Here is a 137,920-nt window from a genome sequence, read left to right on the forward strand (position 1 = left end):
ATCTGATGGGATGGGCTTGAAATAATGCCAGTTTTCACTTACAAGAAATCTTTGCAGCCACATTAGTGTGTGTTTCATGCAGTGAGTAGAAAAGAAAATTTTAACTGTTTTTCAAAGGCCAGTAACAAGAGTTTTCAAAGACACTGGGCTTTTTATTATTAAAATGCCTGTCTTTCATTTCATTTATTCTGCTTTTGCTAGCCACATGGTTGAAGTTAGGAAAACAAACAGCAGATACTTTTCAGTGAGGAGTGTTTACATTAGGTCTAGCTTATCTGTGCAAAGAATAATCTATGAACTCTCTCTGGCCTTTTGGATAAGCAAACGTAAACCTCATTTCCCTTTATTGTCCACTCCACGTAATAACTAGCCTTTGCAAAGGTCTTCACAGAGATTATGCAGTCCAGGATGGCTCCTGGGGATTTCCTTTAATGAATAAAGGGATTGCTGTGTGCATTATTGAGTAGTAATACTGGAGCTGAGATGGTCTAAGGATAAAGCAGGCAAGGCTGTAGTGAGACGTATCAGACTAATCGATACAGCTAGAAAAAGCGAAGCCTTTCAAGCATGAATCCTTTCTCACATCTCTGAAGTTAAAATTATATGCTCCACAAGTTCATGCAAGTGACCACACAGTCCCATCTCTTTCTTGTGAGTATTTGTAGAAACCCTTTGTGAGTTAATCCAGCTTGGTAACCTAGTACAGGACTAATCCAGCAATAACCAATGGATTTTTTAGGGTGAGTCAACATGCTGATTTGGCCCCTTTCAGGATCACAGTCAATGCCACAGATGCCAGGAGCAAGGGAGAAGAAGAAAAGGAGAGCCAGGCTTTTTGGTGACCATAAGATAAATTATTGGTGCTGTTGTGTCATCTCACAGCAGTTAGGCTCTGGTTTGGAGATCTCAAATGGCTTCTTTAACTCTGCACACATGAAATGCTCCAAAACCCAGCAATCAGCCTAACCATCATAAGGGTATGCTTAAGTTTTCAACAGCAATCGACCATCAAGAAGCGGACGATGCTGTTAACAAGGGCTTTAATTAGAGGGTTTTGCAGCACTTCCCAGAGCCCTTGCTCTTTTTGACGGGTAGGCACTGAAACCGTGACTTTCTCAAGGCACTCACGTAGCTGGTGCCACCACTAGGTTGAGTAAGATTCCTTGTTTCTGATCATGCCCTTATCTCTATAATGACAACAGAAGATAAATAGCCTGAACAACGTGTGTTTTAAGGACTTCTTGCCTAGCACACTGAAGTGACTCAAATTGCTCACGCAGCTCAATGATTCAAAGCATGCTGAGGAACCTTGTCTTGCTGTAGAGAATACAGGTTTTAAAAAGCAAGGTAAAGCTACCAAGTCTGAGCTGCAGGCTAACACATGGCAAAAAGCTTTATATGTATAGGTTGTTGTATAATTTCTTGGAGTAATGAGATACTTTTTTTTAAGGACATACACAATTCTGATGCAAAAATACAAGAATGAAGAATCTGCCACACTTCTTCATATTCAGTTAGTGCCCTAAACTGCAAAAAATGTAACATATTTTTTGCTTAATTTTGTGCGGACTAGTAGTGTGTGTTTTGACAAAGCCAGCTAACAACCACATGCTATTAAGAAGAAATACCTCTGAAGGAAGGATTAAATGATGAGCTGAGACACTTAAGAGTTCATGTGTAGTTCTAAAGGCTCCTGTTTCTTTCATTCCATAAAACCCCACCATATTTCACGGTCTCCCACATAAACGCAGGATGTGCGTGAGCTGACTGGACTGAATCTGCTGACTGGGTTATGAACATGAAATGCCTCACCCTTATCTCACTTTTTGGCTGCTTTCACCTGCTGCAAACTCCATGGTGGTTCCTTTGAAATCTACTGTTTTCCAGTGACTCACCTAGAAATTACGGGTTTTCATGGCTAAGTGTTCTGTTATGAAAGAGAAAAATAAAGATGCTTTGCTGTTGTCTCATTCAAGTAGATTTACACAGCTACTATCAGCAGTCAAGATTGTTTTTCAGTAAAGGCATAACTCCAGGGCTTTACCTTCATCTTTCTCCTTCAGAAATCTTCCAGAGAGATCTCTTCCCTAGGAAATCTTTTTTTTTTTTTTTTTGTTCACTCAGGTTTAATGTGTGAGCATTGTACTGCAGAGATTGTGCAAGGCATGCAAGGCTGCTGTCTTCCTGGGCAAGCAGAAGCTACTGAGGAGTTCAGGAACGAGTGGCATCAGCCTGAGTTTCTCTAGTAGCCTGCAAATGGTTAAGTCATGCAGCTGGTTACTGAGCTCAGTCCTGCGTGATGGCTTCTGCATCAGCGCAATCACACTCAGACCCAACAGAGCCATCAATATGTATGCTGCATGCTCCCACACCGCAAGCCATAGGACGCTTCTAACAAACTTCAGTCCTAGCAGAAGAGCAAAAGCCATAAGGAGGCAGCAGAAGAAATGAACGGCGTGATCAATATGCTATATCCTTCCAAAGACAGGGGTTTGTTACCTAAAAATCAGGTCAGCCCTATAAAAGTGAGCCATGCCCCATGCTATAGAGGAAGACAACTCCTCTCTGCCCAGACATTGCCAGTCTGAGGTGAGAGAAAATTCCTGATCCCAAATTGTAATACTGGGCAATTAGGTAAATAAGTGAAACCAGGCAGCTGAGAGACAGCAAAATACCTGCACTGAAACACAGCACCAAACCATCACCAATCTCCAGGTGAGGAAAAGCCTGTTCCCCACTCTTTCTGCAGTCAAATTTTGTAATGGGAGAGGGAAAATATTCTCCTTGATCATGCAGATGATAAAGCAGAGGGTGTATATGAATGGCTGGGACTTGAGAATGCATCGCTGCTCAAATACAAGAATGGATAAAGAGTAGACATGCCTGTGAAGACAACACTTCAAGTCTGTTCTTCACTCAGTGCTAATGGGCACTTCATGTCAGTAAAGTTTTTTCTCAAGGTCTGAGCAACTGGGCCATGAAAGTCAGAATTCTATCATCTTCAGTGGTTTTTTTTATCTCTTGACCTTATCCTTCCTGCCACCATTAGCTACACTCATAAGCACAGGTGGTTTTTCTCCCGACACTTTTTCTTTGGAAGAAAGCTCGTGTGTTCTCACGATAATGGTTCCATCTTGGGGAACCACAGCAGAATCAAAGAATCATAGAATTGTTTAGGTTGGAAGGGACTTTAAAAGTCATCTAGCCCAACCCCCCTGCAATAAGCAGGGACATCTTCCACTAGACCAGGTTGTTCAAAGCCCCATCCAGCCTGGCCTTGAGCACTGCCAGGGATGGGGCATCCACAGCTTCTCTGGGAAATCTGTGCCAGTGTCTCACCACCCTCACAGTAAAGAATTTCTTCCTAACACCTAATCTAAACCCACCTTCCTTTAGTTTAAAACCATTACCCCTTGTCCTGTCACAACAGGCCCTTGAAAAAAGTCTATCCCCATCTTTCTTTCTTTTAAGCCCCCTTTTAAGTATTGAAAGGTGGCAATAAGTTCTCCCTGGAGCCTTCTTTCCCCAGGCTGAACAACTCCAACTCTCTCACCCTGTCCTCACAGGAGAGGTGCTCCATCCCTTTGACCATCTTTGTGGCCTCCTCTGGGCTCTCTCCAACAGATCCACATCTTTCCTGTGCTGAGGACCCCAGAGCTGGATGCAGCACTCTAGGTGGGGTCTCACCAGAGCAGAGTAGAGGGGCAAAACCACCTCCCTCGACCTGCTGGTCATGCTTCTTTTGACGCAACCCAGCCTTGTTTCTGCCAGTATTCATCCTGCCACTCAGATTTCCGTCTCATTTACTGGGCGAACTGCTGAGAAACCTAGGGTTCCAGGGTTCATATCTTGGATTCAAGACTTGTAGGCCATCTGCAAGAAACCTGATATGCCAAAGAGCCTGGCTCATGCCAGATCCTGGTAGTGCAGCCAAGTACCTCAAAATCTTCAACACCTCACTTAGAAGAGGCCTTTCATGCTTTCCACTCTTCAGTGAGCTACATCTTCTAGTATTCCCTGGGTCTTCTACTATTGTCCTCCACATTAGCAGGTGCCTTGAGCAGGCCCTTCAGAAAGAGATCAGAGTCATACTGATCATTGGGAAGAGAAAAGATGTTCTCTGGAGGGCTTGCTCTAAATGAGGGCCAATCTTCACCATAAACAGCAGCAAATGGGATGGAGCCTTAAAGATGCCTAGAGTCAAACCAGATTAATCAGGGATGCAAATCAGTTAGCTTGCCTGGGCTCCAGCTCATCATCATACTCAGCTTTTCAGACCTCTCTGATTTCTTCTGGTCCATCTTGGGAGACTGAACCATGTCACATCTTGGGGAAGTTCTGTGTTGGGTCAATGTTTTGGAGAGAAATCAGAGCACTAGGGTGCTGTTCCCCCTAATGAGAAGTATGCACTTTTCCAGCTTCAGGGCATCACCATACCAATCTCTGATATAGCCCATCCCAGCACTTCTAAATCTGAATATGGAAGAAGTTGAATGTCACCTTAGAGGACCTCACAGAATTAGTTCTCTTGTCTCAGAAGATTTTTTAAAATCTCATTTTCCTAGATTTAATGCTAAATCCTGTACCTTTGCTGAATTTTACTATTTAACCTACCCTTGCACAACATTTTCACCATTTTTGAGACTGTAAGCTGCTTAGTTACCTCTGTTGCAAGACCTTTTGCACCTAATTTCCTCACATCTTCTACAAAAGATGTAATTTGAAGAACTTTAGGAGAAAATCATGCTTTTTGGTAATAGAATATAGAAATCCAGTAATTTATTTTTTTGCCTAGATTCCCTTTAGGGTGTGTAGGGACTCATAATACCCAGAGACTCATTGCATTGCCATTCATATATTGATTACCAAGTACTGCCACCACTCCTATCATGCCACTAAACCTTGCTCTAGGTAACCACCACTATGGAAAATTCTCCCTGAAAAAGTATCTGCTGGGATTTGGAGATTATGTCATGATTACGTAGTTACTTCTTTCTTTCTCCTTCATTTAAGGTTTGCATTTTCTTGCCTTAATTTGTATGCCGTGGGGATTCCCATTTCAATCTGTTATTCTGTGGGAAATTAATATTCTCAGTGACGCTGCACTACTTTCCTTCTATTGATTTCTTGCCCATGCACTGGAGAGAACATAATCTTAGGATGAGCACTTTGCATATGCCACTCATTTAGAGCTTTGGTTGTTGGAGCAAAGATCAACGATGGACAAAAATAACCATGTCCCTCCACAGCGCACTGAAACGTGTAGTCTGAGCTACAGGAATGGTCTGGGAACAGCTGCGGCACGAGGCTCTGCACAGGGCCACAATTAGTTCTTGCTTCTCCCCTGTCCCACAACAGTAGCAAGTAGCAGCCAGTCCAGACTGAAAGCAATTAGAGACCCATTCATTATCATACCTTTGTTCTGTGAGCTGATTCACAGGAGCAAGGGAGGAAGCCTTGCCAAGGCTGCTCATGTGGCAGTGAATTTAGCAGGAGCAGGGCCCAAGCTGGGATCCAGCTTCTCATCAAAAGCATGATACTCCCATCAGTTTAGCCCCAGAGGTAACCCACGCCAAGGAAAAAAGGGAAATCTTATCTCACTTTCTTCCCCTCTGTAAGTGAGCAGATGAATTTAATTTCTCTCTTTCCCTGCAGTCTTACAGGCTCTCTTCTGACTGAAATACTGGCATTCTGAAAATCGTTGCTGAAACAAAATCCTCGCCTTAATTCAGCTTGGACTGCAAACTTCTTAATAACGTTAGTCAGATTCTCCTTGGTTACACCGGTTTGGCACTGGCTGTACTGGAGTGATGTCCGTCAAAGAGTAAAAGTCATCTCCCTTCCTGTATTATTGCTCCATACTTGATACTTTTTCTCTTTGGTTTATCCCCTTGCAATAATAAAGAGGTCTTTCACATGATTACTAGCTAACATAACTAAGCTGCATAGCTATTCATCACTTAAATGTCCCTGCTATGAAATTCCATGCACAAAAAAGAAGGCATAGCAAGAGCTTATTTGGAAAAGAAAATACTCTGTGTCGGTGTATTCATTAATGACTGTCTCATCGTCAAATTCTTGGCATATCATTGTTGTATTTTTTCCCAGCAAGACACAGAAATTGTTTGGCAAAGCATTCATCAAAGCACATAAGCATATGTCTTAAATACATGCTTTAAGTTAGTCATATGGTCAAGTACTTTGCCAAACTGGGACCTGTATGTTACACAGTGGCTGCTTCCAGAGATCTGTCCCACTAAAAAGTGCAGACAGACAGACAAGGAAGTGTAGGGTTGACAAAGGAAAAAGCAAAAAGCAAACTTGAAATTATATGATGACTACCTCTGTTCCAGATAATCCACTGCCTTAGTAGCATAATGAAGTGTGAATTTAAATAAAAAATAAAATTATTTTACCAGTCATTACTTACCCACAGCCTCGTCATCATCAGCCCATAAGCATGGAAGGACATCTATGAAAAATAGGGGGAGGCCAAGTGGATAGGAAGTGTAAGGGAAAGGCAAAAGTGATTTCTGGGAGACGAGGACAAACGACACGTCAGAGCTGATGCCACTGGCAAACTGTAAAGGATGGCTGCAGTAAGAAGATGAGAGGCATGGATGAAGCAGAAGTACAATACTGGAAGAAGGAGAAGCTTTAAATGACACAGAATGAAATAGTAAAAGCCTAAAAAACAATTAACCACCTGCAACACTTCTGATTTGACTTGCTGTAAGCATGGCTTGATATAAATATGCTGTCATACTATCAGTGAACGAGAGAAATCTGTTTCCAGCCCATTCCACAGCTCATTGTCTCAATATAATCATCTTCACATTGTCTGTGAACATCTCTGGATAGGTATTTTGCCCCATTTCCATACACACGTATCTTTTTAAATTCTGTTCTTCTATCCATTTTTCACAACTGACTCTTTAGCCTACCTGAAATGCTATTATCACAACAGTTTTTGAAGTATTTTCCAAATAAAAGATGGGCAGAGTCATCTAAAACCACTTCAAGGACTGTAGATCCATAAAACCTGAAGTGTCATGATAACAGAGTGATAAGGAACTGATTGGAATATTCTGCACCTTCTGACAGGGAGTTTCAGAAAGAAAGAAAGAAATCAGCTGTAAATTAGCTTTTAATGTCAACGAACTTTTCCAAGGAGACAAACATTGTTTCCACACAGAGTTCAGGGTGTGCAGGTTTGTAGTGGCAGCCAACTGTTTATTAACATACAAACAATGGGCTCAGTAAACACCAGCATCTAATCATGCTATTTTTCAGTAGCAAAGTTCCTGCTATTATGGCCCCCCTGACAGAGATGTGTTATGAGAAAGAAATAAATTTGAGACAAACTATCACCTCTAAAAAGCATAATAGCAAGTGCAAAGACTGCCTTGGTTCAAATGTCTTTTCTGTTTTGGGATGCATGGCTTATTAATCGTCACTGTGCAGGGAAGTGACTTCTTCCTCTCCAAGAAATGGAGACTAAAGTTAAATGAAGGTGGGCCCGAATTCTTGTCCTAAATACATGAACTTAACAGGAGGGTGTCTCCTCTGCCTTCAGCATAGTCTTTCTGGATTTCAAGAGGTATAAATGAGATCAGCATATGATAACCTTTCAGATACCTACAAGGAAAATACTCAGATAGCAAAACATAATTTCCAGACAGTTCCAGTAAGTGCATTATGCTAGTAATTTAATGACTAATTGCAAAATCTATTATCTTGGAGATGAAAAGATTTTGTAAGATTTAAGATCAGATTTCAAGTTCAAGAAAAGCAGGAAACAAAAAAGAACAATAAACTAAATACTGGGAAACACATGCATGACTCAAAGTCCTGCAATAGAAACTGCTGTAAGCTTTCATACACATCAATGTGATTAAAAACAATTACAAGATACGCAGGAAAAGTTGAGCTCTGTATCGAATGTGAATTAGAAATTTCCAGAGAACCATTGAAAATGGAAAGGAAAGGACAAAGAAGCATGAACCTTTCTTTGCAAAAACTGAACAGCAAATGACTGTGAGGCCAAAGCAGTATTGTTTACTGGGCAAGAGAGCAACATCTGGACAAGGCTTAGGAGGCCACCATCTCCAAAGGCGACCCATTGTAACTGCCGGTTGTACGAAGCGTCTGAAACACTGAAATGTCTGAGGCGACTTATTCAGCAGCATACAGCTAACGGAGCGGGGGCAACAACAGCCCAGGAGAACCTGGAGAGCCAACTATTATGTTAGATGTGAAAGAGCTTATAAATATTGTTACAGGGACCTGGCTGTGTGAGAGACCGATGGTTACACAGTGAGACAAAACACTGGCTCTCACTGGGTAAAATTCACCTCTTTAGAAAAGGCTAGTTTTGAAGGCTCAAGTGGAACATAAATAATGCAAAAGCCTTGTGATGGGTCCTCTCAATGGGCTGAATTTAGGCTACTGTTCTTACCCTAATGACTAGAAGGAGAAAGAGTATCGGGCAAGAAAAACAGACCTGAGATAATTAAGGGTTGTTAAAGTTTTTCAAATAAGCTTCTGGGCCAGACGTTTCACGCACATTTTGGTAGGTTTCAAGGTTATTTTCCTTGTCTTTTATCTCACTCTCTGAAATGAAAATAATCTTCAGTTTTCCAGACTGTACATGAGAGCTTCAAGTACCCAGGAGGCACAGAAACACACAAATCCCATGAATCTGGGGCAAAAAAAAGAGTCCTGAGAATAGTCACTGAAATGCTGGAAACTATGAGCCATTAGTGGTGTTGGAGTAGATACAGATAATGTAAGCTGATAGCGCAGATTGAAAACATTAATACCCAAGAAAAATGAATTCTGCACACTTGTATGTGCAAGGAAATGCCAAGTAACTGTTTTGCAAAGAATGCTAAAAGATGGTGCAGAGGAGAAAAGCAAACGATAAACCCTTTAAAGGAAAGAAAAGTTGTGAAATGGACCTGTTGGTGCCTCCATTTCCTTCCAACCTTGTTGACAGGCTTCTAGCAACATAACTTTGTGAGATACAAAAGCACAGCTTATCCCTTGCAATATATACACATGTTAACTTAAATAATGCCACTGCTTTGGAATCAGAAAGTCAAGGATGCTGGCAGATCAGTTGTGCAATCGTGATAGAAAAATGATTAGGTGCTAGCTAATTCAAGAAGATCACAGAGGACTGGCACAAAGCAAGTACATCTGATTCGAAACAAAGTTAGGATCCCCTTCTCCACCGGGACATGAATGAGATTCCCGACCTACTCTTACTTCCGTCACCACCAGAGTGTGACAGATTTCAAGTAATACCAACATTTACACTGATAATATGACCAGGGAGGAACTTCTGCACATGCAGATATCTTAACCTCTAGTGATAACATGGTGTGATGTTAGCCATCGCTGTAATAAACTCTGATCACTCAGGGCTCTAATTAGACAAGCAGACAAAGGTGAGTCAACTATGCTTTTTAAAAAAATCAAACTGGGAAAGAGAACTATGGATTCAATCTCAACCATTCAGGTCAACTGGACCCAGGGTGGGAGGCAGTGGGAAAGGCAGGAGCGAGGATGTAGGACAGAGGTGCACTGAGAAATCTGCATGCAGAAAAAGAGAAGGGGGGATCTTTAATACCCCTCATTCCTATGAAGTTGCTGACACAGGCTGGAAATCACAAGATTCCTCCGGCTTCATCTCTTCTTTCTAACCCAGTCCCTTTGTCCAGCCATGATCCCACCTTCACAGGATGGTTCAACCTACACCTACTACCCTCCTCTCAGAGGCTTCTTGGAAACACCTCTTCCCACACCCACCCCAGAGAAGGAGAGAATGGACATCCTCCTTTTACTTTCCACAACAAATAGGAAAAAAATAGAAGGAAAAGGAGAACATGAAAAAGGTGCGAGCAATTCTAGTCTAAACAGGCAAGGAAGACAAAGGGAGAATGGCAGAAAGTAATCTGAATTCCATCTGTAGAAGGGAAACTAAAAGACGGAGAGGTGAAGTCCAGAGAAGGTTGGCAATGGAACCAGAAAAGCAATCCAGCTTTCCTAAAACTATTGCGGTATCAAACTCAAATCTTCCTTCCATTGCTTTAGATTTAATAATACAACAGAAAGTAAGTATGTGTCTAATATCTAGTGTTCTGAGGTAGTTCAGCTAGGTTTTAAGGTAACAAAAACATCTAACCCCCCCCCTCTAATTTCCTACCTTTATCAGCAGCGACTAAGGCTAATCAGTACGCTCATCTGATTTAATCCGACCTTTGAAAATCCTTTTTTTCTCCAAATACATTGCAGGTGTTAATTGTCAAAGCTGTAGGCTTTCCTCCCGCTTTGTTAAATGATTTTCCCCCATTGTAATGAAAAGAGAATGTCAGATATTCACTGAGTTCTACTTCTTTTACTTCCTACGCTTCTCTGTCCTTGTATGTATCAAGTCTGAGGACTTGTGGTTTACTAAAATAGCTGTGTTTACTGATTTTTTTTTCCCCCAATATCTTCTGTTCACTCTACTTTATTCATGTGCTTTTCTAGTCTCACGATGTGAATATAAAAACAAAATTAGTGTCCGCAGACAAATTGTGGTGCAATCCATGAATACAAACCTAGAGAAGGACAACCAGAAACTCCCTCTGTTGTTGTCTTGCATGGCATTCATTCCTCCCTTAATGCCTCTTATTCCCTTAGGATTGCTTTGTCCATTGATAATTTCTCAAAACAGCTCATTATTTTAGCCAGCTGATTATATTGTTGCTTTATAAAAAGCATTTATTTTTTGCCATCTTAAGAATTATTTCTACAGCCTCAGTCTAAAGACAAGATGTTTTGCTCTTGTTCTCTCTGAAAGGCTTGTATATTAATCAAGTCACAACATAATTGCCGTGTTCTACATAAATATCAACATAAAATCTGGATCCTAACTTTGACATTCTCTATTTAGCCATTGAAGTACTTCTGTGTTCCCCATTACTTTTATGCTTGACCATCTCACGTTACTTAACGTATTTTCATAGGGCAGAGCTATTTGCCGAGGTAAAGAACTGAAGCAAGGATGAAGAGTTTGGAGTACGGCTTCATCAAAAGAACAAACAGTTCCAGATTTACACTAGTGATGGGGAGGCTGAGCTTGTCTCCCGCGTGCCCAGCCGTGCACGCTCTCAGGTTCCCTTGTGCAGGCTCCAGCTCTGACACAGCGGTGCAAGCAGCCAGGCAGGCTCACCTGCTGCAGAGTTACACAGCTGCTTTGTCTCTGGGCATCAGGACCATATACTTCTGCCTGATACAACCTTTTGTTGCATAAACCAGCTACTAAAATACCTTCTTATGAAGCGGTTCTGATTTGATAGGGAGTAATTTTTTTTCCATAGAATGTAATTCAACCTGCAGGATACAGCACGCAGTGATATTCCTCCTGTAGAAGTGTGCAGGCTGTTCCTGAGGAAGCCTGCCAACTCTTTTTGGACATAGTCAACACACTGGACCTTTCTCACAAAGCCAGGATGTGGATCAAACAGGAGCAGCCAGCAGCAATAGATTTCCTCTTTGTCATGAACAGATACTATAAATCCTTAATGAAGCTACTAAACCTTTTTGCTCTATTTGACATAACTGATCGTGGACTTAGCTACTTCTTTTGCCAGAAGTGGGAAAGAAGAGCAAGACTTCATAGCAGTGGTTTCATGGAGTTCTCTCAGGACACCCCTGGATAGCAGTTCTGCCTGCGTAGCTGACACATCGCTCCCCTGCAAGCTCAGCCCTACAGGGTCGTGGCTGGAAGAGTTTATGCAGCAGCACGGACTGAAATGCCACTCACAGTTCAACTGCACACACTTCCAATGGCTTTTCTTAGACCATTGTAAAATGGCATGCATTGGAAGAATAGGGAAGTGATAGAAAAGTAATTTAGAAGGGAAAGGAAGTTCTTTTAAAAAGCTCCATGCTAACAAACTGTGAGGGAGAAAAAAATCCTTAAATCCTTTAGACGGTGTGCACCCTGACATTCCTCACTACTTCTGGGATTTCCAAATGGCTGTGATTCTGACAAGAATACCTTGGCTGTCAGCCTCTGGTTCCTTTTCTGGGATCCTGTCTTGGCTAGAAGTGAGTCAACTTTCCAAGACTTGCTCTCCCTCCTCAAATACAACTAGTTTTTATTAGAAGGCTAATGTCATCCCCATTTCATCCCTGTTTCAGGGTGAAACTGCCCACTTGTAAGTGTTGGTTCATATCCCGGGAAGCCATCTGTTCAGGAGACACAGGCTTCCCAAAGTACATCAGCCTGGCGTTTAGCTCCATCCTGCCGTGTCCTGAAGGCTGACGTTTGAAGAAGGAGGACACCAGGGGCAGTGTGCTTCCTCAGCTTCAAGGCCCTGGAAATCACTGACCCAACCAACCTCTCCCTAAGAAAACAGTGGCTGCCAGGGAGCTATGTTCTGGCTAAATGATCAAACGCTGCAGCAGGAGGAGGCAGACTTCCTGGGACAGTAGATTTGCCAATAAACTCAAAAAATCACTGCCAGCAGAAATTTAGTTCGTCATGAGCCTCACACCTTCAGAGGCAGGCAAACCCTCCTGCCAAACATCCACTTCGGGAAAAACCAGACTCATAGACAAGATAAGAACAGGCAACCAATCTGGGTTCCAGCTGGTGATGGGAGGGGAGAGGTGAGTACACCTTTGAGCACTCCATGATTTTGAGAAGTATTAGCCTAGCAATAGCATGAAGGATCATATAAGACCTACATTAAAAATATAGGAGAAATAAAAAATTTATTAATTTATTAATTGTGTTGGTTTAGAGTATTTCTGTGATGATGTTTTGGCCCTCCCAATAATAAATTCATTAATATTTTTTTTTTTATACTAGCATGTTTTCATCTACTTGGCAAAACTGATGACAACAGCAAAACCTCTATCAAAATGTCGCTGGATCACATGAGAAAGTAAGTACCTACAATAATGGTTTGGTTAAATTATCTCCTCTGGCCTCCTTGGAGGCAAATCTGGATTACCGGGGCTCTAATGTTGTAAAAAGAGGCTTTGTAGAATACCATACGGCTAAAAACATAATGAGCTTTACTAGAGGGGAGCATAATTCTAAAGTTCAGCAGAAGGTGTATGTTTGTGTGCAGTGACTAAGCATATGCAAGTAGGAGGCAATTACAGATGGCTGGAAATATGTTACTACTGCAAAACACATATGATGTTTTGTATCCCAGAGCAGAAAGCAGAAATGCTCTGAAGTACACAAGCTCGGCTACTAGCTGATACAGTGATACTGAATTTGTGTTACTTAGGACCACAGCATCACACCCAGCAGCTGCACATCAGCAGGCGAAAGGTTGCTCACGTCTTTATTTTAAATTGAACAAATTGATCATGGAGAATTTGCAGAAATAAGAGGAAGGTACCAAGTGGAAAACAGTAAGTTATATTCAGTAAAAGCTCCCTTAAAAACAAAGGTATGAGTTAACTGTGAGCTAGCATGCTTGGGGCATATAGGAAATGAAATAACTGTGTTTGGCAGAGTGGTTAGCCTGCCTTCTCTGCTCCATTCGGGGTTGCCTTATCTATTTTTTTGCTATACTAGAGATCTGAGATTGATTTGGCTTAATAAATACTGCTTCTACTTGTAAAATATTAACTTGAGGTGTATAAATTCTCTTAGATGTATTTTACATGTGTATTTCTCACTTTTACCTAAGCGGTCACCTATGCATTGAGAGCTTAAACCTCACAGCACTTACCAATTTGCATCTTAACTGGGGAGGTGCCCCAGAGGAGGCTTATCAAGGGATTGTTTTGGAAGTGTTGAGTGGGAACTGTCATTAACATGAGGTTTGTTAGAGAGGACAGGAAAATAAACAGGACCCAGTCCCTCCTTGGCTATGGGGAGGAACAGAGACTTTGCATTGGATGACAGGTTTGTGTTTGGAAATGAGGTATTTACAAAAAAAAAAACCCAAAAAAAACCCGACCACAACCTTCAAAACCAAATCACTCTCCGCTCCCTATTCCACCCATTTAGGTTTCAAACCAATCTTACTGAAGTGTAAAGACTGATCAGAGGTGGTCTGAGTGGAAAGAGCTACTCTGATTTTAAAAGAAAATAAGTCTATAAAGGATAGAATGCGCGACTAGGACCCACAGTACTGATCCCACCAGCTTTGCACTGGGTGAGAGAAAAGACAGGTAACCGGACATTTCATATAGATATTAAAATACATATATATATACACATTATGTAATAGATATTAAATAATATTTTGTATTAATACAGTGTATTATGTAATTACGATTAAATATAATGTTTATATACATTTTACATGGAGTTATTCATTACTTCCTCGCCCCTTTCCCACTCCCCCAAGTCTGATCAGCAGCCTTATTATAGGGCCAGCAGGGCATAGAATTCTGCCTTTAAGTCTGGGAATTGCATCCATGAGTGCAATTGCATCTTGAAAGACTGGGAAAATGAAAAGAAACAAGGATTTCCTGCAGGAATACAGGAGGTAATATACCTGAGCATGCTCTGGCCAGAATTTACACGTGCAGCAAACTTCCAAAAAATAAGTCAAACTGAGGCTTCTTTTGGAAAAGTTACCCTAAAAGCATTCACACTTCCTCTGTTAGGAAGTTAAGACCCATATACAATGATGCGAAATAGGCTCATCCAGAGGACAAATGTGAAAATTCATTTTTTTTTACGCTAAATTGCTCACTAGAAGAATCTGGTAACCTGATGGGAAGCCTAGACTGACTGTCCTCCTAATCTGGGCGTTATGAAGGGCCTTAAGAATGTGCTAGAGATGTTTAGTCTGTTTTGGTAGGACTGGTCATTGAAAATACCGCAACTTGATCTTAACACTAGCAAATGAAGACACAATTTGAACAGTCTGCTCTCCTCGCTGCACTACCTTCTTCATTGCCTCTTCCTTCTCCAGTGAGCCTCACATATTTGCTCCCTCAAAGCCTCCATCTTCTGACTGCCCGTCAGTAAGTGGTTGTTGCCGACACATACCTTTTAACACCCTTTCAAGGGACAAAGGGACTGAGACAGAAAATCCTCACCGGGATGAGTGCCAGCAATTCTAACTCCCTATCCCGTGCTTAAGAAAACAGAGCTCTTTCTGAAGTAGTACTTCCAAATTTTCTGGATTTTACAGTGTTGTCAATCATGAAGACTTTGTACGCTCACTAACAAATGCACAACTGGAAACACGGCAAAGGCACTGTACTTCTGCAGATTAGCTCCAAACTACTTAGATATGACCATGGGGCTCTAGACCTTGTGTCGGGAACCACTACTGTAGTGCATCTTCTCACCACCCAGTAAGCATGGGGACTCTGATCTGCTCACCCCTCCATTACAGCAAGACCCCTTTCACTCTCCCTCTCTTACGCTCTACCATGACGTAACATGTGGTGGCTTGATGTGTACAACATCTGCTGGCCTCTTGGAGAACGACCATAGGTGAACATGGGCTGGACCTCAGCCAGCCCAGTAGGTAGGATGAATGGGAGACAAGGGTCACTCCAGGGAGGGCCAGAAGAGCTCTTTCAGTAGCTCCAGCACTCAAAACTGAGCATTTTTACTGTTGGTAAAAAATAGCACTAGAACAAAAGTCAAGACGACAGAAGTGTATTTTACATTAAGAGGCTGATTGCCTTTTTCTTTTCTTCATATGCACAGTGACTAACCTACTAACTCCTGGAAGAGCAAATCTTACTGTGAAGAGTCAATGCTGCTAATTAACAACAAAGTAGTTTAAGTGGGAAAAAAAATGCTAGGAGAATCTCTGAATATGCTGATCCAGGTGGCCAGAGTTACAGCCTTTAAATTCTAAGCCAATAAATGTATTAATTAAAAAGAACCATCACAGAAATTGTGATAAAATTAATTGATGGAACTTTTTGCCACAAAATACAACTAAGATTACAACATATAGTAAGATTTAAGAAAGAGATTAGGCTACAGAAAAACTTCCAATGGGGTTAAAAAAACTTTATCTGTCAATAGGTTGCTTTGTATCAACTACCAAAAAACTTCTTTCATGTGCTACTAAAGTAGCAGAGATATTTTTAGGCTAGATAAATTACTGGTTTTATAAGCTCTGATAGTATTCTGGTAAATAATATATCAATATCTGTGTTCCTAACTATAGTCCAAGAATGAAAAACATGTTGTTTTGCCTTTTTGGAAAACATACCAATTTTTTGGTTTTGTGCAATAAACCGTGTTTATCAGCCTGATAGCAATCTTGACAGTAGAAACAAGTTTATGAGTGCACTCTGAATCACCACAACATTTCTGTTTACTGCTTTTCAAAATGATCTGGGTTACTTATCTTTTTTTTTTCCACCATCACCTAGTTTACTCAACTTAAAATGTTATGTATGACAGCATTATAAATGGATGAAGATGCTATCTGATTTTTGCTATGATCCCTATTTGTATTTTCACTCAGAAATAATGTTCTGTGAGTTGTTGCAAAGATACTTTTCAGGGGGAAAAAATGCACCTGTTCATGTCACAGCACCAAATTTCAGGAAAATTGTATTCCTCTTTCAGCTGCGGGACACTATTCTCCCAACACAAGGAAAGAAGTGAGGAACTACTCTTCAGTTTGCTTTTTTAATTGAATACACCAACTAAAAATACATAACCATATTATGTATAAACACAGTTCCAAAATACAGCCTGAGTTACAGGACTTACGATCTCGATGCACACGCAAAATAATTTTAATTAATACACAAGGCCTGATCCAAAACCTCTTTTAAGAAAACACAAGTTGCTTTAAAAGTACAGTGTTTGAGGCTTTACTAAAGACAGGGGATACATGCTGCACGTGGTACACAACTCTGCTTCAACCATACACATTGAATAAATGGTAAGACATACGGCTACAGATAAAGGGAAGACACCACAAAACTATACATATTCTTGATGTCCTACATGCTTCATACCAAACTTATTTAGAATGCTGTTACTAAACAGAAAGAAAATAATGCCAAGGGGTTTTAAAGATTTGGACAGCAAGATAAGTACTCTTGGGAACTTTACTATTTTCAAACAGACTTTCTGATTGTGCATACTATAAGAATTATATCATGCTCGCAACAGATTAACAGGAAAGAAATAGATGGAAATTACTGCTCCCTGCTCTGTTTATCTGAAATTTGATACCAAAAATAGCTTATAGAAATGCCTCTTCATGAAAAAGTATTTATTTTACAAACTCAGCAAACTATCTTGAGGATTATGTAACCATCACCCGCATAATTTAAGATGTTTCACTAATGCAACGCTCTGCCTAACAGGTGAATCGCCATGACAAAAACTCCTGGTTGTTTTTTTTCCTGCTCTATTCAAATGAACTGAACACAGTGAGGGAAAAACTGCAAACATTAAAATGTTGCTTACCTATTTTTTCCACAACAAAATACTGTCTTTTAATAGATGAAGGGAAAGATGTTTGCCCTGTTTAGCTTGCAGAGTCACGGGACAGCTGAGGTTGGAAGGGGCATCTGGAGGTCATCTGGTCCAACGGTCCAAGCCCTCTGCTCAAGCATGGCCACCTGGAGCTGGTTGCCCAGGATCATGTCGAGGTAGATGGCTTTCGAGTATCTCCAAGGATGGACACTTTACAACCTCTTTGGGCAACCTGTGCCAGTGCTCAGTCACCCTTGCATTAAAAAAGTGTTCCCTGATGTTCAGAGGGAACCTCCTGTGTTTCAGTTTGTGCCCATGGCCTCTGGTCCTGGCACTGGGCTCCACTGAAAAGAGCCTGGCTCTGTCCTCCTCGCACACTCCCTTCAGGTCTTTAGAGCCGTAAGGTCCCCCTGAGCCTTCTAAAGGCTGAACAGCCCCAGCCTCCTCAGCCTTTCCTCACAGAGGGAGATGCTCCAGTCCCTTCATCATCCTCATGGCCCTTCACTGGACCCTCTCCAGTATGTCCATGCCTCTCTTGCACTGAGCAGCTGACCACTTCGTAGTTCCCTGGGTCTTCCACCTTTAAGATTACTCACAGAATATAGAAATACACAACATGGCTATAGAACATACAAATGAAAACACTTTTCCCCTCTACTACAATTACTTGTTAAAAACAGCCTGAATTTTAATAGTGATGAGAACTCTCTCACTAGAAAGTCAAATGTTTCAAACACATCTGCTAACAGAACCAGACTGGGAAAAATCTGTATAAGTGCATCAGACTCAAAGAAAGAGGAAAACAGTAAGCCTTAAACCTTACTGTTCCAAGTCAAAAGTATATTCTTCTCACCCTTCCGTTGCTATCCATACTATGAATAAACCAGTTACATTCAATAATGGTTTCTAAGGTTCAGATGCTAAATCATCTAACTAATGCTACAGATTTATTAGACATCTCTGGTGACTAAAGAAGACTTTAACTTATCCGTAGCAGCTCCTTTGAAGGAAAAAGATACTCTGTCTTCATTACTTGGGGAGTCCTGGAGTCTATTTTCAATTCTAACAATGCCTTTTGTGTGACAGCAGTCAAGCTGCATCATTTCATGGGTCAGCCTCCTGACCTATAAAATGGGGATTTTTCTTTCTTAAAGTAAAGCAATCAGAGAAAACACAACATAGTTCCAAATATTTTTAAAATATTTAACTATAATAAACACGCTTAATACCACTATGCTTAATTTTCCAAAGTATATCTCAATTTTTCTGAAATATATTCCAAACTGCAACTATTTCCTTCTTTAGGATATTCTCATTTTAGCATCAGTGTTGTAAGCTATCCGCTGTGGATGCTGGATGGTGCGCAGAAAGCATACACAACCATACACCTCTGAGAAACTGTGTGGTTTAAGCAGCATCTAGTGGCTAAATTTATGTAGGCAGCCATTCTTATTTGGCTCTGTTTTACCAAATTTAGCATTTAAGAAGTGAGGGAAGATGTTTGTTCCATCACTTTTGGTAAACAAGATCCAAAGGTGTGTTTGCTTTGAAAAAAAATCTTGATGTATTCTTACCTTTAACGCAAAACAAGAGGAAAAAGCACTATGGGCTACCAATCAAACCCTAAAAATTGGAGCAGAATTACTACAGGAGAAAGACTAATGTATCTTCCACCAAGGAATGCAGGAATTAAGTTTCAACTGCACCTTGCAGAGAAATTTGGTTCTTTTATGCAAGAAAAACTCATGCCTTTCCAGTAAGAGGAAGAATCCAGCGCTCACTCCACTTTTGTGGATGTTATAGTTGTAAGATGTAAAGGTACCTTGCACTACGTTAACTTTAAAGAATGCTGCACCCCAAGTCAGGTAAGTGACCAGCAAGCAAATTCTTGTAGATCCTGAAGGAATGGTTGCAATTGTTCTTCCCAGCTGCATTTGGAAACCGGCTGTGCAACTACAGCACTGCAACAAGTTGTATGGTTGCATGAGCGCTACTGGACTGCCTCTGTGCAGTCAGCTGGATCAACGTGTCAGCCTTTCAGCAGAGAGTGAAATTATTCTAGAAAATACAGCCCTACAATTCTTTCCCTTTTTGAAAGGTTTTTCATGTTCTACTACATCATACCTGTAAACACCCTAATTTAAGTGGTACAGTTCTCCTTAAATGAAGGAAAATGCCTCAGTTTATATTCACAACCCACAAGAGGAATAATCTGTACCTGAAAAAGACAATTTTCTGTTAGTAAATTAGTTCAATACATTTTTATTAGTTAATAATAAATTTTTGTAACTTGTATTCTAATCAATAGAGTCGCACAGTATTTTCAAGAGCTGACCATGGCTGGACAAAAACATTCTAGGAAATAATTCTATCATTTATGCTGCAGCGGAATTTTGAGCATACAAATGTCAGGGAAAATTAACATGTGATTCTGCAAAAAGTAAACCACTATACAAAGAGTTGTCTAAGAAAGTCTAAATCTTTTCCAAAGGAACATCTATAAATACAACCGACCTTCAAGATTTCCATGAAATGAAAAGACATGAGTTGATGTACCTGATAGAGGATAAACTGTGAACGTGCTGCATCTTTTATGAATCAGATAAGGGAAAACATCTTCAGGTTTTCAGCATTCAGTTCAAAATAAATTGCTATAAGTTACTAAAAAAGGGGGAAGGGGGTACAACTGGAAGTAAAAATCAACTTAGGCTGCAAATTCTAATACCTGCAGAAGCCATAGTAGGAACACAACACATTCCTGTCACCCAGCCTCTAATAAGATCATTGTGGTCCAAAGCAGCTCTGACCTATTTGTTGGTCCGGTTTATTTTTGTTTGTCCATAAGCCTTCTGCAATCAAAACAAATCACTATAAAAGCAGTGTTCTGCTCATGCCTCTAAGACTGACCTTTTGTACACCAAGATGATGCAGGTTTTTCTTCAGCCTTTGGTATTCTTCAGAAGCTTGAATGCCCGTTTTCCAACTGACAAAAATAAATCATCCAAGTACTCCCAGAGTCAGAAAGCCTTAGTAGAAGGAAAACCAACACCCTACAAATGTTTACTTTCACCTGGCTTGCTCAGCACACCAGCATTCGTGGTACTTAAATCCCTTCAGTGAAAATGCAGAATTGCCTTTACACACCAGGAGGAGACACTGCAGAGAAATTCCCAGGAGCAAGAAGGTCAGTTAGAACAGCGCCAGCATATTACAATGAACATTTTTAAAGGTAAATGGGCAAATCCAGACATGCTTTCTGTTTGGGTTAAAGCAAGGGAAAATGTCAATGATTCATGCCTCGGTGACATAACTTCAAGGACAATTTCTGTCTAATGCATGAGAACAGACAGAAAGCTCGAGTCATATGTTGAGACTTGCACCATTACCCAGCTGGGGCAATGGTATACAGTGCTCTGTTACAGTTTTCCCTTTTTTTTTTTTTTTTTCCTAGGCCTAAACGGCATGACTAACTGCTTGCAAGATGGATTTCACATTGCATGTCTTTGTGTTTCAATTTAATCAAGCTCTTTAATCTGTTGATTTCTTGAAGGTGGACTGTAGTAGCTTTAAAAGAAAGCCAAACAAAAAACTCCCTTAAGCGATGCTGCATTTTACCTGAAAGAGTTGCCATTTCTGAACATACACAGATGACGAGTCTTGAAAAAAACCCACAGCTATGTGATTCAGTACATTGCTTAAATGAGTAACTTGGTATCTCAGAAGTTTCTCTTCCCCATTAGCCCTTACACCTCCATTACCCTCCTCCTTCCCCCAGGGACACCTCAGACATCTCCTCTTCCACCTCAATAATCCCTTTGCCCGATTCCCTCTACTTCTCCTGTGGGATTCAACAGAAGTCATTTTATGTATCAATACCTTTTCCATGAGGAAAACTAAAGGAATTGCACATAATATATGAGAAAATCTATCTTCTATTGCAGTATTTTCAATTGAACCCACCTTTTAGTAACTCACTTGAAGGAACAAAAATGACATGAACAGCTTTTACTTCATTTTCAAAAGTTACTCAAGATTATAGTTTGCAATCACACACTTCAGTGTTTTCAAAAAATTCAGTGTGGATTCAGAGCTTCTGAAGATACTGAAGACCACTAAGAACTCACTAAGTGCCTATACATAGGCTGTTAACAATTTAAATCTCCTTTAAGAAAATTTGCTTCAAATGATGCAAACCTCTTTCAGGGAGTCAATCTGTTACATGGCCAGTCATACAAGTTTTGCGTGTGTCACACTGAAGCAATATTTAAACTCAGTACCACACATGGTTTTGACTTGCTCTCGGCTTTAAAAATAAATGGCTTCAACAAAGCCATTGCAAATTTGCATTAAAATGAGGCTAAGAAAATTCAATATTAAAATAGCATATTATTAATCACTATACCTAATATAAAATATACACTGTTTTAAGAGCAGGGCTTTGAAACTCGAGGATTCCCCACTTCTAGATAATTGCCTTGGCCAGAAAGATACGGAATCTTACTCCCTGTTTTAATTGATAAAAATTATCAATGTCACTTCCAATCTCAGAATCACCTTACATGTACACAATGTATGTACCAGAAGAACAACCTTATGGTTAACAGCCTAAGACTGAAATTCAGATACTTTTAAACACGACTGCTGATGTTAATCAGCATATAAAAAGCTGCTGAAGGCTTTATTAAATGTCACTAAATTTCAGTTAAACCTTAAGGGTTTTTTTTCTTCTCTACAAGAAAATATTTCTATGATTTATAAGCCTGTTGTAGAAAACCAAAATATTTTCTTGAGAAAAATTAATCTGAAGCTCTAATTTGGCAAAATTTGTAGGCAGCCCAGGGTGTCTAATCTTCCCAGAAATCTAAATACTAAATGCAAATATGAAATTCTTCCCTTTTTTGGCCACAGACTTTTAGCAAGTGACAGTGTGGAGGATTAACATGACATATGAATTTCTGAATAATTTTTAAAGGACAAATTAATGTTTTGACAAGATTTTATTGTGAAACATTGGATTTAGAAAAGGTACAAAATGTCAACGGTCAGATGTGTGCCAGTACAGTATTTCAATAATCTATACATGTGGACAGCTGAATAGCTTTCACTGCAGAACACTTATTTAGACATACTATCTAAAAGGGGGCTGCAATATTCACAGGCTTAAAATACATAAATAACTCGAGCCAAAACGGCCATTTACTGGTCAATGCTAATCAACATCTGGAAACAGGCTAAAACACACAATACAGTACAACAATCTCCTTGCAGATCCACATTTAAAGAACATCAGTTTATTATGTCAATAATTTATAGCTCCAGGACATTATTTTCAGGACTGGGATTCAGTTGGCTAGTTTATAACTTTCAAAAAATTCATGTTAAAAATGAGAATATGGAAGAAAACCCACAGGTCTTTAATTAGAACCAAACACTTTGAAGCCCCTAAAATTTTTTCAGACTGTGATTTATAAAGTCAATCACATCTATAATATAGAAATTCAGGTTGCTGCTTTAAAACGGAACACCTTACTGCAGCTTGAACAGATATCACTAAATAATCTTAATTCAAACATTTCAATTTGCTATGCATTTCTGTATTTTAAAATGAATTTCAACAAACATGGGTCACCATTCAATTTAGAAAAAATAATTATCAAAATACTAACTCTGAATTAATGAAAGTCATAAATTGGTATACTAAAAAACCCCAACCAACCAACATCCCCAAAGGATAGCAGCACTCTCTACCCTAGTTTAGCAAGTTAAAAGAAGAGCATTTATAAACATACAAAGTTGATTTTAGGGTGTAAAAATACACATATACCATACGAAACAAGACAGTTTGATTTTTTCAAATTATTCAGTTGTCTGTCACTGCTGGAACTTGTTTGAACTACTGAAAAGGTGTTCATTGCTCAGTACGTGAGTGGACAGCCAAGGAACTTTAGATTTTTGTTCTTTAATTAGAAGGTGTGTAGCTTATTCTACACAATTAAGCTTACTGAAATATAAGCAGTTACCCTGTTACCAATCAGTACCCAGAGCTGAACTAAACCTGTACTTAGGTAAGTCTACTTCACTTTATGCCGATTCGTAACTCACCTTCCTGAACGGAGACCTAGGGGTATACCAAATTATGTTTTAATAGAAATTTCTGAATATGACTAATGTCCATTAGGAGCAGAGCTAAACTTAAACTGATGTAATTTAGAATCAAAATCTACTCAAAACATTAAAACAACCCACCCTTTGACACCACATCCACTCCATTAATTTCAAGACCATTAGTTTTGGCTGCTCTTTTCTCATTGTGTATCTTTACTGGGGGATAAAAAAATTGCAATTCATTAAGAACAATCACCATAAGTTACTACTAAATACATTAAATCAGTCAATGGGGAATAATTTTTTTAAAAACTTTGAGTGTATATCACTAATTAAGGATGAAACATTGGGAGTACAATGTCTCCTATGGAATTAAAATTAGTGTTGTGCCAAATGGGAAAAATATATAAACAAACCACTAAACTCCAGTGTGGCAAAAAACATTTCATTTTTTGTTCAGGAAGTGTTTGGCATGAGCAGCACTAACAAAATTCTACACCTCACAGACACAAGCTACAAAGGTTACCTAAAGCCAGTACTCACTGTCCATCAATTAGCTAGCTCTTAATGCTGCTTCAAGCACTGCACTAGCCACTTCGATCTTTGTTTCAGATTCTTCTGTACACACATTTATATTTACATAAAACATTTATTAAACATGATTTTAAAACATAAAAACCTTATGTACAAAATACCAACATTCCTATAAATAAACAGTTGGAGAAAGGCACTTGCAAGAAAAATCTACAGTAAATCTTACAAAAACCACACTGCCTCTGTTACTGTACAATAGATAATCTTTCGGTAAATCCCTATCACAAGAATGTAAAACACTAATTACTTGTTATAACTAAGAATATAACCATTACAGTTGTATTTACACATACATATATGCCTTTTTTTTTGTTTCACTTGAGAGCACCATGATTTCCATTCTAAATTTATATTTTGATACAAAGTAAATGAACAGTTGCCAGAAAAAGTGTTCAGTGTCACTGCAGATTCATAATCTTTTGGCTGACATCAGTGTAGGTTAAAAGACTCAGTTGCTGCTTTGTAAAAAGTACACCTAGTTTTTTTATTGCATGTTGTCCTTTTAGAGAGAGCACTGCTATGTTCTCTATGCAATTGTTAATACTATTGCTGGCAAAAGGTTTCCAATATCAAAAAAATAAAAACATTCTTCAAGCCAGTTGAAGTATTTCATCTGAACAGTAACTAAAAAAGCTGCATATTAATTATAAAAACGTGTAGGAAACATGCCAACTAATCTGGTGTGCAAAAATATTTTTTCCACTACACAGGATTTTAAGGGCTTCACAGAATTACTCAAATTTACATTGAGTAGCAAACCCCACGAATAACCAGTTCCTCAAGGAGATGTTAGTATACTCCCACTTTTATCAAACTTTTTACCCTTTGACAATGCTGCAACCTGTTTGAGCAGTTCTCTGTTTTTGGCCTGAAATACAGATAAAAAAAATAATTATGAATTACGGAAACATCTTAGATAGTAGTGTCATACACTAATTTCCCATTGCATTTATGAATGATCACTTTTCAAAGATTTGTATATGCTTTCTGATATACATATTCCATCTTTAACAGAAAAAGGTAACCACATTTCCTGTACTGCAAAATTCAGTATCTGAGGTATTGCACTGAGTACCTGTTCAGTTTGTGATTTATGAGGCAGCGATTCAGGCTTTCCTTCTGATAAAGTATGCTTTAACAAGAGACACTTAACTGTCAACTGCGTTAACGCTGAGCCCTTAAATCAGATCAACAGCATACTGACAACTGATTTAGGCATCAGAGAACAGACACAAAAAATAACATAACCTCTGAGAAAGCATGTGAGGCAAACCTCTATCTCTTGAAGTTAGAAAGCCATTCTTACAGTGAGTTTAACTCATACGGAGATTGTCGGTTGACTGCAGAACCGCTGTACAATGCATTCAAAATTAAACATGGTAATGACCGTTCAGGAACTTGGTACTATTTCGTTGCCGTGAGTGAACAGCCAGAATACATAACTCCATCTGAAGTATTTCTCAAGTACTGATAAGCAAGTACTCACCTGCAACTGTTCCACAGTTTCCTTGTGAGCTTTCTCCATACTGTTCATCTTCGTCCTCAAGTTAGACTCCTGGTACTGGAAGTCTGCCTTCAGTTCTGTCAACTGAAAACACGAATTCTATGAAGATTCCTTGGACTGCGACAGTATACATCTTCTAATCAACCTGTGAAATCTTTATGGAAGCACTAGGAACCTCAGGAAACACTATATTCATTTCCCATTTAATACTGACAGCTCAGCACTTGAGAAGTAGCTTGAAATGCAAGTATGCTTACTTTATATGAAGAAAAGAACGGTACTTCCGTAACTGTATTGTTTGCTCAGGACTTGGTATAAAGAAGGTTAATCCTCAACACAAAAAATAATTCAAATACAAGACTAATGATTTATAATCTTAGCTGTTTTTTCAACTGAGAGTCACTTATCACAATCTTCAGTTAAGTTTCTTCAGTTATATGGTATGGTAACACATGGAAAATCTTCCAAAGACAACAGAAAGGAGTCTTTTGTGTACTTTCATGCTACAATTTGTCCTAAACAGAAGTATACGTTCCAGAGTCTCACTGCTTCTCAATCTACAACAATACTGAATTAAACTGTGTTATTAGAAATGTGTCATTAAAATAACTTATGATTTAATTCTGAGCGTATGGTGTAGTACCGCTGGCACTGGGTCTCCCCTGAGACAGGCTCAAATCCAGACGACATACACCAAGGCAGGTGTTTCTAAACTGTGATGTACGCTTCTATCCAAGCAGCTGAAAGCTTCTTCTGGAAGCATGTACAGCTGGGTGAACTACTAACAGTTTGCTGTATGTGGACCCAGAAGTTTTAGGAACCACTTATTTAAAAAGTTTAGTTCCTCAAAGCATCTCAGATTCACCTGGCTATTTTGAACCTCTCCAGTTCAAAATCTGGAATTTTCAGGAAATGAAGACTCTTTGCTAGCAAAGAAGCCCGCTATAACAAACCAGAGCCTACATTCTGAAAATGACTACCAAGACAGCTATTGCCAACCTTAGTATGTGTCAAATCACATGTAGTGAAACAAAACATTCAAAAGAACTGGCAATCAGATCGTCCTAAATAAAGTGCAGGTATCTTGACACAAAGATATTACACCCCTCACTGTACACAGTCTGCTGCTCAAGGTATGTACTTAAGAGCTGTTGTAAATTCCAGGGTACCCAGCATAAAACCACATACCACAAACCAAATATTAAACAAACCTAGCAGTTGTATTGCACCATAGTAGAGTATGCAACTAGATGAGCAAACACACTACCTGTGAACATTCAGCAAGTTACAGTCCCTTCCCGGTGATTAAGCCTCAGGGCCCCACAGTAATGTCTTGGTGTCTCGTTAATATTTTGTCCAGAAAGCAAAACAAGGCTAGTACTGCAAACAGTAAGCGCTGGTAATGACATGTCTGAGGTCTCGCCTCCTTAACAAAAAATAATTAATGAGGATTGTCTGTAAAGCTGGTGTACTGAGTTGTTTTTGTTGCCATACGTTACACATTCCAGAGGTTTTCTTTTGGAGCGCTGCAAATTGTTCAGACACTGTCCCTAGACAAGTCTTGGAATAATATCTTAACAGGACTCTCCCACAGGTCTGGCTCAGGCTTTTATCCCAGTAAATGTCTTTACTACCTCACAGTCAAAAAAAAGACCCTGCAGTGCATTAACCTGTTGTAAATTTTTCAGCTATACAAACACTGTAGGATGCGTTCAGCTTTTCTCCCCTACCCCACAGCAGCTGAAGAAAGTAAGCGACGTTCTGAAAGCGAGTAATTTGTGCCTGAAGGAGTCCTTAAGTTCAAAGAACTCCGAGGTCAAATAGTTTTAGCAGTGGGGATATAAAAAATTATTAGACATTCTCCTTATGGCAACAGCACAAAACAAGTTACTGCAGTGGTTACACAGAAGCAGGTGACATTTCCTTACCTAACCATTCTGTTAGTTTTGCCCAGTAGATAAAACAGAAAAACAGCTAAGTGAATTTCCTACTGATTCGTGACTAGTTTTGAGAGAGAGATCAGGGCCTTAACGTTTGTCCTTTGAAGAAAATATGTAAGAGAATCCCTGACAAACTTCTTTCACATTAACTGCTTAAAGGCTTGAAATAGCAAGTACTTCCAACACTAGGTATATTATAACAGTGATATAAACAAAAAAATGTTCAATATCCTTTATACAACACAAGTGTAGAAATTAAGATACTAAACCATGGTTTAAAAGGGGAAGCGTTTTCCTTTCAGGGTCAATGAACCTTTCTTAACCATCAATATTTTGACAGGCCGCCATACATCTATAATCAAAATTTTACTTGAAAACACAGTAAATTTATTTTTAATACAACTCCATAACCTATTCAATTCTGAACAGAATATTCAATTCTAGAGCCACCATTACAGTGTCTTAAAAGCATCTAGTTAATCAGATGGCAGACAAACAAGCTCTAATAAAGGCAGAGCACAGTATGCATTTGTGTTTATTTCTCTTTTCTTGTCAGTCGTTAGGTTGTTTGAAGGGTGTATGTCTTCTATGAGTTTCACTGCAGCCATTTGAGCCTATTTCACTTAACTTTTGTTGACTGCCAGGCACCTAATCCCAGCTTTTCTTCTAGTCTCTGACCATCCACAAAGATGTGACAACTTATACTACACATGCTACCAATCTTTTAAAATCCAAACACTTAATTTTCATACATTGTGTATGTAAATTTGGACATAAATTCATTAATTATGGCTGCAGTTGCTTTAATTTAAAACTAAACAAAAACTATGCTAAACTCTGAATGGTTACTGCTCTTAATCCTCCTCTTACTGTGTGTGCCCATCAGTCTATGTAGGTATCCAGGATCCTTGCCATCACTCAGTTTAGAATATGTAACTCATAGAAGGCACCGTCTGGCATTTTATCCATCACCTGTGGCATGCAGCCTGAGTAACAGTGAACCAGATGACTAGCTTCTAGGTGGCTCAAGTGAGGTAAGATGAATTCCTCTTTGACTTAGAGCCAAAATATATTCATGATACAAAAGTCCCAAACTTGTCCTTTAAATGGTAAGATCTGATTAGTCACTAGAAAATAAAAACTAGGTACAATTTTTTTATCTCACCATTTTGACATTGTTAGCAGTCCACTAAATAGAAAACAACATGATGAAGTTTTATTAAGCAGGTGCAACTTTTACCTTTTTATCTTTTTCTAAAATAGTCTGATCTCTTTGCTGCAGAAGACGTTTAAGTGACATTACTTCTTCTTTCAGTTGACTTATAAGGACAAAGTTGTCAGTTCCTCCACTGTCTGCTGACTGATTTATAGAGCTACTAAAAATAAAAAACAATAGTTACTTATTACATCAATAGAAAAACAGTATTTTTAAAAAAATTTCAATTGGATAATAATTCCACAAACATCCTTAAGGACTAATGCAAAAAAAGTATGTACCTGACAGAAATAGATGCAACTGGCAAATTACCTTACTAATGGCAGACATTACATACACCTGCAGAAATATAATGAAGTATTAGCTTTGAGGGGGACAAATACCTTTTGACTGAAACAGCCACTTTTATTCCAACTGTTTGGCCAGAGACAAAATAAAGATTCAGTCTTGCACATTAAGGTCCAAAGACTTCTCTACTTACTAGGTCAGCTTTAAGCAGCAGCTTAAACCCTGCATCTAACTGACAAAATGCCAATGTCAGAGAATACTGTTTTGTTGATAACTCTTACCTCATACATAAGCTTTATTTAATTTTGCCCCAGACAGCTTAAAAGCAGGAAAACACTGCCAGTTTTCTGCTAATAAAGTCATTTAGTTGACTGACAGCACTCAGATGCCACCCAATAATCTCTCTGTCTGGACAATAGTTTCACCTCCCTCATTCTTCAGACAAAAAAAAAAAAAAGAAAAAAAAAAAAAAGAAGCAATTGGCCACAAATCAGTGCTCTACTTGGTTGAAATGGCTCAGCTTTACAAAAATATAACTTTACCTATCTCCATTTGATGGCTTGGATTCCAGTTTGGGTTTTTTCTTTGGAGTTTCATTCTGAATAGCTGCAGAGGATTTATGGCTGAAATCAAACAAAATGTAAACCTAAAGCCTCATACTATATAACTCTCTAATATCACCATTTGGTACATGTAAAATAACTAACTCATGCTCCTATCCGGAATGCCAGAGACTAGCCAGAAATGCAAGAAAAAAAGTCCTTTAAGTGAAAACTGCAAGATGAATTAAAAGGAAATTAATAAATAATATCATATTTACCTCTGTTTCCATAGTCCCTGATCTTGTTCTGGACTCAGATTGCTGATTCTGAAATATGTGAAATGTACTTGGTAACTGACCAAACATGCCATTATTTCTAAGTTTATGTGAATGGTATCTGTCTTTGAGAAAAATGCACACCCCCTCCCTGTTTTGTTTTGGGTTTGGTTTTTTTTAAATGAAGACAGTTAACAATAAAGTATTTTCAGCTGGACAGTTGTATTATCAGTCATATTCGTGACCACTCCTTACTATGTCAGGATGCTATAGAAATATTTCTTGCCTAGATGTTTACACTATTCTAAGACACAAGGGGTAGACTTCCAGACTGACGGCTAAATTCTTTTTTGCTGGTACCTCCCAATTCTTGTGAACTTTATATTGCTAATCTTGTACTCAGCAAGCTGGTGTACAGCAGCATTCCTGGGATTCCCATACTGCCATATGAACACTGCCTGAAGCGGTGCTTATGTGGTAGCGTAAGAGCAAAGTTAAGTTTTGGATCCCTGAAAATAGCTTCTTCTCAATTATTTGTTTTCAGTAATTTCAAAAGCAACTAACACCGTCGATATAGGAATGGCAGAATGTGGAAGACCGCAGTGAATGAAATAGTTCAAAGAATCCGTACTTCTACCTTGTTGTTTCTATTGTCTCATCTCAACAATAACTGAAATGGACAGGGAAAGAGTCATATTTATTGGGGACCCCTAGCAGCCTACAGAAAAAAGGTGCCAAACCAGGAACATTGCGATCTGTATAGAGATGTACTTTCTTTTATAACTCTTCATTATATTAGAAGCTCTATTCTGTCGTAGAGAGCTAACTTCTTTTTTAATCCTTACTGTATCTCTGCCATGTGCATTAAATTAGATTTGGCTTGTTATAACTCAATTTTCAGCAGAGATTTAGAAGAGAAAAAGTACAAGAACTCTCTGCATGACCAGAATAATTTTCTTCAAATTCCTCAAAACCCAAATCATATTTTTCTCTTTTTTTAAGTGAAAGTATGTGTATTTCTCTTCTCATTCCCAGTATCATTCCAGCTTCTTTTGCTTCTATCTTTAAGTCACACTTAGGCAAGTTTCAGTCAAAATGGAAAATTATATGCCCTAGAGGAGTGAAGCTTAGAATTAAAGTGTTTGTGTGTCTGGGGTCAGGGCTATTACCATTGCAGCAGTAGTATTTACTATCCATCACAAAAATAAAATAAGTAGTTCTGAAGTTATGCTGCCATAGGCCTACCGATTAAAATAAGAATGATTATATAATTATAGTTATAAACTATAATTATAAAATACTATTATAAAAACCAAATAATTTATGGTATTTACGACTAAATAAACTGGGTAAGTCTGTTAAGGTTGGTACGCCCTGCATATACAAATGCCAGGGCCAGAGACAGCATGCTGAGAAAAGTTGCAGAAGATGGGACAAAACTGTGTGGAATATCAGTGCCAGTAACTGAACTGACAGTGTTATTTTCCTGTGGCTGTATCACAGCCACTCAGAAACTGCCTGAACTCAGAAACAAGATCTGATTATAAACCTAGCAAAGAGATGCAAAGTGGTCCTAGACTGAGGGTGATCCCACACCGTTGCTTCTGCTTCTCCGTTCAACTGCAGGTATGTGTGCAGAAACAGGTCAGGATGAAGTTAAAGTGAGCAAAGTAGCTGTCCTGTGCTCACTGCTAATACACCACCTTTTAACCCACGGTAAACGCATGTAAAGGAGTAGTTATCACACAGCAGTTACTACTTAGAAAGCCAAATTCAAGTTTATCCTTAAGTAACTTGTTTCTGTAGCCATTCCATGGCTTTCTTTTCTAGACTTGCTATCAATTTTAAAATCAACTAGTGTGAAGATCATCAAGAATTTCTGCTTTATGCTGACCTCCCTTCACCCAAACTGTAAGAATACAGGGATTTGACAGAACATGGAAGAACAACATTCTGCTGCTGCTTTTGATGCCATGTTTTAAACAGCATTTCTTATTTCCTTTGATTTGATCTCAGTACTAACAGAACACATAGGAGGAAGAGTTACCAACAAACACTTGAGTTTTTTAAATACTTACTTATGATGACTGCTGCTGTGACGATGATGATGGTGGTGATGGTGTTTTGAATGATGCTGGTCTTTCTCAGTAAGAGATGAGGATGAGGAGTTAGAATGTGAAGATCCTAGGCTCTTCCTCTGTTCTTTTGTCTTCTGTAGCACTCTCTTGTAGGACAATGTGCAGAGCCAACACAACAACTTTCCATCAACCTTTTGGGAAATAATTCATAGCAGAGTTTTTTTCCAAGTATACTTGCACTAGAAAGATGTACTTCAGTATTTGCAAGAAAATTTTGTTTCACTTCATCTGTTACCTTTGGGAAAAATCCAGACATCTCTTTGGTACAAAACAGCACTAGCATATCTCCAACATATGCACATTATCTTTTAGCAAAGTGAATCTTGTTCCATTTCTTTTTGTTGTTTAAAAGTTATGGTAGAAAGCGGTCTTAGCAAATGTTGGACTCTCTCTGTATGACAGAAGTAATAGTAACTTTTTAAAGGGACAAATCATTTTAAACTTAGACACCATGTTCTCTCTCTCTTAACCCATTGTATTCCAGACAGAATCAAGATGTCCACTGTTACTCGTACCAAGAAAATTCTTCTGTAAAAACAGTATTATTCTTGGATTCAGGCAAAAGGCTTTTGAGGTGTCCTGGTTGCAGCTGGGATAGTGTTAATTTTCTTCTTAGTAGTTAGTACAGTGCTGCGTTTTGGATTTGGTGTGAGAGCAATGCTGATAGCAAATTGATGTTTTCAGTTGTTGCTGGGTGATGTTTATACTAAACCAAGGACTTTTCAGTTCCTTGGGCCCTGCCAGCCAGAGGGCTGGAGGGGCACGGGAAACTGGGAGGTGACACAGCCAGGACAGCTGACCCAAGCTAGCCAAAGGGATATTCCATACCATGTGACGTAATGCTGAGTATATAAACTGGGGGAGGAAGAAGGAAGGGGGGGACATTTGGCATTACGGCGTTTGTCTTCCCGAGTAACCGTTACGTGTGACGGAGCCCGGCTGCCCTGGGGATGGCCGAACACCTGCCTGCCCAGGGAAGTGGGGAATGAATTCCTTGCTTTGCTTTGCTTGCGTGCGCGGCTTTTGCTTTACCTATTGAATTGTTCTTATCTCAACCCTTGAGTTTTACATTCCTTTCCGATCCTCCTCCTCATCCCTCTGGGTGGGGGGCAGCGAGCAAACGGCTGCGTGGTGCTTGGCTGCCGGCTGGGGTTAAACCATGACATGAGGTCATCCCCTCAGCACCTTCTGGAATGAGAAAGTGGCACCACCAAAGCTATTTAAAAAAACAGAAGGGGCTGCTCAGAGCAGTCTACCTCTCTGGTGCTGTACTTTAAGGCAAGGCAGGCAAATCAGAAGAGTGAGTGACAGATTCAAGTCATGGACATATGTAAGATCCAATGGATGGGAAAATAAAAATAAAAAATAATCAAAGCACGAGGAACTGTTCAACTCTTTAACCTCTGTTCCCCAGCTACAACTGTCAGCTTAAGCTTACTTTTAAAAAGAGTGACTTAATTTAAAGTAAGGTGGCTCAGCAGCTAACATAACAATTGCAAGTTGTGAAATTTAATTCAAATACTGTAAAGAATGGCAACTTTAATATTACTGAACTTCAGATACATTTCCTGTTAATCTTTCTCTTACGAAGGAGGAACATTGTTGTTACATTAAGCCATTACAGCTGTGAAACAAAGCCTACCTTCCTCCTTCCCTCCTCTTTTCGATCAAAAGCACACTGCTGTTTACACTGTTCGCACGTCTGTGGTGGGCCGTACTTCTTCTCAGAGTTGGTGCAACGCTGACACTTTGTGCCAATAAATGCTGCAATAATGTTACAATACTGACAAGGCTTGGGCTGAAAAACAGGTAAGTTGAACTGAAGTTAATACATGTACTGTTTCTGTAACGAACACAGGTATTTTAAAACTCACAATGATGCTGCTAAACTACTAGCACTTCAAATAACCTATTTTACAAGAACCTTTTTCCTACCATTTCTATCTTTAGTACTGAACTTTTCCTCTAAAATGATGATTCTTAAAAGGTCAAAAACAGTCTGGACTTTCTGTGAAATCCCAGGTACAGTCATCAAAAGGGACACATACAGCGTGATTGCTTACCTCTATGCCTACTTTTTTTTTTTTTTTTTAAATATGATGACAATTTCTCTCAGGTTTACTACATATCTAAAGAAATGACTTCAAGAGATTTAAAAGAAGAGTAATCAAGCCATTTTTTTAGACTGGAAGTTTCTGATAATGTCCCTCTCCTTTGCACTACTCAGGGATTTGATAACCCTATGGCTCCAAGATTAGCATCCTGATTCCTGCAATTCTGCAGGAAACTTAAAAACCCACACAAACAACAACTGCAGATACCATACCATCAGGTCAGGTTATCAACTTCTACATCATACACTCAACTAGAATAATACGTTGCTGGAAAATAAAATTGCTGTCAGTTTTCACAGGTTAGAAATAGCTGATTATCTTCCATGCTGTTCCGTTTTTTTGATGACCTACTGATAAAAAGCATTGTTGTCTCTCTCTTGCACTTCATTTTGCTATATTTTAAGCTTTTGAAAGTGTGTACTTTGTTCAGTTTACATTTACATTCACAAAATGCCCCGCTACATATCAACAGCTGTTAGGTTTCTCAAATAAACTGAATTTCATCTAACACTATTTATGTCAAGTATATAGAAGTCATGCACTTTTCTTTCACTAGATCGTCTTGATGCCTTCAATAAACTGGTATCTGCAGGGCGCTCGGATACAATGTGTGCATTCATATAATACAAAATTTTTTCTAAACAGAACTAAAGCTGCAATTCACAATGAGAAAATGCAAAGTAACAAGAATACAGCTAATACTCATAAAATCTTTTCTACTTAATAGCTTAATATGATTAACATCTGTTTAAAATTTTTAAGACTTAAAAAATACAAAGTATGCAGTATTATTAGATTCTCACATTTACCACTCATTAAAAACACAGACAGCTAACGGTCTTTGTGCCATCAAGTATGTGTTTTTGGGAATATGTGAAGAATGACTTTACACACATAAAGCCAAATAGCATTGCTTTTGCTACAAATAGCTACGTTGCAGTTATTCTTAACTGTTAAGCTACATATAGCCACAACGATTTCAACTGGAAAAAGAAACCGTAAGCCATGAAGGAAATCAAGAGCTGCCGGTAATTTTCATCACCTTCCTGAAAGGTTTTCGGTTTTCTTCCCGAAAACAAAAGATCAGTTGCAAGAGAGCTTCTTCTGATTTAAAACATGCATGAACTTGACTTCAATATTTAGAACCAAGAGCCTACTCACCGTTCCAAACTGCTTCACGTTTTGGGCGCATTTCTTGCATATCGTATTAGTTTTGCTAAAGATAAAATTGCATAATGTTGAATTCAGCAACAAACACACCCCTCGAAATTCTTTCCTATGCAATTACTGGAAAACACACATGCAAACACACGCCGTGGTAAGCGGTTAGCGGCAAGTAGACGAATCTAAGGCTGGGCTGCGTTTAGGGCCCCGCTCGCGTCGCCTCAGCGGCCGGGCGGGTTGCAGCACTGCGGGACTGCCCTCGGCAGCGTCCCCACCGGGGTCAGCTCCGCCGTTAGGAGCGGCCGCCGCCGGGGCAGGTCCCGGCAGGGCGAGGCGGGCCCCTCCCGTACCTCTCCTGCTGGAACTCCGACCGGCAGTAAGTGCATTTCACGATGGGGTGGGCGATCCGACACTCCTGAGGAGAGAAGAGCGGCGTTACCCCCCGCTCCGCCAAAGCCTCCAAACCGGCCCCGCCGGGCGCTACCCCAGGGGCGTCCCGCCGGACTGGCGGCCGCCCCCCCGCCCCTGGGGACGGCGCCTCCCCCCGCGACGGCCCCGGCAGGCTGGGGCTGCGGGAGCCCGGCCCCGGCGCGGGGGGCCCCGTCCCGACCAGCGCTGCCCCCCCGGCCCCGCCCGCGCCTCGCCTCAGCGCCGCCGCACCTTGCACAGCTGCTGGCCCTGGGAGAGCTCCTCGAAGGGGTAGCGCTGGTTGCACTTGGTGCAGGCGTAAAGAGCCGGGGCGGCCGCCGCGGCCGCCGCCGCCATCCGCGCCGCGGCCGGCGGGGCGGACACGGGCGGGCCGAGGGAGGGGAAGAGGGAGGTGCCGGGGCGAGGGCCGGAGCGGCCGCCTGGGCTGCCGGGGAGCCGCCGCCGCCGCCCCTCCCCTTCCGCCGCCGCCGCGCCTGGGGAGCGCGCCCCGCCGCCGCCCTAGGCCCCGCGCTGAGCCCGCGCCGCCGAGCCGCGTCCCCCTTGTGTCGGCATCAGCGTCACCCCGCGCCCCCCGCCCTTCCCTCCGCCCTGGGCTCGGGCTCCGGCGGCAGCCAATCACCGCCTCGCGCCAAACCTGCCTTCAAAACTCACCGCCCAATCGCCGCCCCCTCCGCTCCCGCCGCCGCCAATCACGCCGCGGGCGCCCTGCCCTGAGCCGGGCGGCGATTGGGTGGCCCCGCGGCCGCGGCGCTAACTGGTCCGCCCTGAGCTGCTTCTGCCTTCCGATTGGCTGGAGTTCGGGTGCTCTCTGTGACAAAGCTCGTCCTCTTCCGCCGTCCGCTCTCCGCGCGTGCGCTGCGGGCGCCGTGCGCCGCACTCGAATCCCGCGGCCGCTCGCTCCGCCCACGCACCTCCTCCCGGCCCAAGCGATTGGTCGCAGGAGGCCGCACCGCCTCTCTCGGCTCGCCCCCTTCGATTGGCCGAGAAGCAACCTTCTTTTGTTATTGGATAGTTGCCGCGTTACTCAAACCTGAGTCTGCGACAGGAGCTCGCGCCCCTGCGGGGTGGGGCTATCCCCCGTACTCCTCCCCTCTCATTGGCGAGCTGGGGCGTCACTCAAGCGGGACTTGGCGCGAAAGGCGCCGCCGCCGCACGGGTGTCGCGCCTTAAAGGGCCATGCGCTAGGACGGCGCCTCCTTCGCGGCCGAGATGGCGGCGCGCAGCAGTCAGCGCACGGTGAGGCTCGGCTGACACCTCTGAGGGGGCTGGCGGCGCGGGGGGAGCCCGCCTGCCTCCCGCTGCCTGGTGGTGGGGCCGCCCTGGGGGTGGGGGACGTCGGGGCCTTCTCCGGCGTGTGGTGCTCCCCTGGCGGGCCTGGGACCTCGGCCCGCTGGTGAGGGGAAGGGCGAGCAGGCCGGGGGCCCGGGCGGGAGCGGGGCCCGGTGGGCTCCGGGACGGTGGCCGGGTGTTGTGGGGCGGGCGTCTGCCGTCCCCGGCGTGCTAGGGACAACGGGGCCGTGAAAGCCGTCTTGTCTTTCAAACGCAGTGCGTATATTTTTATATATTAAAGCTCCTTGTGTATGGGCACGCGTTACCTGAAAGCGACAGGTAGAAAAGCAGCTTGCTGTTTAGCCTAGCCCTCTTACCGTCCCTACGCCGGTGTCAGAAGAGCACGTTTGCAAGCGAATGGGAGTAAAATGTTGCAGTTCGGTTTATTTTCAGAAATAGTTTTGGGTCGTGACTTTGAGAAAGGTCCCTCCCAGGGACAGGTGAGGTTCGGTGGAACGGCTGGCCCTGCAGTGGGGGGTCAGCCACGCACGCTGGCACGGCAAGCTGGTGCTTCCCGCTGGAAAGCTGGTAATGGATTTAGCCTATGCTTGTTGCTGTTGATGAAAATGTTATCTTAGACCGAGGTTTACCTTGAGTGTATTACATGCATCCTTAGGCGTGTACGTGAGCGCCTGGCAGGCTTGGATGTAATGCGTTGCACACAGGGGACCAGAATTTCCTCGTTCACGTTTTTGAGGTGCTGAGCATAACGAAGGGGGCCTGTGTCTCTGCTGGTGACAGGTGACATGAAGAAATGGAGGCTTGGCTGGCATAAGCACAGCCTGCTGTGTTGAGCTGGGTGAGTGGAGGCTGGCTGCCTCCACCACGTCATTGCCTGAAACAGAAGTTTCTAGTTGGGTTTCTTGTTTGACATCTTGGCTTGATGCTTGTAGCTCTCAGAAGTCAGGTGGCTTTTGGGTTGGGGTATTTATGTGAGCAGCTGTGTCTTATGTGTGCTTTGGTGTAATCGAGATGGTGTAAAGGATGCAGCGCGATGGTGTGTGAGAGATGTCTCTTGAGGATCTGTGGTTTGGGGTCTTACTAGCTACTCACCTGGCTTGGTGTTCTCTGTTGTGTGTTGCCTCCTCTGCATTGTGGTCCTGTATCTACACCTGGACCAGCAAGAGCTGTGACAGAGGAATCTGAGGACTCCTGTGTCCTTCCTGACTTGTTATTTTTCCTAGTGTGTACAGAGAAGGATGTCAGAAAACTAGTTTCAGGCTTAAGTAAATGAATGTAAGCCGTTTAATTAGTTCATTTAGTAAAACAAAACTTTTAGGAAAAAAAACTGCCCACTTTTTGTATGTGTAGAAAAAAGGAAAAAAGCAAACTTTACTGCATCTGAACTTTGAAAAACTTGCTTTTCATACATCAGGCACACTACAGCAGAAACTTAACAGAAAATACTGTATTGTGCCATTCCCCCACCCCACCCCCCTTTGATGTAATGGCTTGACTAAGGTAACTTCTTAGTGTCTGCTTTTAACTACAGATATGCAAGTTTAGGGCACTCCTGACTCCTGTATCAGGGAGGTACAGACACCATTTAAGTTAGCCTCTGGGTGATAGGCTTTTCTTCCTTCCCCACTCTCTGAATTATGCAGTACTGAGGGATGAAGGCAGGCTGCTAGTTGAGATTGTCCCTCCAAAATAGCTATTTTGAAAGTTTTAATAACTCTGTACTTGGATGGTTTATGTTCAGTGAACTCAATACCTGGCTATTCAGTTTTTTCCCTGTCCCTACGTGATTTTCCCCTATTTCTGCGGGTTTTGTTTTTTTTTTTTTAACCAAGCGTGAGGACTCCTGTGTGTCACTTGGAGCGTTACCAAGCATCAGGTTTTTTCCCTCTGCTGTTATTTTATTTCTGTTCTGAGCACCCATATAAGAACTTGCAACTGCACCCACTCTAATTTAGTCCTTTTTCCCAGTGTTGAAGTGCTAGTACCAAAGGCTCTGACTGGTGCCTTTGTGCTTTACGGCTGCAGTTATTGTCTATGAGGCTTTCTGCATTTTTCTGCCTCTTTGCTTCTACAGTTTGTTTATAAATCATTGTTGTTTTTACTATCCCATGGATCTGTCAAATTGTATCTGTTAATGAGTAAGACTGAGAGGTTGGGTTTTTTTTCCTTGTACTTAGGAAACATTTGGTATGCCACTGAGATTAATAGTCTTCTGGACAATTTTTCTTGCTGTACTGTACTTTACTGCTTCAGAGGAGGGACAGTGTTCTGGTGGATCATTTTTACCATCTATGCAAGTTGATTAGTTTGAAAAGTGTCCATCTGCCACAAGTTGCTGATTATTTGAAAACTTCCTATGAGGTCGTGTCTCGTCCCCCTGCCTAGTGTTTGGGAGCTTCAGGAAGTCACTGTGTGCTACTGGTGTGTTGAGCTGTGGCTGCTTTGTGCTTTTATTGTTAGCTTTTGCATGCTTGAGTAGACAGCTGATACACAATGGTAGCAGCAATGAATTTTGGAAGGTAATGTCCTCATACCTGTGAAGGTTAAATGCGCTCAGCTTGCTACCATTACTTAATACTGGTTCACTTTGCTGCTTGTGGGACTGTAAGCTTCTTCGATTACTATTCTGAGGCTTTAGCATGGCTTAAGAAAGGAAAGCCTATAGGGAGTACGCAAAGAGAGAAGATTCATTTAGCAAAGGTGGCCTAGCTGAGATTCAGAACAAACATACAGAGTTCCCTGATTTTCATATGTATTTTTTTAAGTGTGTTAGGATTTTTCTGAGCATCACAGCATGATGCTCCCTGTGAGAATTTTCAAGAGCAGCAGACTTAAATAATTTTAATGACTTGAGAGAAATCAAGGGGACTAGCTAATATTTGAGTCTACAGTTTATGATGGGAAATTCTTTGATGCTGTTTCATAAACTCAAATTTTATACTCTGGTTATTTGGAAGTATCTATTTATGAAAAGGAATATAAACCAGTCTTCTGCATAAACAGATGAGAAAAATATACTTGGTAGCAAGTGATTACTTGAACTGAAGCAAAGAATGAATCCCTGTACAATAGTCAGTATTTCAGCACATTTTTTTTCAGTATTTATTTCAAGCAGATCTCTGTACTGACTATTACACTATTCAAATTAGTGCCTGTACCCTGCATCCAGGTGAAACGTAGATGACATGCAAGTAGTCGAAAGCCTGTATTGCTTTTGTATTGCATAACTGTTGAAGTGTTTGAGTACACCAGCTTTTTCTTTCACTTAGTCTATTTTTGGCTAGAAAAATGTTACTTATGCCAGTAAAGACAAACAAAAAACCTTCCTATAGCTTGGAGGTTTTATGTAGTTATTTTTAATTCACAAAGATTTTACAGGTGAAACATTAAGACATGTAGGAAAATTGTGATGCTGGCAGCTGTGCTTGGATTTCAAACTGATTCCGCTTTTGACTGTTTCATGGGATGTCTTTGATTTGAATCAATGGCAGATAGTATATTGATATTTAAATCAGTGGTTACTGTCATTTGGGTTGCTGAGGCTTGCATTGCTGCTGTTATTCTGTTGCCTGCTGCACTAATTCTGTGTTTTCCTCGGTTCATTTTTACTTCGTTACTTGTCTTACTCTCTGTTCATCAATTCAGCATCCTGTAATGCTGATGGTATTTTTGCAGGAGTGAGGTTTAGGTCTTGATGTTAACACCTAATGGGCTTTCATTTGGTTTTCATGGCTGCTAAGCATAAAACTGTGTATACGCATGTATACAAAAACCTCTTCAAAATATTTTTATTGGTATATTCTTAATTAGGGATTAGTGTTTTAATTGGCTTTCTGTGGTAGCAAAAGTTCTTGTGCAAAAGAAGTTATTCCAAGAAAAGCAATTACGTTGTGTAGGAAAAACTTATCAATACAAACTGCAAAGCGTTCATAAAACTGTCCTTAGAAACAATGATTGATACGTTCAGAGTACTTGGGGTCCTAATATTCTTGTCCACAATGAATCACTTCATTTCTAAGAAGAAATAAGCTGTGGATAGACTTTAAATAACTTATGTTTTCTTAATTTTTCTTCTGTATGATTTTTCTTCCTCATAATGTGTTTTGGGCAGTTGTCTGATTTGCTATGAGTAACATACATAAATACTTTCTGTATTTTAATTTGGGTCACAATATGCTCCCAATAATTGGTATTTGCAAAAATTAAAAAAAAAAAAAGAAAAAAACCCAAGAAACCACAAACACAAAACCCTACCAAGGTGAGCCATTGTTCAGTTGACATATTAGTTAATGCTCTGTGGAAAGCTGTGGGAGCATTGTGTCTACCTACAGCCCACTTCTGTCTTATGTTACCTTCAAATGCTGCTACTAAAATATTCAGTGGTGGGTACAGTGGAGAGAAATTACTCTTGCCTATTAAAAATAACCATTCATATTTTATTTTATTCATACACACAAATCAAAAAGGTTAGGCCAGGTTGCCAGTTTTTTAGTCGTCACCATAAATGCGGTATACTAAGTGCCATGGCCCTTTTGCTTTGAAGAATCTTGTTAGAAAGCACATGGTTTGATGGTATCCCAGCTCACAGTGTGTTCACAGCTAGGTGGTCCCTTCTGGTCATTACAACATCCAAAACACAACAAACATTTGGAAAATTGATGTAGACTGCTGGGAGATCCATGGTCTCTGTGGCTATGTTCTTGAGAACAGTCTGAAGCTGACCTAACAGCACGTTGCTGCTCAGAGGCAGGGGACCTTCATGGCTGTGATTTGCTGCTGCTTTTCTTGGGCTGATACCACTAATCAGGTGTAGTATGAAGTCATCTAGATGTGTCTGCTGGTGGGGTTCAATCTATGCAGGGAAGGATAGGAGAGATGAATTGAAATCAGTGGAAAAGAGGAGTCGGGACTGCGCAGCTGGGAGGGTGAGGTGAGAAGAGAGCATGTCCTCTGCCCCATCTACAGTTAGTGAGCTGTTAGGTTAGATGAGTGGGTGCAGAACTGTGCTCCTGGGCGTGTTTTATCAGGTTTGGCCACCTTAGCCTGGTATCTCGAGTCCAGTGAGTATAATCAGTAGTTAAGGCAGCAGATTTTTTTCTAACTAATTGTGCATTACCTTCTCACAATAAGCAAGAGACAGTGGAATTAAGTAGAAGACAGAAGTGGAAATCAGAAACTAGTATGGAAAAGACTTTTTTTCTTCTGATTCTATTTTTAGTGGAGGGAGTTAGATGGAAAAATGACACAGCCTGAGTCCAAAGGAAGGAAATAAATCTTTTGAGGTATTAGTCTCCTGCAGCAATACTTCTATGTATCATCTAATGGGATTTTACTTTTTTTTTTGTGACAAAGAAACAAATGTGCTGATAAACAGCTTTATTTTGTTTTCAGGATGATCTGCACAAAACTCATAACTCCGAGTCGGCCACAGATGGACTCTCTGCAACTTCATTTATAGAATATCCAAAGTACAAGCCATTTATTAATTCAGATTTGCTGCGCTCCCCACGGAAACCAGTAATTCCATATCCTGAAAGCAACAGCAGAGGTAATAGTTCAGCAAAGTTGTTTTCTTACCTGTTGCCAAATAATGTGTTGAAATACTGTATGTACTAATCTACAGACATCACTGGTTTTATCCTTCTATCACTTCCCAGTGATCACCTGTTTTTGTAAGTCGTTTGCACTTGCCTTTACTGAAGAATACCTAATGAAAAAAGTCATCTTGCTGCTGGAGAAAGATGCTCCTCTTCAGTAGTAGAGAGCTGTAAAATCGCCCGAGTACTTTGTGAAATTGTCCTGAAGTGTTTTCTTTGTCCTCTTTCTTCAGTCTTCCTGTCCCCCAATCTTTCCTTTCCTGAGTTCACAGCTGAGTTTACAATAAGGAGACTTAAGTCCCCAGGCTGGTCAGGAGCAAAGGAAGAGGTTTGGACTGTTGAAATGGGAAGGCATTGTTGTGCACAAGGTGTGGTGAGAATATTTATCGTATCAGTGAAGACTTGGAGAATACAGAAAAGAGTTCAGTGTGGTGCTGAACTGAGAGCTCTCAACACCAAAAAGGGGGTGATTTTACTCCCATTTATTCTTCCTTGTTCCTAGGCTATTCTTTCTCCCTCCTTTGCCACTCCGGTCCTGGTGTTCATCTCCAGATAAACAGGTTCCTCTTGCCTGATCTGGCCTGAATAAAAACATTCTTGGTTAGCTTTCTGTTATTTTAGTGAATTAACTTGTCACGCAATGAGATGCACTCCAGAGCCACCTTGGGGTAAGTACAGGAGGCAGTACGGGTAGTTGGGAGGCTAGAGCAGGACCGATCCTTTGACGTGACCTGTTCGGCTCACAGTCACTGCAAAAATACACCCTTAAGGCTTAAGAGTAAGAGCATGATAAACTTGGTCTTTTTCCTTATAGGGAGAAAAGTGGGAAGGATTTAGGATAAATGCTAATATCACTCAAACTAAGCAGAAAATCAGCATGATAGCCTCAAGTCCCTGTTCCAATGATGTAATTCATGTCTGAATTACTAGGGACTTCTACGTTAATGAACTAGTAGATGAAATCTCAATTCTTGAAGTGCTACTTAAAATGCAGAGTATGCTCTCATGTGCTCAATGCCATCAGTTGAGAGTGCCGTTGACACAGAACTAAAGGAACCTTGTGACAGATGAGAAATTGGATGTTCAGGAAAGAGCTTTGTTATGAATTACTGTTGCAGGCATATTTTTATAGATTGTGTTGCATTAGTGATAAACTTTTAACTTCCAAGCTTTCACTTGGCAACTTCTCTCAAGCAGGGAATCTGCCAAATCTGAAGTAAGTATGGGTGGAGTGAGGCAATCTGATAAATTACATCCCTTTTTAAAAAATATGAGATGTTATTTTAAAAAAATATGTTTAAGTAAACATGAAGACATACTGAAAATTCAGAAGGCAGATGATCCAGTATCTTACTCTTTTTGTGTAGCTTTTTAAAATGCAGAAATGTTCCGGAGTGTATATTTTAGTAGTTTAAGAATATGGAAATTAACTTCAGATGGGAAAATCGATTTGATTATCCTTACTGCTTCTCTCGCCCTACAATTTAAAAAAAACTTATTGAAAAATCCTGAAGTTGAGTATAGTTAATGCTGCTTATTTTGCTTTGAAATTTTGTGTTGTGTATGTGCATGTCTCAGTAGATATAGTTGGTTTTAATACTCTAGTAAGGATGACAGAATGACACTTGGCATACTGTTGCGTTTCACCTTTATTCATTGCTTGGATTGCTTCATTTGGTTTATTTTGTTAGTCATTATTGTAAATATACAAAGATTTCAGTTTAGCTCTAAGGATAATAGTGACAAAGCTGTTTATGGTTTTAGCCATGCCCATTTCAACTGAATCCTGATAGCAGTGATATAAACAGAGAAGAGGGGGCCGTTAGGGACACTGATCTTGACAACAAGGCCAAGTTATCTGTAACTTTCCCCTTAACTGTGACTGTCACCCACTTATTTACTTAACAGGTACCTTAAAGCAGGTAGTTTTTATTGATAACGATGCTCTAATGTGCTATTCTGCATTTCAAGTTTTGATGAGCTTTCACTCTGGAAAACTCATTCTGATAATTTTTTTCCTTCTGTTTTTGGTTTGGTGGGGTTTTTTGTAATTTGATGCTCAGCAAATATGCAGTCCCAACTTCTTTTGTGCTCATGCATTCTGTAATAAAGGTGCATTCTTTCTCTAGAGTGGATTTAAGCATAAAGGAGTGGGCTAATGTGACCTGGCAGATTAGTCTGCTATATGAGCTGTCTGTACAGATGTTCCTGTGTTTTACTTTAACAGGACTGTATAGGGAAAGGGCTTATGGTTATGGCTCTCTTTGCAGAATTGAACAATACAGCTAAGAGACATAATACATTAGATTACCAGCAGATGGTCTAATTGCAAGGGGATGTGAGTTCTATTACAATTTCTTTTCTTTTTGTGGTACTGAATATATAAAGGTTTAGTTGAGTAGCTGCTAAAGTAGGGAATGGAACAAAAAGAGGGAAAGTTGTTCAGCGGAAAGCAGATGTATGTCTTGCGGGGCAGGAGAGGAACACAACTGCAAAATGAGAAGAATCAAAATGGAGCTGCCACTTCGAGAAATAAACACTTCTATAGCCCTTCTGATAGCTAAACTTTATCCTGCTCTGTGACTTTTCATAGGAATGTTGTGTTTTGTAATTGTTTTGCTAGCATGTGCTAGTAGTGGAATAATAATACAGAGAACTGCCACTGTTTTAACTATCTAGTTGTGACCTTTCATTTATTTTTGATAAGTCAGAAGATGCACTGTTTGCACTTAATTTACAGAATGTTTACATGGCTTATTCTGGGAAATGGATGCATCTTTCCCTAATGCTTCAGATGGTGTGCATCAAGGCCATCTATTTGTTCGAGACTAGTTTTAGAATCAGTTATGGTTTAAAGGAAAGCAGGTCTTAATTCGTAGGAGTCTTAGATGCTGGTAAAGGAACACTGACTTTCTTGCATAACATGCTTTTATAAAAATGTTTCAAGTTCAATGTTATCTTGAAGTGGTGGCAATGATATCTAACAAAAGGTACTTGTTAATTACAGCAATATTTTCTGCTCTGAAGAATCTCCAGGAAAAAATTCATCGACTGGAGTTGGAACGGCTTCAGGCAGAGGAGAATGTAAAACACCTCAGCAGGGAAACAGCAGACTATAAAAAAGTACTGAGTGAACAAATGCAGCACAAAGAGCATGACAAGACTGAAGTGTCAAAGAAAAATCAAGGTTATTTCCAAACTTCATATATACTACTGCAAAACACTGATGTTGACGGAACTTGATATTTATCAATGCATAAAACTATTTAAATTTGCTTTTTTCAGCATCTTTGCAGTGGCACATGGAGTTGTAAAGAAATAATTTTAAAAGCATACTTTGTTTTGGTGATTTGCATGCATACAAATGTTCATTAGGCTTGACCTGTGAGTTTCTTTAGATGGTAGTCTTGTTTATTTTGGAACTGTCCTGAAAAAAAAAAAATCCCATTAACAAGCAGTGCCTGATTTCACTTCTGTGCTTTCTGTTACCTTCAGAACTGGCTTCTCAGCTCGCAGCTGCTGAGTCTCGGTGCAGTCTGTTGGAGAAACAACTGGACTACATGAGAAAAATGATCCAGCATGCAGAAAATGAGAAGTCACATCTCTTGGAGAAACAGGTGTGTTCTCAAGATTATCCCAGGGGTAAATTATAAAAATAATGAAAATTGTAATGATTTCTTTGTAGTTACTGTAGTTTTAATGTCTTTAATGTGGGTGTTTTTCAACTGGCCTTTATATACTTAGGTGTGGATGATTTCCCTATTTAAAATTCCCAGTCTTATCACAACTGTTGTCTTTTCTGTCATTGTGCACCTGTCTCTAAGGCAGTATCAGGCTTTGATATTAGTAAGAATTGTTTGATTCTGCATGATTGGCTTACTGTAGTAGTGCATCCTTATCCCTCAGCGTTATACGCATTTGCCACTGGACAAAACCTCCCTTTTGTGTTTACAGTCTTCAGGTCTTTGGGGACATTTTCTACTAGTACTGCTTCTGCTAAACTGGAGCTGAAGTACTGATTCTGTAGAGATAATAGTAAAATTTCTATTTCCCATCATCAGTGACTGTGGGGTTTGGCCTATATTTAAAATGACCTTGAACTCTGTTTTCTAGGAGTATGGATTACCTAGAGCTTTCTATTTCTGGTCTCTGTGGCTTTCCTATTTAAGTCTATTAAATATTTACTTGAAAAAATTAGGAAAGCTATCTCTAATAGCCTGGTAATGAGAGGGTTTTTACCATGTTGGTTTTGGAGGGAGGAGAGACTGTAGAATTCTCTCTCATCTGAATCTGGTTCAGTTTGCAGGGTGTGAGGTTTCCAAAACTGGGGGGTGAATCAGTGGTGCAGTTTGCTTTTTAATCATAGCACCATCTAAAATTGCACAGAGGAAGTAGTAGTTCCTTTGGACTGTTTATGGGCCTCCTTTGTGCTGCAGACACAACTTACTGTAGATGGTCTTGTTTTATTGTGCTTATAATTGTTTTGCTTTTCACTTCTCCCTTCAAGGGTTCATTGGAGACAGATCGGCTTCTTGATCAGTCACATGTTCAGTCTAAATTGGAAAAGCTGGATATGCTGGAAAAAGAGTACAGCCGACTTACAACAATGCAGTCCATAGCAGAGGTCTGTCAATTTGTGTTGGATACTATATCAGATTATCTTGTTTATTGTAATTGGTATTTTATAGCCTATATGTCAGTAACAGAGCTGAGCAACTAAATGTCTTTTTAAAGCTGAAGTGTGGTAAAAATTTAAAGTTACTGCTGAAAGCCTACATGGCCAGGTAGGCGTTAGGTCACTACAAGAGCTGGAGTTCTCTTAAGCCTTAACAGCATCTGCTAGTCTTCCTCTTTTGTGGTTAGTTGGTGCCTGGGCATGTAGGATTGCAGGCATTTCTAAGCTCTCTGCTTCTGAGTTGCCTTGCGTGCTACTAAGTGGTAGCAGTTATATTCAGTTATGACCCAGATTTGACTTGACTTGTATGGGTTTGGTGTGCTTGGTTTTATTTTTCTTTTAGCTGCTTGCCCTCCTCCTTAAGAAACACAACTGTTACTAGTTACTTTGTGTTTAGCATTCTGGAGTCTGGCATTGCTAGGCCTCTAGCGCTGGCTGGATGTCAGTGGTTTGAACCAGTCTGCATTTTCAGGTTTTCTTTTGAATCGGTAGCTTTTATAAGAGTTGATGTTACGGTGAAGGGATGCTTAAATACCCAACTCATTACACAGTGGCTAAGGCCTGATCGGGGTTCCTGAGACTGTAGAGCAGGCTGGGGTGATGGAAGATAAACTGTCACAGGGGCTTGTAAGAAAGATGGGATATATGTGATTTGAATGGGGGAAAAAAATAGTCTGAAGGGTTCTTGTATTCAACAAAGTTAGTTCTTTTGTATAGCGCCTTTGTCCTCAATGTTTATCCAGGGATTTACCTTTCAACACCTTTGTATAACAGCTGGTTACATTAATCTTGCACTTAGTGCTTAAGTAAAGCAGAATTGAAATATTTACTACTTCGCTGTAGTGGGTTTATAAACAAACAAGAGTACAAATATAGCTGTTACTTTGAATTGCATGCTTTTCTGCCTTAAGCTTGATTAGTTGCTCTGTGAATAATCAGTCTTTAGGGGAAGAGAAGGGAAGTTGTTTTGTGTCCTGGAGCTCTGGATTGTTTATTCACTCTGCTGTGTAAAATCAGAAAGTTATTAAATAAATTTCACAGTGGGAGTTTTAAGTGTACACTATTTAAACACTGTTTTCATCTTGTTGGAGGGTTTGCAAAGAAATGTGTGCCTTTCCCCTTATCTGTTTTCATTGAAAAAGGACTTTCAAAAGAGTTCTTACATCTTTTTACCATAAAAAGATGCTTCAGTTTTACTTAAAATCACTTCAGTTTTACTTAAAGATCTCTCAGAGGCATCATGTAAATTTTCCCCTCTTCTTTATTAGGAAGGTGGCTAGATGCTCAAAAATTCTACGAGTTTGTTACAGATGCAGCAAAAATGTTGTTTGTGGTCTAAATGAAGCAAGTCTTTCTCAGTTTTAGTGATACATGATACATCTTTATTAGCCCTTCTGTAGTACAAAATCTTTCACAATAATGTACACAAAACAACCTACTTTCTAGGGTGGTTTTTTTATAACCAAAGAGGAAGACAGCCTTGTGTATTGCTCTCCTTGTAGGCTGCAACTTATGAGATACCAATTGTGGAAGTAAAAATCAAAAAATCAATTAAGTTTGAAGGATAAGCACTTGACTGCTGTATTTATGCCTATACAGACAAAATGTCAGCAATCGTCCTAATGCTGAAGTCTTAGCTTTAAGGTGTAAGCTGAACTCGTATACTTTGCTCAAGCTCATAGTATTGTATGCTTTAGGAAAAAAATAATTGTTTCATTAATAATGCTGTTGGTTTTATTTGACTTTGATTAGAAAAAAATGAAAGAGCTGGAACACAAGCTTCAGGAGGAAGAACATGCAAGGAAGCTTGTTCAGGAAAAAGCAGCTGAGGTAACCAACAGGAAGTTTCTTTTGTACTGGTATGCACTGTAATTACCTCTTCCTTTCCATCAACTTTTCAACTAAACTTGGTGAAAATGCCCTCCATATACAGAATAACCAAAACCTTGTTTTAGACTTTTTTTTTTCCCCTCCTCTCCTGTCTGAGGTGCCAAATGTGCTGAAGTTGTCTGAGCTTTTTGGAAACTTTTTTTCTAACGGCAACTGTGCACTGAAGCTGGATTTCTTCAATAAAAAAAGCTGGTTGAAAAAGGAGTAGAAATTCAGACTAACTCATAGTTGAGGGTGTATGAGGATTTAAGCAGATCAAGGTTAATGAGTGTGCTCCCTTGTTGGTAAAAGTAGCTAGAAATACTGTAGAAGGCGGCAAAAAAAGAGGCAACATATACTGTTGGTTATGAGCCCATAAGGACACTGATCTTCTGTCCTTGAAATGTTGTGTTCATTAAATACTCGTATGCTGAAGAAGTATGTAGGTAACATGTTAGGCTCTAGCATTAATCTTGGCCATGAGTTTGGGGGGGTGGGGTAAAGGTGTCTCAATCATGAATAATTGTTCTGTGAATACTTCTAGTTGAGATTGGTTGGGAGATGATTTCTAAAGCTGTGCTGTGGCTTCCTCTTGGAAGGAACAGCGAAGCATGTAGAGCTCACTGTTGGCAGTGAGAAACCTAACCTTAACTATTCCAGTTGATGGTTTGTTGTTTGCTGCTTCTTGTTTTTGTTTTTTTAATGTCAGATTTAATAGAACAGAAAGAATAGTTGTGTTAATTACGTGCAAGGGTGGTTTGATTTATTGAATATTTTGTCAAGTGTAAAGCACGGCAGATGTTTTGGCATTTGCCTGTATGGGAGTATTGCAGCAAGACTAACTCTCTAACTTACTGGGATTAGTGATGATTAATGGTACCAGAGGTAGTATTCTTATTTAATGTTTAAATTACCCTTGGACTGCAAATGGATCCTAAAGACTCACAGCCCTTGCTTTCAGAAAGCCTGTATTTCAAAAATTCTTGTTTTCCAGTTCTCAGCTTACTTTGTCTCTGATTATCTATTAATGTCATTCCAGTAACTCCCCTTAATTCTCTCAATTAAAGCTTCAAACAGGCCTGGAAACCAACAGACTACTGATTCAAGCAGCATCACCGTTGCTTTCTCCAAAAGCAAGAAAACCCAGGAAAAAGACAAAGCAGCCAGAGAAGGTAACATGAGGGGAGGAAAAGGACAGTTATTGAAGGGGTTAAATAAGGCCGTGTGCATTCCCTTAGGAAACTGGTTGCCTCTTTTATTACAAAGCAGAGGGAAAATGGGTTTGCTGTAGTGTCATCTTTGATAAACGTTTCTCTCATCTTTCTTTCCAGAAAGGCTCTCTTACAAGCCATCTCACTACACAGCCCCATTACAGACTGTGTCTGGGCGATGTACCCTTTGTAGCTGGAAAGGTGAGCTGCTCTTACTCCCCAGCTTAATGCTCAGTAGCTGCAGAGCCTTCGGTGGCTTTGGTTTGGTGCACCCTGACACCCAGTGGTCAGATCATTTAACTTTCTTTGACTTCCAGTTTGTCTTCAAAAGGCTGTTGACTATTGCTAGCTTGCTGAGCTAGCATTTCCAGAAGTGGGTCCTCTCTGTACTGCTTGTCAAGTTGTTCTTGTTGGTGCACATTCATTCAAACAAAAAAATACATTCTTGGCAGCAAATCAGAAATGTTACTGTTTTTATATGTTCTCCATTGTAACCAAGTAGGTTGACAATGCCATTTAAAAGATGTTTCTTTTACTTTCCTTTTCAGTCTACCAGTCCCAGTCATTCAGTTGGTGCCAATGTGCAACATGTCCTACACCTGATGAAACAACACACAAAAGCTTTGTGTAACAGTCGTGTGGTAAGTGATACTCCACTAGCAAAACCCATCAGTACTGGTCATCCTGCCAACAAAAGCAGAAAGTCGTCAGTGCCAAAGGACTCTTCTTCATCCCAGGAAGAGCTCTCGGAAGTGTTGCTGACTTTACAAGATGAATTTGGACAGATGAGTTTGTGAGTCTGACATATTCTCCATTGCAGATTATGAATGTAGATGCTTTGTATTTTTGCCCTTTGCTTTAAAGTTGGAAGGTTTTGCACGATAAAGGCATTAGTTTTAGGAACTCTCTAGCATATAATCTTTGTTCTACAGGCTGCAGGGGCTGTCATTTCTTCTTGCATTTAAAGAGAGATTCTGATGAAGTCTGGACTCCATACCTGTGTTTATATGCAACAGTATTGAATTTAAGGGGTAGGGAGGAAGTGGGGTAACAGCACCTGAGGCAATGCACAAATACTCCGTTCAAGGACAGCTTTACTAGTCATTTTGCTTGTCCTGGTTAACAGAATGTGAATTGTTATTCTACACACAACTGCAGCAGATACAGATACACAAAACAGTAACTGAACGAGTGCTGAGATCATAATACCCTCAAGGGATTATTTGGTCATTTTGAATGTGTGATTTGAAGTTTTGAAGCTACTTATGTTACTGAGACTTAACATTGCAGCAGCCTGCCACCAGGATGTGCTCCTGTAATAATGCTGCTAACCAGCAACGCTGTTCTTACTGGTTCCTTACGGCATGTTGAGCGTGCCTGGCTGCTGATGCTATGGTTTCCTAGGAGTGTTGTTTCTAAACTGCGTGTACAAGCACTGGAAGCCAAGGCAGTCTGATGCAAGCTTTGTTCTGTCTGAATTCCATGCTAGTGATCACCAGCAGCTGTCCAAGCTTGTCCAGGAAGCCCCAACTGTTGCAGTGAGGGAAGATCTGGAGAGGGAACTTGAGGCACTGGTGGGAAAGATGGAAGCAAAGGCAGACCAGATCAGCAAAGTCCGGAGGCATCGGTTGCAGGTGAGCTACTTTTGGCTACATTCATGCTTCTGTAGAGTTGCTGTCTTAAGGTTCATGTTATATCCTAACCTAGCAGCAACTGAATGAAGCGGAACAGCAGAGCAGTAGCGCCTAGCTTTAGCTTTGACATCCCAAAGTTAGTCTGCATACTTTCGTGCTTCTATCCCAGTATTTCTGCAGAAGTGTCCTTTCAGTCTTACCCTGTCAACCTTGTGCTCACTCTTCATCCTGTCCTGGGCAGAGCTTTCACATCTGTTGTTGCATTGTGTTTCATGCTCCTCTAATCTCCTGAATCTTTTTAATAGCTCTCCTTTGCTTGGATTAAATGACCTATTTATGTTTTGATTTGCATTTTATAAAACGTGGAATATCTGTTTTTGTTTAAAACAACTTTCAAAATGTTTTGAATAGGGTAGCTTGTTTGTTCGAAGTTGTAAAACCTATCGATTCCCTGTTTTCTGTAATCTTCGTTCATTTTGGTGAATTTCTTCCAAAGAGCTTAACCCCCTGTGTTTAATCTGGTTCAGTTCATATGAACCAAGATTCACCCTCACCAGACGTAACTTACACACAAAATACGTGCTTGAGAGCACTGCTGCTGCGTCCAAAATGGACATGTGAAATGTTTTCAGTCAGAAGCATTACTCACCTTTGATCTCTTATGATCTTCAGAGGAACTGTTGCAGAGAAACAGATGCATAGTAGTTCCTGGTGATAATGATAGTGCTTATACTGAGGTTTCTGGCTAGCTATTGGCAAAATTTCTTGGAGTTGGGATTTAGGAAAATTGCTGCGTGCTATGAACTAGGAGGAGGGAGCACCACTATGTGAAGGGAGGGGAATTGCAAAGCCACCCCTTCTGCAGTTTGAGAGTGTGAATATGTCTGCACCTTGGACTGGTTCCCCATTCAGGCTTATGCCAGCTCAGTCTTTGTTGCCGAGTACTGAGCCTTACATGCTGTGATTTGTAGTGCTGTGTGTGGCTACCAGCTCCTCACCTCAGCAGTTTTGGTACTCTTCTTAAAGCTACAACTCTGACAGTGACTAGCTATTAAAATCACTAGTATGTGTGCAGAAAAACTTGTCTTCTGTTTGTCTTTTTCTAGTCGCTGGATGGTAACAGTGACAAATCAATTTTTTGTTATGCATCGCTTTTTTCTATTGCTTTCATAATGGAGATGTTCCCCCATAATGAACTTGTCAGTTTTTAAAGAGGAGTAGTTCCTAACTACTACTACCTAGTAGTTCAGACTACAAGCTGAACACAGTTCTAAAGGTGCAAATATAGCAATGCTGTGTAAGGAAAATAAAACATCTGTTATTCAGGGCGACTTGGAAGCATCAGTTTGCTTAGCTGGCTGAGATAAGTGGTAGGATATTATCAGCTGTCTGGAAGAACTGCCCAGCAGAAACTGAAGCAAGGTCACTGCTTAATCTTTTTCTTTGGGCTTCTCTTTCAGCTAGAGAAACTTAAGAGAGAATGCAAGTCCAGAAAGACTTCTGCTAAACAAATAAAAGACAGCAGGTTCCCTGTTAGTGAGGTTAAAGTAACAACTACAGTAACAGCAAAAGGAAAGAATGCTGGTCCGGTCAAAGTGAAACCTGGAGAGAAGAGTCGGAAGAATCTTCAGTTGCTGAGAGACATGCAGACCATACAGACTTCGCTACAGAAAGATGACATCAGCTGGGACTACTGACTGTTCTGCAGGAGATGTTCTTGAACCATCCCAGTCACTCTCACCTTCTGGATATAAAGCCGCTGCCTTTCTCGCTACGTGAAAGAGACTACTGTATGCTAAGTGCACTTTTGAAATATGGGCCCTTAATTCTCCATCCCTGGGTTTGGTTGTATATATTATGGTCTATCTTAAATCACATTCCATTTTTAAGGTACTCGGCCACTGAATCTAACCGTAGGTCTCTGTCAGTTCCATTTCACGTGGTTGTTCCCGCGGTCCCTCCATTTTCTCTCAGCACACCAAGCACTGCACGTTTGTGTGGGTTGGTGTGTGTGAAATGCCAGTGCGATTTCACGCTATTGTTGAACCATGCATTGGGAGGCTTCTCAAAAATGTATCTTATTTGAAAGCAGTGCTGTGACCCAAAGTCTTAAGGGCTTTTGTCAGTTCTGTTCCGTATGCAGCTGCAATTACTCAAACTCTTGGGAGTGTCTAAGGGAGAACGTGTAAAACCTTTCAGAGGTGTTCTGTGGAGCTCTCCTCAAAAAGCTTTCCTAGCTTGTGTTCTGTTACGTTGCTTTAGTCTGCATTAATGGCAATGGATGTCTGAGTACTCAAAGGAGCAAAATAACTTCTCCAAATTATTTTGCTTAATGATTGAATTCTTTTCAAGTCTGAAGAATGATTTTTTTTTTTCTACAGAAGTCGTACTTTTTGAAAAAAAAATGGAGGCTAGGGGATAATACCCTGTTTCCTAGTTCACAGCTTCAGGTGGTAAAGGATCTGGATAAACCACAAGTGTTTTTAAACTGCAAGTGCCTCAATCATGCCATTCAGTCCTGGCATCTTGCTTTTAACTTGAAATATGTGCTTTGATGAGCTATCCACTTTGGTAGTGGTGCAGTTAATTTTGCACTCCGATTTGCACATCTGAGTAAATGTTATTTATTATGTTAATAATTTAAAGAATTTCCTATTAATGGGATGTATAGAAGACCCGGATGACCCGTTTATAAGTTGAAAAATAATAAAGCCAGCTTGCCTGTTGAACGAATTGTGGGAAAGCTGCACTACTTCTGAACTAACTTCAGTGTCTGCTGCTCTGCTGCAGCACTGTGCCCCATCCAGTGTGCTTTGCGTAGTGATGTGACATCTCCCTGGTCAGGCTGATGAATACGAGCTGCTGGAAGCTGCGGGTAAGGGGAAGCCAGAGCTGTCCTCCCTTGCCTGTAGCTGAACAGGGGTCAGCATGGGCGGAAGTCGGAAGCTCTTAGCTGGGCCTGGAGCCGTCCCCTGTAACTTCATTTATGGGGGAGATGTGGTTCTAGGTAGAGCTGGAGTAACCACTTGGAGGGCCATTCATCCTGGAGGTTCTGAAAAATCAGCAGCTGAAACTGCTCTGCAATCCTGCTCGGGAAGGACCTCTGGGGATCAGCTCGCTCAAAGGTCAGTTAAGTTCACATCACCTCAGTCTGTCCTCGCGCAGCTCCTTGCTGATGGAAGGCTTGGGAGTATTTCAGGCTGCGTGCAGTGAATGAGATGCCCATGTTGGAATGAAGCCTACTAGGGGTGAGTGTGTCAAAGAGCAGGCACTGAGTTGCTCCCAAATCATCCCAGTGAATTTGGGGTTAACATTGAGTTACACAGAAAAATGTGAATCCTCCTTTTACACAGAAGTTACTGTGCTAACGCACTGTAAAGTGCAGAAATTGTTTTGATTTTCTGGTGTGATAGTCTTTTTGTAATATTGAACAGCTAAGCACTGTATCTGTATTAATAGTGGTCTGTAAAGGACAAGAGAAACTTGTCCACAGATGAATTTTGTTTGCCTGTCATTCTAAATTTCAGAGTTTGTACATCAGCATCTTGCAAGACCATCTGCAGAAGAATGAGAGGGATTCGGATTTGACATACCAAGTTTTCAGTGCTATTTTATTAATGTTTGCATGTCTTCCAAGTCCTCTGGAGAACCACATAGTTGAAAATAAGAGCACGGGAACTTCACCCACTTATCAATTTTTATTAGTGTTAAGGAAACCAAACAGCCTTCATCAAGAAACAAAATATACACACAATTTGCTAATACAGAATTATGCTATGAACCATCTTATATAGTGATTGTACGTAACAGCAGATCTGCCCTCTAACCTTAAAGCAAATCCAAGTCCTTCGGAAAGTATTTCGTGTGGATTCTTTGCACTATGGAACCATAACGTCTCTGGCAACCCTGAAACAAACGTGCTGCTGTACAGCCTGTTACTCGTGCTGTCAGAAGGTGGCTGTGGCTTTCTCTGTACGTACTGAGATGGTGGCTGCAGTAGAGCAGGCAGAAACGGAGACTGCAGGGGAAACTACTGTTACTGCCTTGGGAGGAATGTGGCTTCTGAAAGGCGATTTCTCATGTGTAAACTGGTCCGCTCTTGTACTTTCTGTCAGGGCAGAGAAGCTGAACGCAGCATGCTGTAGCTGTGGCTGCAGTACGGGATCCTATTGCAAAAAGAGCACCACAGGACCCAGAGCAAGCACTGCCCCTTTTCCTTGGCGTGGAGATGGGAAGCAGTGCGGAGTAAGGATCCTTGCACACATGTAACTTCCTTTGCTATAAGCCCCATCCTTTGCAACCCTGTACTTACCCATTTCGAAGAGCAACAGGGCAGTCATGGTTTCACCAGGTGTGGGGTTTTATCTCCACTTCTACAGTAAGATTTTTGTATTAAAATTTAATTTGGACTTAGTTTTAGTCAGGAGATGCTAATTCTTGAAGCATGCTATGAGGAAAGAGACCTAAACGTATGGCTCAAACCGGCTAAGCTGTTTCGTCTACCAGAATAACCTTAAGTAGCAGTTGCAATGCAGGCAGAAAGGCTTCTTTGGTTGATACACAGTTGCTTCCATTAGTTAACATAAAACTGAAATACTTTAAGTATGCCACTATGATCCTGCACAGAAGCATTAAAATCACTAATTATGCTTACCCAAGCAAAATGAAATGGCTGGTCCCTGCAGGTCACAGGTGCCCCTTGGTACTCCACTACCTTTCCCCTGATGTGCGAGGCACTGGTGGACAGAAGAACTGCAGAAAGCCTGGGGAGCCGTGCTCTGCCTCCCCTACTCGGAAATAAAGGTGCATAAGTTGCATCCTGGCACACTCAATGTAAACCGTAAGCAAGACTCTAAAGTGGCAGAGATGGAAGTAAACTTTGTCCTATAAAGTCAAGTCACGGAGGTTGCATGTCTACCATGTGTTTTTATCGGAAGAAGCTGCCCTTTCTTTAAATAAGGCATTGTTTACATGGCTTCCTATGATCTAGGCTGAAGTGAAGGGGAAAGCAAGAACGGTGACATGTTTCAGATGCTTGTTTCCAAGTATGTTGGCAAACGCTCTCATTAACACTGCTGCACAGACATCGGTAGTGGAGGGTTCACGGCTTTACAGCTGTATTCTAGGCTCCAACAGTCAGATTCACTACTTCCTTTCGGCAAAGGGGAGATCTTGCAAACTTCTGAGTAGATGTGTTTTCCTCCACAGTATTTCATTCTAGTGCACAGTCTTTCCAGCACAGAAGTGAACAAAGAAGGAGCTCTAGGTTCCTTTTGGGTGGCAAGTGCAATTAGCTTGTATTATAACCTAGCCACTGAGAAGGGTAATTGCATAGGGGGGCCTGTTTGTTTGTTTTTGCTTAAGCTTCCTCTAGTGCTACAGTACTAATAAATTACCCTGGAAAGAAATAAATAAATAGGTTGGCATCTCCCAGACACCACGCTGGAAATTCTAGAGGGTTTTGGAAAAGCTGCCCCCGTGGTCCTGGGAAGGTACTCTGCAAAAAGTCTGTATTATACAACTGTCTGTACAGGAGCAACGCACTGTGCGGGAGAGCCAGCTCTCTCCGAGGATGAGGTGGAACGGTTGGTGATTTCTCTCTGCAGTTCCTCCACTTTCTTCTGCAGCTCAGCCCGCTTGGCAAGAAGCTCCTTGTAGCGATTGTGGACAGGTTCCTGCAAGAAAATGTGTAGCTGAGTGCTGGGAGGTAAGCACAGAGATGTAAGCCTGAACCACAAAACACTGTGGCTGACCTGATGCCACAGCTGTGGTGTATGTATGTGCCATACGCACAGCTGTGAGGGAAGGAGCGTGGTACGTGGGCTGTAGCGTTGTCTCCAGCCCAGGGGTAAGTAAGTAGTTACTCTGGCTTTGGGAAGCTCATTTTTATCCAGTGTGCATAGCACAATGGTGGCTAAACAAAACTCTAGATTTTGAAGATGACAATTACAGGGCTAATCTCTGACATTTCTGGGAGTTGCCGGCCTTGTCTCAGCCCAGACATAATTTTAGCGCTTTAAGGAAAAAAACCCAATACATACTTAAGTGTTTTTACATAATTCTGACTTTTGAACTGTGCTGCAAAGCATTTTTTGGTTCCTGTATCTAATGCCCCTGAATTGCAAAGCTCTGTTAACTGCTGTTGGACACTGAGGAAATCCAGGAATTTTTGTCCTTTCCTATTAAAAAGTGATTTCAGCATCAAGGGCCGAGTTCAGGCTGCTTGTCTCGGGAACCTGCCCTGGGCAAGCCAGCTTCCTTGCTGTCAGGGTTGGAGAGTGTAACAGGGCTGCAGTGTGACTGCCTGCCTGTGCCTCAAGCAGCAGGTTCCTAGCGCTGGTCACCTCAATACAGCCCCCAAGCTCTTATCTAGAATCCCGCATCCAAAGAAGTCTTAGGGGTTTAGGCCCTTTCATAAAGAAGGGAGAATTCAGCTGATTTTCCCCATATTGTAAGTAAGAAATTTTCCAAATTGCTGAGCATCTTCAGCTTCTGCAGATTTCCCAAGGCGGTGACCCCCAGCTGAGCACCCTGCACCAGCCAGCTGTAGGTGCTGCGCTTATGTTTGCTTGCATCTGAATTTAGGCTTTTGGGTTTAGATTTAAGCAGCGGCAGCCTACGTTTGTCCATTACTTCTTGCGCTTCAAAGGTCCTGGAACTCCAAAATGACAGGATGAATACTAGCGGAGAGGGAAATAAAAAGCAGGAGGCGCGGAAGAGCCGTACCTGCGGTTTCATCCTGGGGTTCCAGCGGATGTAGTAGCCGACCCACAGCTCGAGATGGCGCATGCTGGCCACGGGATACAGGACGTGGTTGGAGTAGCTCACGTACAAGGGGTTAGTAAAGTCCTCGAGTTGGCTGTTGATGTAAGACCAAAGCGATATGGTCTTTTTTGGAAGGCTCTGTAAGAGAAGGGGGTGGGGAAGGCTTTAGTTCCCATACGAATCCCAGCATTTATCTCCAAAGCGTAACAGCATATACACGGGCCTGTCATTAATGCAGAGCTGCTTTCCCTTTTTGGCACCAAAAAAAAAAAAAACCCAACAAAAAACCCAAACGTTCTTTTGATGCGGTTATTGTAACTGAAGCACATGGATGCAGGCAGGCATACATGCACCCTGGCATGGGAACATCCCCATTACCCGCCCCGCTGCCAACACAGACCAGGAATCGCCATCAGCACAGCAAGGGGACACTGGCATGTGAACCCTCAATGCCTTAGTTAAACTCTGAGTTTTTTTAAAAGTGCTCCTGGAGGACTTGCTGGAGTATTTAATTGCAAAGAAAAAAAGAAAACATTTGACTTGCGCCCTGATCTAGTGGAATAATTAGGCCTGTGAATAGTCCCAGTGAAACCAGTGTTGAAGTGCTTTCCAGATTAAGTACTTCACGAGGCTGAGGCCTTACAAAAAGCACCAAAACTCACATGCAACAGCATGCAGGTTTTCTTCTCGGGGAATTACAATTATTCAATCACTATGGACTCTACAGAAACAGGGACCTTGAATTCACTACAGTACCATGCCACCACTTCTGTATTACAGTAGTTTTTTTATTATTATTTTTAACTGATGTGCTATGAACTATAATCACATCAGGTCCACACAGTCCCGTCCATGATGTACCTCTGTGATGTTAGGCTACAACCTTTTGGTGACAAAATCTTTAGGTAGGTGAGACAGAACGAGTGTCACTGCTTTTCCACCTGATTCCACACTGGGTCTGAATGTACCCTCCTCCCTTGGCAAGCCAACCTTGACCAGACCGCAGGGCAGACCTGGCCTGCGGCAGGACCTAGAGGCATGTCCTTCCTAACACTAGCAGCTCTGTCCTCTCGCAGAAAAATGCAAGCACAGCAGGAACACACACTGACACCGGTTACTTGCTGTAACCTATATGTGCAGAATGACAATGCACACTTGGTAGTTCAAAGCAACTAAAGGGACCACTTCAAGGAAAAAGGAGGACAAGAAGGTACCAGTTTCCACAGAGGAGGTTACATTAAACGGAAGTTCAAAGGAAAAACTGCACTTTCCACTACCTGGGAGACACTGGGAGCTATTCAGCCACCACTGAGTAGCTGAAAGCAGTGAGACTGTCTAGAAGGAAACCGTATTGCTCTGCAGTGTAACATCTCCGACAGACAGCAGTTTGCACAAAGAGGAAAATACCCTGTGTCCCAGCTGTTAAGAACAGGGGCTTGGCATTACCCAGACCTGCACCTGCCACTGCGATTGAGTGCTGAAACAACTTCTCTAGCAGCCAGCTAAAGCGATCACAGTACCAGGCCTTCACCTTGGAGAGAAACAGTCTTACCTCCTTCACTCTCTGCTGCTCACTGCTGCACAGGAAGGTCCCAAACAAACAGCTGTACAGGTGGTCCAGGATGGTTATCAGGAAGTACTCATTGAACTCAAATGCTGTAGGAAACTTCACACAGAACCAGAAAGTTAGGTTGGGATTTTAGAATAGGAATCACAAATTTTCTCCCACTTTGTGGTCTTGATAAGGAGTTGCCCTCTTGACTGCTAAAAACAGGATTTGTCCCTGTTCACTGCCTGGCTGGATATTCAGGACCATATCTGCTCCTTCCAGAAGTAACAGTTCTCTCTTGGAAAGCTGCTTTACATGTGCAGAGAGGAATTTTGAGCAAAAGCCAGAGGTCTGAAGGGTTTGAGCGTTGTGTTTACTCACATTCAGTGCTGTTTCAAGTTGAAGCTTGCTCTGCTATGCCTGCCCCTCGTGACAGACCATGCAACAAGACTGTGAACAAAAGGCTGAAGCACACGTGAAACCACACATAAAAAGAAATGGAAATTTCCTGGGGCCAAATGAGAATAACCTGTGTGTAACACAGCACTTCCCAGAGGGAACAGCAGGGAGGCATCTTGCAACACAGGGCCGCAGGAGGAGCAGGTGTATGGATAGGGGCTGTGTTTGCTGTTGACATTCCATGCAGAAACAATCAGACCCAAGACAGGGAGAACCGAAGCTCCACAAAGGGTCAGTACGAATACATGCAGTGAACTGCGAAGACGTGCTGGGAGAGCGGGAGGCCTTCCTCCCTCACAAACCACCCTTCTCCTCCCAGGCTGCCCCAGCTGCAACATCCTGACCTCACCAGCCACAGGTGAGGATGCCTGCTTGCAGGAGCAATCCAAGCATGATGAAAGCGACTTGATAATGGTAAAGACTTCCATAGAGCTTCATAGACAGTGTTCTGCTCGGATACCATAGAGCTTCACAGACTTTTCCATTTCACCTGTGTTAAGCCTGATTTTTTCAATGAACTGCCATGTGACGCATTTTGAGTCACACTAGCCAGAAAAAACCTTCCAGGTCCCACATACCTGGTGCAAAACCTCCCAACCACAGGGATCTCTCTTGAACTATGCCTCTGCCATGCCTGGTCTGAAGTGAAGAACTCGGCTCTGTACATCACGTATGAATCAGGAGCAGTACGTTGGCCATCAGAAGAACTTAAAATGGAGCAAACGCATGTCCTGCTGCAGGTTTGGTTATGCATTCAGCTTGAGCAGAGGCAACAGGGATCTGTCTGCACCCTCCACTCTAGAGACTTACATTAGCAGCTCAAGTCACCTATGCTTCTGAAAGCACAGTGGGCTGCTGAGGGTGCCTGGGGTGCCTGTTCCGGCCCATGGTAAGTGTAAGGCAGCTGTCCCCTCTTTTCCAGGTGAGGCAAGCTTCCTCTCACAAGCTCAGATTTATTACAGCAGCACGTAGGTAAGCAGCACCCACTAAACAGCTAATTTGATGCAAGCCAAGATCGTGGCTTACTTGTGCGTTCCTGCTCTTTGCTAAGCAGACTCCTGAGAAACTTGTTGCCAGAGTCAAAACAAGAGTAGAAGCCCAGGAAAGGGCCTGTGCAGGTCAACTTGGAATTATTCCTGCAGCCAGACACTGCGTCACGTCTTGGTACACTGGCTTCGTGGACACACGTGCCAGCCAGCAATTTACCTGTCTTGTCATTTGCCAGACACAGTCGATGAACTGGAGGAAGACAGGAGAGCGGTCCGCGTCTGCATGATTCTTATCTCCATGGCCGACTCTCTGAAACAGAGCAGGACAAAGAACATGAGTTGCACAGGGCTTCGTAGGGAAACTGCCAGTGTCTCCTCTCAGTCTTTACCAGCAGCTTTAAGAAGTTTCAAAATCAGAGTCCTGATTTTGCTTTGTCCATACCGGTGGGTAAAGGAGTAAAGGACAGCTACTCCCTTCGTCTTTGAAGTGAAATTTCTTTATGGGGATATTTTCATGTTAAATTAAAACAAGAGTTGTTTGAGTAGAGGCTCCAGATGCTATGCTGGCACTGATTTCAGTTAATAGCTAAAGTTCAGAAGGAAAAAAAATGAGAATGCTTTTTGCTTCAGTTGCAGCTGTCGTCCTGGCTACTACAGTAGTACAGTGTGCTAGATCCAAACACTACCTACAGGCACGGCATGTGGCGACAACCGTCACACAACACCTCGCAGCTTCCAAGCGCTGTACAAACACTAACCCGGGCCATCTCCTGCCACCTCAAGGGAGGCAGTGATGAAAGTATCCCCAGAAGTAGGCCTCCTACCCTGACCGTGCTGTGTGGCCAAGACATGTGAGGCCTGATTCCTTACAACCAGTACAGCACATTAGTGGTTATGTTACCCAGGAGCCCTAAGTACCATACAAAGACACAAGAAGAACATGTAACTGTTGGAAGAAGGGTTCGCCGGAGTCAAGAAGACGCTCAATATGAGTTATGCATCTTGCTCAACTTTATTAGTTGCTAACACTACTTATATAGAACCGATACACATGCATATTCGTAAAGCAGAAATATAATTGGTTAGCAGTCTCTAAACGCCCGCGGTTCTCACACCCCTAATTATCATGACTAAAATAAGCATTCTATCCATGTAGCTAATTGTGTCGCTGTGCTTCAGCCTTGTAGTTTGTTACTCCCTATTTTCCCATACCGCTCCCTATCTTTCTTGGCCCTGCACCTGCTTTCCCAGCAGCTGTAGCTTGCTACAGCCACGGCCTGTTGGCACAACATAATTACTTGGTCTCAGGACTCAAGAATAGCTCAAGGCTACCTTTCTTGTTAACTTCAGCACAATTCTGATTACAGGCCTATTCTAATACCAGGCCTGGATTGTGCAGATCTTCAGAGATTCGAAGGCCACGCTTCTGCAGCCATTCTTCTGGATGCAACAGAGATCCTTGCCTCTTCTGTAATACTGTTCCCCCCTCACCAAAGGGAATCAATATAATTATCTTCTTTGTATAGACAGGGAGGCTAGAATACCCATCATTCAAACACCAGATAACAGTTTTGCTGCAGCAGAACCTCCACGGCTTAGTACCTCAGTTTCTCCACCTTCCTCAGAGCTTTTGACTATGCAACCCACCACTGCACGTGCTGTAAACAGACCTTGTTCTAGCTCTTGCCAAAATTAAACAACCACAAGAGAACAGCTAAGAGCAAAACACAATAGTAAAAGACTGAAAGTCTCTCTCAATTCCCACCGGTGCAAACTGTAACAAACTGCTGTGTCACAAAGTCCACAAAGCTGCCTCTCTGCAACCTCTAGGGACACAACCACAACTCTTGGTGCAGTCTCAAACTGTTCATCTTTCACCTAAAGAAGAAAAGCCTCCCCAAAAATGAAATGTGCCTGAAGAAAATGGGAGGTCAAGGCCATTAACAAAATTCCCCAGCCTCTTCAATACAAAGGCATTTGTTAGATGATGATGTCCAAGCAGTCTGGACTGAACTGGAAAGAAAGACACAAAATACCCCAGTGGTCTCTACCAACTCCCGGCAGAAATGCCTACCCTGAACCCAAAACCACACTGTTAGTTTAAGCCTAAGCATGGGAACACGACATGTCAGTCAGGCACCTGAGAAATTTAATACCACCTGTTCCTCTTATCTAACCAATATTGTCTCCAAGCAGGTTAACGGAAGACTGGAATTATAGGCAGAAAACAATAGCAGCAGCATTCACCTTTCTTCTGCGAGTTCAGCTGGGAGACTTCTCACAGGAAAGGCTAAACTCCTTTGAAATTCCTTCAAGGTGGACAATAACTTTCTGTTCAGTGCCTTCCAAGGGCTAGTGACTCACCAGCTGAAATCTGTGGCCGAAGCTCAGCCACTCCTTCTCCACTAGCACTTCAAAGCCCCTGATAGTTCGGTAGTAGCCATCTAACATGAGCAGAGAGAGAGAGGTGAGCTGGGCTGTCCGGTCCCAGCCATCACTGCAGTGTACAACCACAGATGTCTTCCCCGACTCCACCTTGTCAGCGATCCGAAGGGCTCCAGCCAGAATGAGCTAGGAAAAAAAAAAAAAAAAGTTACAACATCTCTTTGGAACGGAAACTATAAATGAAAATGGCTAGTGACAACACAAGCTTCAAGGAGAATGGTAAATCAGTTCCAACTACTTTATAACTAGGACAGCAAATTGGTGAACACAGTTTTTTGTTCCAGCAAGATGACAACAGATCTAAACTGTAGTGCAGGCACAACTCTGGAAGAGCCTTTGCATTAAGCTCAGTCCTTGGACAGGTCAAGATTTAAACACAGTAGCGTTCTGTGTCTGACAGGAACTCAAAATGGCCATCACCTTGCAACCGCCCCCGGAGCAGATTTGCCCCTGTCTGCATTAGCAGGTCCACAAAGTAAGCTGGGTGTTTGCAGGAGAGAAAGAGCTTCATTTGAAAACCAACATCCGCAGACGCTGAAGCACTCATTCTGACTCTGCTTGGATTCCTGAAAAGCACAAACTCCTAACATTTGCTGCTCTGGACCAGGCAGTAACACCAGGATGTCGAGGACCAAGAGTCTGGAAACTCTGGGACTCCTGTGCTCTAACCACAGCTTTCACAGTTAACACATTACCCAGCAACACACTTCACCTCCAAAACACCATTTGTCAGTATTTCAACCCCCTCTCTTATTCCTCTTCCAGTCTCCTCAAGATTTGCCATTCCATGAAACTGTGCTTTTAGTTGTTTATAAATCAAAACCAAATTGTAAGTCTTTAGATTTCTCATGCATTGAAATCCCAGTACTGGAGTTAGCTCTGGATACATTTCCCAGTGAACAGTCTGGTACGGACTTGTGGTTACCCAGCTGCATCCAGTGGGTGCAGACACACATACCTTGATATGCTCTAGCCAGTGAGTTGACTCTAAGTTAGACAGCCAGTGAGTCTCCTCGATATTGGGATACACAATTTCTTTCAGTTTTCTCAGCGATTCCCTCATAACGTGAATGTTGTGAATGTCCAGGAACACTAATTCTGCATTCTGGTAAGCATCCTCGCTCTCATAGCCCCCTCCTTTAGCCTGAAGAACAAAACCCACATACAAATCATTAAACAAAACCATAATTTATACTTTATCCCAATCGTCTGTCCTAAGCAAATAACAGCTGACAAAATACCACAGTGATTGTGCTATCTAAAGCAGGCAGAAAACATTGGATTTATCTTAAAATTGGGAACAAATATGCGCACACTTTGTGTCTCTTTCCTGCAACAGTTAATGAATGCTACAATTTGTACAAAGAATATCACATTACAAGCCTTCTTTTTCTCTGTAATTATCATTTATCCCCATTCAAGCTGCTCATTAGATTCACTATTCTGTCATTTACAAATTTACCATACCATTATAGAAGAGTATATCCCACACACTAATTACCTTTCCTAGGAAGTGGGAAAGGCAGATTAAAAAAAAAAAATAATAGTAAAAGAATATCAGGTTTAGTGCAACAAAGTAGTTCTACCATTAAAACAGGGCTTACAGTGATGGCATGAGAAGTAATTTTTAAAAGGGTGGAAAGGAGGGCCCTGGGAACTACCAACCTTCAGCCTCACCTCTGTGCCTGGGAAGATCATGGAACAGATCCTCCTAGAAGCTGTGCTAAGGCACATGGGGGACAGGGAGGTGATTTGAGACGGCCAGCACGGCTTCACCAAGGGCAAGTCCTGCCTGACCAACCTAGTGGCCTCCTGTGATGGAGTGACTACGTCAATGGACGAGGGAAGAGCTACAGATGTCATCTATCCGGACTTCTGTAAGGCCTTTGAAAGGGTCCCCCACAACATCCTTCTCTCTAAATTGGAGAGACATGGATTTGATGGATGGACTGTTCAGTGGAACTGGTTGGATGGTCACATCCAGAGGGTAGCCGTCAGTGGCTCAGTATCCAGGTCATCAGTAACAAGTGGCATCCCTCAGGGGCCTGTACTGGGACCAGCACAGACAGTGGGTTCAGGTGCACCCTCAGCAGGTTTGCAGACAACACCAAGCTGAGTGGTGCAGTTGACACACCTGAGGGACAGGATGACATTCAGAGGGACCCGGACAAGCTCCAGAAGTGGGCCTACATGAACCTCATGATGTTCAACAAGGCCAAGTGCCAGGTCCTGCACCTGGGTCAGGGCAGCCCTGGTATCCATACAGGCTGGGGGATGAAGGGATGGAGAGCAGCAGTGCCAAGAAGGAACTGGGGGTACTGGTAGATGAAAAGCTGGACATGAGCCAGCAATGTGCACTCACAGCCTGGAAAGCCTTCTGTATCCTGGGCTGCATCAAAAGAAGCGTGACCAGCAGGTCGAGGGAGGTGATTCTCCCCCTCTGCTCTGCTCTGGGGAGACCCCACCTGGAGTGCTGCGTCCAGCTCAGGGGTCCTCAGCACAGGAAAGACATGGACCTGTTGGAACGGGTCCAGAGGCCACAAAAATGATCAGATGGCTGGAGCACCTCTCCTGTGAGGAAAGGCTGAGAGAGCTGGGGATGTTCAGCCCAGAGAACGCTCCAGGGAGAACTTACTGCAGCCTTTCAATAAATAATAGGGGGCTTATAAGAAAGATGGGGAAAAATTTTCTAGTAAGGTCTCTTGCAATAGGATATGGGGTAAGAGGGTAGATTCAGACTAAGTATAAAGAAGAATTTTTTTATGATGAGGGTGGTAGAACACTGGCACAGGTTGCCCACAGTGGTGGTAGATGCCCCATCCCTGGTAACATTCAAAGTCAGGTTGGACGGGGCTCTGAGCAACCTGATCTGGTTGAAGAAGTCCCTGTTCACTGCAGCAGTGGGGTTGGACTAGATGACTTTTAAAGGTCCCTTCAAACCCAAACTATTCTATGATTCTGTAAGAGCAGGAAGAACACAGCAACATTCCAGGACATTAATGATCCCCAGCTTATATTTTGAAATGATGCCTGATTTTCCTAAGTGCTGAGTATCCCCTGCTCCCATCAGGGTTAACAGGGACAGAGTTCTGGTGCTGTTAAGAGGAAGGAGTCTTTCAACCATGTGAAGTGAAAAATGGTGATACACAAGATCCAGGGTGCTAGAGTTTGACCTCAGTACTCTGACCCCAGTACGACTTTGATTTCTTTTCCCCCATCCAATCTCATTTCCCATTGTAGATTAATTCAAACGGACCTGCAGTAATCACACTGGTGTCTTACAGGTACCAGCGCAGATGTAAAAGTCATTCTAGAGAATTACATTACTGCATACAATTCCCTTCACTGTAACAAACCCTTTCGTGATCCTCATGAATAATTTGAAACAGTGGTAGAAAATGTGCTCTAAATTATTACATTCCCAGCTCCAGACAAAGGAAAAAGCGCCTGACCTTATTGGCTACAGCATTCACACTAGGCCTTGCATCAAATATGAATATTTTATGGGACTGAGCATTAGAATCCATGATGGCTTGAAGGTACTTTTCATCTTCCTTGCTTCGCTTGCCACTCACTCCCACCATTGGTTGGCTACAGCGAGTGATCGTTGCTTGACTTTCTGGGTGAATCCATGACAACACCTTTGAAAACAAATGAGAAAGAAATGAAGAAAAAATGGGATTCATTAAACCAGTGAAGTGTGTTACCTGTAATGGCTTGCTCTGGGATCCTGCCCTGTATTAGCTGGTTCCACAAGGCTGGATTCTATTAAATCACTATTGAATGAAAGAAAGAACTCTTCTGTCCTTACTCATTCATCTGGTGGTACTCCCAAAGTTTGAACAAACAAGAAGTGACTGAAAAGGTTTAAGTCTGACTTTTAAATAAGATGCAGACTGTTTTCTCACAAATTTTCCGTCTCTGCATTCATTGGGCTACGTCTTACCCTACGTTACACCACGTAAAAGTTAAGCATTTTAGGAACAGATTTAATTTTCTACAGACTGGAGAAATAAACCAGTACATTTTCAGTTACCGCTGAAATGAACATCATAACAATCTATTTTGACTTAATTTCATCTAATAAGCATTTTCATCAAGAATATCACTAAATATTCCCCTATCCTGAAAGTCAGACGAGGCCAGACAATTGTAATCCATCAAACAGGGCCGCTTTGCATTTCCTAAGAACTGAACTGAGATTCGGTCCAGGTTGTGCGAAGTTATCTTATCTTCTCATTTTGGTTTAGTCTATGCCTCTTTCACAACAGTAGTTCCAGCTTTCTGGCTGCTTTCTGACTTCTCAAACATTGCTGTCACTTTTATTATCCATTGACCATTTATTTGCTCCATGGAATCCACTCAGCCTGATCTTGGTATTATTTACGGCCCAAAGGTATGTAACAAAACCGCATCAAAGTGGCTTCTTTTGTCACACTCACTGGTATGCGTCCTCTTGATCTGAAAGATGCTACTCTCTTTAATTCCTCATCGGGAATGTTTACAGGCACAGCTAGAATGGCAGGGTATGTATCACACAGCTCATAGCGCTCATTAATTTTGGTCAGCCTCCAGCTTTCATTGGGAATTCCCTAAAGAGGAAACAACAGCAGGTTAGCAAATGAATTGCTCTGAGACCTCAGCACAGTCAAATCCCCAGACCTGAAATTCAAGGCAACTTTTGTTAACGAAGGACATTTACAGCTGGAGCCTAGGACTGCATTAACGTGGTCATTTGCATTTTGTGCCTCCTCCCAGATAGGTAGATGTTTTGCTCAGGCCACTGAAAAGCAGGAAAACTAGAAGACTGCAGGCAGGCTCACCTATGGCAACGGAACTGTGGAGGCTACAGATGTGGCAACACAGGTGATCCACCTGAGATCACCTTTAATTACCTCCTGGTCTCATCATAGTGTTTACAGGAGAGCCAGGAGCAGGACAGGATGGGTGACTGACAGTCCTCACACCTCTCTTAGCTCAAACGTAGTGGGTGGAAACTGGGGATGGAGTGTAGTTACCAGACGGGCTGGAGGGGAAGAGAGAAGGGAGAACAGGCAGTAAAACACCCCAAAAAACCCAAGCTGTTTTGGGCCTTGCACAGCTGTACGACCCCTTAAAACCACCAAAACCCTAATAACTTTATGTTTCTCACTGCGTGACTGTATGGGATCTGGACAGAGATACACAACTCTCACGCTCCTCTCAGACCAAGCTCTCTCTTGTACTAGTCTGACTTGGGCTGGGAGAGCAGGGGATCTACACACACACACCCCCCCCTGAGCTCAGCATGCCCTGATGGGGAAGCAACTCAACAGCTTCCCAGACGGTAACCTCCAGGGAACACCTGAAGCACAACAGGGACAATCCTGACAACTTGCAGACTTAGTTTGGCTGATGCTGGGATGTAACAGATCAAAACCGTGTGGCTGCTACTGTGTGCCTACAAGGAGACATTTACACAGACACTTGCTGCAGCAGGGGTGAGCACTGACACAAAGCATCTCTGTGGGGAAGACAGATCTACCGCAGCGAACATGGCCAGACTGTTAAGTACAGAGTCTGTTTTAGAGGAGCACCAGCTCTTAAAACAATGCATGCTTCTGTTCTAATAAACAGTACTTCATTTTAAGGAGGGTGGTGGGACACTGATTACCACTGTTGCAGCTCCCATGGGAAATAAATGACAAATCTAACCCGAATCAGACGAGCTGTGGTAATTGTGGTTGACCCACACAGATTGCAGCTGGTTCCCCATCAGAGCGGTGAGTCACACTGTCAAAACAGGTCATGGTTAGAAATGTGAGGAGAGGACAGACCTTTGCCTAATACTGGTCACACACCCTGCTTGTGAACCACACCTGGTCCTGGGGACCTCACAGGGAAGGAAATGTTACTACATGGAATCAGCAGCGCTGCCAGGATCACGAACACCTGAAAACCCTGAAGGAAAGCTTCTTCTTGGCAGTGCCTGAAGCCAAATTGGCAGAAAGTGGCATCAAATAGTGTGTATACACAGTCCAAGCTTACTGATGGGTAAAACATGCTCAGAGGTCTACCTGCTGTACACAGCGAGGACGGAATCTCCTCGGTCCACCAGCTGCTGTACACCAGGGAACAGCAAGACTTGCTCTTAGCTGTCCATCAGCTGTGATCAAACTGGTTACTACCTGGAAGTGAACTAATGGTAAATGACTAAATTGTTCTCAACACTGTTCTATTAAGTACATGGCTGCACTGCAGTGGATCCATCAGCAACGCTTGAAGATTCCACCTCCCCCAAATCTGAATTCAAACTATGCTGTCAGCACACTCTTGGCAAGGAAAATGGGAGCTGACAAGCAGTTACATGGAAGAAAAGCTCATTTTTGCCCTGCCCTGCAACTCTACCAGTGCTCACTGAGAAGATCAAGCCATCACTGACACTGTAAAGCACCCTCTTCACGGCGGTGGGCAGCGTGGCTTCAGCACACACTGCTCGGTCCAGAACTGACAGCTCCAAAGCTTTGTCTTTCAGCACCACCCTGACAAATGTAAATGAAATCTTTCCTCTGCAACAGCCCAGACCAGAAAAAGCCATGACACAACCCCAAAGAAAGAAAAGATGATGTGTGTCAGCATTCAAATTTCATTTGAATCATAGGGAATGTCTGCTTCCCCCTGGCACAGGAGCCTTGAATCACAGCACCACTCAAAGAGGGCTTTGGATTCAGATCATGACTTTCTCTAAGGATTCAAAGCAACAGAAACAAGCAAAGTGGGCTAGAAGGGAATCTGAATTTGCACCTTCCCAGGACATTTGCCACGGTGCCATGTAGCTTCTACATTTATTCATGCTCCTTCAGACTTGTGCTTTCTTCAGCTGAAATCAATAGAAAAAGCTAAACGTGATATAAAGCACATTGTATTTCCTCATATAACATGCACTTCACTGCTTCCTGGTGAGTTGTGAGCACCCAAAAGCCTACTATCAAAGCAACCCATTGTTGTAGACGTAACTCAAGAAGCCGCTGCAGCCTTGGGATGGGCTCTGGGAGCTGCCTGCCCACACAGTTGGCAGAGAACCCAGGCGTGCCAAGCTGGCAGCAGGCGTGAGCATCCCCAGGCTGCCAGGGAGCACGGCTGCCGAGCATCCACACCAGGGACCAGCGCTTGCTGCCCGGACTGCTGCACAAGGTCTGTCTTCTCCAGGTAAACTAACGCCGCTAGTAGCCCCTGGTGTCAGGAGAACTCTCACGCTTGGTGACTGCCAGAGAGCAAAGTGAGGAAGGCTGCACAGCCACATCTATGGCCATAAACTGAACGTGCCCGTGCCCGTTCTCACTGAGACCAGCCGGCACAGCGCACCTCACGTTCAGACTCGTTTATCCTCAAAACAGGGCGGTTTGTCCACGCTGCCGCCCGGTGATCCTTCACGGCGCCAGCCCTCTGAACCGTGCCCAGGTCTGGGAGCAGGCAAGCCAGCCTTGCAGCCTCCCTCTTCTCTGCTCCTCTTCAGGTCCCGGCTCTGACACGACCCAGCCGCACAGCCACGGCTCCGACTGCCAGGGACGCTGCAAAGCCACGCACGAGAGCTGCGTGAAAATCTATAGAAAAGCAAGAAACGTAAAACTGCAGATAGAGGAAGAGGACTGTTGAGATGCGGATCGCTGGTAACTCAAGGTTTCAGGAGGGAAAAACATCATGAAATGGTACAAAATCCAAAAGGCAAAACTGCGAGTTTAGTCGGGGGTCATTGGATGAGGGCCAACAGCTGGGTCATCTGTGTGCTGGGGGTGACATTACTGGTGGAAGATGGCAACAACCCAACTAAGGGAGGTGCAGAGGCTGATCCTCCACCTCTCAGTAGTGCCTGCCTGGCCAGGAAAGTCTCTTCAGATGCCTTCCCTGAGGTGGTGAGTACTAATTCTCAGCCTAGTAGCTAGTTACATCTGAGCTATCTTTTTTGTGTGTTAGCCAGTAAACCGCTTCATACTCTCAACCTGCGTACATCTTGCTGGAGGAGGATCTTCGTGCATGGCTGAAGATGCTCAAACACACTCATTCAAAAGAGAGACAGTAACAACCTGGACTGAAGCTATGCCTCCAACGTGCGATGAAGGTGCCCCAGTGCTCGGGAATACTCCTTACAGCTGTATCATCTAACCATAGAGACACAGCCTTTGTGTCATCTCCACACACAAAGCAGACTTGGCTTTCCTCTGGATAGTCATTCATGTCTTACTTTAATGACCTGTGCTCAGTTATCACTTGACCTACGCATGTTGTAGAAGACAGAGTTTCTTCATTTGCAAGGAAAAATGGCTGCAGACAGACCAGCATGGCACTGAAACCACCACCTTGCAAAGCACACGTTTAACCTTAACCACATGAGGATCTGGCAGGAAAAAAAATAATTTCCTTGCTGGAATTATACACAGCCCCATCTCTCTGTGGGATGCAGTAGACCAATTCTGAGCTTAGCCACACAGGTACACCCTGAGCTGCAGCGGGCAACGCAGGGAGGGTCCCGAGTTACACATCAGCAGTGCTTCTCTCGAACTCGGTCTGAGCCATGGGATACCAAGAGGCTGAGCACATTTAGCTCAGCACATCCCTGCACTGACAGGATACAGCTGCCAGAGCCAAGCTGGTCCCTCTGCTCAGCCCAGGCTGTGCCTGCTTAGCACAGAAGGGCTGCGATCCCTTTTGCAGTAGGGACGTACCTAGCGTAAGCAGGACCTCAGTTAAACCATGGGACATTTAACAGTTCAATTCTCATTTTACTCCCCTAAGTTACACCCAACAGGCCCCTGCAGGATGCTGCTCTCACACCGTACCTTTCCCACTCTGCTTGTACACTAATGCTGGGCTTCTTTTATCCTCAAAACAAGTCAGCTCCTCTGCCAAATTATTTTCTCTACTTTTTTTCTGAAAGCAGCAACCACAGACCTGTACTGTTACTCCCCGGTACATATGACCAGAGTATGGGATTAGATGAGCATGACTTCTGTAGGGAAACATCACACATTTCCAGCTTCACAATCCCTTGTAATATTTTCCAAATGCTCCCCACCTTGTTAAGGAAAATGAAAGCTTTAAGTTACTCCAAAGGCATCTCAAGGCCTTTTGGTTTCAGCTGAGTCTTATTCACTTTGCAATTCTGTTTTATACTCTGCCAGCCTGCGTGTAATAAAAATCAGGGAGCAATTTCAGTTTTAAATTTCATTTGCCACATGTGATTCCATTTACCAACTAAATCCCAAACCTCTCTAAGTTCCTTTTGTTCTCTACAGGTTGTTTATTACTCCCCATAGTTTTACACAATCACAGATTTTTAATAAGTTACATATTTCCATCTTTCCCAAGAATGCTAACAGAGATGTCAGGGGTTTACTGACTATTTTTCTTAATTGCTACTATCTCTATCATATCAACACACTTATATTAACCTGGAAGATAAAAAAAGTAAATAAATCATACCACACACAAACTTGCCATGTCTACCAGTGTAGATATAGGTCCTACTCTAAAAGTCTTTTCTGGACGCCTTGTAGTTGGCTTCTACTTTTGCTCTGCTCCCCTCCCTCTGTGCCCCTGCTCCCACCGGGAAATGACTGACATGGCCTAAGAGATACCAAGTTAACGCCTGGCCATACTGCTGGGCTGCTCATGCCCTAGGCCAGCTCTTCTCTAATAATTTTTAAACTAATTCCAAAAGGTCCTGCAGATCGTGCGCATATCCTGCTTTTCTGTTTCTGATCACAATTCATACGGTTAGAGACAGGTAATCCTATTATCTGACTTGATGATGGCAGTTTTGTTTCACTGTTAACGAATCCCTGCTGCCATTTCAGGACATAATCCTGATTTACTGTAGTATTTGTTATTGTTTTAACAGAACCTGGCTGGATTAAGAAAAAAGGCTAAGACATTCACACAGATAAATTGAACATCCGTAGTTATAAATGCTGAAATTAAATAAACAGACTGAAATACCTAAAGGTTTTGGATGGGACATAAAGCTTCATGCTGCAGGACCTAAATCAATCAACGAAAGGGATGAAATTCTCCTCCTGGCCAGATCACAACATAAACATCTACTGCAGTACAGTTTGCCTCTTCTTCAGCAGCTGGTGTTGGTCACTTTTGAAGATAAGCTACGGGGACAGATGGATTGTGTGATCTGCAATGGTAATGACTGTGGCCCATCATGGGTAACATTCAGATAGGCTGTGGCTGCAAAAAATCCTGGTCTGGATACATTTTTGCAGTTATCAACATAAGCAAATGACCAGGGGTTTCAGCATATGAACATTAGTTTGGTTTGTCGACATAAAAGCAGTTAGGCTAAGGTCTTCCTGTCCGGTCAAAAATGACACAAAATCAGGTCATAACATTGCAGCAGCGTCTCAATTGTGACATGCTTTACACACAACAGTGCTACTTTGTGTGACCAGAAATAAAACACACCATGGGCCAGTCTCATTTTCGTTACAGAAAGGCGCTGAAGAGCTGGAAATGCAAATCACATCCATGTAAATATACCTATCCTTTCACCATGTAACCAAACTCCCGCAAAATTTAAGGTACAGTCAATCACAATAAAAAAACCCTAATACAGGCAGAAAAGCTTGTATTCTAAAAACAGGCATGCCAGGATTAAGAAACTGGAATCATCTACCTCCAGATTCTCAAGGGTCAGCCCTCCTTCCTTCCAGGTACTGTAAAAATGTCTTTTGTACTTTGCCTGTTTTAACTGAAGCTTGGCTAAGTGAATGCTGTGCTTTTCAATGGAGACCATTTTGATAGCACCGTATTCTTTAGTCTTTACTCCAAAGTTCTCACCCCTATAAAGAAGCGTCTTGCCCATACAGCTTGGGCTGCAGATCCTTTATAAACAGATCTTTCCTTAAAATAGCTATCAAGAAAGAGTTAAATTCTAAACGAAGCAATAATTGCTGCATTATCTGGTCTTATTAGTCAAAGTCAACCTTAGATACAGTGTGTGTCCTTGATTACAAATAATGGGCATTTGTCTCCGTTAGGATTTTAGATAGTGGTATCTCATTGCAAAACATACACTTTTTTGCAATGAAGACATAGGAGGTAAGATACATCTCACTTTCAATTAGCAGCCTAGAAGCCAGCAATCTATCTTAGACAGCTATTTTAGGAGGGAACAAATCACCCCCAACGGTGAAGCACTCTCTCCCCATCTGTTAATGACAGGCCTAGGTAACCAATTTAGAAGGCATGCCCAGCTTTTATGAGACTTGAGCTAGAAAAAAAAATCCTTTCTTCAGGTTTTGGATGCCAGGAATCAGATGAACAACGAGGCCAGGATACAGGTCTGGTTTTGTTTTGGTTTGGTTTATGGGAAAGACCCAAATAATTCTTTAAATTCTTAAAATTCCTTAATTTTACAAAGAAAACTTTGTTTTATCCTGGCAGATCTGGATGAGACAGAAGTTTACTGTATTCAGTGCAAATGTGGCACCAAATTGTGCTGTTTCCTCTACATGAGAATTTTATGACAAGAGTGATTTCATTATAAAAACCTAAATTCTCCCATCTTTTCCCCCCGGGAAGGATCACTCAAGTTTTTACCACAGTACTCCTAACTGACAGCCTGCCACTTCACGACCATTAATACCTTTGACAGTGCACTCTTGGCACACTACAAACTGTTCTAAGCTATGGTTAATCACAACACACTCTAGGTTGATCCTTAGGCCAATTCCCCAAGAAAATGAAGGCATTCTACATTTGATTTTTTTCTTTCCAAGTTCTGTTTAAGACAGGAAAGAATGAAAAGAATTAAAACTGATACAAGCAAGATCTGAGGTGTGAAACTCAACAGTTGGGTGCCTGCACCTGCAAAATGCATCCTCCACTTCTCACTGCCGCAGTGGCTGATGAGTAAGCCAGACCAATGGGGCTTTTTACCAAAGCCTAAAGTCAGCTCTCCGCAGCCTGAGTAATCTCCACCAGTGGATGCTACTATCTTTAAAGCTGTACTGCTGTCATCAATCACTGCGGTGTGGAGAACAATGTTCTAACCCAGCCTGCATGACATGTGTCAGCAGGATCACTCTCTACTCCATGCGACCTGTAATTGTATTACTGCACAGAGCCTTACTTCTGAAGAGCAGAGATGATGAGGAAGGACATGGCACAATACACACCTGTCTTCTGTACTCCCAAGTGGGGTCATACACCTTCCACCCATTCTCTGGGAAAACTTCTTTGTACTCAAATGCAAAAAGTGGCTGAAAGAAAGAAAATTTACCATTAAGAGCCCACTCCGAGCCCATTTCCAGGATGCAACTCGTGAACGGTCCTTCTTTTTTCCCATTATTGCACTGCTTTTCTTTTAGGGCTTTGTGAAAAAGATTAACACACTCACTGTAGCAGGTAATTAGTACAACAATGTATTTTCCTCTATACCCCTGATCTTGCTTGTCGATTGTGTAGTACTTCATGGACAAAAGTAGTTTATTATTAAAGAGAGAAAGAAAAGACTAATTGGGCAAGAAGGCTGTTACATATTAAGAACTAGATCCTTTCACCCAGTATTTGAAGCAACAATTGCAGTGCCATAACACGACACAGCAGAACTGCATTCCAGATTTGGGGCAATGCAGTCAACAATTAGCTGTAAACCTCTGATGGATGTCACTGTGCTTTGAGTATTTTCCCTCTGTTACAAGGATGTATCAGTAAGTCATTCTCCATGCATGAAGGAATCCAGCCCCAAGGTAGTAGACTTTTCCTGTTTTTGACACAACCTGAACTCCTACAGAAGTCATTCTAGAACAGATTTGAAAACCAGCATTTCTCCTCCTTCAACAAAATGCACTCTATGTGAACACTGTACCAAGTAGATGAGACTGAACAAAACAGCTTACTGCCACTCTGTGCCTTTTGGTAAAAACTGAAAAGAAAATACTTACCAGATTATTTGAAACTGGAAAAGCATATTTCATTAGGTTCTCAAATATGGACCGTCTAGTTCTCCCTTCAGGCTTATGAGCAAACCGCAAGTTCCGAATATCCTACCAAAAAAAAAAAAAAAGAGGGAAATCAAATTGCAGATTTCTGAACCGCTTCAATACCCAAAGAAAAATCAAAAGCCAGCATTAAAAATAGGGTCACATCATGATGCTCTTTCATATTGTACTTTGAACACTGTTGTATTGTAACTCTGGGCTTGGTTCAGTGGTCATCTGCAGCCTCCAACAAAGCCTGCCACAACTGCAGAGGAGCAGAGGGAGTGCACAGGTGCACCTGATCACAGCATCTTGCCTTCCTGTGAAGATCTCTACCTGCCGAAAGTCTAGGGGAGAGCCCTGCTCAGGAACAAGCTAACTGATCGGCAGGGCTTTGTGAGACAGACCTCCTAACTCTTACTGGGCTCTCACACTGAGCTGTGCCAGAAGACAGCTGGGAGGGACTGCCTCACAAAGTACCTCCACAGAGCTACTGCAAGTAGGGAGCCCAAGTCCAGCCAGTTTGGTGCAAAGCAACCAGTGCCATCTTCCTTTAAAGCTTCCATCTCTCAGAGCACTCAAGCACGTCTTGAAATGGAGAACTCCTGCACTTTGCACAGCAGCACAGTTTCCACACAAAGTGGTAACCCAGGACCTCCTTTGCTCGTCTACAAATTCAAATTCAGAAACTAAATAAAGCATCTCTAAGATGCCAAGATTTTCCAGGCAAGCCTACAACTCAAACACTTGTAGTAAACAGTTTAAAAGCCACTAGCAGGAAATGAGCTATCAAGTTCAAGCATACGAATATGGTACAGCAACTCAAAGAGTATGAGATAAACAGCCGAAGACTCAGCTTTCTCACAAATCTAAGGTAATTGGTCTTAGACAGAGAACATTTCAGGACACATGCTGTACCTGTACTACTCCGTTATTGCACTAAACTGCTCTGCATATCCTGGGCCAAGCAGGCTGGCACATGGAGAGATATATATACATGCTGTATAGGTCCAAGATACCCATTGTACAGTTTGCACCTGTGCTTCCCACCCAGGGAAACAACGTAATTCACTCCAAACCTGACCACGTGTGCAAATGTGCACACAGGCAAAACGGCTGAGGACTAGGAATCCAGATCAAAACAGGCAATAAATTAGCTTGCCAGCACAAGCACCCCTACGTTAGCCAGGGAGGATCATGACTGCAATAGGACGAGGGAGCAGCCAGATGATTTGGTGTAAGTTATATCAACTGCTCTTGACTCAGCACGCCCACAGCATGACAGTCTGCCTGGCTTCCCGGTGCCTCAGAATCACAGCAGCAACCACAGCCAGTCTGGGACCCCTTTTCATTCCTTCACCTACCCTTGTCCAGCAACAGGCATCCCTTCGGCCTTGAGGGGGCTCTGACAAGAGCTCGAAGCAGCCCAAGACCTACAAGGTCAGCTCTCACCAGGTGGCCACCAAGGGAAGCAGAGGGGTTGTGCCCTGGTGAACGGCCAAGGTACGGATTTAGGACTGGACATGGTGGCTTTATCTGCTTTGTGAGTCTACAGTAAGTAGACACGAAGAGGTGAATTATTTTTATTCAAGTTTACACTTCCAGTGATTCCAAGGGCTCTTGAGAGGCACATGTGAAATACGCACTGCCTGGAAAGAAATGCTAGAACAGCCTCGAGGAGGACGGAAGGCTACCTGCCAAGCCCTCACCACAGCAGCAGGTGGACATAAGCTATCGATTCAGGGGGACACGTGCCTCTTTCTTGCTGTTGAAATGCAACTGAGCGAAAGGCATCCTGTATCCCACAATGACAGGAGTCTCCCTAGAATAGCCTGGTGGGCAACCGTGAGAATCCTTTAGTGGGATGCAGGCCTAGGTTTCGACTGTAAAGAAAATACATTACCTAGCACAAAGCCTGCATAAAGGTTTGGATCTCATCTCGAGTGAGTGGAGCTAAAGAATCCTGAAAATTGCTTTTAAAATCAGATGGGTCTTGAAGCGTGTGAACTCACACTGACTGAAACGTTTTACAGAACATCCTACAATACCACAAAGAAAACCTTTTAAAATATATGTTCCCCTTCCCCTATTGTAAAATAAGAGATAAAAGTTTACCTTGCATACAATTTCCAGCCCATATGAATTCTCACCGCGACTGGAAGCACCTCCAATTTTCTCCACTCTGTTGATTACACCTAAAGATGCATCTAGGACAAAAGGAGGGTCCTGTAGACAGTTGAAATTTGTGAGTTTAAAAAGTGGAGGGGGGGAAATCCCCAGCTCCTGCTCCCTTATGCCTATATTCCCAAACATATAGCTATGATTCACACAGAATTACTCTCAAAGAACACCTAGGTCTAAAGACTGAATAGCCAACAAAAGCAGATGATTTGAAAAGCTTACCCGTTCCATGCTTTTAAAATACAGCCTATAATTGGTGACGGTAAGGGTTCCTCTGATTGCTCCAGTGAAGGGACAGATGTAAGTAACATCCTTAGCTTAACAAAAAGAAGAAAAAAAAAAAAAGAAAAAAAAGTTGTTAATTTAATGGTTAATTTATGGGAGCAAAATTACGACAACAACAATAATTGGGGGCTCTACTTTTCAGACCATGAAATGAAAACAAACTTCATCTGGGGTTCTAGTGTAGAACTAACATGCAAGTTTCAGTTCTGTGGAGAAGGTAAGAGTTTGGGTATAAATCGAACACCAGGTAAGTGCCATCACCTAGAATCCTCCATCTGCACATAACTGCTACCCCTGTAAAAAAGCCAGTATTTGGCTGCAAACTGTTTACTCTTACTGAGCAATGCATTGCCAGTCCGTGAGAACACCATGCATGAAAAGAGATGATCACCGCCTGGATGCATCCATTTGAAGCTGACAACAACCTGCATAAAAGCTAAGGATCATCCGCAAGCTGGTTTGTGCCACCAAGGACAGGAAAAAGCAGTCCTCCTGCTGGGGCTTTTAGGATGCTTGGGTCCTTCTGCACACCATCAGCCCCAGGATGCAAAGACCCTCAGTGCTAAAAGCCAGCGGAGCTACAGCAATTTCCAGCAGCCACGAATCTGTACAGCACTCAGCTGCTGGTAATTTTAAGTCTGAAGTCAGCGATCAAGTTACTCTGCAACAATTATTTTTGAGTCTGAGTGATGGTGACTCAAAACAGTCCCCCTTCCTAAAAGGCCTCAAACATTTCTCCCTTGTTCCAGCAAAAGGCAAGAGGTGCTGCTGGTTTTCCACAGCAAACACCTCCCCTAACTGCCCTTCTGTTTTACATCAATTAAAAATGCCAACATTTAAGCCGTTCCCCCCCACCCATTATGTCTTTTGTCACTGAAGCCATTGGCCAGCTGTGCCATGGTAATGGTTTATGCTATCACCAACAAGTAATGACACCCCTCAAACACTCAAAAGATGCTTTCAGCAGGAGACCCACTGATCAGAGCTGCCAGATACATGAAAGAACTCTCCGGACCATCTCAATAACCTCAAGCCTCCAAACCCTATGGGATCCATTTAGCAAGGGCTGTGTGAAGTCAGGAGGACACAGCTTGCCTCCCACCCAGGTGGCAGCCACCATGCACATGAGGTCCTGAATTTCTTCTACATTTATCCCATGAGATTTAGCCTGGAGGGAGGGAGGAAGAGAGACTGCCTTACTCTAGGGCACTGGCAATTCACATAACTAAACCATCCTCATGTCAGCTCTGCTTCTGCATAGTCTTCACTGACTCTCAAGATCTGGATATGGGGAAGGATCCTTACAATATCAGGAGTGACTAATGCAGAGCAAAATATGTGGCACAGAATTTTTAGTTAAAAATAAATAAAAGAATATATATATATGCATGCTAGCAATTTCATTATTTATTTCTTTTAACTTACATGCATTTGTTTGAAGGACAATTAAACACAAAATGCTTCTAGCCAGTTCTAATTGAACCAAGTGTTTAATTATTGGCCAATTATTAATCACTTCTTTTCAAAGACTAGTTTGACAGAGGTTTCAAAGCAGACTCATGAAGCATACTAAGGGTGAGGGCAGCCTGCCTGGTTTTTCCACTGGAGTTCCCATTATTCACAATGCAATTTCAAAATGTTAAAAAAAAACACCAAAGCCAACAAAATCTACTAATAAGAGAAGTCTGCATTTACGTCTGAAAAAGAACAGAACTTCTGGATAAAGGGAAAAGGTGCTAGAAAAATGTTTTCCAGGTAAGAAATCCCAGGCACAATCTCAAACACTGACCTTGCCAGCTTGTAAGCCACATCACCTTGCACATTTGCATTTTATTAGCTTGGTTTCCTAAGGAAACAATTTTACTTAATTACACCGCACATATACACATGTACCTACAACGTGGCTTGTCTGACCTTAACCCTGCCATGGCTGTATGATTTCAGCAGTCTCTACCAGATAAATAGGGATCTCCAAGGCATTAAAATGCTTCACTGTTTGTGAGAACGGATGCCAGCTACAACAGAGGTTGTACTAGTGCTACCACTGAGGGAAAGTCTAATAAGCTCAGTCTTTCGTAGATATAAGAGAATCCATATGGGAGAAAGATACTGGAAACCAGGATTTGCTAATTCCCCTGCTTATGGAATTCCTGTCTTTTACAGGGCCAATCTTACCCTAGATTATTGGGTTGGCTGAAATAATTCTTCTTCCCTTCCCTGTAAAATACAAAGAGAATTGTATTTGCCTTTCTTGACACTTTTAACAGGAAATTATTATTGCTGATGAATAATAAAGATTTCCTTTCTGCTGCCTTTAACTTCTTGCTGGACCAGGCAGCTGCTGTCTGGGCTACTCCAAAAGCCACCCAGTCTTACAGACTTACATGGCTCATCACATCATTTGTCAACAGATAAAACGCTGGTAACTCTGATCTCTTAAACCGTTCCCCAGGAACCCTTCAAAACACAGCCTTGCTGTTTGAGCTAACCGTGCCTGTGGAGTGAGTTACATGTCAGTCTGCACTACACGGTTGGAGCACGAGTTCAGAGTCCTTAGGAAAGGAGTAGAGAAAAGGAATGAGCATTGAGGTGGGGTGGGGGTTTTTGTCTTTTGTTGTTGTTGTTGGGTGCAGGTTTTTGGTGACTTATTTTCAGGTTTGGTTTGTTGTTTTTTTTTTATTTTTAGGACTGAAGTTACACTCTTCCGTATCACTTTAAGAAGGCAGCAACATATTAAACTACTGAATGCAGAATCTTTCAGAGAAAATTAATCAAGAGGCTTACTCAAACTTTCAGACTGGAGTGCATCAGCAAACCTGATGCATGTCACAATGTCTGGATGAAGAAAAAGAAATACTGCATAAATAAATGGATATTCTTTTTGTCAGTAAACAATAAGGAATTTCCTCTTCACATACCCATGTCTTTAATGGTTTCCCCTGGTAGCAAAGGGGGCTCTTCCATTTCAGCCAATTTATTGGTCTCTCTCAGGACCTAGGCAAAAGATAGAAGTAGAAAAAGAAATTCTTTACTTTTTCATAAACCAAGAACTTTACACTTACCTGCAACAGGTCACAATATAAAGGACAACAAATATTCAAAGATCTTGAGGTACTGCCTAGTGTCTCAGCCTCTGAAAAGTCAACACAAAGCATGTCAGAGACCTCGGTGCCATCCTCGAGCATACTGCTGGGCTATGCAGAAGTGTTTGAAGTGGGGATGTCTGCGATGGAGAAGCTGTGCAAAGCAGGCTCTGTGCTTTGGCAGCACACTTCACAGGTCCCTTTATATGTATAGGAGGTACAGTTTCAATATTTTTTGTTGTTTTTTTTGGCTGCCAAATGACCCCTCCTCCACTTTCCCTTGGGTTAAAGTTATACCACAGGGCATTACTTTTCACAGTAACAGCTGTATTTACACAAGGGTTTTCACAAGAACAGCTGTTATCACAAGCAGATGGGACATTTAAGGAAAGCATGGATGTAACTATGAAAGCATAACCTGAGGTCTAACCCTATGATAAGAACTATGGGAGAAGAGCATATATAAGTGACCAAAATTAAAGCTAAGTCTGTGTGGCCAAACGCAGACAGGTTTAATCGTATTGCCCATGCCTCAAACTGGCCAGATGACCACAACCACAGCAGCACACCATTTGCTCAATCTAGCAACACAGAGAGCAGGCAGGTTAGTCTAGACTCTGCCTCGTGCTGTAGCAACCACAAGACTTTGGGTTTAAAGTTGGCATGCATCCCACCTGGTGGAGACAGGCAGAGAGAGCTCATGACTGCTCACAACTGAATGTGCAGACTCGCCCAAAATGCATTCTTTAGCTTAATGTGAGGAAAGAGAAAAAATTGTTTTAATTTGACATCAGGAAATCCCTGCAAAGAAAATTCAAAGACATGCCTGAAGTGGCACTCTAGAACCTGACACATCTGTGGTCAACTTTCAAGTAGGATCAAGCCAGAGGGAGAGCCTCAGGGAAGAAAGTTTCTGTAAACTATGCAGAAAAAAAAAAAAAAAAGAAAGAAAAAGAAAGAAAACAAAACCCAAAGAAACCCCACACCACAATAAAAGCACGTTCCAGCATCTTCACACAACAGGCTGACGTATAGATGAAAAGATTAACAAGATCAAAGCCTTCTTGAGAACAAGATGTACATGTTAAAAAATGCATTCAAAAGACTTCTTAAAGAAAATAATAAAAGCAAATACAATCCTGGCTTCCTAACAGGAACCCCACAACTGCACTCACTTAGGCCAGCTCTTACTGGGGAGGCTGCCAGAGCAACCAGGCTGGCATCTACAGGATGGGTGAAGGGAGGCTGCCACTGACAGAACTCACACTGGTAGCAACCTGCAGGAAAGCTTCTCCTCCCCCATGTCCGCAATACCATTAGAAGAAAGGTTTTGCTGCCGTAACTAGAAGAAATCTGTGCTGAGGACTTCATGTCAGCACAGCTGTGTTGGCCAAAGATCACACACCTCATCAAAGCCCTGGCTGATGGCCTCCCTGACAAAAGCCTGTGATGTAGACCCGCTCTTAACTCCTGTGTGTCCATTTTTACGCTTGAGTAACAGCCTTGAAATTGGCAGGATAACATCTGGATCATGCCAAATGAGAGGGAGGCTTGTGGCTCATTAGTCTGTAAGCAGTGGTCATCTTTGTGGCCTTTTATCTTGGAAGGACATTAGTAAAAACACACTCTGCATTCAGGACACTCTCACAACGTTGTTGAGAAGGTCCGTTCCCAAATGGGCAGCAGCTGCTGCTAGGATCACTCCGGTCAACAGCTGGGCTCACTGCTCTCCTGAAGATGTCAGTGGCAGCACAGCCAGCGGTAAACATTTGGGGAACTGGGTTATATCTTAAGCCAAAACCAGTATGAGGTAAGATACATAGAAAGCATTCAGTATGACAAAGCACTGCTGAGATCGCTAGGTGGGCAGTGCTCGGGTGGGTTTTAGACACTGTACTTCAGGTAGGGGTGAGAAGAAGGGAAAAGGCAAGCAGTATGCAAGATTAAGACCTCCATGTCAACACCATTTTGTAAAGACGAGGCTGAAAGCTTTTTTTAAAAGCTGGCTCTTCTAAGTCTAATAAAATCCATCTGCTCACTCGTGCTTTCTGAAATGTGGAGTCCCCAGGATCAAAGGGTCAGCAATTCAAACCTGCGCTCACTCCAACCCAGGCCAGTGGACAGATGGCCTCCTGGAAGTACAGCACTTCAAGGCTGACAGCTTCTTCCCCCTTGCCGTCCCCACCACCATCGTTTTGGGGGGTTTTTTTGGTATAGAGTCAAGGACTACACTCACTTTCACCACCCTTCAACTGACCTCAGTCACACGACCTACCTCAGGTAACACAGCACCAACTGCCTCCAGGGTGATTTCAAAGTTGGCCCAAGTATATCACCCCTGGATAACAGTCATCCTTCCAAGAGGATCAGACAGAAGTGGTCAGAAAGTGCAGGACAAACACTTCTCTGGTGTGCCGGTCTTTGCAGCATCTGCCCAGCTCTAGACCTTGAATAAGTCCTCCTAGCTGGAACGTGAACACTTGAAACCTGTCCTGGCAGAAACTGAGAAGTGAAGAGTAGGCATTTTCCCAAAAGCCACCTCCATCAACGGCTCCTTAAAATTGATTCGGGGAAATGCAATCTGCGTGCAGCTGACAGCGCAGGCAGCAGGCACAGAAGACATCTGGGGCAGTGCTGAAGGACAGCGGGTGGCAGGAGGGAGGAAAAGTGGGCGGATAAAGAAAGAGGAGTTTTGGAAACAGATGAAGGAGGAAGAATGGGATGCGACAATTGCACATGGAACTCTGGGAAGACGCTAACAACACAGGTGGACCCTCTGCCCCTTCTATGACTAAGGAGATGACATGAAAAGCCCTTCCATCCCACTGCCATCCTCCCCTCCCCAGTCCAATCCAAAAATGGTTCATTAAACTGTGAGAAAAAATCTTTTTTTGTGCATTAACCTATTTTCAAGACTCTAAAAATAAAACTCCTAGGCCCAGATTTAGCCCTCTGCAAATCCTGCAAAATGAAATTAAGAGCTCCAGTGAGGCAAGGAGGCAGGCAGGGGAGCCAGGGACACGACTGCGGCAGCCTGGCTGCAGAAGAGTGACGGCTGGCTACCGATGCGTTAACACTACTGAGGCAAGTACCATATGGATACATCACTGTAACTGAGATGTTCCACCTCTGTGTGCCTCAGGTTTTTAAATTGTTCAGTGTGAACATAAACAATGAGAGCTTAGAGATCTGCAACGAAGGTCACAGCCAGAGCTGGGCAGAGTCTGCATTACCGAGGAACAGGACCATCTTGAGGTAGAGCCACACACTGTCTGTGTCTGTCACAACCATCACTAAGATGGTTTCTGCAATAAACAAATATAACCACCAAAAATCAGTAGACTGCCTCACCTCTGAGCTAAACAAGGCCTCCATAACCTTTCCCCCACAAAAATGCTATGCTTGGTTAACTGAATCTCTTGGGGAACAAAGAGTTTAGTCAACAGAATAACCTTTATTTCTGTCTTTTTTTACCGAGTAACATCATCTACCCATTCCTCCCATCAGCAGCTCTCCCTCTAGATAAAACAGCTCTCCGGGATGCTGAGCACAGGAGTACCTTAGCACCTAAGCACAAGTCCTGCCTCAGCTCAGAGCGGGTGTGAGGACTTCATGCCACCACCTACCTTTGTTCTCTGCTCAAGCAGCAGCTTGGCAGAACAAACCCACGCTTGCTACATTTAACAACTGCTTCTCTTACTCCAAGATCCCACCTTTTGTTAGCTCCAGCCCACTTACCCATGGCTGAAGGTGCAGAGCTCTCTCATGTCCTCCCACCTATAGCACCCAAGGCAGAGAAACCCCGATGTGGTACTGTAGACACAAACTCCAGATCTCAGCAACAAAACAATCATCTCCTTCGCTTGCACGTACGGGGTCAGGGAAAGAGGTTTAAAACCTGCTGAAAAGGTAAGACTGCTCCCTGCCTCATCCCTTACCTCTTCATACTGTGATGCAGTGTCCTGCAGTTCTGCCAAGCCTCTCCGAGCATTTGACACAACTGCCTCCTAACACAGCAGCCAGCACGCTGCTCCAAAAATCCCTCTCCTGACTGACGTCCCCGCACGACTCATGCACACAGCTCATCCCAAGTGGCTACAGCCAACTGGGGGTGGTACAGAGTTACGCTGCACCCTAACGCTGAGCACAGGGTCCCAGAGGAACACTGCTCCCAAAGGACCAGAGATAGCACGCAAAACTCTATATTCAGGGTTTGCTTTTGCCCGTGAATGAAACAACTGATAGGCTTTCCTCTGGTATTGCCTGTGAGGTGTGTGCCTGCCAGCGGAGCTGCACAGCCAGGATGACAGCACACACCCTGCGCTGGCTGAGGCCGAGCCAGGACCGCCGCCTCCTCCCCGACCTGCCACTGCTGTCAGTGCTCCCACAGCTAGCTCAGCCAAGGTACTTGCGTTCACTTAAGGGCTTTCTTAATGGATGCTTTTCCATAACCTGGATCATTTTCCCAGGACTGGCTTAGGGTGTGACTCCACCAGTGAAGGTGTGTAAACCCAGGGCGAGGGAGGGAGAGCAGCTGGGACCGACTAAGGACAGTAACTCTGCCCCGGACACCAACATCTGCAGCACAAGCCACCAGAAAACAAACCTGAGGTCCCTCCTAGCCATTTTTCGGCCACTCTCCTACCTTCTCCTGAATATGTGAGCCCTGAAACCCACAGACAACAGCCAGGTTTTCCGGCTTCACACAGCTTAAGGGGAGACTACAGGTTTGTGTTACTGAATCGCTGTGCAACAGCTTTCCCAAGTCTGTATAGCTTCTTCTGTCCTGAATCACAATCAAAATGAACAAAAAGAATCTTTTTTGGCTTAGATAAAATTAAAATGTACCTTTTTCTGACATTCTCCCCTCTGAGTTAATTTCTCCTTGGTAACCTCCTACACACTCCAAATCATTTTGCACATTTTGAACAGGTTTGTTACGCAGAAAGCCACAGCACTGGTGTGACATGTCCGACCTGACACCACGACCACCCCGCCCCTGCATCATTCCTTTCCCCAAAACCATGCCTGCCCCATCCATTGAAAAGACAAGCTCTCCAAGCTCAGAGCTGCTTTTGTTCCAGCTGTGCACTGTCCTGTTCTGTGTTTCCCATAGCAGTAAGCTGGTCTTTTACCCGGTCCCTTGACATAAACATATATAACCTGGCTGTACAGACAAACATTATGCACACATAAAATCCCTTTGCATCTGCAGCCCCTGAACTCTCAGGTTTGGCACGTCTACCTCGTGAGCATGCCCTGGTCAGCAGCAACAGGCAGGATATACGCTGGGAGGAGAAGAATGTGCGTATTGTACATATGCGTGTGCAAGAATATACGCATAGAATTAGCAGATTTTAAAAATACGTAACTTTCAAATTATGTGTGACACGTGGATTTGAAACTCAACAGCCAAGTGAAAGGATTTATCTCCTACAGGAAAATATTTGTCTAATACTTCACATTTTAATGGATTACCTGGAAATATTCTGCTTGTAGTTAATATATCTAAACTTTCCTTCCCCCTTCTTTTTTCTATATGTCTTTCTCTCAAGGACTGGCACGATTAAATGCCCTCCTGAATCACTAGCGCTCTTGCGGCTCTGCAGGCAGGGTAGTCGGTAAAATGCAAGAATATCTGTTTCATCTAAAACTAGAGATCTACAGCTGAGCTAGTCGCCTTAGGTGCTCTGTACAGCCAGTGGAAAGCAGGAAACCTAAGATATTCACCTTCAGGATCAGTGTCTTTCTTCCTACCAAAGGCTGAGAACTAGGGTCGGTAACTCCAAAGCAGACCTGGTAGGGCAAATCCCATCGCTGGTGCTTCACTGCAGCCAGTGCAGCAATGCCCAGTCTCCTGGCCATCCCAAGAAACTCTGCAGTCACAACCTGTACTTGCAGAGAAATTCAAACTTACTTTGTGTAGAGAGGCAGCATGGATTAAGCCAGGCCAGGTGGAAAAACTGCATGAACTTCATTAAAACAGGTATGACTCCAAAGTCTGTAGGGTAGGTCTTATTAGCTGAATTACCAGAGGCAGCTTTTGGGTCACAGCTGGCTCCTTTCTGCTGTCTCAGAGGACCACGTGAGGGAATATCCATATAGGAAAATATATGAATCCACATAGGATTATTTATACATACTTTTATTTTTAATTAATTTTCTTTGCAAAGCATACACACTTATGTAACCAACCTTTTTCTCCTTTCAAATGCCTTTTGGTGTCTCAGACCATGCCCACCTGTTCCTTCCCCTGAATTTCCCTCCCACTCCAACTCTTTCCTATTTCATGGCTGTTGCCATAAAAGTCAATCAAGAAAGGACAGTGCCACTATGGCAGGTGTATCAAGATTTATCATTACCCTGATGATGGTATAAAAACCTCTGAAACAAAACAGATACAGAAGCCCTTTCCATTCACCTCAGAAAAAAAAACAACCCACAGACGTCTAATTCTGTTCAGTTGAGGTTAACAGAAGCTGCAGAACTGATGTGAATACGTGCAGAATCGAGCCCCTTATGCTTACTTAGGATAATTTTTCATAGGTGCATTGGTTTCTTCTCTAAATGAAACATTTCTTACAACAGGGAAAAGAACACATTTTTTCTAGCATTTTGCTGCTAAGATGCTTCTGTCTTCTCAATACTCAATTAGAAAGACCACCAAACAGCAGCCATGCTTACTTAACAAATCCTCCTGTAGACTGCAAACACTAGACTACTTCACAGAGATTTTCAGCTGCCATTTATGTCTATTTCAAGTGTGCTTTGAGAAGATTTATGTGCTATGTAGTCTACTGGAAATGCAATAAAAGATAAATCAAGCAAGTAAATGGTCTTTATTGATTATTTTTGAATCATTAAGAATACCACAGCAGAATGACTACAGGAAAGAACAGCAGTGTCTCTGCATGACTGAGGCACGGGCACTTTTCTGAGGATTATGATCAGATGAGTAGAAAAACTGCGTTAGAGGCATTCACAGCCGCAAGATATTAATTGCAGGAAAATGCTTTGTGCCTCATTCTTTTGAGATATTAGAAGTTCAAAGGGGAAGAGACAAAACATCATGGACACATGGATCATTTCAGAATAGTACGCAGATCCAAATATACTGTCCAAAGACCACATCAAGCCCATTCAGCTCCTAAGAGAGCATTCAGCCAAAGGCTTCCTAGCTTGGTTAAAAAACAACACAAGGGGCATTTAAGTTATCAATATAATGTTCTGTTGACACCACCTATTACACTAAGACAATAATCACATACGATGTACACTGCAACTGCCTTTTAATTATGCTTTCCTGACACAACTAAAAAATCCAAACTGATCTCTACCTACCATACACAGTTTGAGAAAGTATAAAAAGGCTTGAGAAATCACTTTTGTTTACTTACCACTGTCTTGAAAATCTTTAAAAAGAAGCTGAAGATTAGCGTGTTTAAGAAAAAAAGAATAGTCACCAGGGTAACATAAAGGGACTCCTCTGCAGGAGGAAGCAGCCACCATGCAGTGTTTCCCTAGGGTTTTCTGCTTTGTTTTTTCCACTATGTACTTCTCCACTCAGACGCGAGTGTCCAGTGATGAAGAACAGCCTCTCTGGGCTGGTGAATCTCCTGGGCCCTCACTGCACAAGTACAACGCAAGGCTCAGAAGCTCAAAGGAACACATTGTTGAGGGCCAGTCGTTCAACCACGGCTGGCTTGTCTCTTCAAGTTTGTATGGCTTGGGGCCTCAAGACAATTCTCTCATTAGGCTCCAACAGAAAGTCATCACTGACTCAACATAGCAATGCTCCCTGGCACAGAAGGTTGCAGATATTATCTATTCAGATAAGTCCAACATTATTTAATACAGAATCGTCTTCATTGCCAAGGGTTCCACATACATCTCAAATGAAAACAGCTCTGTTCTCTTCTGGCTGCTCAAAAACTTTGGACGGCACATTAGCCCAACTCTATCCTTCCTTTATTTTACTTTGTCTTGTTTAGCAATCAACTTACATGGGAAAACAGACTAAAATTTTCAAGGAAAGCATTAAACTAGTGCATTGACATTCGTACCGTCAGTCTTAACTAACAGAAAAACACCAAAGAGAGAGTTATAAATTCTAACAACTAAATCAAGTCACAGAAAACTATCTCTGTTATAAACTCCAAAGTTAAATTCTTTGGAAGCGATATATAAGGATTCAAGATACAAGTAGTTACATATTTACAGTAAGTAAACAATCATACAGAGGGGAACAAAGATGTTTCATTTCATGCAAAAACATCTACAGAAAATCAAATATTGGCAGGTACTGCACACAGTCACAAATCCACGTGTCCTTCTAAATACCATGCTTGTTCGTTCCTGCCCAATCTGTGCTTCAATCTACAAAACTATACCTATAGGGGAGGAAAAAAAAAGGGGGGGCTGGGGAGCCACCTCTTACCCATTTTTACTCAGCAAAAAGAGAATTTTTGCACTTAGTAGCTAGGAGAAATACAGCAGTCAATTAGGAAGAGCTGAAAATATTTTTGAGGAACATATGAAGACCATTTACTTATTCTCCTTAGTTTTCCACTCCTAATAGACGGCAATCGTAAATGCTTCCAGAGGTTTCTTTCACTGTACTTGACTTCGTATTCAGACATTCAGGTATCTATACATAAGAAAAATTCGCAACACTTGCTGTCTTTGCTCTCTTCCAACCAAATGAGCACTTAGGGAGTATTATTTCCATGTAAAGGAGACAGCAAACTGACTGCATCTGGCTTTTCCCTCCATCTAATTTGCATGAAATCAATATTTTGCAATGCAGAGGTTGGCTACTCTGAGTTTTTGTTTCCTTGAAAGAAGGAGGTGCAGAAAAGGACTTACTGGGAGAGGTGCAGGGAGGAGACCAAGATTTTCCATCTTTTAGGACAGTTTAAAAAGAAAAAGATTGTAATTCTCACGAAATATACAGCATTTACAGTCATGGAAACTGGAGTCCTAGAAAAACATGTCAACAGGAGGGGCTAAATTCCAGTCACTCACAGGGATGTCCTGGAATGACCACATTATGGACAAGAGCACCATTCATTCTCCAGAACTAGTCCTTTGTGCCTTTGTTCATCGACAGCTTAATGCTCCAAAGAAGAAAGCAAGCCTGCCTCCCAGACACACACACGCAACTCGTATAGCCAAAATCAGAATTTTGAGATAGTTAAAACACTGGTTCCCATACGATTTTCCCACTTCTCCTCTGCTGCTCTTTAAGTCCCTCTACTTTATACCTTTGATAAAGCATCACCTGTTCTTGGATTTGGCCCCAATTTCATCCCTGTGTTCAAAGGAACCTGTGGAAACACTACATGCAGATCAGGTAAGGTCGACTTCTGCCTGCATAACTTGTACTCCTGTATACTCACAAAATAGTGAGGTGCACCTTCATGCGAAAATATAACTGAGCCCAAAGCGATGATGCAGAGAAACACATATGCTCAAATCTTCACACAATGACAGTAAAATGATGAACTGTTTATTTAATTTCACTGCTGTATCACCAGTTCACCTCTAGCCAAGTCTTTTGTGACCACAGGTCAATTATCTTCACCATCTGGTGGCTTGTGCAATATGGTCTGTAATTTAATAGCAGTCACAGTCCAGCGCACTGGGAAGGAAAGCTCACACAAGACATCTTCGCATTTGCTATAAACTAGTCTTACAGGCAGTCCCATGCAGAGTCAAGAGCCAGTCTGAAACAGGAATACTTATCCCCATACATCATTAACAAGGGATGGAGCCGACTAGCAGGGCAGAGAGTCTTCAACCACCCTGGAGGTGCTTAGGCAGAGTGTTTTTTCACAATTTAGTGCTTCCAAGCTAGTATTATTCACTAACTGAAAAGCAAACCTAAAAAACATTGCTTAAATGAGTGCTCAAATTTTAAAAAGTTATGCCGCTCTCTAAACCCAGCTCTTGTTGAACATGTGTTACACATAACCAAAGCCTGACACACTTCCTGCGTTGGCAGGGAGATAGCAATGGAAAAGCTCACTGAGGCTAGTTTTAGTGATTTACAGCAAAGGATGGCGGGGGGGGAGGAGAATCACATCTTTCTTCAATATGTTTTTCTACTAACAATATACATGTTCTACATAAAACTAGTCTAAGCCACTTTGCACTAAAGCTAGAATGAAGTAACGCAAAGGTGGCAAAGTTGGTGACTGGCATCTCAGTTAATATTGCCCAGCATCACCTGAGGTACAGGATTTACCTCAATTTTACAGGTCTACAGCTGCAGAAATTACCCTGAACTCTCTCCACAGTCAGAGGAGAAACAAGTTTTCAAAAGAGACAAAACTGCACCGTTACTGAAACGCAGCTAAAAAGCTGGGATCCACTCTGAGAAATTAGTTGCTCCCCCTCAAATAACGTTCACAACATCCTGCAGCAAGGACTTCTCTGTCTCTGCTACATGATGTTCTCACCTAGCATGGGCACTTCCCTAAAGTCAAGACAAATCAGATCATAAATGACCGATTTCTTTCCATCAACTGCAAAGGAACTGCAGCTGGCTAGCCTGAATGCAGACTTGCTCAAACGCATTTCACCCAGGAAACATAAGGAGACAGCAATAGCATCCATTTACTGTCTTGAAAGGAGAAGACTCCTTTGTATACCTTTTGTCATGCATCAGTTATATATCTTACAAAATAAACCACATGCTTACCTACACTCTCCAACCACACACACAATGGATAAGAAATTAAGGTTATGCAAGCAACTCTTTTTCCTCCCTTTTTTAACTTTCAAGTCCTGGGCATGCTGCAATAACATTCTTGCATCTCACCTATAAACCCATTGAAAATCCACTGATTCCTCGTATACGAAAGGAGAAAATTATTACGGAGGGAGCAAACAATCATGGAGGATAAGGCACATGCATGTACAGTATTCTGCTGGACCTCAGAGGAATATCAGGATTTGTGGCTTTTATTGTTGCCCTCAAAGGGGATAATGGTTTAGTGGTCACCAACGGCAATGTCAAGAACAAAGACCTCAACCACTTTTTCTGAAGGCTGTACAACTAAGCAGGTGACATATGGGTCTGTGGTACTGCTTTCCTCTGTCCACAGAACAGACTAGAAGCAAGAAGGAGCATAAGAAAGCCAACACAGGAGTTTCCATCCTCTGGTTCAGGCTTTTGCTGTTTACAATCCAAAACCAAACACAATGGTCCTTAACAAATTTTCAGGCAAAGGTACTGTTCTTAAGGGAAGTGGCAGCAGGTTCTGCTGGCTTCCCAACTGCAGATGGAAAGGATTCGACCCTTTTATGAGAGCTACTCCAAAGCTTTGAACACAGTGAACTTCAGGCATTATCCTATAAATCGACAGCTAACTCAAAGTGAAAGTCCCTGCTGATAAAAGCTAGAGCATTAGCAAGAAGACTTAAGTATTATAAAACGCACAGACATATCTGCCCATAAGCATTAGGAGAAAAGACCACCTATAGGACTTAGGAACAAGAATCCCACTGTACTTTTAATAATCACCAAGTTCCCAGATCTGTAAGAGGTATTTATGTACTTTAATCCCTTTGGCAATGTTGGATCTAAGGTGTTTTTAAAACCTCATCCCAAATGACACAGAATCTATGAATTTCCAGCTCATTTTCACTTCCAACTACTTCAGTTCTGTTCTTGCCTGATCTATAACTTATGTTAAAACATATGGCAGTGTATTTGCTAAAAATTCCCTCAAAAAGTGCATTCCCTAAATCAATTCTAAACAGCTTCAGATTTGAGATCAGGAAGGGGGTGGAGGGGAGAACCTATTAGTGCTTTGTTGTTTTTCTGTTGGGGTTTGGGGTTTTTTTCTTCCTTTTTTTCCTGTATGAAGCTAACTGAAACAGCCAAAAGTTATTTAGAGTTAGTTTATGAAGTGAAAATTCTATAAATTGTAGTGGAAAGGCAATTTAATCTTAGTGCCAGATATTGAAATGCTCAATATACATTTAAAAAACCCAACTTCATAAAGGCATATTATTAAATACTTTGCAGAAAGATTTAGGAAAAATACTGCACATGCATTCAGTAGGAATCCCCAGTGGTTGTCCCATTTACCTCATTACACACATGTGCGCACACACACAGAGTGTTAATTGCACTCCAAAAGAAAACTGCAGGCGTAGACTGCAAGAAATTATATGGGTCCTTCCCCTGGTTCCCTCCTCCCAATGGACGCCTACCACTCTTCTAAAAATTCCCCACAGAAAAAAAGAGAGTGCTAATTGTAGCTATCTCTAAGTGTTTTTCCATCGTCACAGAAATTTAATTCCTAGATTTGAATCAATGCACATGCAGAGGCAGAGACCCAGCAGAGGTAGGAAAGATGATGAATCCATGCAGCAGTTCATTCTAGCAGGGAAAATTTAAATACACATCAAGAGCATAATCCCATTATTGGCAGATCCACTTCAAAATCTTCAAAAGCTTATTTTCAGCCTCTTAAAGCTAACTGATGGAACACCTTCCTGCAAGAACACCATGTAGCCCAAGCACTTGTCTCCCATTCCACAGTTACCACAAAACGCATTAGTTTCCACTTCAGGTCTTATTCTCTTACATTTTTCCAGGAACAATGTGGGACTTCTTTCTTTCCTCAGAAGTAATAAGCTTAGCTCAAATCACAGTGCTTGTTAAGACTTGGGAGTTCGTGCTGTCTTGTACCAATCAAAGCTGCACAAGACACTCAGGCGTGTAAGGAAAGGGCTAGAACAGAGAACACGCTCATGCCACTGTGTCAGTTAATAGTATGACCTCATCTGCAATATCAAAGGCAAGGACACATCTCAGAAAGATTAAAGGAAATAGTAACAACAATCAGGACCTTGAAAAATCTCTCACAGAACTGACTAGAACACCGGACAAAGAATGATATGCCCAGAGAGAGGACGTCTGTTCTCCTCAACTCAAGACCTGAAAGAAATCGGTGTTAGCTGATCACCACTCATAATGAATCTTCCATTTAGGAGCTAGCACCAGGCTCCAAGAGCAAGCCTGGGGATCAAACAGTAACGCACTAGCACCGACAGCAATTGATTTGAGGACAAGTTGTGGGACTGCAGTTGCACTGGCAGTACTAACACAAAAAGCTGTACACAGGTCACGGACAGATCTTCATCCCACCTCCAGGACTTGTTCTCTGGCTTCAAATACTCTCAGGAATGACGAGAGAAATGGTCAACACATTAATTCCTCTAGGAAAGAGTACTAGTGCAAACTGTTCCTTTCACCCTACACCCTATTACAAGTAGGACCAGAGGAAGGCATTTTCTCGAGGTCTGCTCACACTGACAAGCGGTCACCCAAGTGTAAAGGCAAGAACCAGCTTTATGCCTACACACAACCGTGTCGCAGCCACTCACACCACCTCTACAAGAGCAAGGTGAAACACAGCAGGCTTATGCCAAATTCAGGCCCCCCAACACTGATGCAGGTTAAAAGCGTGAAGTATTTTGCCATCAGAGGCATGTGCTCACTGTTAGCCTTGCAGTGCCTTTATTCTAAATAAGGAATTCCTTGCTTTACCATCCCTCCTTAATCACTATTCTAAAATGAAAGGAGAGCAGCATTTGTTCCAACCATGGCAGAATTTTAGTTTGCTTAGAAAAAAAAAAGAGAAGGAGGGCAGGCTGTGAAGAAATCACTCTGCAAATTACAGGAACTGCAGCACAGCAAGGAAGTATGGGCTTCTAATGGCCTCCAGTAGACAATAAATAGGCATTTTCTCCCTGAAAAATCTATCATCTAAGTGAACATTCCTCTGCGGACATTGTTTTTGACTACTAGTGGGTACAGAGACCCTGTTGGCTGGGGAACCAGACAAGCCCAGGACAGCTGGAATCCCTGCCCAGACAGCTTACAATTCACACAGATAAGGTGACAAAAGGGGGAAAGAGTCACAAGATGCCATCAGGATTAAAAGGAAAGCATGTTGAATCAAATTAACCACCAGGGAGGAAAGACAACCTTGATTCTAGAAAAGAAATGTTGCTTCATTCTCTACTTCTAAATGTAATTGCCAAGTGTCAGAAAAATTGTGAAAAAGTAGTTGACTTGTGCATCAAAACTAGAAAAAGAAACCCACTTATGCAAACTTCAGTTAAAAAAAAAAGTTTGTGTAATTATTTTTTTCATAATACTATACAGTTACAGCTGTAGCAGTATTTGCAGTCTTAAGTATATCCACCGTATTTTCTCTATGCTGTAGTAACTGAAGACCCCAACTTCACAGGGGAAGAACTTCAGACATACTACAAACTTCTTTACCCAGGCATGTTCTGAAGAATTACTTCTTGTATCCACAGGTAAAAGGTGTAAACTACCATTAGATTACATATAAACTACTTTGAAAATTGATTAATTTTCAAACCTTAGCTTAATATTGGCTAATAAGCTGCCTTTAGAAAGAAACATTCATGTTCTTGCCACTTATGAACAAGTAGTTCTTTCTTTTATTAATTACAGACCACTGAGACAACACTCACCAGACAAAGAATTATCATCGTTGTCAAAGGAATTAGTTTTGCATTTAAATGTTTTTATACAATTTTACTGTGTTTACATTTTACAAAGATGCTCAACCACAGCTGAGAAATGCCAAAAGTCATTACTAGAATGTATCAATACCAACAGTTTTATACTCAGGGATGTTTTTTAAAGCAAAGGTGTATCAGCAAACCCCTTGGTTTTGTAAAAGGAACGTACAGATAGCTTTCAAAACTCCTGTGCCACTGAACTAGAACTTTGAGTTCATAATTAATGAATCTAGTAACAGACTTAAAAGAGCCTTTTTTGGACTTTTTTATGTCAGAGCAATTTATTGTGACAGAATATTATTTTGATCAGCCTGGAGATAGCAATCTTTCTCTGAAAGAAGATACTTCCAAGGACTCTGTTTACAAACAAGCAGAAGTTCTCAAGATAGAACATCTATTATATACACACAACAGGAAAAAAAGGTATAAAACTGGCAGGTTGAAGATTTCACTTGCTTAAAACACTTAAAAGAAAATGGGAGTTCCTTTGAAAATTCATCTCCAAGTGTGGGTTGCAGAATCAGCTTTTTGAAGATTAAACAACTTTATAAAGAAGGAAATAATACGGTAGATATTAAACTTCAATTTCACCTGTTTGACTTTAGGTCCTTTCATGCTTTGGCTACATAAAATTTGGCATTAAACTGAAAGCTGACATCAGTTTACCACATCCAAACTCACAGGAGAAAGAAATGTCTTCTGGAGGAGGCCACAATATATCAATTTTTTTCTTTTTTAAGACAAAACATACATACCCTTAAATCTGGAGAGAAGTTGTCTGCAGAGGTGGAGACAGAGTCGGATGATACAGCAGAAGCAGATTTGGTGTGAGCAGAATGGTCCGAGTGAGAAGTGGAAGCGCTGTGAAGAGAAACACCACAGTGTATCAACATCACACTCGGCAATGCTCAAAAGCCGACAAGTACGGCCACTTGCTTACAGCCAGCGTCAGGCATTTTTCACCATTTCCAACCTTTCCACTATCAGTTGTTCAGCCCTCAGCAGTGGTTTAAGAGAACTTGTTTTACTCGCTGGCCTCAGATTACCGAAGTGTACACGTTACCAAATCTCAGCTCAGACTGCGCCAACATTACCACGATCACAAGCTCGATCAGAAACTAAGGGCTTCCATTTCAGGCTTTCAGATGGGAGATATTAGTGCGCTGCAAGGGGATGAAAACAGACAGGCTCCTGAACGCATGCCAGCACAACTCCAACCACAGCTTTACAGTGGTGGAAGAAATTCAGAATAAAAACTCTTTCCATCACACACAACTTTCTTCCTTCAGGCATAAGTACAACCCTCAGGAGAATTAAAAAGACTCTCCCAGCATACCTCTCTGGTGATACAAAGTGCGATTTGTTAAATAACAAAGCAAAACAGCTATTTTCTTTTTCTATACAGTTTTCCTAGTATAGCTGTAAGCAATTAAAATAAGCTTACTTTACAGCAATTTTATGTCGCAACCTCTCCTAGAACCATAACTGCTTAAAATTAGCGTTTGATAATAATGCTCTTAAAACCCCAAAGACTGTAAAGAAAGATCCTCCGTGGTACAACGTTACTCCTTAAAGCCACCGTACAGCAGCAAATGCTGCCTGCACCAATTAATTCCCACATTCCTACCAACCCTAGAAAGGCTTTACCTGGGTGTAAAGACACTTTTAAGGATCAGCTATCAGGCTGAATACCAAAGCAGAATACCAGCAGGAGTATTACCATTACTACTTCTATTAATTAGACATGTGACAACCTAGAAACAGCTATATCTGAGCTTCTAAAGGGCCTGGAGATCTGTTAATTGTCTGAAAATCGTTTTGCTGCTGGTAAACAGCCACAGAAAGGCCAAAACGTTCCATTTTTATTTCTACGGAGTTTGGCAAAGTAGTGCATAGGCAGTATTAAAAGCATGAAGGACTACGGCAAAATTGGACTCTTGCTGGGAGTTAGTCCTTCCTCTCCAAGGATTAAAGAGTGTTGGCAACTCTTTCATCCTACGAAGTAGAACTTCGAAATGGAACATTTGGGAACAGTAAAAAAAATATTTAAAATAAATGATACTGTTGTGCCAACTGAATAGCACAATCCCACTGAATGCATTTGCTGTACAAGGTTCAACAGCTAATCACTCAGCTTTCCAGCTCGCTCAACTCTTGTGGTGTTGCCAGGTAAACTCACGTAATTTTGGATGGCCAGTGGCACTTGTGCACACAACGCTGCTCACATTGCAGCTGCCCCGGAGTCTCCGTCACAGGCAGAAAATAATCTTACGCTAAAATAACAAGAACTGAATCTGCAAAGTCTCCTGTTCTTATGGATCAAAGGGCCCCACACATACACTGAAGCTGAGTACAGTTTCACATTACAACAAAATTGATATGAAGTGTACGCTGCTGGAGAACGGGCTGCTCACGTTCCCCTCTCTTCCTCCTCCTCCTCCTCTCAACCTGGGCTGCACACCGCTGCCATCTCCATTGCTCTGGATGAGCATCAAGGGATGCACGGTTCAATTTGCTCATCTGCTGGGGCAATAAACTATTAATAAACATGAAGAGAGTCTTCTGTTGGATAACAGGGCTGATTGGATTAATTATATGGCCATATAAATCATCAGACGCAGCACACGAAGAGGGAGGGCATCTGCATCTGGAGACGATGAGGAAGGCTGAGAGCACTTCTGCGCACAGCAGCCTGCAGGCATGCTAAATTAGGCTTAGCACTAAACCACATTTTTACATTACTTTACTTAAATGAGCTCAGACCACTGGATGTATTCCCTTGAAACTCCTTTCAGCCTGGTTTCTGCACGGTCAGCCTCCATCGCCCAAGCATTCACCCTTGTGTTTGCACCTGTTTGATTAATTTGATTTTTAAAAGCATTTAATAAAAAATAAAATCACATTTGATTTAACTGTTCCACAAAGCAACACCAGTTTACTGTACAGCAGCCCCATAAGGAGAAGGTACTTAAAAGTTACCAACAAAGGGCAAGCAGATACTGTAGATGCCTTTATCACTGGGTAACAACTGACTCCTGTCCCTGGGTGCCCACAGTGACTTCTCCCACCCCAGCTCCAGCCGGGGGAGCCAGAGGCTCAGCAGAAGCCTCCAGAAGCCATGCCTTCCAGCTCCCTCCCCTTTTTCAGAGCCCAGAATTCAGTGTATTTAAAAAGCATTTTAAAGGTCAGCAACTCTGCTGAGTTTACAATCATTTAGCACAGGTATAAACAATTAAGCAAGAGGCACACGGCAGCTAATCTGGCCCCCGTGCACCATGTGGGACAGCTTACTCACCCAGCAACAAACGCCAGAACACTGAGAACAGAAGCCTATTAGTAGGTACGTTTGCATCAATAATTTCACATCCTTTAGTCACAGAAAAGGGAGCTGGAAAGACTGGAAAGATTTAATGAAGCATGCCAGTGTCTCCTAGCCCCCCAGCTAGCACAAGCTACACCCAAACAACTCTGGAGACCTGGCTGTCTAACCTGCTCTTAGCAGCTCCCAGGGAGGGAGAGTGCTAGAACAAAAGGACCAAAATTTCACCAGCTTTTCTGCTTACACCACTTGTCTGCCCTCATACATTCCCACTGTCTACCTAACACACGAGCAGCAATTATCTAACCATTGTAGACCAAAGATTTCTATGAAATTGTTAATTAATTGCACTTCGGCAGGCTAAGGGGCAAACTGCCGGGGGGGGGGGGGGGGGGGGGGGGGCGGGGCTGGAAGAGGAGAAACATAATCCACAGCACGTCTGAGCTGTGAAAGTGTTTTGTGTTTGTTGATCACGCTTAGCTTCAAGTGGGTTTTAATGAAGGAAAGCATTTGCATTTTTAGAAGTGGATTTTAAAAAGCTCCCTGCACCAGCATCCCTCTGCTCCTGCAGAAACCGCTGGTGAAGCCTCCTCCCAGCAACAGCAGCACAAGCTTTTGCGAAGCACCGCCTGCACATACAGCAAACAATACTGCCTGGATTGTGCAGCTCTGCACAGTATGCATAGGTTGCATATGTTTGGCTCGCTGCCTCTCTTCTCCTCATCCATCATTTATAGGGAGCTGAGATAGAACGAAAGAGCAGGCAACCAAAAGGCCGCTGCCTTGCGGCTCCCTCCTCTTATCGTTGTCAGGCAGTTGCACAGCTCCAGCGCTGCTGCTTAGCAAACTAATTAACCTGATGTCCCTGCATGCACATGAGAAGTTTATTAGCTTCAGTGGTTTCGACAATCTTGAGCTCTCCTCTGCTGCCAACGCAAAAGGAAAGATGCTCAAACCATGCAGTTTCATATGCCTCTGGGCTGGGGACAGCAGGAAAGCATCCTGGGGCCAACACACAAACTCGGAGTGAGGAGACCAGAGCTCACTCCATGCTTTGGCACCAGCCCTTCTGCATCATCTTGGGCAAACCATTAATTCCTGCTTCTGTCATGGCTTCTGCGCTTTATCCCAGCTTTCACCAATGTAAAGTTAAAGCTGTCTCATACAATACTTGGGGCAGCATGACAAGGTACCTGTGGTATCGGTCTACAACGCTGAGGACACCTCCTCACAGGCACATCGCCCCAACAGCTGCCTTTCACCACCTGAGGGATGGCAAGGGCATGACAGTCAGACATTGACCACTGGGTACAGGGACACCTGACAAACATCTGAAAGCACAGGCAGGTTTAACCAGATTTTAACAAGGGTTGAAAATCACTAGAGCAGTGCCAGCCACTGCTAGCTGAAGGTCTGGTTCAATACAACTTGAATGTGCAAAATAATGATATTATCTCTGAATGTAATTAAGGTTCTAGGAAACAACATATACACGGTTCACAAAATACTTTGAGTTCTTCCTACGGGAAAGAAAGCAAGTGCAGATGTTCCTGTGAGGAACCAGTGAAGACCAAGGACCTCCTGGAGCACTTCTCTTCCCATGCTTCAGGCCCAGGCTCCGCATCATCCTTGCTGATGAATGTCTGTGTTAAGTATGAAAAGAGACCCCTACAATTAAAAAGCACCTTCAGGAAAAGCACCTAATTCTTGTGACTGCCATCTCCATTTACTTCTTTCCTCCCTCCCCATGCAGAAGCAGGAAACAGATTTAGGATGCAATTAACACCAATCTATGTCTTTTATCTTAGCAATTATTTTTATTATTTAAATGTATTTCTTATGGCCAGATTTTGAGTGATAAATGAGTCCAAATGAGAGCTGTCTCTTGCAAGGTATCTGCACACAGTATTAACCCCTTGGCTATATGGAATTACATACATGCAGCAAGAGAATTGCAATGGAAACAAAGCACAATGACTCAACTCCTGATGGTGTTCATTGTTATTATTAGGACTATCCCACAACATGCCAGATGGTTTTCAAACGTAATTCAGACTCAGACAGATGCCCTCTGGTGATTCTTGTTCAGGCAATTGAAAGGTATTACTGCATTTATAGCAGAATTGAAGGTATGCTAGTGTGCTTAGCTTAAACTGTCAACAAAGATGTAAAGAAGCTGTGAACAGAAGTGTCTGAGACATGCAAACTTATCCTGTTAAATTACGAAGGTGCAAGGGAAATATTTTGGAGGAAAGCAGTGATAAAGTCCTAAGCCAGTCATCCAAAGCAATCTCTACTCTCGGCCCCCTGCAATGTAAAAAAATGTGATGGGTAAGACAGTCAAGGAAAAGAAATAAAAACTTGTAGTTGCCATTCTGTTTTGCCAAGGGTTACAGAAAGAGTTTGACTACGAAGTTATTGCTTTCCTAGTGTAAAGAAGAAACATTCCCTGGAAGAAGAAAGCACAAATACAGCTTCTGTAGAGAGTGATTTCACCACGTCAGGGTTCCAGCCCAACACAGTGAACTCGGGTCAGGTAGAAGGTAAGTACAAAGTTGCCAGGGAAGTGCCAGAATCAAAGCATGAAGCCCCACAGCTTTAACCTGATGCAGAAAAATGCACTATTTGTGCAGGACCGAGTTATCCTCCCTGCATCCTTACCCCTATTGCAGGGAATTTAATATAAAATTCTTTGCACTCGAAACCTGAGGTATTTTACTTCCCTATCTCCACTCTCCAAAAGAAAGAAAAACTCCTAGGAGATCTCTACAAAGACTTTTCTGTGAACATCAGGCTTAAGTATGCCCACACTATACAATCTCTACATAACCTCTTCTCTTAGGCTGTGTGGCCCAAGAAGAAAGTCACAACCACCAACTTCATGTATCACATAAAACTGCACAACAACATCTGGCAAAACTTGAGACAGAAAGCCATGACATTAATATGAGAGGTGATCTGGCTAAACCACCACAGCTTGTAATTGCTGAGAATGGTTATTTCTGAGCAAGATCTTAGAGGTGAGCTTCTTTTGGTTGTGCAAGAACGTAAAAAATATACACATACGACCCTTTCCAAAGAGAAGAAACAATCCTATGCAGAAAGGAACCAGGTACCAGGAACCCTGGAAGCGTTCAAGGAAAGATTGGATGGGGCTTTGAGCAACCATGGTCTAGTGGCAGGTGTCCCTGCCCATGGCAGGGGGCGGGGAACAAGATTATCTTTAAGGTCTCTTCCAACCCAAACCATTCTATGTGTTGCAAATCCCTGAGAAAGCACCGTTAATTTTTGAAGACAGCTGTTCAGACTTTGGGAAGTAAGGAAGAGACCTTTGCCTTGCTTGCAGAATAAGATATGGGTTCAGGAAAAAAGCAACGCAAACAAAACAAACCAACAAACACCAAAAAAAAGCCAGAGGCAACAACAACAACAAAAATCAAGTTGATTCCTAAAGTTCCCCTCCTAAACCCTAAGTGGGAACCTGCATATGAGTTTAACACCCAGAACTCTGCGAAACACCAATGGGACAGGAGGGAAACACACCTCTGGAAAATATGCCAATTACAGCATACGCATAGGGCTTGAGGACACCTATTTTTTGTACCAATGTCTTAAAATACTAACCTGGCTCACTCCTATAAATAACACAACCAAAATGCAGTAAGTAATGATAAAGTCACATGTCCAGCACATTCTTTGTGAATATTCCTTCCCTGCCAGTAAAAGTAGCTGCTCCACTGCTTGCAAAGGTGTGCCAGTTACTCAGACGCTAACTGGCATGAGTGGCTCACACCCCTTCTTCTGTATCAAACTGAATGTTTCATTTCAATAGTCACTGAACTGACACAGAAAACAGGCGATAAAATGCACCACTCAGTGATACAGTTTCAGACACAGAGGTCATCAATGAGAAAAACACTGCAAAGGGCAAATTTCCATTTCCTCTCTTCCTGTTTTTTTTAAAGTTACTCATTATGTACATTCCTAGAAATTAATCAAGGTGAAAACTGCACATTAATGATGACTACTGGCAAATACAAGCTTGGAAGCTTCAGATGCTAAGAGAGCAGGATCCAAGTGGTTTAAATGTACAGCAGGGCCACAAATAGAAGCACCTGCAGCACTGGGGCACTGCTCTTGGAAGTATAATATCACAGAGGTTTTGAGCACTCCCCACTCAAACTCAAGCTGAGAACTCTCCCTCCTCAATACTTTCAATGCTCCTGTTCCGTTCAGAGAAGGAAAAAGAAATACTGAAAAACCTTCTGGGTCACATCAGAGCAGAGGGAGACAAACCAGTGCTTGTTCCCCATGAATATGACTTTGTCCTAGCTAATACTGGCTAACTGGCCTAGGAAATCCAGCTGCTGCCCACATCAGGCTCTCCCATTTACAGCAGCTCTCTGTGGATCTGTGCTAAAGCTAAGTAGTCCTCTTAGTCCTTATCTGCATACACCTGAAGAGTACTCAGAAGTTCCTCATACACCCCTCTCTGGGCAAGCAGTGGAAAGCACGGCTGGCATCTGACCAAACCTGGGCCTTGCAGGAGGAGCTGGACACCGTGTGCTGGCTTCCACTCCGCCACGGGGCTGCAACCAGCTCTGCTGCTGTGAATTAAGTTTTAGCATCCTAACACCATCTCACCCAGGGCAGGAAACCTACAGTGCTTGGCATGCACATGCCCATAACAGGCAACCTCTCTTCCAAAGAGCTTACATGGACAGACAAAGGAGTAGTATCTCCAGCAAGCAGTGACTCGATCTTAATTCTTCACAGTGAAATAGAAAATCAGAACAGCATTATACTATTTAGACAAGTACAAAGGAAACTACCTATAGCATACCTGAGATGCATCCTTACCCCTTCTGAACACCCTCTTTTTTAGGCACACACAGGACCAACAATTACTAGATTCCAGAAGTACATGGAACTCACAGTTTTTCTAAACATCTGAAGATCCCACTTTAGCATCCGCTTGACCTGTTACAATATGGGGGGGGAGAAGCCATAAACAAGCATGCTTTTGAAGTAAAGAAAAGCACCAACTGCCAGGCTTCCTCCGGCATTCAGAGGAGGCAGGCAGTTACATAATATAATAATGTACCCTCTCCATTCAAAACGGCCAGCAATGTCAGAGCTTAACGACAGCTTAAAGAGAAGTCATTTCAGCAAACAAATCCTTGTGCATGTGTGTGACAGACCTAAAACAGCCCCCCATGCCACTTGCCTGAACGAAAAAGATTCACTTCTGTTGCCAAGCAAAGTCGGGTCTCAGTCTGACTTCAATATTCCAAGGGAGGAAAATGTCATTTTTTAAAAGTTGATCCTTCTAAGTAGCATCCTGAGCTGAATATATAGTACATGTTTTCCCATGAGCCATAAAGAGAATGTCCTCTATTTTGACCGTGAACAAGCTTTTCTAGGAATGCAAATTTTGCTCTCAATAGTTACACAATACACTACAGTGTCACAAGCACCGTTCATGCTCCATTAGTCATTCTTTTATTGTTTTTTTTAAACAGAAATTCACAAAAGGCCTACAGTGTGTGTAGAGCACTTGCTAAACAATAGGCTGATTGTTTAAAATATTTGCAAGATTCCGAGAATAGAAGGCCAACACCCAAAGACAAACCAATATGCAGCACGTAATTAATAACAGTGAACAGCCCACAGTACCATGCTTTCATGAGTCAAACAATCCAGAAGGTAAAAAACAGGAAGAACAGAAGCCATCAGAGCCTGAACCAATATCCTCTGATCAGCACATGGAAGGTAACAACAAAGTGATCTGTACTCATGAGAGAAGCAAAAGGGGGGTTTGGTTTCTAACAAGCTCCAGGCTATATGGGATGGTGCTCAGTTACAAGGAGGGAAACAAGAAAAAAAACTTTTTTTTTTTTTTCAAGAAGTTGTTAGACATCTGCGGGGAACTGACATTTTACCTCTGTTTCACCAACTAAATTTCAGCCCATACCTAGAGTCCAAAATTAGTTACTATCTCCCGAAAGCAGGCTGATAATCTAGTACTTTGGTCTGATTCCAGTTCCTAATGGAAATGTTTGGCTTATGAAATCCATCCCTAGCACAAGCACCTTTGCTTGCAGCATCAGGAGTTTGGGCAGTGAGCAAGTTGTAAGGCAAACAACCCACCTCCTCCAGGTGAGACACGACGGAAAGGCAGCCCAGTCATTCTGGCTCTGCTCTAGGGCTTGGGGAAAAGGTTTGACAGTTTTCCCACAGATGCTGTGCACGTTTGGGCCTGTTCTCCAAACCTTCGGGGTTTCCAATCACCAGGACAGACCCTTAGCACTGAAAATAAATTAAGACTCTAAGGTGAAGCGTGGTTCAAAACACAACCCTGCTTACTGTCCACATAAATAAGGTTGCCTGTTAAAACAGCGCTCCCACCCGCTCATCTCTGTGCCGTCCTACACATTAGGTTATTGCTATGCCTTTCAGGATCTTTGGCATGGTTCAGAAGGAGCTAGAGTCTTTGTTTTCAAATATAAAATGCTGAAGAAGGCAGGACTGAACTAGAAGTAAAGAAGATCTGACCACCCCACGCAGAGAAAACAGTATATCTAGGTCAAGAAAACATGGCTGAGGGAGAGAAGTTCCAGCACCTGAGGCTTCAGATGGTTGAAGAAGTGCTGCACAGTGACAGAGACAGCCATTAGGAAGATCACTGATTGACGGGATGTCTGGCCATGACGAATCAGCACGTGTCCTGACCTGCAGCTTCCTCCCCAAAACAGCCCAGGCAGCAGCCTGGGCAGACCACAGCCAAGGGGCTCTCCATGTAGCATGACTGCCTTCAGCAAAAAGGCAACTCAAGAATCCAAATGGAAGTGTTTCCTGGTGCTACATGATCTCGCCTGTCTCAGCTCTGCCTGTGGAAGAAGCCGATTCCAGGGCTCAGGACGTTTTGTGGCAGAGAAGTAAGAGACCTGGGTGGTACTGCTATCTCCTACAGCAGAGCAAGCTCGGATTTACCACTGCACCCCACAGGAGAAAGAGGGCTGGCAACATCTAACAGTTTCCACAGGTACTTTGAATGTAGCCAAAAGTAATGATGGAAATCTTACATACAATTCAAAACCACTCTTGCAGTTTACCAGTATTTACGTTTACCATATAAACTTCCATCCCCTACCTTTGAAATACACTAAGCCAGAGAAAACAATACAAGTAAAATATTGTCAGGATTTTGATGCAAATTCAGACAGTCCCATGGTAAGTTGCAATAACAGCTCTAGAGTCTGAGAGCAAGGAGAAGCAGAAAAAATGGAAATCAACGCAGGATATGAAAACTTTTGTTTGCTTGTTAATTTTATTTATATTTTTCTTTAGAAAAAAACTATTAACTTTATCAAGGAAAGAAACAGAAATAATACCTACATTACTAAGTATTCACCTTAGGACAGAAAGGGGAACTGGAAAAAAAAAAACCGATGTAACTTCTCTTTTGCTATATATATTCTGGCAGTGCCTTAATTTCTAGTTGTATATGAAGAACAAATTATGTAGTTTAACCAAACATATGCATACTTCCCACAGTTCATGTGTCGTCTCAATCTTTCCTTTGATTCCTACCTATTTCCCTATTTAAAACACATAACACATATAGTTAATTCTGATTTTCTTTCAAAAACACACACCACAACCCCCTCACCCCAATAAACCAAACACCCACAGGAATTTAAAATACCCACGATTCACTCATCAATGACATTATTTGTTCCATCCTGGAACAAGAAGGGGGAAAAATATGTAAATACAACCAATCTGGAGAGTCTTACATCACCTAGCAAAACTGACGTGGTATAACAACTTAATAAGCTTTCACAGACACTGAGCACCTGCATGATCTGCCTGACTTGACTCAAAAAGGGACTGGGAACACCTCTATTCTGTTGGCAGCCAGCCCCTGCATGAAATTGGCCCCTAGCAAAATCTCAAGGCTAAAGTAAATCAAGTGTTCAATAACTCGGGGGCTTTATTTCCAGAAATTCAAGCTAAGACAACACAGGATGTTTTCCGAAACACTGAGCACCTCTACCTTGTCACAACTTCCAGAGTGTCCAGCATCTTTGAAGACTGTGGTCCATCAAAGTCCCCAGGTTCAACACTCATACCTGGACCAGGCTTCCCCACAAACTCAGTCCTGTCTGTTGGCCAAATACAAAGCCCAGTTTCCAAAGTGCTCAGCAGCCATTGATTTCTATATGGCCCAGGTTTGTCCAAGGGCTCTGCACATTCATTCACCCCACGGGCCAGCTGTAGGATACCTGTTGAAAACAAACATCTTTCAAATTCTTCCATCTTACAATGATATGAGGCACATTAAGCTCACAAGCTCCTCTGAAGATTTTCTGTACATCAGTTCTCAGGCATCCAAAATGAGGGCTAACCTCCTACCACCACCCACAGCGACTTCCTCCTGCCACTTCTGCTTCCTCACTCAGACATCAGTGTATACAAAAAACCAAAGTAACTCAAAGAGGAGGATGATCAATAGGTCTGAATGGTTTGGCTGCAAGTGTCTATGCTCCCACTTAGTCAATGGAAACCCAGACAATGGAGTGTGGATGAAAATTCAGCTCTCCCGGAGTGGACACTTCAACTGTATCACTTGCGGAATGTATTGACTCTGCTGAGGAAGTGTTACTTCCCTACTTCATATCGAGATACGGCAATCTGAACTAGATCATGACCTGGGTTCCAGATTAGCGTCTTGGGACAGAGAAGTTTGTATTTTTGTTTTCAACTGAACGCAGCCTTTTGTGGACACCAAAGAAAGCACAGGGAAAGAAGGAAATGCAAAAATGAGAGAATATAAGGTATTTCTAACTTGAGAGAAGCCTCGTCCAAGAGAATCTGCACATATTCATGACATCTTTCTCATCTAGGTATTCCCTTATGTTGAAAAAGGAATAAGCTTTTTCTGTAATGGAAAAAACCTGACACTGTGTCCCTTCCCATCTCCGTCTTTGTTGAAATACAAAACTTGTTGTAAGTTATTACTTCCACACCTCTGTCAAACATGGCTAAAGTTGTCCAAATGTTACAAAAACGATTAGTGGACAAACTAGACAGATATACACATCTTCATGAAGAAATTGAGTTTAGGAATCCAGACTACAAATCTCTGCTCTCTCCGCAGTTGCGAACAGATTTAGTTAATATGTAAAAAAGAGGAATGCCACAAGAAATAACTATTTCCTTTTTTGTAGCGGAGAACAATCCAAGCTCAATGCACTTTTTGACCCTACCACAACAATGGGGAGGGAGTTCTGTGTAGGTGGTCACATCTGAGTTACTCACTGTAGGCTCTCCTTACAGTCATTAGGGAGGACTGAGATTACTCACTCTTCCCCACTGTCAACAAAAAGAAACCCAGAGACTAGCAGGGACCTGTATGAGTCCAGTGAGATAAGACAGATCTCATCCAGGGTGCCTGCATTTTTCTTCATGCAAGGCAAAAGCATGTGGAATCTAGAATCGGAATATGTTTTAGCAAAAAAAAGGGATTAAAGATGTCCCTCCATGGTGCTGAAGGCAGCACTGATCAGCAGAAGCTGTACCCCAGCAGATGCAGATGGTAACAAGGGACAGGCCAAGACTGCTCTGCTGGCAAAAGCCCTGAGCACATCCACAAAGTCCCATCACACTCTTCTCACCCTGGCATTTAGTGACCATTCTGGTAGCGTGCTTCTTCACCTTTAAGGAAAAAGACTTGGGAAGCACTCTCTCATGAGGTGTGGAGGCTCATTTTCAGCGCTGAAGTGGAATGTCCATTCTTAGACTGAGGACACAACCTGAATTTTCAAGAACAGCCTACTCCAAGTCAATTTGGGTAAAATGCAAGATGAAAATTCCACATTTTTCATTTCTTTATCAGAGGTGTTCTACTTACAAATGAGATGCTGATCAGTTTTGATTTGTTAAAGTATCCCATCTGCTGCTTAAACCAATCTCTACTCTGATGACTGATTTTGACAGTCATCCTTCAGCAGCTCATCTCCGGTACTACAGGTTTCAGTGACCTGCCCCTACCTTTACCATCTGCTTTCCACAACAGCCACACAGCCCCTATAATCTTCCACATGTAACCAATTTATTCACTGGCTCCAGCTCCTTCATGGGCAGATTTAGCTGAAACAGTTGATGAGGCTAGTCCTACTACCTATCTGTGCAATTTTTCTCATCAAGACGACCACCATCTTATAGTAAAGATACCCAATGAAATCAACAATAGAATTCATTAACACAGCAATAAAAATAGGAAAACTGCTTTACTTTCACTAAAGGCAGGAGGTATGAATGAGGCTGTGGTTCAGGAGCTCAGTAATTCAGACATTAGCGCTTTTTGTGCCACAGGAAATAAAAACAAACCACCACTTTGCTCACAAATCACTATGCGATGATCAGTTGTATATTCACTCCACCAGTTAACTTTTGTTCAGAGAAATATAGATGGATTAAACTTTACCCCTGTCATTGCTCTTCATAGGCCATAAGCTTTGTAGTGAATTTTCAAGGCCTCAGGACTGAGGTTTGTTACTCTTGCTTTGCCTGAACTTTTCTTGGCCTGCTTGTAGCTTTGTTTTACTTGGTTTAGTTGTGACTGCAATTTCTGTAATTGGCCAGGTGTTTGTATCTACTTTGTTTTATTTTTATTTGTGTGTGGTACAACCACAGTTTAGCACTGGGAGCAGTAACAAGGAGTTATTCTATAAAGAATGAGATATTCACCATTAACATAATGACTTTGTATAGAGAAATACAACAGCCTGGTACAATAGCAGAGGCCTGCAGAAGTGGAGACACAGGATGTGGCATAGAAGAGTACAGGCACAGGATAAGAAGAGATGAGGCACAGGCTTCACACTGGAGACCACAGCTATAAACAACTCACCAATGGCCAGTTAAAGAAAAGCAGACCTGGAGCTGGACAAAACTGGTTTTAGGGGTAACAAAGAAAAGGAAATAGTGCCTAATACTCATAAAAGCAACCATACATAGCAAAAAACAGATGTAATGTGGAATTGCAATCAATGAAGAAAGAGATAGCTGTAAAGTTGTTTTACATAACATACTGAAACAATCTTTTGGCAAAACTCAAACAAAAGGAAGTTTACGGAATGTGGAAAAAGGGACAGGCCATTTGGAAAGAATATAGGAACACTGTTAGAACATGCAAGGAGATGATGAGGAAGGCTAAGGTCCATTTGGAATTAAATCTGGCAAGGGAGGTCAGGGACAACAAGGGCTTCTTCAAATACATCAGCAGTACAAGGATGACTAGGCAAAACATGGGCCCACTGCTGAATGAGGTGGGTGCCCTGGTGACAAAGGACACTGAGAAGGCAGAGTTACTGAATGCCTTGTTTGCTTCAGGCTTCACTGCCCAGGCCGACCCTGAGGTTTCCCAGACCCTGGAGGCAAAAGGGAAAGTCTGCAGAAAGGAAGACTTTCCCTTGGTCAAGGAGGATCACGTTAGAGATCACTTAAGCAAACCTGACACCCACAAATCCATGGGCCCTGATAGGATGTGCCCCTGAGGGAGCTGGCAGATGTTATTGCCAAGTCACCCTCCATCATCTTTGGAAGGTCATGGAGGACAGGAGAGGTGCCTGAGGACTGGAGGAAAGCCAATGCCACTCCAGTCTTCAAAAAGGGTGAGGAGGAGGAGCCAGGAAACTACGGGCCGGTCAGCCTCACCCCCATCCCTGGAAAGGTGATGGAACAGCTCATCCTGGAGGTCATCTCAAAGCATGTGGAGGAAAAGAAGGTCATCTGGAGCAGTCAACATTCACCAAGAGGAAATCATGCCTGATCAACCTGACAGCCTTCTACGATGGAATGACTGGCTGGGCAGATGATGGGAGAGCAGTGGATGTTGTCTACCTTGACCTCAGCCAGGCTTCTGACAAAGTCTCCCATAACACCCCCACAGGCAGGCTCAAGCAGTGTGGGTTAGATGAGTGGACAGTGAGGTGGACTGAGAAGTGGCCGAATGGCAGAGCTCACAGGGCTGCGATCAGCAGTGCAGAGTCAAACTGGAGGCCTGTAGCTCACAGTGCTCCCCAGGGGTCACTGCTGGATCCAGTCCTTTTCCACTGATTCATCAATGACCTGGATGAAGGGACAGAGTGTGCCCTCAGCAAGGCTGCTGATGTTACAAAACTGGGAGGAGTGGCTGGTTCACCAGAAGGCCACACTGCCATTCAGCAAAACCTGGGCAGGCTGGAAAGCTGGGCAGAGAGGAACTTCATGAAATTCAAAGGCAAGTGTAAGGTCCTGCACGTGGGAAGGAATGACCCCGTGTACCAGTACAGGCTAGGGGTTGACAGGCTGACCTGCTGGAAGGCAGCTCTGTGGAAAAGTACCTAGGAATTCTGGTGGGCAGCAAGTTGCCCATGAGCCAGCAGCGTGCCCTTGTGGCCAAGATGGCCAGTGGGATCCTGGGGTGCCTCAGGAGGAGCATGGCCAGCAGGTGAAGGGAGGTGACCATGACCCTTCCCTTCTACTCTGCCCTGGTGAGGCTGCACCTGGAGTGCTGTGTCCAGTTCTGGGCTCCCCAGTTCCAGAGAGACAGGGAACTACTGGGGAGGGACCAGTGGAGGCTACAGAGATGATGAGGGGACTGGAGCATCTCCCTTTTGAGGAAAGGCTGAGAGAGCTGGGGCTGTTCAGCCTGGAGAAGTCTCAGAGGAGATCTTATCAACATCTACAAATATCTTAAGGGTGAGTATCAAGAGGATGGGGCCAGGCTCTTTTCAGTGGTGCCCAGTGACAGGCCAAGGGGCAATGGGCACAAACTGCAACGCAACAAGTTCCATCTGAGTATGAGGAAGAACTTCATTACCTTGAGGGTGACGGAGCCCTGGAACAGGCTGCCCAGAGAGGCTGGGGAGTCTCCTTCTCTGAAGACATGCAAAACCTGCCTGGACATGACTCTGTGCAACCCGCTCTGGGTGACCCTGCTTTAGCAGAGAGTTGGTCTAGATGATCTCCAGAGGTCCCTTCTGACCCTGACCATTCTGTGACTCTGTGATCCCAGGTGGATCCTACAGTAAGGAAAGAAGAAATCATCAACATGAACCTCATAATTCCCCCAGCAAAGGACTCCTGATGCTGACAACTCACTGTAACACCCACCACCGCCAGAACAAAACCAGTAACCTTGGGACCCACAGGAGTAGGGGAGGGGTGAGCATAACACCAGGAAGTGGGGTAGAAACTAAGAACTGTACATACGGCAGTTTTAACTGCATTAGTATTATTCCTTTTCTGTAATCATTGCATCTGGGCTAATAATGATTAACCTCTCAAAATGTCAGTTACACTAACAATAAATTCTTTTCTATATAAAGATATGATGCCTTTTTGCCTGTGAACAGGATTTTAAGTGTAACACTTTGTACCGCCATGTAGTCTCTTTGTATCACAGTAAATAAATCCAGATTAAAATGCTGTTTTATTCTAAACAGGTGTTGCCCATCCTCCCAGAGGAAAAAAAAAAACAAAAAAAAAACAACCACCAAAAAACCCAACCCAACCCAACCGCATAAACGTGTGTTTTCTAACTAGTTCAGCAGAAATATGATCACATACCCACACCTGACCCAGATCAAATTCGAATCATTGCATGACCTAACATCAATGGTTCTGGAGCCATGGCCAGAAGACTACAAAAAGGCTAGATCTGTAAAGTGGGAGCATTTGTAAAGAGCTAACAAAATGACTAGAACATCACCTTGAAGGCATTTTGGACTCAAAACCTGCTAACACTTCCTCTTCATTAAATATATCAGGGTTTAGAAAGCAATGGAAAAGAATTCGTGGAGCAGGCAGGCAAGAGAGAAGCAAGGAAAAGAGGTACCTTGAAATTACTGGAAAATTACTGACTGAGAACGTTGTCTGGCAAAAGAAACCACAGATGGTAGGAAAAGGAAAAATAAGTACTCAAAAAGTTCCACTGATATTTTGTTGTTGTTTTTCACTGATTTTTTTCTTCAATTAGTTCCCAGTTACTGGGGCTATAAAAGAGCCAGATGTTTTTTAGTTAAAAATGAAGACAGGCACAATTACTGTGACAACGTCTCTTCTGTATTCTCACTTCCCTGGGTTATCCCAAACACCTCTACAAACTACGCATTTCATTATCTTGCTGTCACCCTCTTCTTCATGGTGGAATGGGCTTCCCATGGACAAATAACAAGACCACTTTTTTCATGTCCCATTTTACAACTACAGCTTGTATGTAACACCTTACAATGACCTCTGGAAGGTTCTGATGCATTTCTAATGTATGCTTGCTGGGTTTTTTCCTCAGCTAAGCTTTCTGGTATCATAAGCCCTTTGGCATATGGATCAGGTCTCTTTTTATAATGGCTGATACCCTCAGCACTGAAAAACCAGTAACAGTAAAGCAGGTAATCAGGAAAAGATTCATGAAAAAGCAGCTGTGGACTATCGATTCTGCTGAGCCATTCAAGAGGTGTTACGACCTTTCCAAATGCACGTTTTGTCTTTGTACATGAGCTATAAAAGAATTAGTAAAGGAAGGGAGACGATAAAACATCAAAAATAGATAACAAAATACGTGTGAGATGGGTGTTAACCTATAACTGAAGTCATAGCAGGAGTACCAACACGTAACAGATAGAAACTGTGTAATTAGACATCGCCAGGTCACCCTCAGTCCTAAAATACAAGTTCCACAATTGGGTTTCTGCGGTAAATAGCCTGTAGTTAAAGAACTACGTGTACAACCCAAAACTGTCTAGCGAATAGACTGTTAGTCAGCATAACATTACTATCTCCCTTCGGCAAAGGCAATGCTTGATGGGACCCAAGAGAGTCATGTTCTGAGCCTAGCTTTACTCCTCAGCAGCTGTCAGATCTTGCCTCATCTTTCCACAGCAGTTTTTCATCTCATCCTTAGACTTTCTTGCTCTTCGCCCAATCTCTCAGCAAGGAGTCTCAGCACTCAACTGCACATCCAAGAGCTTAGTAAAATTACCCGCCAGGCATTAGTAGTCCTGGCTTAGGCACATCTAAATAGTTGGTCCCTGGCTCTTCAACCCAGAAATCATCACCTTCACCCAGAAATCATCACCTTCTGTACCTGGATAGTAGCTAGAGCTGTGGCACCTCAAATTCCTGTGAGGCCTTTAAACAGCAATATAACTTCAATCACAATACAGGAAACAGGAAAATGTCAATTGTATTTTATATTCTCAAATGGAAAATATAAATAAAAAACAAACACATACACTTTTATGAACGGTCAGAACCAGGACAAAGAGGTGTGTGCGCCTGACTGAGGAAAACTTCTAAGACTGAAGGTCTCACACTCCAAGAGAAATAGGAATGGTTTCTGCTGAACGCAGAAGCAGAAATGTGCATGCCAAAGATGGCTACTAAAAACAATTCCCAAGTCCTTCAAAGGTAATGGTTTCTCTTCACAAGTGCGCTGCATAAATTAAAAGCTCTGAAGTCTTCTTGACTGAATGTTATTTTGATTATTTTCTGCCCCAAATCCTCAGACTCTAACAAAAGATTCTCCTCACTTTACAAACTTATGTGCAGGCAAAAATGCTCTTTATCTTCACAATATACAGTACATGAAAAAGCTATCTCAGAATGGACTTCAGTTGCAAATAAGTGTTATAAATTAATCACATGTTAAAATTAATGATAATGAGCCTGTCTGGAGTTGCTAATTGCTTCTAGGCATAGTGTTAAGTTTCTCAAATGCAAAAACCAGTTCATTATCAACACTCAGCCAGCAACATACTTGCCTTTAATGGTAACAACTCGAGAAACCCTGCTTCACACATATAAGAAATCAAATGCAAGAAGTGCTCTCAAAGCTGATGAGGAAAATGACAGCTACTCACATTTCACTGAAGACCAGAACTGGCAAAAATCTTCCCTTTCAAATTCTAACTTCAATGACTCATCACAAAACAACTCAATCAGCAAAGCTCACACATCTGGTAGCAATGTGGTGCTAGCAAGCGCTCCTCAGCCAACAACTTACAGACACAACTCCTTCCAGCATCACTCTCACCCATGGGGAAAGAATTCCTTCAATGGAGCCTTAAATCAGACCAGGTACTGACAGAAGCTTATTTGAGACGAAGGGAGGAGTTCATACCTCACGGAGCTATTGCTTCAACAGACCTTGCTGCACTGATTTACACAGAGTTTGTATTTTCAGAGTTATCCCTGCAAACATAAAGACAAGGAGCATGATTATTCTCATATGCTTCAGTAAAAATGCAATGCACAGAAACCACTGCGTCTGCAGAGCTCTGTGGATGATAACCACCAGTAGAGAGGTGGCAACAAGCAACGAGAAAGTGGTAACATCAAACACTGCTACAGTCATGCTGGCAGGAAACATCTGCCCACTGCCTTATCTCTTTCTTTCATTTTATACCGAGGTTGAAATATCACTGACATCTCCTACAGCAGTTTCTTCGCAGTAAAATCACCTCCACACTTCTGCACAGGAAATACAAATTTACCTTCAACAGATCTGACAGAAAGCCACTTAGATATCTTACTAGACTGTTGTTCAGACTGGACTGCAATATGCTTTTTCAGGTAACATTTCAGAGGAATACAAAGATATATACATTCATTCAGAAACTACAGCACACAATCAAGCTGACTGCATGACCAAAATGCCTAATCACTTTTAACAAAAAGTTAAAAAAACTTAACACAAAGTGTAAAAGATCTCAAGTTTGACATCACCTTTTTCCTAAAGTGATGTGTTCTGCTAAAGTCATACATGGCTATGTCTGGCTTTCCTTTCATGAAATGAAAGATTACAGTAGAATTTTGTTGGCTGCTACTTAGAATTCCAAAGGTCTGAGGGTCCATATGCAACTTCAAATTTAAAAAACAAAAAAACCCCACCAACACCCAACCCACAACTCCACCTACAAATTCATTTTAAAGGTGGTCTTTGAAGAAGTCTCACTAAATAGCACAGCTGAAATGTGTCTATCACTCACTCAGCCAGGATCCCCAGGCCATTTTATAGATGCAAAACCAGTCCGTAACACTGAGTAAAGCTTGCTTTTCTGGACATAACCATACTGTAGCTCATCAAACATTAGAATCAGTGTTTTACCTCACTCCCTTTTTCTGTCTCACGCGTTGTTCCTGACCTGACACAGCAGACACACAATCGCTCCTTGCAAGCTGCTAATTAAATACCACTGCAGCTCTTTATGAGTAGTTGGCTCTTGGTCATCTGTCTTCCAAGAGAACAGGATGCAAGGGGAAGGTCCATATTAAAAACTGAGCTCTGGAAAACAGAGAGCTGCAGAGTCCAGTGCTGCGCCACCCAAACCTAGCACTGGGTGAGACGGCTTAGACTTGAAAAGCAAAAAAGCTGTTTCAGCACAACTACGAGGGCAGCTGAGTTAATGAGCTGTGATCTGCTCATTTGAAACTAACTCAGTATTTCCAATAAAGCTGGGGATTTTTTACCATGTGCAAACCACTGTACTGTGAGTCTCACAAATAACTTTTCAAACAATTTTCTCGTAGGGACAGAAAGCAGGTAACATTTGTTCAGTCATTCCCATATCTTAACTCGTGAACCACAGGTATTGCACATGACTAAGGTCTATTAAAACATCACAGCAATGATCATTGCCGTATCTCATGTGCATTATTAAGAAAAATAAACATGTATGTTCTTTAAAGCACTTACTCATGTGAGCAACCTTACATGTAAGTAAACTCTATCAAGCATGTCTTTTTGAGGAGTTAGATCTTAAAGTATCTCTAGAAACGCACCACTTTTTCAAGCTGCAGTTGAGACAATTCAAATAACGCGTTGCTGTGTATATTTAATACTAGCACCTTTCCAGGTCTTCTAAATCTCGCATAAAACAATTCAGTCAACTACAACTCAGTCAGGCTTACATTGCTAGGTAACTGTGAATCTAGGATGACTGACCTTCTACTCATTTTTCCTGTTGTTCCTTTTAAATAAAACAGATTATAAAAACTGATGACAGCACCCTCACGATTCATTGTGCTCCTCACATCAGCCCCCAACCTTTTCTTTATAAACAAAATCACTTAGTGAAAATGTGTCACATCTCTATAGTCACAGGTTAACAATTCAGTTCTTCAAGCTATTAGACAACAATCACAGCTATGAAAAGATGTATGTTTCAATGTATACAAGTAGTCTCATTAGCTTCAGAGGTATTATTCTGATACATAAAATCAGACTGCAGTGCAACTTTAATAAAAAAGATATCTTAAAATAAATTGCATCTACAATTGGATCTACAGTCCAATTCATAGGAAAATTATTTATTTGTGCATAAGTATCACTAGATTTGCAGGGAAAGCTGGTAATAAACATTCTGAAGGCCATCAAGCATCTCTCATTACAAAAGCCTTATTTTATTTTCTTACAATTTTGCCCTAATCTTAACCATTTTAACTAAAAAGTTTCACAGCATACACCATCTCAGGATGAGGTGTTTTTTTTATTACTAACTGCAAATTAAAAACATCTATTTCCAACACGTGGCTAAAGAAAAATATATTTTGTTTGGAATACATTAAAAAAAATTGGCTAGCTTTCTTCTATGAGTTCTAGATGCTGGAGCAGAGACTTGAAATTCTGAAAGCTTTTGGATAAGCTTTTTTATAACCCAAGAAATCCTGTTCAAGTCTGGGCTTCTTCATGGCTTGGAGGACACAGCCTTGTGCATGCTCAACAAAAAGATTTACCATCTCAACTTCCCATTTATCATCTCAACTTCCCAATGGTTCCATCTGTACAAGGCATGCTGCTGAACAGGACTTTCCTTGTAACCATTGGCTCCTCTGAGGAAAGCTCTTTTGTGTCCATAGGCCTGTGCCTCTTACAGTAACTGACCTCCAGATGCATCCAAGTTGCCTGAGTTGATGCAGAAGGAAAAAACCAGTACTTTGGGTCAGTTAGGTAAGGGGGAAAGAGGCCTGTAGGCATCTGGCAGGGCTCAGGTAAACTGCACAAGGAAACCCAAGTGCAAACTGGATATTGCCTGTCTGGGAAGCAGCTCTGTGGCAAAGGCCTTGCGGGTGCCTACGGGGGTAAAACCGAGCACGGGAGCACAGCAGCTCCCACTGGCAACAAAGAGGCCACCAGCACCCTGGGCTGTAAGAACCGAGGCAAAGCCAGGAGATCCAGGGAAGAATCCCCCTCTACTCATCACTCATTAGGGCGCTTCTGGAATATTGCATCCAGGTTTTAGCCCCGCAGTGCTGGACAGACACTGGTGAGCTGGAGGGAGTTCAGGCAAGTGCCACCTGGATGGTGCGGCTGAAGCACCTGCCTGTGAGGGGAGGCTGGGGAAGCCTGGAGCAGAGACTGCTTCAGGGGACCAAAACAGCCCCAGTGCCCACATGGAAAGTATCCAGGAAACGGCAACGGGCTGCCCAGAGAGGCTGAGCAGTCTCCATGCCTGTAGCCTTTCAAGACCAGACTGGGTAATAAAAGTCACAAGCAGTCTGACCTGCACCTCCCAGCCGCAGGACCCCCAAGGCCTTTCCCACAGAGCTGCTCCCCGGGCAGGCAATGCCCAGTTTGCACTCGGGTTTCTTTATTCTTGACTCCTTCGTGACTCCTCATCTTTATTTCACCTTCCATCATCAAATTATTCTGTCCTCTGCTCTCTGTTGGTTTCCTTGTGCAGTTTACCTGCGCCTGCCAGATGCCTCCAGGCCTCTTTCCCCTCGACCTAACCAGACTGAGGGATGGTGAGATCCCTTCAGCCTGTCACCCCGTGATCCGGGCATGGCCAGGGCAGCCAGAGTGGCACAGAACAACTTTCAGCCATCAGGTCACCCCGCTCCCAGGCCCTACCACAAAACCCAGGGCCTCCCATGCCACCAACCCTGTCCATCAGCCAACGTCCTCCCTTGCTACCTTACCACGCTCCCCTGCATCCAATGTACAGCCCAAGCAAGACGCGCTTTCCAGCCACAAACTTCAGACTTCGCCGGTAGCCTGTGAAGGGTGGCAGGCACAGGAATGCCTCCTTTCAGCTTCTGTGGCTTAAAGCCCTTGCACGTTACCCGCATCGCATTAAAAGTCATTCAGATTGCAAAACCAAGCTCTCAGAAAAAGCCATGAGGACAAAACCACAAACGCTCAACACACCCCAGGGAATTTGGAACTGGCAAAGTGCAGGGCCAGGCCTAGCTGGGAACAGCAGCGCTCAGGAAGGTGCCTAGCAAACGTGGTGCCCTACCCTGCCCTTCCAGCAAAAGCTCACCTGTGCTGTGGGCTGCCTAAGTCCATTCACTGCACGTACCAGAGGCAGGTCACACAGCTTTGGTGATTCAGAGAGCTTTTATCAGAAGGCTGCTGGGGGTGGCACCTCCTGCTCTGACTAGACGCCTGCGAAAGAAGCCGGCCGGGCCGCAGCGGAGCGGTGCCCACGCCCGCCAGCGTGCGCCGCCGCCACGAAGCCGCACCAAGCGCGGGGACAGCGCCCGTGGGGCAACGCCAACGCCTCCTGCCCACGGAAGGAGAAAATGGCACCAGCTCCATCCCCTCGGCTGCCTTTTCCCTGCCGACCCCTCTCGGCCCTCTGCCTCTCCCCCCGCGCCTGGCGACGGCTCCGGACTGACGAGGGGCCCCTCAAGCGGCCGAGCTCCGCAGCGGGGCGGCAGCGGCAGCCCGGCCCGGCACCCCGCGGGCGGCGGCGGGGGGCGATGGCGCGGCGGCCGTTACCTGGAGAGGGAGTCGCCGCTGGGCGGCCGCGCCGCCGCCCGCCCGGCGCCGAGGCTCTCGCAGCTGGAGCTCTCCTCCATGCCGGGCGGCGGGGCGGCCCCGGGGCGGGCAGCTGTCAGCCGAGCGGCGGGCGCCCGGCGGGGCGGGAAGCGGCCATGTTGGCCCGGCGTGCCGCGCGGGGAGGGCGGGCTGAGGCGGGGCGGCGGCAGGGGGCCGAGCCCGCCGGCCGCGGGGAAGGGAGCGGCAGCGGCGGGGCCTGCCCGGGCTGCCTTGCCCTCGGCCCGCAAGCCTGGCAGGCGGGGAGAGGGGCAGGGGCACCGTGCGGCCCAGCCCCTTCCCCAGGCCGAGGGGCTCGGGGCCGAGCCGCCGGAGGGAGAGGGAGGGGGCGGGGGCTGCGTTCTGCCTCCCCTCGGCGCGCCCCGCTCCCTTCCCTCAGCGTGAGCCCGGCCGGGGTCCGGCGCCGCGCGTCCCTCCGGCAAAGGGGGCGAGACGAGACGGACGGGGGCCGCCAGCCAGCGAGTGGCGGTATTTGCTCATGCGGGTGGGGAATCGGCCAGGATCTCCCTTTCTGGCCTCAAAAACCACAGGAAAGCGGCAGGTTCCCTCTCCGGGGCACCGCGATCGTTCCTTGGAGCAAGGAAACGGTCTCTCTCAAGGATCCCCCTTGATCTTATTTGAGTTGGGCTGGGCAGCTAGAGGCCCTGCTGAGACCCTCTTTTATGCTGGGCTGTGCACCCGTAATAAAAACCAGATGTGCTCCTGAAATTTTTAATTGACCGTGTCTGCTCAAGAATCCCCTTTCAGCCGATCCCTCAGCTGGATGGGGCAGGAGCTGTGGAGCGTGGCAGGTCAAGATGGCGTGAGGCTGCAGGGTGCCAGCACCGTCCTCTGCCCGCAGCGACTGACCGCAGCCGGTGCGCGGGCGTGATGCTTTGTGGCCTGGAAGCTCTGCAGCCACCGCTCGGTATCGGATGCTCTGCAGGAAGGGCCATGATACGTTTGGCTCCTTGGAGCAATTCAGTGAGCAAGAGCAAAGCGCTTGGCATTGCTTACAAAGACTGGGGAATTGCATCTTAAGCCTCCCATACCCAGTGCGAAGGTGTCTTCCAAACGCGCAGCTGTTTTGGCAGAAACCCCATGAGACACATAAACTAAACCGCTGGGGACATATTAGTAGGCACGTGGGTTTCCAGTAAGGCTTGCTTGTTGGTTAAAGAGAACTCCCGATGTCAGGAGCATCAGTCCAAATGGACCTCCCTGTTTGAAACACTACCTCAAAGCAGCATAAACCCTGTGCCTTCTAAACATCTGAATACCCTGTGGCTGTAAAATGGTTACTGAAACATCATCCCTCTTTGTGCTCCAAGGAGTAAATTAGTTGATGTGTTTCTTTCTGTTGTTTCGCATTTTGTTCCTGTCATCAGAGTGTAACTCCAGAGCAGTTTAAATCGTGCAGAAGCCTGTAAACATGAGCAGGATGCTGAAGTGGGTTTGCAGCAGCCCCGCGTGAGACTGCATGATGTGGCTGTGAAATTCCCTCTGTCATTCTTTCCTTTAGTCTATTGACTGCTGTTGAGCAAGGTTGACGTGGGATGGTTTGGAAGCTGGTTTAAACTTCAGAACAAAACTTTGTCAAAGCAGGGGTTTATTTTCTGTACTTTTTACTTAATCTTCTGGGAAAAAAAGTTTATAAATCAGCAAAGGAGTTTGTCTAGTTGGGAGAGGGAGGAGTTCAGCCTAGAAAATGAAGTTTGTGAGGGCTTTTCTAAAATGAAAACTTCGTTTTCCGGTTAGGAGTGATATTTTTGGTTTTAAAAATAAGCTAATCGCTGGTGTTTTGTTGCAGTATTAAAATCCAAACAAAATGCTTCCACATTATTACAATTAAGAGATCGACAGACCTGTGCTGGTTTTGTTCCAGCTGTAAAAATTTTTTAAATGTTGATTATTTTTTTCCCCTCTAATTAGGGGTAATAAACCTTTCAGAAGTACTATTTATTAATAGAAAATTAGATACTAATGAGACACTTCCCCCTCTTTTCAGCTTTCCATCCCCTCTTCAGAGACAAGCGGACAGGGGGTGCTGTAGCAGCAGTAGTTTTGCATCTTTGGTAAGCTGTCCCGCAGTTCCTGATAGCCTTTTCCCAGTGGTGCGCTCTTTTCCCAGCCTTTCTGAGGATGGAGTTCCTGACAGTAGTAACCCTTGGGAGAGGTCAGCACTGTAGAACTAGCACAGAGCAGTGCATGTCTCCCTTTCAGATCTCACCAAATAGCCTTGTGGTGAGTTGGTATTACCTCTGTTCCTCTCTGCTAAGCTTAGTTTGATAGAGGTGCAGGTTTTTAAAAAAAAAGTCAAGTAGGAATAGAAACAATATATAAACCTCCTTTGCTATGTGAAAGTATTAGAGTGCCTTCCTTTCTTCCTAATTTGCTATTGATGTGGCATCTCTAAGTAGTGTATTGATGAAGTGCTCTATTTGCTTTTCACTGGTCTGTTTTGTTCTTGGCCTTATCCCCAGGGCCTGTGAAACCCTTTAGAAATTCCCACTGGTGCTTTGTAAATGAGAACAAAGCTAATCACCTCCTGGATCTCTCCTGCTGCTGGAAGAAACTAGCAGCCTGCTCAGTGAGTCTTTCTGCTCAACAATACCACATTTTCAGTCAGTCAGAATTTTCTCTCTGTGAAGTGAGTTACCTCAGGGCTTTTACAAGTGATGGAGAATTAAATAAAGGCCCTGACATAACCAAAACCAATTAAGGACAATTCACAAGGCTGTTTTATAACTGATGCAAATTAAGCATAGTTCAGTCTGTTAACATACTTTTGCTTGCCACATCCCTTACCATTATCTTACAAGTATCATAATTTGGTTTTTTTATGAGGGAACGTGCAGTTTTGTGATCTGAACACAGGAAACAGTAAAAGAAAATTAACATCATGGCTAACTAGTAAAGTTATCTGTGTTCATCCTTAAGCCCATGTGGCTGACACAACTGGGGTCAATAATATCCCAAAAGAGAGAATGATAACTAACTTTCTTGAGTCAAAGGTGTGACAGATTGTTTCCAAGTAAGGGACAAGCAGACATCCTCCAATACTTTCTGAAATCATACGCGGTTGTAACTTTTGTTTATAGCACGTAAGTGTAAAATACATAGCCTGGCTTTCTTAGGTGTTCAGAGGCTGTCAAAGACGTGAGTACAGCACAAAGAACATCATTTTATCTACCATGATTAAGTGTGGGGAAGTAAAACTCTTGCCTCAGTCCTTCAGTGTGAAAGGGAGAGAGTATTTGTGTCCATTGTATTTAAACTACAAGTCTGTTGAGTAAGGGGCTTTCTAGATCTGTGTGTATGTGTAGTCCATACATCTGGTATATGATAGATGAGTGTGCCAGTTGTTACAAATCCAGATGTTCTCATCCCTGGAACTCCCTGGCTTTACTGCTGCACAGCCAAACACGGGCCTGTCATGTCTCACACTGTGAGCACAGTGCTTCCCAAATCCAGGGGCAGTCACACATCCCAGACATCCTGGCACAACCTGCTCACAGGGGTCTTGTGGGGATCTTTGTTGCGGTCCTTTGACTAAACGTACCTGGAGCATTGTGTGCCAGTGCAGAGGATGAATCATGCTTCTGCAGTGGTCAAAGGGTGGCCCATGACGCAGGACCATGTGCTGAAATGATTCTCTCTAAGAAAGCGTGCTTCCCTGCCGCAGTCTTTGTCATAACCTGCCCTTACACAACACAGCTCATCAGACGTTCACCTCCCTCCCTCCCCCTCTTCCCCATCACACAACCCAACACAGTTATTTGAAAGGCCTATAAATAGCAAGGGAGTGAGAGCCCTAATCCCTTCTGAAAATGGTCACCTTGCCCCCTTCACTCCAGCCCCAACACTAAAATCCTGTCCATTCTAAAACCATCTGTCCTTGCTGGAGCTCTATGGATTTCCCATACTTTCCCCACTGTACTGCGGGGGACAGTATATATTCCTGTGCCCTGTTAGCCAGTGCGTTAAGTAATTCATGGAAACGGCAGCTTCACAAACTCTGCCTTCTCCTCTAGTAGTCCACATCAGTGAGTCCAACAAATTTGCAGCATGACTCAGTCCCATAATTGTTCTGAAAACCACACAACCAGAGACACCCTCGTCTCTCCCTTTGATTCACTAAAATGGTTCTCAGATTTATTACGTTTTCTTGTCTGCTTGATGTACAGCCTAAGGGCAGTGGGCAGCCAATAAAAGATTCTCAGCGCCTTGAGAAGGCTGGATTGTCACTGGTGAGATCCCACTGTGATGTATGATCATCGAATCACACTGGAGGTGGCATGTGTTCCTTTTGTCAAGCTCCATCAGCTGATAAAGTATGAGGTCAGAAACAGCGAGAGCTTTGGCACATGCAGAGAGGTTGATGAAGAACAACGTGCTGTGGCTGTGATTTGGAGCTAGAGCTCCTTGTGGTTGCAAGAACATCTGTTACAAGATGGTCATGGGGCACATGCACAGATTCGGTCCTGCTGATGCATGATGACTGTGCTGTTGAAGCTGGAAACTAGTCAAAGCCCAGAGAGGGACATACAGCTACGCTTAAATTGTCACTGGGTCTCCAAGATTACTGTACTTGAGGTTAATATGATCAGAGGGGTCACCTTAGCTCACCCCTGATGTGGTTCTTTATTGGCTGGAATGGCACCCTGACAGTGCTCTTGCCTTGCACCGCCCACGTGTCTGATAGAAGCAGAAGGCAGTGATCAATGGGCCTCTGAGGCTTTTTTTTTTTTTGTGTCACTTGATTGATCGGGTTTTTTCTTCTGCAGTCGTGCACATTTTGGTGCAAAGTGTCGCAGATGTGGAGCTCTGGACTCGGCCTGGACCTAATCCTGCATGCTATAGCTTTCTAGCTGTTTACAGAGCGCTTCTGATGGGCAGTTTATTCTGCTAGCTGCTCTGCCTGTGTAGCACTTTCCTGTCCTCCCTCCCACCACCAGCTCATGGCTGCTCACAGAGCAGTGAGACATTAGCACACAGGCTACGTCAGGATCCATCCCGATGTGTGCTCAGTGTGTACAGACCACTGCCTGGAGTCAGGCATTTCACCCGGTTTTTAATTGCCTTATGCTTTTAATTTTTAATGGCCTCTGCAGATACTGATTTATTGCAGTGTACTGTAGCATGCATTTGCTTATAGCTAAGCAGCGATACCAGTGCAGTCCAAGGCTGACAAATACTTTAGTGCTGCAGCAGACAGACTGGGAGGTCTGAAGGTGCAGGCACCGTGTTCCTGACAGTGCGCGGCTGCCTCACCGGCTGCGTGCTGCGTTCCTCAGGCGGGGCAGGACTTCCATTATGTGCTGCAAAACACATTGTAGTTTTAGAAGATCAATTTTTAGTGTCACTTCAAATAAAGTAGTATGGTATCTTTCTTCCTGAAAGGCTAAATACATCAGAGCAGCTGTCTGACTGTCTACAGGTTTGGACTGCAACACTTCAGCAGCTCCTTGCCATCTGTGTAATGGTCTCCAATCTGGCAAACATGAAGTAAGATTACTTACAGGAGTTAAATTTGAAGGTTCTGGCACTTGTTAAACCACCACTGCTGGAAATAAATGTGTTTCCAGAACTTGTCGGGTGATCAGGCAGGAAGGAAGGACATTGGGGCAAGAATTGGTTTTGATATTTTTGGCCATTAGGAGAACAATTTTCTGAAGTCTCAGCACTTGCGCTAAACACTCTCATTAAGATGGGGAGAGGTGATCATATGCAGGGTGAGAGTCTCTGTGCCTCTTGGATCTCAAATCTTTAATTTACAGTCCTGATTTATACATCAATTTTCAAGCAAACAGTCATTTTAAGTACAGGTAATTTTATACCTACATTGTCTGAAATAGTAGTGTCTTTATACTGTGTATGTGCACACAGACTTCTCAAAGTGAGATCTTAATCTGCAGCTGTGTATTTAATAGCTACAATTAGGGAAGTGGTTAAAAATACTTGATTTTATCTCATTTCTGCTTCTTTTTCTATTAAGGAAGATGTGCATTTGTGGTAGTGTTTTAATAAAACAATAAAATGATGATGGTAAGATCTGGAGATGGTATTAAAAATGAGAAGGACATGTCTAGAATTTAAATATAGTAGGAATTTGTTCCTTTTGTTTTCCCTTTTATTTACTCCATGACTCAAATTTCCATGTGGAAGGCTGATACAGTTGTCTGACTCTTTTAGAGGCAACAGAGTGTTCAGCTCTAGTGATGAAAGGGCTGGGGAGTTGTAGGCTTAACAGTGAGTGCAATAAAAATGAAGTATTTGAGAGGTGTTTGATTATCTGCTCTATGTAAGTAATGTATAGAGTGAGCTGTGGAAAACATTCAGGAAGCTACCGAAGACACATTAAGCCCCTGGATTCAATGAGGGAGGAAGCTTACTGCCATTTTCCAGGGTACTATAATTTGGAGATAGAGGATCACAGGGTTGTCAGTAATGCCCAACAAGAGGCACAAGGAGCAAATTTAAGTGCTGGAGCCTTGATTAATCACACTATCTAATTGTTAGCTTACCATCTGGGGTGGGGAGATCGCTGCAGTCTGCTGCTTTCATAACATTCACATTGCCTTTTCAGGTTTACCACGGGGCAAATGATCTTCAAGATGGAGCTTGCTTGTCCCCGTGATGGCTCTCAAAAGGTGGTGTGATGGCACTGCACCAGCTTGGTCTGCCTGCACAGCGACAGCAAGCTGTGCCTTCTCAAATAGCCCAGTGCTCTCCTGCCACTCCTCCAGATGGGCAAGGCATACAATCCTGCCATGAAAATACTCACCTAGTCAGTCTCCCTTTGTAGCAGACATGCTGATTTGAAATAGCCTCCAAAATAAAAACGACGTCTTAGTGCCGTACTGGGGCCAGAGGAGAACCAGGCTCAACACAGCACGGATGGGGCCAGAGTGCTGCAGAAGGAACTGGTTCTAGTGTGAGCAGAAGCCAGTTTGCTTCTCCTGGCTTCGTGGCCAGCATCTCTCCCTGCCCGCTTTTTTACTTAGCAATGTGTGCCTACCTAGGGAGCTGTTTCTCATTGCCTCCAAGGCCATTACACACCCAGTATGGGGATGCTGGTCAGTGCTTCTGGGAGCACCAGACAGCTGGAAAGGGGAGTGTGTGCTTCTCCCGAGAAGGTGGTAGCAAGTGGCTGGTCAGAGAAGTGCATAACTGCAGGAGCGTGTGTGGTGAAAATTTATTAAATTGATTACTGCTTATGAAAAAGTCTTTATCTTTAATTAGGGATTGTTTAACTTGGACGAGATGCCCAGGGAGCTCAAGGACAACTTTAATGAGCAGGTGATGTTTGTCCTGAGTCCCCTAAACAAGCAAGATATGAGCAGGACCATCCAGTCAATAAATACTGTGTGCAGCTGCGTCATGGCAGTAACGCCACCATGCTTGGGTGTCTGGCCAATGTCTCTGGCACGTGTGAACCTTATGAATCATGAGAGAGTGCACACCTGCACTTAGCCTAAACTTTAAAGTTTGCACGCACTAGGTGTGTAAACTGGTTTTGTTTTTCACTGAGTATAAAGGCAGGCAAGCTCCGGGACTGGGCCAGAAGCCTCACCTACGGGTGAACACACCACATAGGAATTTTCCCAGTTGCTGAGAGACTCCTAGTGCTGGCTGCAACGGGGCTTCCCAGCCAGAGTGTGGGCCTGGATGATGTTGAGGTGGTAATGGGTGGTATATCCTTCTCATAGTGTCTGTAACGCTTTGCAGTAATGATTTGATGCTTCGCTGCTATTGCTCTTCTATCATAATGTGCATAATAACTAGTACTGTTTCTTTTCATCATACTGCATGCTATTTTCCTTTATTACTTTGTAATATAATAAACTGCATTTATTCTTATATTTGATTTGGAATTAATTTTTGCTTAGTATCCAGTCAATCAGCAAAACAGCGAGCAGTGTCCTGCAAGCGCTCTTAGACTCTAAAATTTTGACATGAGCTAAAAGGACTGATCACTGTTACCGTTCTCATAGTCAAGAACACCGCTTCCCTCCTGAAGCTAGTTTTAGGTCATGGAAGTACCAGCCAGCTTGTGCCTATCCTGCCACTTGTTTTGTAGTCAAATCTACATTGTATTCACCAAACTAATGCATGAAAGAAATATTTAGGCTGCAATGCCATGTGTACCAGAAGTGAAGAAATGCCTGGTTTAAATTTCCCGGTATATCCTGAACAGATCCCACTGAAACATCCCATCTCTGTGCTGAATGCAGTGAAGGTTCAGGACAAAAAGTATAATGGGACTGTGTAATTAAAAATCTGTTTAATGCACGTAAGCGTGGCTGAATTCAGGTTTCACAAGGAACTCCAAATATGTAGTTTCTGGCCATATTCCAGCATTTGGATGTCAACAGCTTCTACCCTGCATAGTGAGACTGTGATGTGGTGCTGATATATAAACTCCTGCAATTTGTGAAGGCCAAAACTAAGCATTAATTATCTTATGTGAGTGTAATAAATTACCTTACTGTCATCTACAGTGAGTGGCCTCTGAGCCTTCAGTACTGTAAATCAGAGACTTTGGTGGTCCTGATACCCTCACTTCTCTGTGCATGTCTGTGTGGTTTAGGTCTGGGATGTTTGAAAAGTATTGCTGTCTCATGTGCTTGGCTCCAAAGATAAGGAGGAGGAGCACAATCCAGTATCCTCTTTCCTGCCCTTGAAAGGCAAGGACCTCATGTCCCTGCAATTTGTTTGGGAGATCGAGAGGGACATATGCTACTGTTCGGGAGTTTATAAAGGAAGATGATAGTCTTCATTTCTCGGCTGGGGCATTCCTTCCCCTTACAAGGAAAGGGAAGGATGAGAAGGAAGTTTTAGTGCTGGATCTGTTGGGACGGATGTGGAATGAGAAGGAAGAAGCCTAAGGCAACCTTTCTATTTATTTTTTTTTTTGTCCCCTGCCCAGGGATGGCACCCCTCTATCCATCATGGGAGCCCTAGAGTGGTATGACAGAACTGTGACATGAAGCTCCTCCACTATCTCCCAGCTGCAGCTGCTCTGGCAGCTCAACAGTGTCTCCAGGCAACATCTGCTGCTGCTCTGCCAAGAGGTTCAGCCCATCCTCAGCATGCTGATAGATGAGCTCGGGTGGTTCATGAGCGGAGACAGGTTGGAGGCTGATGCTTTGGCTGGGACGCGTTTTCTTTGGCCAACTGTGCTACAAAAGCAACTGCAGAGAGCAGGGGTGCTTGTGGGGTTGGCAGTGCCTGAAGCCAGCAGGAATTCAGAATGAGCCCTGGCTTGAACCATCAGAGTGTGCCTCACAGCTCCCTCGGGTGCTTCAGTCATGCTGGAGTTTTGCCAACGTGCTTTCCAGCCTAAGGAAACTGAGAAGTGGAATAACAGAGGTTTAACGTTAAACGGCTCAACCAAAGCAGAATGGAGTTTCCCAAGGCAAAGATACTTCTGTACCCCAAGGGCTTTCCCTGTGCAGAGCATGAATACCTGGAGTACCGTGTTCAGTTCTGGAGTTCCCAACATAAGAAGGACATGGACTTGTTGGAGAGAGCCCAGAGGAGGCCACAAAGATGATCAGAGGCTGGAGCACCTCTCCTGTGAGGACAGGCTGAGACAGTTGGGGTTGTTCAGTCTGTGGAAGAGAAGGGTCTGGGGAGACTTTATAGCAGCCTGCCAGTGCTTAAAAGGGGGCTTATAAGACAGATGGGGAGAGGCTTTTTAGCAGGACCTGTTGCAATAGGGCAAGAAGTAATGGTTTAAAACTAAAAGAGGGTAGATTTAGATCAGATATTAGGAAGAAATTCTTTACTGTGAGGGTGGTGAGACACTGGAACAGGTTGCCGAGAGAAGCTCTGTGGCACTTCCATCCCTGGAAGTATTCAAGGCCAGGCTGGATGGGGCTCTGAGCAACTCAGCGTAGTTGAAGATGTCCCTGCCCATGGCAAGGGGGTTGGATTAGATGATCTTCAAGGTCCCTTCCAACCCAAAGCATTCTATGATTCTGATTCCAAAAACTGGAGGTGTGATGCCTTCCCAGGGAAGGGCCAGAAGAATCTTTTGTAAAAGGAAGGGTTAAGTAACATTAACGTAGGATGGACCAGCATCCCTAGTAAAAGATATTCACTTTTAGAAAGGAAAATAAGGAAAGGAGAGAAATGTCCTTGTTCTGCTCAACTGTTTCTTGAAGGACACGATTTAAAGCCTTTGGCTGTATGAATATGTTGCTCAGTAGTCTGAATACGTGTTAGCTCAGTGCCCATTGTAAAAATGCTGGGGTAATATTCTATAGAGCACATTCCCACTCTGATTAAGCCTAACACAAAACCGAACACATTTCAAATTTATAATATGGCAACAGTGAAGATGAACAATGTTACTTTCTTCACTGTGGGGCCTGTGAAGTCACAAGTAATGCAGCTGTGTTAGGTGGTGGGCAGCTTAGGATATCAAGGCTGTGTTTGCTCAGAATGACTATTTGCTGTTACAAAGAGTTTTCCTTTATCCTCTAAAGCTGCTACCAATTGCTACTAGTCCAAATTAACTGTTTCAATGATAACATCTTTCAGAGAGACAGGGTGAAGTAGGAGAGGGAAAAGATATAATGAGCAAAGTTTTCACCTTTGCTCTCCCCCTTCTATGACGCGTAAAAGAAGAGCAGCAGTGAAGAATCCATAAAAGCCCTAAATGCAGCTGGAAGAGATACTCCCTCATGCAGAAAACAGCCATCGATCTGCCTTCTAAATATGCTTTCAGAAGCACTGGAGCTGGTACTTTGAGACGATGCTGGAGATAGAAAGGCCCAGAGCAAGAGTGCAGCCACAGTGCAGAGCAGAGTGGCTGCCCCAGCCAGAACTCTGGTTTCTGGAGGGTAGTTGTGGCGGGGCGTGTGCCACAATTTAGCTGATGTCCCCAAAGTCATCTAAGCCAGCAGAAGCCAGCAGAATCGCTTGGGATCAGGAACATGCCAAGGTATCTTAAGACCACTGTAGCCCTCTGCCTGGAGCTTCAAGTTCCTCAGTTCAGTAAACACCTGATGTAATGGCAAAACCTCTCTGAGAAGAAAGTGGTCTTTTTTCCTTTAAAGACTCTCCATTCCTCCCCTTGCAAGCTAAGGCACTCAATTTACTGGAATCCTTAACTAAGCCTTTCCCCTGGAAAGCACCAGCTGACCTGAGAATCTCACCGAGGGTGTTTCTGTCTCAGATTTGCTTTTCCCTAAAAGATTATAGAGAAAGTTCCCGGTTTGGGAACTTAAGAGCTCTGGTTCTAGGTACAAGGCAGATTTAACAGCAGCAGCTGAACTGGTCACCACCCCTGGCTGCCCAAGAGAACTGCTTCTAGGGGAGGTCGTGAGAAGCATCGCTCTGCTACTGGCCAAGTAACCCACAGACCAGCGTAGCAGGATAAATCGAAACCACCAGCCAGGATGCTTGCCTTCTGTTTCCTAGAGAGGAGTTTTGAGCTGGCTTTTTTGTCCATGCTGGGGTTTGTTCACTGGTATTTTAAATTGTGAACTTTATATCACCATTTTATACTGCAGAATAGCATGTTCTTCACCCATCTGATAAGAATCGTCCAGCATCTTTGTGTATAAATCTGTTAGGTCATGCCTGCTATTTTCCAGCTATTGTTTTAGGAGTCCCCTTCCGGTATTTAGAAAGGGGAAATATCTTCTTTAATGCTGCCTTCCAGCTTTGAAGCTGTGCTGAACAACAAAGACAGACAAACATTTAATTATCCCCTAATCCTTTAAATATCCTTACAAGCACATGGCGTTCACACACTTAAGCCCATCTCCTGTAGCAGCTGTACGTTTTCTTTTAACTCTGCCTTTAAAGCCTGCAGCTTCAACTGGGGCGGAACAGGAGCCCACGATACTTCATCCCGTGGTGGCTGTTTCTGGGTGGTATGGAGAGGGATGGTTTTCCATAATAAAGCGATCATCTGGATTGAATTGCAGATATCTAATCCTCACACAAGCTAGTCCTGTTTGGTTTTGTGAAGTGAACAAAGACATCAACTTAGACATGCTCTGGGCTGGATTCGGGTATCTCTGGGACCTTCTGATCATTCCAGCGATTAGCCGCCCTCCCTGGTAACTTTAACACAAAAGGGCAAGCATAGAATCAAAATCTTTTTCATCAGAAAAGGGGGCTCAAATGGAAGATTTCCTTAACCTCAGCCCCCAGGAAAAAGACTGAAGGGGCAGGCAAGACAGGTGGGACAAACCCAACTCTCTCAAGCCTCCTGCTGTGTTTTTATGGCATGGAAGTGGAGTGGGATTGGGGTAGCTGCATTACGAGATGCGGGGCAGGCAGGGTGTTGATGTTCATATGAATTGATGAGTATTCATTGATTTAAGCCCCTCATAACTCTTTACTGACTTTTTTCCTTTTCTTCCTCAACATGAAAACTTCCCAATTATTTTCCATAGTTTGTCTGTCTTTCTGTGAGGACACAGAAAGACATTTAGTCCATTCCACTGGCTGAAGGCAGATCAAATGTACCAGTATAATTTCTGACAGCTGCCTAACCAGGTCCTGAGGACCTTCAGACCCCATACCCTCCTCAGCCAGTCCACCCTCACGTTATCCTTCCTGTTAAAAACTTCCACCTGGCATCTATCCTGAACCTGTTATTTCTTGGCCTGTACAAATCAAATGTGGAAATACATAACCTATTCCCTTGGCAGCAATGATTTACCCATTCAAAGACTCTTTATCCTATCCCCACTCAAACCTCCCCTTCTTTAGGCTAAACAACCTTAGTTCTTTTCTATATATTTTCTAGACTTCTGATCATTTGCGTTGCCTGTTTCTGCCTGGAGTGCATCGTATTACCATTTGCCCCTATTCTGCAAGCAATGATGGGACTAAAATCAGAGGGCCAGGCATCACCGTTTTGATCAGCATGGGCATGGGAGCCAGACTTTGGGCTCCTTTTTGAAAATCTTGCTTTTTGTCAAAGGCCATAAAAGCCTGTTGTAAGCATTCTCTGATGAAAACTTAGATAGTTCCATACAAAGTAGCATTTCCAGAGCTAATCTGCCATCCAAATGCACAGCTACACTCTGGTGTGGTGCTGGTGGCCATTGGGAGATTTTTTACATGCTCTCGTTTGCTTAAAGCCAAACCTGATCTAATAGCAGGAGGCTTTGGAGGCACAGCAAAGTGTATAAAAAAGACAGTAACTATTTATTAATTTATTCATTTAAAAAAGAAAAATGAAAGAAAAACAAAATAGGCCACTACTGAGGCTTAAAACCAAAGATGTAGCAAAAGAATATTTCTGGGATTTTGTGCTGTTTTGGGCACTTGAGTGGCTTGCAAAAAGACTATATTAAATGCTGAGAAAGCAATTAAATGTTCTCCAAGATTTTTTACCATTTTTTAATGATTTACTTCTTTAAAAGGCACTATCTTGTCAGTGCTTTGAAAGCTTCTCTTTGTAACCCCCTAAAACACTCCAGACATTTTCTGTGAGAAGCTTTCAAACTCCCCAGTATAAACAGATGGTCTGTTGGTATTTGTATGTAAGAAGCTAACAGATTATATTGTAAAGCACACTATAATAAGTCTTTGGGGTGGAAGGGAAAGTTAATGAATAAGATTAGCATGTGATGGCTTTACTATAGTAAGATCCACACAATTAATCAAGACCATTGTGGCACGTTATAATATAAACATGCAATGTAAATATGGGGAAACTCCTTTGATTAGTGGATTTGTTTCTTAAATGAAGGGAAAGGTTGGCTTTGAGGGAGTGTTACGCACGAAATCCTGATTTTAGCCGTACTAATGCAGTTAACGTGCTGCTCATATGTGAATGGGGATACCATGTAGCCCTGCAGCTTTGATCAACCTTTTGGGAACGCACATGGAGTTCCTGCCTCTACTGTAGACACCCTGTGAGCCTGGTTATCCAACAGTCCAAAGGTAACCTTCACGCTAAGGAAACCACAGGAGAGAGTACAACACGTTCCTTCACACCAGATTTAATTTGGTATAGAGTTTAGTTACTCATAGAGTTACTATCAATAACATTATGCCAGCTAGAGGTCTTGCTGAAGGTCAAGTAACACGGAAAAAACCCACGATCCTTAGGAGATGAAGGAACTCAAAAAAAAGGAATCAGCCATCATTGGTAAAGCTGTTGTGCAGACTCGCAAAGGGTTATTTTGGCCAATGCATATTTTTGTAGACACTCCTCAGTATTTACCTTAAAGACACTGGTATATTTGATGACTCAATATGGTACATGCATTCTGACACATTTCTCATTTTAAAAACTACACTTTTGGAAGATTTATCAAATTATTTCTAAAATAAATTTGAAGAGATGCGGCCAACTTGCTGAGTCACCAGATACACCTTTCCTAGAGAAAGATGTCTTTTACTGATGGAAATGACATTCAGATATGAATTATACTCATATATTGACCTGACTGGCATGTATGCCTAGTCATTCATGAGATCAGTTTATGGAACTAACCCTATGGGCTACTTCAACAAGAAGGAGCTTTCCAAATCTGATCCTCAAATAATAACACAATAATTTCTAATAAATTATTATTTCTCAGTCAGCTGGTACCCTGGAGCTAGTGCTCTTCAGGCACTAATGTAATTTTTTTTTAATTTTGAGCCCTCTAGAGTTGAACTTCCCTGTTGTAGTTAGAGACCAGGTCAGCATAAAAGGCAATTTTAATACATTCCCTGGTCTTATTTTCACCATGTCACTCCAACATAATGGTGTCACGGGCAAACTCTGCCTTTACACGATGTTCATTGACCTTCACAATGACCAGGAACATTTCCTTTCATGTCAAATAAATATTAAGGGACAGATTTTGCCACTAAATCTATTAATTTGAACATAAGCTGCATGGATGCCCCTATACTCAACATTTCACCCAAACGCTTAACAGCACCACAAGATTTTCCTGCTGTTCCTGAGCACGAAGGATACAACAGAGCAACAGTGTCCTGTAGAACAAGGCAGACCAGTCAGCCGGAGTGAAAACATGGCAGAGGCAGCCCTCCAGAAAACGTGGATAGAGGATGTTTGCTGCCTCAAGCCGTGCACAGGAATGCACGATATGTTGGGGGGAGTGAGCTGCAACCCAGGCACACGCCAGTGCAGCCAGTGGCACCGTGCTGCGCCGGGAGGTGCAGACTGGCTCTGCCATTGCACGTCCCGAGGACGACCGAGCAGCTCATCTAATCCTGATACCCAGGCAGCAGCTACACAACCATCAACACATGGTCACCAGCAACTGCAGTCGCTTGCTGGGTGCTTGCTCTTCAGCACGGAAGAGACTGAATCATTACAAACAAAAAATCATTTAAGCTTCAAGTCTGTTATAAGAATTCTTTATAATGAAAATGCAAGATTGGCAAATGATAGTTTGGGGTTGGGTTTCTTTTTTTTTTTTTTTTCCCCCTTAAACCTAGATTTTAAAATCCCAAACAGGCTGCTTTTATCAGCTTGCCTGACCTGTTTTGCAGCATATGGATTGGGATTTCATCCGGTGAGTCCTCCAGTAAGGCAGTAACTTGTGGCTGAGCTAGTTTGTAACAATTTTGTGAACCAGAAGTAAAACATGAAATCGATTTTATATTTTATTTAAACAGATACTCAGGATACGATTTGGAACCCTATTAAAGGGGCTTTGTCCAAGTGGTCTGCATGAGCCAGAATGCCTAATTTAAAAATTAGGGTGATGTAAGCTTTTACCATGATCTGAGCTTTTACTGAGGCAGGATTCTGTCTGTGTTGTCCCTGGCTCCTGTGGCTGCCGAGCCCCAGCGCTGTCGCGGGACGGAGCAGCGCTCTCGGCTGTGCTGCCCATCGGAGCTCTTGGCGCTTCCCGCCGAATGGTTTGGATGCAGTGGGAAAGGTCAGCCCTCGCCCGGGTCTGCTGCAGTTCCCACCGTGCTGCATCTGGCTGGGCAGGGAAAATATTCGTGTGGCTCACCCCCTCCACGTGGTCTCACTGGCTACATCTCCCAGGGCACAGGAGACATGTCTGGGGACATATTCTGGCACGGAGGCCACGTGGTGCAGGGTGACTTGTGTCCATATTTTTATACCCTCTTACCCCTCTTAGCCTGCATCCAAAGTGGGAATGGCTCTTGGTGGTGGCACCTGTTTGGGGCAGCAGTCATTGCACCCAAGAGCTACCAGAGACCTTCACAGCCTGGTGGCACAGCCAGCCAAGCTCCAGGGCCTGGGAAGGGTCCCTGGCTGCTTTTCAGCTCACTGACAGAGACACAGCTTCTTAGCGGGGCAGCAGCCCTGGCGGAGGCGTCACCATCCCACCTGCCCTGTCTTCTGCTTTTACAGCCAGGACAAAGGGACACCTTTAGGCCATGAGTTTCTTGACTTATTTCAGATGTACTCTCTGCTGAGTGGGACTGTGCCCTATTTTCCACCCTCAAGTGTGAGGGGAGCGCTGCCTGCCACCTGTGATGGAGATGCTGAAGTG

General features: G+C 43.0%; 3 protein-coding genes across 15 annotated transcripts; 1 reads left to right on the top strand and 2 right to left on the bottom strand.

Annotated features, from left to right (window-relative positions):
* Positions 1-22,415: 22,415 nt before the first annotated feature.
* FAM76B (family with sequence similarity 76 member B) lies at positions 22,416-36,307 on the bottom strand. Of its 8 annotated transcripts, none has more exons than XM_055701127.1 (10): positions 35,978-36,307; positions 35,668-35,732; positions 35,315-35,369; positions 33,682-33,837; positions 31,980-32,170; positions 29,905-29,952; positions 29,627-29,707; positions 28,821-28,953; positions 25,623-25,724; positions 22,416-25,004 (listed from the first exon to the last, which is right to left on the bottom strand). In XM_055701127.1, the coding sequence occupies exons 1-10, from the start codon at positions 36,080-36,082 to the stop codon at positions 24,915-24,917; spliced, it is 1,026 nt and encodes a 341-aa protein (XP_055557102.1). In that variant the 5' UTR covers positions 36,083-36,307; the 3' UTR covers positions 22,416-24,914. The 8 variants fall into 8 exon arrangements, with proteins under 8 accessions (XP_055557102.1, XP_055557101.1, XP_055557104.1 ...); XM_055701126.1 differs by having other exon boundaries at positions 28,821-28,956; XM_055701129.1 differs by lacking the exon at positions 29,905-29,952.
* A 530-nt stretch (positions 36,308-36,837) lies between these two features.
* Positions 36,838-54,755, top strand: CEP57 (centrosomal protein 57). Its single transcript, XM_055701695.1, has 11 exons — positions 36,838-36,982; positions 42,428-42,584; positions 45,641-45,820; positions 46,129-46,250; positions 47,141-47,257; positions 49,061-49,138; positions 50,245-50,349; positions 50,509-50,589; positions 50,937-51,181; positions 51,878-52,022; positions 53,483-54,755. The coding sequence occupies exons 1-11, from the start codon at positions 36,956-36,958 to the stop codon at positions 53,717-53,719; spliced, it is 1,494 nt and encodes a 497-aa protein (XP_055557670.1). The 5' UTR covers positions 36,838-36,955; the 3' UTR covers positions 53,720-54,755.
* A 950-nt stretch (positions 54,756-55,705) lies between these two features.
* MTMR2 (myotubularin related protein 2) lies at positions 55,706-121,605 on the bottom strand. Of its 6 annotated transcripts, XM_055701692.1 has the most exons (17): positions 121,416-121,566; positions 116,811-116,881; positions 113,511-113,712; positions 98,076-98,181; positions 82,582-82,657; positions 79,601-79,695; positions 79,313-79,423; positions 77,162-77,263; positions 76,394-76,477; positions 68,672-68,821; positions 67,682-67,870; positions 65,188-65,373; positions 64,149-64,355; positions 62,002-62,094; positions 60,340-60,453; positions 58,749-58,925; positions 55,706-57,697 (listed from the first exon to the last, which is right to left on the bottom strand). In XM_055701692.1, the coding sequence occupies exons 3-17, from the start codon at positions 113,576-113,578 to the stop codon at positions 57,536-57,538; spliced, it is 1,920 nt and encodes a 639-aa protein (XP_055557667.1). In that variant the 5' UTR covers positions 113,579-113,712; positions 116,811-116,881; positions 121,416-121,566; the 3' UTR covers positions 55,706-57,535. The 6 variants fall into 6 exon arrangements, with proteins under 6 accessions (XP_055557667.1, XP_055557669.1, XP_055557668.1 ...); XM_055701694.1 differs by lacking the exon at positions 113,511-113,712; XM_055701693.1 differs by lacking the exon at positions 116,811-116,881 and having other exon boundaries at positions 121,416-121,558.
* Positions 121,606-137,920: the final 16,315 nt, after the last annotated feature.

Source organism: Falco cherrug, chromosome 2, assembly GCF_023634085.1.
Source record: "Falco cherrug isolate bFalChe1 chromosome 2, bFalChe1.pri, whole genome shotgun sequence".
Classification (NCBI taxonomy): domain Eukaryota; kingdom Metazoa; phylum Chordata; class Aves; order Falconiformes; family Falconidae; genus Falco; species Falco cherrug.

Bases quoted from the DNA above. Each gene is read 5' to 3' on its own strand.
- FAM76B (XM_055701126.1), bottom strand. From the start codon at position 36,082: ATGGCGGCGGCGGCCGCGGCGGCCGCCCCGGCTCTTTACGCCTGCACC. The intron at 35,370-35,667 runs GTACGGGAGGGG...TTTTATCTTTAG, and splicing joins TCGGAGTTCCAGCAGGAGAG to CAAAACTAATACGATATGCA. The intron at 33,838-35,314 runs GTGAGTAGGCTC...CCTGTTTTTCAG, and splicing joins ACGTGAAGCAGTTTGGAACG to CCCAAGCCTTGTCAGTATTG.
- CEP57 (XM_055701695.1), top strand. From the start codon at position 36,956: ATGGCGGCGCGCAGCAGTCAGCGCACG. The intron at 36,983-42,427 runs GTGAGGCTCGGC...TTTTGTTTTCAG, and splicing joins CGCGCAGCAGTCAGCGCACG to GATGATCTGCACAAAACTCA. The intron at 52,023-53,482 runs GTGAGCTACTTT...CTTCTCTTTCAG, and splicing joins TCCGGAGGCATCGGTTGCAG to CTAGAGAAACTTAAGAGAGA.
- MTMR2 (XM_055701691.1), bottom strand. From the start codon at position 121,495: ATGGAGGAGAGCTCCAGCTGCGAGAGCCTCGGCGCCGGGCGGGCGGCG. The intron at 79,424-79,600 runs GTAAGCTTTTCA...AACTGTCTACAG, and splicing joins ATTTTAAAAGCATGGAACGG to GACCCTCCTTTTGTCCTAGA. The intron at 65,374-67,681 runs GTCAGGCGCTTT...TTTGTTCTTCAG, and splicing joins TGAATGCTGTAGCCAATAAG to GCTAAAGGAGGGGGCTATGA.